Source organism: Sorex fumeus, unplaced genomic scaffold, assembly GCF_029834395.1.
Source record: "Sorex fumeus unplaced genomic scaffold, SorFum_2.1 ptg000048l, whole genome shotgun sequence".
NCBI classification, from domain to species: domain Eukaryota; kingdom Metazoa; phylum Chordata; class Mammalia; order Eulipotyphla; family Soricidae; genus Sorex; species Sorex fumeus.
In genome coordinates this window covers 4,547,125-4,687,316 of record NW_026606105.1, presented here as the reverse complement: position 1 = coordinate 4,687,316, position 140,192 = coordinate 4,547,125, and the positions used below count along the sequence as shown (strand labels likewise).

At 51.2% G+C, this 140,192-nt stretch overlaps 5 protein-coding genes across 6 annotated transcripts; 2 read left to right on the top strand and 3 right to left on the bottom strand.

Annotated features, from left to right (window-relative positions):
- Positions 1–17,645: 17,645 nt before the first annotated feature.
- Positions 17,646–34,535, top strand: EPHB6 (EPH receptor B6). Of its 2 annotated transcripts, XM_056123897.1 has the most exons (19): positions 17,764–18,033; positions 26,360–26,425; positions 26,665–26,853; positions 27,066–27,130; positions 27,429–27,593; positions 27,666–28,182; positions 29,749–29,904; positions 30,016–30,363; positions 30,444–30,568; positions 30,740–30,902; positions 31,010–31,124; positions 31,290–31,342; positions 32,088–32,207; positions 32,311–32,558; positions 32,753–32,926; positions 33,351–33,500; positions 33,856–34,049; positions 34,166–34,321; positions 34,410–34,535. In XM_056123897.1, the coding sequence occupies exons 3-19, from the start codon at positions 26,754–26,756 to the stop codon at positions 34,516–34,518; spliced, it is 2,958 nt and encodes a 985-aa protein (XP_055979872.1). In that variant the 5' UTR covers positions 17,764–18,033; positions 26,360–26,425; positions 26,665–26,753; the 3' UTR covers positions 34,519–34,535. The 2 variants fall into 2 exon arrangements, with proteins under 2 accessions (XP_055979871.1, XP_055979872.1); XM_056123896.1 differs by having other exon boundaries at positions 17,646–18,033; positions 27,429–28,182.
- Positions 34,536–35,125: 590 nt separating this feature from the next.
- TRPV6 (transient receptor potential cation channel subfamily V member 6) lies at positions 35,126–52,753 on the bottom strand. Its single transcript, XM_056124022.1, has 15 exons — positions 52,611–52,753; positions 43,355–43,452; positions 43,150–43,272; positions 42,103–42,240; positions 41,786–41,884; positions 41,516–41,691; positions 41,002–41,148; positions 40,692–40,904; positions 39,183–39,269; positions 39,008–39,084; positions 38,682–38,847; positions 38,288–38,354; positions 37,286–37,554; positions 35,642–35,748; positions 35,126–35,441 (listed from the first exon to the last, which is right to left on the bottom strand). The coding sequence occupies exons 1-15, from the start codon at positions 52,736–52,738 to the stop codon at positions 35,126–35,128; spliced, it is 2,211 nt and encodes a 736-aa protein (XP_055979997.1). The 5' UTR covers positions 52,739–52,753.
- A 20,048-nt stretch (positions 52,754–72,801) lies between these two features.
- Positions 72,802–101,705, bottom strand: TRPV5 (transient receptor potential cation channel subfamily V member 5). The gene is made up of 15 exons (XM_056124021.1): positions 101,578–101,705; positions 99,550–99,647; positions 99,296–99,418; positions 97,916–98,053; positions 97,599–97,697; positions 97,337–97,512; positions 96,811–96,957; positions 93,158–93,370; positions 80,865–80,951; positions 80,682–80,758; positions 80,309–80,474; positions 80,000–80,066; positions 75,666–75,934; positions 73,870–73,976; positions 72,802–73,102 (listed from the first exon to the last, which is right to left on the bottom strand). Exons 1-15 carry the CDS (start codon positions 101,703–101,705, stop codon positions 72,802–72,804), a joined length of 2,196 nt encoding a protein of 731 aa, XP_055979996.1.
- Positions 101,706–106,717: 5,012 nt separating this feature from the next.
- Positions 106,718–107,779, top strand: LLCFC1 (LLLL and CFNLAS motif containing 1). Its single transcript, XM_056123949.1, has 2 exons — positions 106,718–106,853; positions 107,613–107,779. The coding sequence occupies exons 1-2, from the start codon at positions 106,718–106,720 to the stop codon at positions 107,777–107,779; spliced, it is 303 nt and encodes a 100-aa protein (XP_055979924.1).
- A 703-nt stretch (positions 107,780–108,482) lies between these two features.
- Positions 108,483–131,123, bottom strand: KEL (Kell metallo-endopeptidase (Kell blood group)). The gene is made up of 19 exons (XM_056124041.1): positions 131,052–131,123; positions 130,750–130,837; positions 130,432–130,573; positions 129,996–130,160; positions 128,231–128,355; positions 127,812–127,958; positions 124,306–124,368; positions 124,031–124,219; positions 123,662–123,810; positions 121,910–122,039; positions 112,818–112,928; positions 111,681–111,779; positions 111,337–111,414; positions 110,678–110,781; positions 110,474–110,572; positions 110,261–110,328; positions 109,920–110,089; positions 109,487–109,582; positions 108,483–108,644 (listed from the first exon to the last, which is right to left on the bottom strand). The coding sequence occupies exons 2-19, from the start codon at positions 130,771–130,773 to the stop codon at positions 108,483–108,485; spliced, it is 2,121 nt and encodes a 706-aa protein (XP_055980016.1). The 5' UTR covers positions 130,774–130,837; positions 131,052–131,123.
- Positions 131,124–140,192: the final 9,069 nt, after the last annotated feature.

Here is a 140,192-nt window from a genome sequence, read left to right as displayed (position 1 = left end):
CAGCTCTCTATACGGTGCCCAGAGCACTGCCCAGAGTAATTCCTGAGTGCAGAACTAGAAGTAACCCCTGAGCACCGCCAGGTGTGACCTAAAAAAAAACTTACTGGGGGTATGGTGCCGCCAGCAGGTCAATCTGTACCTGTGAGGTGAGTGAATCAGCAGTCTGATGGCGCCTTCAGACTTCCAGATACCCCAAAATTGCTGCTGTGCCTTTGGCCAGACCCCAAAAACTTGAGGTAAAGTTTACTAAGAAAGTAAAGGGCCAAAAGTTAGGTATGTGGGAAACACACCCACAAACCACCTCCGGCTCAGCTAAATAATTGGAGGCATGGCCTCTCTGGTTCCTGATTGAACTGCTTAATGGCCATGATGCCAGAGACTCAGAAACAAATCTAGAAACCCAGTGGCTTTTGGCAGAATTGTATCCGGTCCCTGCAGTAGGTTACCGGTGCTGGGCCAACCCAGGTGGGAATAGATTTTGTGCCTTGGCCTGTGCCCCCTGGTGGCCCGGTGGCTGCCATCCTCCAGAGGCCACTGGACAGTCAGGTTTGGACCCACAGTGATGAGACATTTTGGGCCTCACGAGATGGGGGTGGAACCGGTCCTGTCCTCCCCACCCCAACGAGACCCCAAGTCATCGCCCACAAATGGCCTCTCTGGCTCCTGATCAAGCTGCTTAAGGGCTATGATCCCAGAGACTCAGAAACAAATCCCGAAACCCAGTGGCTTTTGGCAGAAATGTGTCTGGACCCCACAGTAAGTTACTGTCGCCAGGCCACCCCAAGGGGGAAAGGGTGCTGTCCCTCCGCCTGCTCCCCCTTGGTGGCTCAGTGGCCATCATCCTCCAGAGGCCATTGGACAGTCAGGCTTGGGCCTGCAGTGATGAAGACATGTTGGGCCTCAGGGGATGGCGGTGGAGCCGGTCCTTTCCTCCCCACCCCAATGAGATCCCAAGTCATCGCCCATGAACGGCCTCTCAGTTTCCTGATCAAGCTGCTTAACGGCCATAATCCCAGAGATTCAGAAACAAATCTTGAAAACCAGCGGCTTTTGGCAGAAATGCGTCCAGACCACGCAGTAGATTACTGTCTCCAGGCCACCCCAGGGGGGAAAGGGCATTGTCCCTCAGCCTGCTTCCCCCTGGCAGCTCGGTGGCTGTCATCCTCCAGAGGCCATTGGACAATCAGGTTTGGGCCCGCGGTAATGAGACATTTTTGGCCTCATGGGATGGGGATGGAGCCGGTCCTGTCCTCCCCACGCCAACAAGACCCCAAGTCATCGCCCACGAATGGCCTTTCTGGCTCCTGATCAAGCCATGCTTAACGGCCATGATCCTAGAGACTGAGGAGCAAATCTCGGAATCCAGCGGAAATCCCTCCAGATTTAAGTGTTAAAATTCCAGAATTTCAAAATCGCGCGGCCACTACTGCAGCCACGTGGCATCATGTGTTATTCTAACCAGCAATAGAAAACAAATTGTCTACTGTTGCCTTTTCAGCAGATCTGAGTGTTGGGGTAAAATCTCAAATAATAACTGTGGGTCTGGTGTCAAAATATTGAATGTGAATAAAGTAGAGAGAGAATAATGTGGAAATCATCTGCCCCACAGGTAGGGGGAGGATGTGGGATGGGGGTATACTGGGGTTGTTGGGGGTGGAGAATGGGCACTGTTGAAGGTACGGGAGTTTCATTGTATGACTGAGACTTAGACCCGAAAGCTTTGTAACTGCTCTCACGGTGGTTCAATAAATAAAATTATAAAAAATGAAAAAAAAAGTAAGGTGGAGTTCATGCACAATTCAATCAGCTAATCCGTGGCTGAATAAATAGCAGTACTCCTACATGAAAAATAAAAAAAAATTTAAAAAAATTTACTTCCTGTCCTTGGAGAGTCATAAGTGTGTTGACCTAGTTGGCAGGAATTTCCCCTCTGAGGAATAATTCAGACACTGGGAATCTGTGGTTGTTTCTCAATGGTCCCGTTCACGATTGTTCTACTCATGGACATTAGTCAGGAAAAAGCAAAGAGAACTCGGGTAAGAACACCTGTTTCTGACCTGGGTGGCACAGGAATCTCTGACTAATTACTCTCAAGGGGACTGATCTCATATCTTGCCCTGAATTCTGTCCCCATCTTTCCCTTCTTCTTCCTTTCACCACACAGCTATTTCCTCAGCTCTTTCTCTCTCTATCACAGATTGCCCAGGAAAATAACTAAAGGGTCCTCCAGGCCAAGTTCCTTAGTGATTTTTAAACCTTGGGGAGAAGAAACAATGGGACAATCAAATGATGACTGTGATTCTGAGAGGTGACCCCAGGTGGCCATGTCCTACCCTGTAGGGGAGCAGTGAATCCTGGCCTCCCTGCTTTCTTGAGGAATCCTGTTAGCTTACTCTTGGGCTTCATTACTATGTTAGAAATTTATCCTATCCCTGTTTGGAGGATCCTCCCAGGAGGGGAGATGCATGTCGAAAGTAGACTATGGACTGAACATGTTTGCCACTCAATGCCTCTTTTGCAGACCACAACACCCAAAAGGAGAGAGAGAACACAGGGGATTGCCCTGCCACAGAGACAGGGGGGATGGGGGGATGGGGGTGGGAGGGATATTATCCATGGTGGTGGAAAATGGGCACTGGTGGAGGGATGGGTATCTGAACATTGTATAATTGAAACCAAAGCACAAAAAATTGTAAATCTACAACTTTAAAAAAAAATAAAATAAAATAAAGGGAAAAAAAAAAAAGAAATTTATCCTATCCTTTAGAGACAAGAGCCAGGAATATTGCTCCATGATTGGAAGCCTCATGAGCTGAGGGAGAAGGCAGCTGGAATAGAAAAGGGATCACTAAGTCATTGATGGTTGGAAGGATCGTTCAGGATGGGAGATATGAGCTGAAAGTAGATAAAGGACCAAACCAAGCCTCTCATTATCTGTATTGCAAACCCAAAAGTAGAGAGAGAGTATGGGGGAAATTGTATGCCATAGAGGCAGAGGGAGGATTAGAATGGGGAGGTTGATACTGGGGACATTGGTGATGGAAGATGTGCACTAGTGGAAGGAGGAGTGTTCGATCATTGTATGACTGAAACTCAAATATGAAAACTTTGTAACTGTAGCTCACAATAATTCAATTAGAGAAAAGAAGAAGAAAAGAAAAGAAAAGAAAAGAAAAGAAAACTATCCTGTCCTATCTCAAACCAGACAAAAATGTTTGTCAATGGATTTTCCCAAGAGACTCCTGAGAATTGACCCGGAAGTGCCCCGACCCAGAAAATAAGGCACTTGTGACCAGGATACCCCCTCTCTGACCTTTGGAAAGACTGTTCTAGATCATCATCTACCCGCTCCTACCTCAGTCACCTGGCAAGAAAGGACACCTGAGTCGGGGTGCCTGAATGCTATGCCTCTTTTGACCAGCCTCTTTTACTGAAAAGAAAGAAAAATGTGATCCTCTTCATGCCCCACTTTTTATTCATTCACTTATTTATAGCTTGACATTTTGAAATTTCCATCCAATTACTACTGGAAAAAATTATTTGATGGAAACCCTTTAACACTCAGCTCTTTATGGTTAGGTAACAGGGAGAGTGAACCAGATTTAACTGTTCCTTCAGAGCCTCTGGCCAGACTCCGGCAGGAATGTGGCAATACCCTGGCCTCGAATAGCTGCCCCAAACCTCTCCTGTGAAGAAAGCAACTCTCTCTGGGCGAACTGTCAAATCAGCTGCTGAGAGGAAGAACCCCAAAGCACTTGCTATCATGTTATACTACTTCACTGCTTGTGTGTTGTCTCTTTGCCAACCAGTTTCTTCACAGCCTTTTTCTGAGATTATTTGGTGGCATTTAGCAGATGGGAAATCCTGAGATCATGGAGAAAGGCACACATCAAAATTATACACAACCGTGACAGAGTCACAACAAAAACAGTCGTAATGGCCTTAATCATTTATTTACAAAAACATGAAATTGTTTCCATTTGGAAAGCAGAAAAATATGACTGACGAAAACTCCTATTACTAACATAGCAGATTAAATAGAAATAGGCACATAATTAACTCCAATGCTCTAATAAATGTAAACCACAAAATCAAAAATCACAAATCATCCTGTTAATCGTCGATTGCCTCGAGCAGGCCCCAGTAACGTCTCCTTCATCCTAGCCCTGAGATTATATTCAAGGCTCTTTAGGAGAATGAGACCCATCATTGTTACTGGTATTTGGCATATTGGGTATGCCACGGGGAGTTTGCCAGACTCTGCCCTGTGGGCAGGCTACATTCGATAGCCTGCAAGTTTGTCCAAAGTAGGACAAATAAATGTAAATAAATGACAGAAAATGTTCATTCAGTTCGGATGGCATTGAATTCACCATCTTTACTACCTCTACTTCTAAAAAAGAGAGAATTACTCTAATAAAATGTTAATAAAAGAAAAATTCTGTTAACATTATTCTGGGTACTTGGTAAGGCATTCACCAGTGAAAAACATTGAAAATCTTAAATTTCCCAGTCAGATAAGAAAGGAAAGTGGAAAATAGGAGCAAACCTCAATTTTTAGTGGTGAGGGGAGACAATCCTTGAACTATTAACAATTGCAAGAAAAGTTACTGCAAATTAGAAGATATAAAAAGCCAGAATCTGTCCCTCTGTCAATTTGCTTGAAGCCAATTATAGGATGCATAGCTTCTCATAGGAAACTTGTTTACGTGCCATGATTATTGATGTTCAGAATTAATTTCCTAAAATCAGAATGTGTTGCTCTACCCCAGCCTAATCAGCTACCTCACCCAATTCCTACAAAATTCAAATTAAAGAAAATGATGGCTCTTGGAGGCCATTAGGAATAATTATCCTCCTTACAATCTATAATTTGTTGGTGGATAATTAAGTGATGTAACAATAGAATAATTAGACTTGTTTCTCTATCTGTGTTTGTGTGTGGCCTACTCACGCCACACTTGCTAAATTATATTTTTCTGCAGCCTATTAAAACGAGTCGACTCCATAAATGTCATGGCTTGAAAATATTTGGATAATTGCAGTGTATGTGGTACTCAAAATTGATTTTTGGTTTCTCCTATAATGCTGGGGGAAAGTATTCAATAAAAGATTTTATGCCAAATTGTTTCAATAGGGGCACACAAGATTGGAAGATTAGCCAGCAAGCCTGACATGGAAATCATAGACTTTCCTCAAAATACATGCAAGTAAAGATGTATTTACAAATCAGAATAAATGTGATGAAAGAAAAACAGTCACAGTCTTCTGTGAGCAAATACAAAGGAATTTCAGAAGGCTTTCCTGAAAAATAAATTTTGAGCTGAGATTTTGTTTTGATTTTTTTTTCTTAGATTGTGGTAAAATCCTAACTTTATATTTATCATTTTACCCACTTAGATTTATTTTTTAAATGACCTAATAACTTTGTGATTGTCACCACTGCCTATACTCAAAATTTTACATCTCTCCCAACAAAAATTCCGGCCTTTTTCCCCAAAATTTGGTAGCTCTATCTTATTTTCTGTCCCTATGAATTGACTTTTCTCTAAAACTCATAAAACTGGACTTAGTATTTGTCCTCCTGTATCTTTCTTCCGAATCATAACAGTAACAAAACCCACACAGGTAGGATAGATCAAGATATAATTTATTTTCTTGATTCAATTGGGCTGGAGCAATAGCACGGCGGTAGGGCGTTTGCCTTGCACGCAGCCAACATGGCCGACCCGAGTTCGATTCCTCTGTCCCTCTCAGAGAGCCCGGCAAGCTGCCGAGAGTATCTTGCCCGCATGGCAGAGCCTGGCAAGCTACCCGTGATATATTCGATATGCCAAACACAGTAACAACAAAGTCTCCAATGGAGACGTTACTGGGCCTGCTCGAGCAAATCTATGAACAACGGGAGGACAGTGACAGTGATTCAATTAGATTTTATAATCTATACATACATTTATTTATCAGTTAATCTGTTAGTGGAAACTTGAGTTGTTCTCAAGCTGTGTTTACTGTGATTGGTACTGCTATGAATATTGGTAAACTGGTATCTATTCTAGTCCCTGATTTCCACTCTGCTAGTTAAAAGCCTCAGATTTAAATTAAGATCATGTAGTATTACTATGTTTAACTTTCTAGAAAGACATCAAAGACTACCAGTGCTACACCATTTTTTATTCCCACAAGCAGTCCACCAGAGTTGCAATTTCTCTACATCCTCATCAATTCTTATTATTTTCTGTTTTTAAAATTGTATATATCCTGCTTGGTTTGAAGTAGCATCTCATTATGAGTTTATTTTGTGTTTTCCTCATGGCAAATAATGTAGAGCATCTTTTCATGTGCTTATCAGATATTTGTATCTGTTCTTTTATGAAAACTTCATGAAATCCTGTATCCATTTTTCTAATATTTTTGCTTGTGCTTCTGAATTTTAAGCTTTCTGTTTTCTATATTCAGCTATATAATAAGTAAATATTTTCTCCCATTCTGTAGATTGCGTATTTGGTTTCTTGATAGTATCATTTAGTATACAGTAAATCTGATGTTATGTCCATGAAATCATAGGCAAATGTCACAAAGATTTCCTCCAAATTTTTCTTCGAAGAGTTTTTCTAGTTTATTTTTATTTTTTTGTTGTTGCATCACTATGAGACATAGTTTCAAAGTTGCCCATGATTGGACTTCAGTCATACAATGTTACAACATCCATCCCTCCACCAGCATACATTTCCCACAACCAAAATCCTCAGTTTCCCTCCAGTTACCCACCACTCCCCATCCTGCCTCTATGGCAGACACATCTCTGTCTCTGTCTCTGTCTCTGTCTCTGTCTCTCTCTAGCTATCTATCTTATCTATCTATCTCTCATACTTTTGGGCATTATGGTTTACAAAATAATATAAGGTACTTGAAGATAATCATGTAAATCCCTTTACCTTCTTTCAACTCAGTTCTTGTCCAGAGTGATAATTTCCAACTATCATTGTCATCATGGTCCCTTCTCTGTCCAAACTACCCTTCTCTGACACGGGCCCCGCTCCCCCCCACCCCCCAACTTCTGGCGAGTTTCCAACCATGGACCAGTCCTCCTGACCCTCATTTCTACTGTCCTTAGGTATTAGTCCTAGGACGTTTGCCTTGCACGCAGCCAACATGGCCGACCCGAGTTCAATTCCTCCACCCCTCTCGGAGAGCCTGGCAAGCTACCGAGAGTATCTCGCCCGCACGGCAGAGCCTGGCAAGCTACCCGTGATGTATTCTATATGCCAAACACAGTAACAACAAAGTCTCCAATGGAGACGTTACTGGGGCGGCTCGAGTAAATCGATGAACAACGGGAGGACAGTGTGTGACAGTGTGTGTGACTTCTTATGAATCCTGCAAATGAGTGCAATCATTCTATGTCTGTCCCTCTGACTCATTTCACTGGGCAAAATAGTCTCCATGTCCATCCATTTATAAGCAAATCTCATGACTTCATTTTTCCTGGTAGCTGTGTAGTATTCCTTTGTGTAGATGTACCATAGTTTCTTTATCCAGTTGCCTGTTCTCAAGCATTCTGGTTGTTTCCATTTCTGGCTATTGTGAATAGTGTGCAGTGAGCATGGAGCTGGAACGATAGCACAGCGGTAGGGTGTTTGCCTTGTGTGCGATCGGCCGGGTGAAGCCGGGTTCGATTCCTCCGCCCCTCTTGGAGAGCCCGGCAAGCTACCGAGAGTATCTTGTCTGCACGGCAAAGCCGGGCAAGCTACCTATGACGTATTCAATATGTCAAACACAGTAACAACAAGTTAGAGATGTTATTAGGCCCACTCGAGCAACAGGGGGACAGTACTACAGTGCAGTGCTTGTGTTTCCATCTTTGATCCATTCGAGTTTACTCCTATAAGTTGAGTTATACTTGTGAGTTCTTTTACATGTACATATCCAGTTTCTCTAGTATCTGTTATATAGAAAATTGTTGTTTTCTCACTGAATGGTCTTGGCACACTGGTTAAAACTCAATTGACCATATACGTGAGAGTTTATTTCTGGATGGTGAACAAGATTTTAATAAAGAACAGGAGTTAACTAGATGACAAAGGAGAAAAAAAATCCCTCTAAGTAGGAAGATTAGCTGGAACAACACTAAGTTTTGACTTTCTTTTTTAAGGAATTTAGAGTGATGTCCCATTTTCTGTTCTTCTTCCACACACTGCATTAAATTAATCTGGTATTTAAAAGTCTCTTTGGAGGAAATTCTGAGTTATTTACTTTGAGATCTCCAGCAGAATAATGCATTGTTGTACTAAATCCACTCTCCTCTTTATCTTGCAACCATTGTGAGTCATAAATATGTCATATTTCTTCTTCTAGTAACAACAGACAGTGATGATTCAGAAAAGTACAACTCCGGAGGCCAAATAGTAATCTCATAGATATTATAGAACAAAATTATAAGGAGGAAAACTCTAATTAGCTAACATTTCATGAAGCCCACCTTGCTCATAAAAAGTTAATAATTACACTACTATGAAAAGCAGGGGAAGAAAAGCTCCTTTGTGTCAATTAGAAGGTTTTTAAGGGGAGGGGGGAAGTGGGGAATCAGAGTGGTCAGTGGGGATTTTATAAGCTTCAACATGGGTAATTTCTATGATTTACACTAGTTTTATTTAACATTTTGCATTATCTGTTAAATGTTTCTACTTCATTAGTCTACTCTGAATGCAGTGAATGAATATAATTCAGTTATGATATTTACTTTATTTTTCATTATGGAAATAAATAATTTCATGTGTTCATTTAAAGTGATTAAAGTCTTCAAGCCTATATTTGTGTTAAATTTTAATGGGACTGTACCAAGATTAAAAAAAAGTCATCTACCACTTTCACACTGCATACCTTTGAGTTTATAATAAATTAAAAATGAGCTCATCGCTAAGTTCTATCCTTTCCGTGATTGCTGATTTAGCTACACAAAGACTCAGATGAAGCTTTAAAATTATTGCTTGCCAGAGCCTCATCAATTTAGTAGATAAATCAACATCATCTTCCCATCTCTCCTTGAGTGGTAAAGGCATCATGGAAAGGAAAGGGAGAAGAGGAAGAAAATAGAGAATGGGAATTTGCTACTTCCTCTTGCACAAATATGCTTGAGTGTGTGTCTGTGTGTGTGTATTTTAACTACATTAGCATAGTAAACATATCTCAATATGTTAAAGATCTCAAAGGGCTGGAGCGATAACACAGAAGCTAGGGCATTTGCCTTGCATGCAGCCAACATGGCCAACCCGAGTTCGATTTCTCTGCCCCTCTCGGAGAGCCTGGCAAGTTACTGAGACTAGCTTGTAACTCTGAGAGTTACTGAGAGTATCTCTGTACTCAGTAACTCTGTTACTCGATACTCAGTAACTCTGAGAGTATCTCTCCTGCAGGGCAAAGCCTGGCAAGCTACCCCTGACGTATTCGATATGCTGAACACAGTAACAAGTGTCACAATGGAGACGTTACTGGGCCCGCTTGAGGAAATCAATGAATAACAGGAGGACAGTTGACAGTGACAATTCAAACAATTCTTTTGTATGTTACTGTTGGTTCTAGTTTTATTTATTTTCTTATTGAATCACCATGAGATAGAGCATTACAAAGCTGTCCATGATTGCATTTCAGTCATACGATGTTCCAACACCCATCTCTCCACCAGTGTAGTTTCCCAGCACATAAGTCCCCAGTTTCCCTCCCACCCCTTCAAGCCATCCCACACCCCAGGCACCACTCTTCCCTCACTCTCCTTTTCTTTCTTGGTCTCTCATTTTAGGCATTATGGTTTGCAGTACAGATGCTGAAAGGTTATTATGTATATCCTTTTACCTGCTTTCAAGACTTAGTTCTTGTACAGAGTGATCATTTCCAACTAGTGTTGTCATAACCGAGCCTCCTCTATCTTATCTAGTTTTATTTTAAAGGAAATGGTAGGATAGTACTCCTGGAGTGCTCAGGACCCAGTGTGGTATGGGATAGAGGCCATGTGGAAGGTTAGTGCCTTCCTCCTGTACTATCTCTCCTCCTGGAAGTTTTCAATTTAATTGAGAAATTGAAAAAAAATCAAGTGTCCTCAAATACTATTTTATTTATGTAAGCATTTCAAAAGACAATAGTTAACTTAAGTGCTATTATAAACTGTAAGAGACTTTTTGTTACTTGGTGCATGAAGAAATTTTACAATGTACTTAATCCACTGATTTACTATAAAAATCATTCTAGAGTATTATGCTTATTAGGATATTAGGCTTGGTTTGACATCTGTTGCTGTAATTATGCTTTCTATATTTTAATACTTCCCAGTTATCTTTAATCTATTTTTGACTTTGTATGAATAAATTATATCATTTCCTTTTATCTTTTATCAGTGATTATAAGGTTAGCACCCTATTTAAAAGATAATCTTACACAATTATCATAAAACATTAAAGTTCCTTTTTATCTAATTATGACAACAATAACTCTTGACTTCCTTTGTCAGATGTCAAGGAAGTTAACACTGATGATATACCATCTATTTCCCTTTTGTGTTTTTTGCATTTTACTAGTCTGAACTTTAATTTTTTTCTTAAAAAACTTCTTTCTACATTTATGTGAGAAAGTTCATTGTTGTAATTTCTTTCAGTAACTAAACTTTCCTTTTTTTTATATAGTTAGTGATTTGCAGGTTTATATTCTTTTTGATAGTTTATTTACTTCTAAAATTTTAGATCATTTCAGTGGTCATAACCACTTTTCTTCAACCATAACTTCCCTAATGACGAATGCTATTGCTTATTTATATCTTAATTGTCTAGAGTACATCTGTAGTATATCTTGGTGAAAAATACATGAAGTATTTATATAAGAATACTTATATATTTGTATATATAAGAATTTGCAGGTAAATATAAGAATTTGCAGATCTAACCTTATCTTGGGCTGGAGTGATAGCACAGCAGGTAGGGCGTCTGCCTTGCACGCGGCCAACATGGCCGACCCGAGTTCGATTCCTCCGCCCCTCTCGGAGAGCCCAGCAAGCTACCGAGAGTATTCGATATGCCAGACACAGTAACAACAAAGTCTCCAATAGAGACGTTACTGGGCCCGCTCGAGAGGGCCTTTACTTACTTACTTAACCTTATCTTGCCTTTTGGGAAAAAGTACAGCTTTGATTAGGACTTTAATATTTGAGACCTTATCTAATAGGGTCGCTGGAGCGATAGCACAAGGGTAGGGCATTTGCCTTGCGCACGGCCTGCCTTGCTGACCCGAGTTTGATTCCTCCATCCCTCTCAGAGAGCCCAGTAAGCTACCGAGAGTATCTTGCCCGCAGGGCAAAGCCTGGCAAGCTACTCATGATGTATTTGATATGCCAAACACAGTAACAGCAAGTCTCACAATGGAGATGTCACTGGACCCGCTCAAGCAAATTGATGAACAACGTCGGGAGGACAGTGCTATCTAATAGGGAACTATGAAGCAACAGGTAACAAAAATCCCAACTACTAGTGCGTGTTTTCTCATGGAACAAGAGATGTATGTGGTTGCTGCCTTGGGTTCAGATGCCAGTATGTCTGTTAAAGTTCCAGCCATCATGTCTGTGGTTAGTGATGGTATGAGAAGATATCCGCATTCTCATCCTTGGGATCTTTTATGTTAGTTTTCACAGTAAAGGTAAATTAAGGTTATAATTAAGTTGTTAGCTAACTGACCCGGAGATGGAGTGATAATGTTGGATTATCTGGATGGGCCCAATATAATCACATGTGTCCGTAATTAGTGGAAGGGGGGAGGGGTGGAGCCAGAGTACATCAGGTCAGGTGCCTGTCAACCCAGGTTTGATCCTTAGCACCAGGAGCAATTCCCTGAATCCTGTGACCCCCAAAACAAAACAAAACAAAACAAAGACAATAAGTGGAAGAGGAAGACAAAGAGCGTGCAAACTCAGCCCACAGTGCTGACTCTGAAGACTGAGAAAGCTCAGATTTAAGGAATGGAGTGAAGGCTAAAAATCACAGTAGGAAAGGCAAGAGACTGATTCTCTCTCTAGCATCCAAAAGGAAAACCATCCTGCCTGCCTACACCTTGATGTTTTGGGTTTTTTTTTAGACCCAGACGTCTGGCTTGAGGAGCTGTAAAATAATTACACAGTGTTATTAAAAATATACATTTTAGCTCCAGAGAATTTTGTCACATTAAAAATATTCCAGGGACCATTTCAAAGCAAGACAAAGGAGAAGGGCCACATCAGCCAGATCTGTGTCTTTTTATAGCAGTCCAAGGGCTTTCTTAGAAGTGCCCCCAGCAGAATTCTATTTTCTCTTGTGAAACAGAATTAGGTCTGGTCTCCACTTTAACTGGAAAAGGGAACTGCAGGACAGTTATTTGGCTCCTGGCCTCAGCATTGTGGATAGCTAGGGAGAGTTGGCAATGCTTTTTCAGCAGTTGATTAGGCCAGTTCTATCCTTTTCCCTGAAACTCCAGTGGCATGTCCCACTGCTTTCTCAGTGATTGACGTCTCAGAGAAGAAATACAAATGTGCTGTATCTTGACTTGTTTGTCTGGTTTTTGGGGCAACACCACAGAAGTGTTTACTCCTGAATATGAGCTCAGGGGTCACTTCTGGCAGGTTCCAGAGACCGTATGCGGTGCTGGGGATTGAACACAGGTCAGCTTCATGCAAGGCAAGCTCCCAACCAACTGTACTGTTGCTCTGGCCTTAAGATGTTGAAATAAGTTTCAATTCATTTGTCCTTATTGTTCCCCTATCAAGTATCGGTTCCGTCTTCTCATTCCGGAATTATTTTCTCAGTGTAGCGTTAGAATTCCCTATTGCATTTTCTGGGTCTTTTACCTTCTCTGTCATTAAAAAATAATAATTTATTTCTATCTCATTCCTGAATGTCATTGCTCAGGTTCTTGTTTCATTTCCCTGGCTTGTTTGTCCCACACGTTTACAGCACTTTGCTTTTGTCTTTTACTTTCTGCACGATTAAACATTTATTTTGGTTATTCTGCTTTATTTCTCACTCCTTTTTTATTTTTAATCCCAGTATTTAAGAAATCATTTTGTAGCAATTTCTCACTCACTGAGAGCATAAGATTTTTCCTTTGTTGTTGCTGTTTTAGAGATCACATTCGGTGATGAATCGAATTGAATTGAATTCATCATCATCATATTCAATATGCCAAAAACCAGTAACAATGACGGGTCTCATTTTCCTCACTGTGAAAGAGCCTCGAATGTGGCACTTTATAAAATCTCAGGGCTAGGACGAAGGAGACATTACTGGTGCCTGCTCGAGGAAATCGATGAACAACAGGATGACAGTGATACAGTGATTCAATGATGGTTGGGGACCCCTCCTGATGGTGCTCGGGAGGATCAGACAGTACCAGGGATGGGACCAGGGGCTCCTCCATGCAAAACAGGTACTCCAGTTCACTGGAGTTATCTCCCTGATCATGGGTGGTTCTTCTCTAACCTCTTCCCTATCACACTTCTCCCACAGTGCCTCGGATTTGTAAAAGATCTCAACAGTTTGTTGTTGCTGACCCATTGCTGATGCTGAGTTATTTCCTTATTTCTAAAGTTGGGATGGGAGTATATGAGGGAAGAGAGGAAAAAAGGCTCTGGAGAGTACAAGTCTAGAGGCCTGGATGAAAGCCTGGAAACCCAGAAGTGCTCAGTTACCTCTAGGGCTGGAGGCAGCTCTACAGCAATGCCACGTCCCCTTGTCCCCTTCCTGTTGGGGAGCTACAAGTGTTCTCAGAGTACACTGGGACCCCAGTGAGAGAACCTGAGGACCACTTACTCCACCTTGTGGACCATCCCATCTCCTTTCAGTATCTGAAGAGAGAAGACACAATGGGGTACACTCAACAATTCCGCCCCGTGCCCCACCCCAACTCATTACAATCAAGATTGTGTCCAGCTTGTATAGTTTACATACATGGATGCAGAGGGTTTGTTATTTTTCTTCTGAGGTCTCAGCATTATTTGGATGTGAGGGAGCTCCTTTCGTTTCCATTCATTCCAGCTTCATCAAAATTCTCTTCGAACAGGTAGTCTAAATATCCAAAGACAATGGTCAGGAAGAAAACTATTGATGAGAATATGCTAGTTTTCCTCTCTGTAGACTGCAGGAAAAGATCCAGACAATTATGATCATCTCAGTTAATTTGTGGTAAAGGCTGTTGATTACCTAATATCCTTTAAAAGCAAAACAAAAAACAAAGCAAGGCCACTCCTAAGAGAGCTCAGGATTCCTGCGGGGACCACTTTGTCAGGACTTGGTGCAGTGATTCTGACCTGATGATTTGGAGCCCAGAGCATTGCTGCTCCAGCCTGGAGGTGTTGGGGGACCAGTTGTACCACCAGGGTTAGACCTCAGAGCCTCTATAATTGGGCAATCCCCCTGGCCCTCGTCTAATATTCTAATTCTAATTGTCTAATGAAGAAGAACTTTAATTTTATTTGTAACAGCATGTGTTTCCTAGATGCATTTGCAAGTAGGGGGTCCTGTGACTTGATGAAGCTTCCAGAAAGACTGTTTCCAGAGCACTCACTTGGCTGAAGCTATTTATTCTGTGCTAATCTTTTTCGTAACTGTACCCAAAAACATCATCACTGCAACTCTAGGAACCTGCTCAGGAAAGGCCTTACCTGGAAGACAGAGGTGTAGAAACTAAGGCTTGCTGACCTGGGCTTCCAGATCATTCCTGGATTACTCCATTCGTTTAAACCACTGCTGTACAACTTTTCTGTTACTCACAAAGTTCATCTCTAACTGACATGACATTCTTTTATGAGGAAAGAGTCATCCACATTTTCATCCCGCTCAAACCTCTGAAAAATTCTTGTTATCTCTTGGTTCAAGTGATGCCCAGGGGCCAGGTGTCATTCAGCAACAGAGCACTTATTTGCCTTACACTAGCAAAGCCCTGGGTTTGATTCCTGGCTCTGCAAAAATAACACATATAATAGATTACACAAATTAAGTGATGTCCACGTGGAAGATCAAAGGTCCATTTTGAGCATTCTGGATACCATGACCATTGCTCTACAGATCAAACTGAGTGTGTCTTTCAAACAAACCCATACTCTAGGAAAACTTGAGGACACTCCAGAAGATTCTGAAAAGAAAGCAAAACAACAACAAAAGATTTTATTGTGTAAATGGATATTGGGCAGAATGCTTGATAACTGACTGAAATTTCTGAGAAAAATGCCTTTGGAGGTCATAGGGCCATTAGACAGCAGAGTGAAGGGCTGGGCTAGGGCTGGGTGGGAATTGGGGGCACATTGCACTTCTGGAACTTGCTAATGTCTTAGAATAAGAGATTAGGGAAACCTAACAAATTATTTTATTACTTTTTCCTTTATTGTTCTGATCACTGAAATCATTTGTAAGGCACTTGGCTCATAATAACACCAGCTTGCTTTAGACATTCTAAAGGGAAATAAGGAAGAAGAAAATTGTATATCTGGGGAGTGATGTTTAAAAAAAAAAAAAGGAAAAAGAAGGAGCAGGCAGAACCAACCCAAGAGGCACTCCATGAGAAGACTTTCTCGGGAGCTTCTTAAAGTTCCAAATCTACATTAGGGATGTCGTGCTCCAAGTCACAACTTTGGTAACCACGATGTTCTTAGTCCCATCCTTTGGCACAGAACACATTTAAATTGTTACTTTTTTTTTTTAATTCACTGACTCACATATTCTAAACACCCGCGTGCCAGGTACTCATAAATTAAAGCAAAAATTTATGTTTAAGTTTAAAAGAAACTTAGCACTGTGGTCTTAATAGCTGCAGATGGCAGCAAAAGTCAACAATGCATTCCACCCAACCACCTCTCTTTAAAACTGGGTTTGATAACACGGTAGATTAGTACGCAGGGCCAACTGTAATCACAGCTTTAAACCTTTCTGCCTCCAGAGTATAATAGAGCTTTCTTCCAGGACGAGATGCCTCTTGAATTTTATTAACAAAAAAAGGAAAGAAGTGATTGCATACCCGTTGGACAACAAAAAACTAATTTCATTTTAGGAACACCAAATGGGCAGTGTAAACTCTGGGACAAAAGAAAGGAATTTATTTTTATTATCATGTCAGTACAAGATGTGTTGCAAATTATCACGGGGATTTTTAGGTATGTTAAATAAAGAAGCTCCTAATTTGGGGTTTTTGTGGATACTTCCGTTTTCAGATGATTCAAAGACGCGCTTTGGAAAAAAGCCTTGACCCATCATTGCATTCCCATAGTTTTCAGGGAATCAGCCATGTTGCTAGGATGATGGTTATATAAGACCTACACAACGTCAATTCCGATTTCTCCAGGAAAATCTTTGCAAAGCCTTGGACAAAACAGCTCTGGGCAAAGACATTCAGCGAGTTTCCGAGCAAAAGAGAACGCCAGAGTTAGCCCCTCCGTGCAAACGGAGTTAGAGACTCTCCGTGCAAACGAACTTATTAATGAGGTCCACGAGCAAAATCATTCAACATCCCTCGGCTGCCAGGCGATTCCTTGAACGCCTGATAGTTTCTCCCAGGTGCCTCTTAATGAGTTTCATTGTTTTGCTCATTGAGCTTGGGGCTCCACGGATCTCTTTCACAATTTTCCCTGGTTTCCGACTGCGCCTCAAGGACCGGCGTGCATGGGCCCCCTTGGCACCCGGCGCTTTTGCAGAGCCAAAAACCTTCCAGAAGGAATGAAGGGAGCGGGAGAAGCGGGTGGGCAGGAGCGGTGGGGGCACCGGCCCCGAGCCACAGCCCACCCGAGGCCTGCGTTCCTGGAAAGGACCAGCAGGTGGTAGCAACACCTCGCGGCCGGGAGGCCCGAACAATAGACCCCCTGATCCAGCCCCCCCCGATGTGGGGCGGGGGGAGAGGTGAGAGGTGGGCGGCAACGTTTTCCCGGGGCGGTCCCCCCTGGCGACCCTCAACCCCGGCCTTCGGGTACCCGCGGGGCGCCCCGGGGACTGTCTGTCCTGCCGCGGGCGAGGCGGCTTTCTGGGGGCGGGCAGGGGAGGCGGCCCCCGAGAGATGCTGCAACTTGCCCGCGCGCGCTGGGAGCCAGGCCCGGACTTTGTGGACTTGGCCGTTCGGAACCGGGTCTCCTGCAGCGCCGGAAGCGTTGGGTGCGGGTGGGGGGTGGGGAAGGTGTGGGATCGGAGGGGGCGTCCGAAGCCCCCGCGCAGCGCCAGCTGCAAGCCCCCCACCCCGCGCCCCCGAGAGGGAGCAGAGTTTGCAGGCGGGCTGGGAGGCGTCGCCCCGCCCCGACGCCCCTCTCCCCGCCGCCTCTCCATCCCCGGCCCCCCGCGATCTCCCGGTTAGTCTCCCCCCCCCCGCCACTCCCCACTCCCCACCCCTGCCTCTGCCTCCCTCTGCGTGTGTCGCTCCCCGGAGCTCACGCCCACCTGAGTTGAAGCCTGAGTGGGTACCGAAACCGCGGGGTTGAGTTGCCAGAGTTGGAGCCCAAAGCGCAGAACAGGGAGGGGGTGCAGCCCGCCCCCCGCCCCGCCGCGCCGCACCCCTCCTTCCCCGGGGGTGGAGGGGGGGCTCCGCCGGTCCGAGCTCCCGCGTGCGGTTGCCCGCCCCCCACCCCCATCTCCGGGCCCGCACCCCCGGGGGCCCGCGCGCCCCCTCCTCCCCCCCCCACCGCGGCCGCCGCCCCAGCGCCCCCGCGCCCCGCGCCGCCGAGGCTGGGGGTTGGGGTGCGGCTCGCTCCCCGGAAGAGGCAGCGGGAGCGCGGCCGGAGGGGCCGGAGGGGGCGGGCCGGGCGGGAGGGACCGAGGGGGCGGGCCGGGCGCCTGCATCCAGCCGCCGCCCGCGCGCCCCAGCCCGGCGAAGGGACCCGCGACCCTGCGTGGCCACGGCGAGCGCGACGCGGCCCCGCACCCCCGCGCGCCCCGCCTCCAGGGCCACCCCGGCGCCCCGGAATCCCAGAGAGGCGCCGAGCGGGTGCCCGGAGCCCGGCAAGGATCGGGGGGTCTCGGGGCGCGCAGACCTGCGGAGCCGGCCGGCGGGAAGGTGAGCACCAGGGAGGGAGGCGCGAGTTGGCGGCCGTGCGTCGGGGCGCAGAGGGACGGAGCAACTGAGGGTGCCGAAGTCGGGGTGGGGGGAGCCCTCCAGACAGGGCCCCCCGCGATCCCGGGCTGGGGGGGGATGCTCCTGGGAGAGTGCCGAGTCGCTCTGAGGGGTTCGGAACTCCACTGGCTTCCCACCCCGCCCCCCTGAGAGCCCCATCACTGACACCCCATCACCGTGCCTCACCTCTTCCCTTGAGGGTCCTGACATGGGGGTCCCCGCCATCCCCCATAACACAGTTCCCATGATCTGTCTCCCACCGCAGTGAGCCGGGAGGGTCGCGGAGGGAGGGACCCCACATCCGCCTCTCCCCCCCCCAAAACACCTCCAGTTGTCCTGCACCCTCGCCTGGTGATTGAAGCTTTTGGGGTGCAGAGAGAAGGTGGATGCCCCCCAGCCCTGATCCCCAAATGCAGCCACTGTCTGTTGCTCCCCTGCCCCCAGCTCCACCCCTCCTACATCTGGGTGCTGGGCCCTGCCTTGCCCCACGCCCCACCCAGCAGCCCTGGCTGTCTGGCACTCTCCTCCTATCCCCCGGGGGAGCTGGCATGGGCCCAGCAGAGGCGATGTGGTAATGTCCCTGGCAGTGCCCACGGAGAGAAGCAGCCAGGCCTGTTCCCAGTCAGTTCCCCTGGCCTCCACCTGCGGGGACTGGGCTCCAGCAGGGAAGGGAAGGGAAGGGCTTGGGGGGGGGGGGAGTAGGCCTGCTCCAGAGGCTTAGTGGGGGACCCCCAGGCTCTTCCCTGGCCCCCGGCCTATGCCTCGGAGGCTGTGAGTGGGAGTGCGGAGTGGCCAGGAACGGACTCCTTTGGAGCCCATTGGGCATTCAGGGCACGAGAGGATGGTTTGCTGTGTCACCCGAGCGCTGAGGAGCAACAGGCAGTGACGACCGGAGCTGAGGAAGGACAGGACCTGGCTCAGACTCCTCACCCACCACCCTGCCTCCTACCGTCCCGCTGGCACCTGACTCCCCCTAGGTGCAAGGTGGGGCTGGGATTGGAGGGGTGGACCCCCCCTCAGGCCCCCTCTTCTCTGCCCTCCCAGGTCTGTGCGGTTCAAGAGGGGAGGCAGCAGGTTGATGGCAGAGTGGGCACAGACGCCGAGGGCTGGGAGGCTGCCGTCCGCATCTTCACTCTGCAGCCCTGCCCTGCTGATTGGACACACACACACACACACACACACACACACACACGCACGCACGCACGCACGCATACACACTCTCACACACTCACGTTGCACGCACGCTCCTCTCTCTCTCTCACGTGCACATTCAACGCTCACATACACACCCTTATCGCTCACGCATGCTAATCTCAGTCACCTTCACTTCACATGTTCCGCACTAACATACACGGACACGCACGCTCCTCTCACATCCTCAGCTCCACACCGACGGTTACCGCGCCTCCTCTGCACGCGCGCGCACTCTTCTCTCTCACCACATTCGTCTCACACACTCTCTCTCACACACACACACACACACACTCATCTCGCAACGCACCACTGTACACACTCCTCTCTCTCACACACGCTTTCATTTTCTCTCTCACATTCACTTCACACCTTTCATCACACACACCAACATTCACGTACACTCGCTGTCGTTCGCCTCACTCACATTCATCTCACACGTGTCCATCACTGTCACAGGGACACGCATTCTTCTCTCAGACACTCCTGTCTCTCTCTCTCTCACACACACACACACACACACTGACACTCGTCTCACACCCATCTCACACTCATCTCACACTGACTACACATCCGCCCTCCGCACAAATGCGTCGTTGCACACACACTCATCTCCCAGACACACATCCGTCTCTCTCACACATCCTCAGTACACACAGTTTACATGACTCACAGAAGTGCATACTCTCATCTCTCTCACACACACGATCTCACAGTTTCGTGCACAACCGTCTCTTAAACACACTCAGTTCACACACCAGACCAGCTTTGACACACACTCGGGACTCAAATATCATGATCTCTCACCCTTCACACACACACACACACACACACACACACACACGCATGCACGCACACGCCCTTCTCTGCATATCCGCCTCACCTCATCCACACTCCCATGCTTCCTTACATCAGCATCTTCCCGGCACTCGTGCCTTTCTTCGTGGGTCCCCCACCTGCGTTACCCACTGCTCCACCCTTCTGTGCCCTTTTCTGAGCCCGGCATCTGCCCAGTCATGACTCCTCCTCAGATCCGGCTGGCTAGACCCAGACACGGCCTGCATGCTAAGAGCGTCCTCCCTACCTCTCCCCTGCCAGGGAGTGGGAGGCACGTTCGTCTGCCTCTACGTGCGCCTGAGGATGTGCTCAGGACCCCAGGGGCCTCCAGGGATTGCTCCTGTGCCAGGTCATCCGCATGGTGGCTTCTCCAGCCCGGGCAGCCAGACTGCGAAGCCCTGGAGGACAGCCAGCTCCTCCCTGTCTGGTGTGGAGGACTCTTAAGGACAGGGAATGGGGTCCCTCTCACGGCGGCGGAGGCTGGGACTCAGTCAGGGGAGATTAAAGGGTAGAGACGGTAGCTCTGAGCCCAGCATGGATTAACCTGGAATTTCCTGGGCGTTGAGCAGCTGCAGAACAGGATGGAGGACAGGCCTGTGACTCTGATCCCTCCCCCCACGGACCCCGTGTAACAGGTGTGACAGCAGCAGAGCTGATTCTGCCCTCAGGCCCTCCCCTGCCCCGTCACCCAGCCCCTGCAGCTGGGCCTTCTTTCTCCCTGTGGAGTCTCAGTCCTGAGGTTTTTGTGACGTTTTGTGGGAGAAGCGTGCCGTGATCAGTGGCAGCCTTTGGGGGTCCTGAGAGAAGCTTCAAGAAAATCCAGGGATCAAAGTTATTTTGGCTTCTGTGGTTGCCTTTCCTTCCTTCCTTCCTTCCTTCCTTCCTTCCTTCCTTCCTTCCTTCCTTCCCAGCTCCTCCATTTCCATCCCAGCTTTCCTGTTTAACCCGTTATCCCTTCTAGAAATTTTTGGAGGAAAATGATCTTTTAAAAATGATATCTGTAAATATAGATTTTGCATGTTCTAGTCTGAGTTTTAAGTCTTCTCTCTCTCTCTCTCTCTCTCTCTCTCTCTCTGAATTAGATTATCATTTTGAGATTGTGGTAGGTTTGTGTTTGATTTTCTTCATCCCCTTACCCTGCCCCCCCACCTACGAGAGGTGCTCAGGAGACCGTGCAGGGCTGAGGTTTGAACCTGGGGTTTCCACATACAAAGCATGTACTTCAACCCGTTGCCCCAGCCCTGAGGGTGTGTTTACTTATAAAAATAAGATGTTCTTATTGTAAAGAGGAAAACAATTCAAATCTGTGTTAAGACAAAGTTAATAGCACCCCCCTCCACCTACCTCCTTCCTTTCTGCCTCCCACAATAACCAATTTTAATGGCCCAATATATCTCCTGCTATTTCTTTCTGCAAGCGTCTTTGGCTTCTATTATTTAGCTTTTAAAAATTCACTTTGTGAACCAGGCTGAATATAGCATAGTATGTCAACTTAGTTTGGTCATAAGATTACCACGGGTAACACTGTAATTTGATTCCAGCTAATATTTTTTTTTAATTTCACAGATTTGCTCCTCTTTATTTTGAAAAGCATTTCCTTTTTATAGCTAACTGAACTCATAATCTTTGCTTTAGAAGCGAAGATTCTACACTTCTTTCATCTTTGCTGGTTTCTGGAAACAAAATATGATCCCAATGCTAAGAAGCCGGTGTTTTTGCAAAACCAAGAAATGTAGAGGTATCTTTGCTGTAGCGAAGGGACATAAAATGTTCTATCCATAGAAGGAGCTGAGAAAGAACTGGAAGTCATAGAATGTACAATTTCTGTCCCAGGAAACTTTCTCTAATCAGTGTCATTTTCTGAGTTGTCTCAGTGCGTACGCATTTCTGCTGCTTTAGTGGTTTATATTTTTAAAACCATGTACCCATCTGAAATTTGAATGTTTTCCTGATTGAGGAAAAGCATTTTCTGCTCCTCCTGGGGTTAGATTTCTCAACCCGGAATTTCTTTCATAAGTTGGAGAAGCCAGGGGACTCTCCAGCCAGCCACAAGGGCGAGGACAGAGGGACCTGGCTTTGAAGAGGGTCATTGGTTCTCTGCGTGGTGTGCCGGCTGTGCTTGACACTTGGAACTTGGAATGCAGAAAGAGGTCCCACACATGTCAGCCTTGGGATGCTCATTGACGCGTCACCTTCCAAGCTCTGCGTGTTAGTATTCCAGGCAGGAGTCGATAGAGCTACGGTGTTCTTGTCGCCTATATTTCTGCCTTTGAAGCTTTCCTGAAGGAGGGAGAAATTGGCTGACAGCAATGTACTCCCCATCTTATTAGAATTTCCTCTTTCTATACATTCATTCTTGCAATTGAGACTCTTCATATAGTAAAGAAAAGGTCTTGGATGTATTTAGTTTGTTTAATAAGTAAGAACTGACCTTGCTTCCCAGTGTCCTTTGGCTACACCCCTTCTCACCCTGAAATTTGTTTCTACATTCAGTCTTCTGCAACTGAATCTCAAAGCAACCTGGTTTCACCCCAAAGCAAAGGGACACTTTTGGGTGCAGTAAAAGCCCCCACCATTTTTTTTTTTTTTTGCTTTTTGGGTCACACCTGGAGATGCACAGGGATTCCTCTTGGCTCATGCACTCAGGAATCACTCCTGGCGGTGCTCAGGAAACCTTATGGGATGCTGGGAATCGAACCCAGGTCGGCCGCGTGCAAGGCAAATGCCCTACCCGCTGTGCTATCGCTCCAGCCCCCCACCATTTCGTTTTAATGACTACCTTTGGTCTTAGTAAAATTTTTTGAAAAACCATAGGGCTGCAGAGATAATATAGCAGTCGGAGTGCTGGCCTTGAATGGGGCTTAGCTGGGTTCGATCCCTGCACCCCATACAGTCCTGCAAGCACAGTCAGAAATGATCCCTGAGCACAAAGTCTAGGAGTAAGCCCTGAGCACTGCCAGATATGACTCCCTGCCCCTACCAAATTTTAATTTTTTTAATTTCTAAAAATGCAGTTCACGTGCAGTATTGCCATGTATTTTTCCTTCCTGACTCCTCTTGATAATGGAAGAAATGTTTCAATACATTTTTGTAATTGCTTTTGCCCATTTCTGGATCCTCTGGAATGAGTCCAGCTTCATATTGTCATCGATGCATGCTAAGATGATGCATGCCCACTCTGTTGCACTCACAACCATCTTTTGCTATTGTATTGCAGGTTATCCAAGCAAATACTTCACTTTTCCGCATCTTCTAGAAAGTTCTATATGGTATACCTGATAACTATCCATACTACATGGCTTCATTTTTGTTTTCTGTTTCTCAAAACAAAGGTCATCCCAATTCTGTACTGTTCCACCCCCATGGTTATTTGTATCGGATGTTTAGGAAGAAACAGTGCTTAGAGTTCTGTCTTTATGCAGACTCCAGAATCCACATTTGGACTGAAAGAGGCTATTTTAAAGAATATCTGCTCGGATAATGGCATAATAGCCTTCATGGTTCCAAGATTTTTTGTGGTAGGCATTTTTTCTTCTTGATATCAGTGTTCTAAGACTCCAGCGCTGGTCAGAATCTGCCCACTCTGGTCTGCCAAGGCATCAAGAGCTGGGGTATCCATCCCACATGAATGACTCCAGGACATAGGTCACCACGGTGATGGTGCCACACTTTTACCTCACAATCTTCCTCTTTTTTGACGCATTTATTTAATCAAGGAAGTGTTTTCATTAGGATTGGCAATAGCTTTGGCAAGAATTTCTATTTCTTAATAACAATTTGCCACATGGAAATGCTTTTTCTTGGTTTTATTGGGATCACTGTCACTGTCCTCCCGTTGTTCATCGATTTGCTCAAGCGGGCCCAGTAACATTGTGAGACTTGTTACTGTGTTTGGCATATCGAATACGTCACAGGTAGCTTGCCAGGCTTTGCAGTGTGGGCAAGATACTCTCTGTAGCTTGCTGGACATTCCGAGAGGGGTGGAGGAATCGAACTCGGGTCAGCCATGTTGGCCGCTTGTAAGGCAAACGCCCTACCCACTGTGCTATCGCTCCAACCCCTTATTGGGATATAGATTAGATAAGTTGACAATGTACCTGTTTCAAAAAAAAATTCATCCAGCTTGTGTACTGTTTCACCCCCTTGATTATTTGTCTTGTACATCAGAAAGAAACAATGACATTAATAGTTGGAGACGCTTCTTCCATGCCTCCATGTGCAAAACACTATTTCCCAGAGAGGGTTATAGAGACATGAGAAGTGCATTTCAGTGGCTCCTTGGCATATAGCAGTGCACATCAGCTTATCCAGATGTACATGGAGTCTGTACACCGCCAGTCTCTCCAAGAGAACCCCACGGACAAACCCACTGAGAGCTTCACCTTCAGTAGAGCCAGTGTCACCCAAAACAAACAAACAAAAAAAAAGTCAGGATGAATCTAGTGATGATGTTCGTATGTATCAGCTAATTATAGTTTCTTAATGTGATTTCTGCTTCTGTCAGAGATGTGTGGAATAGTGTCAGAGATACCCAGGAACCGGCAGGATCCAACTGTGATTTTTTTTAACTCTCCTGTCTTTTGAGCAATATATTTCTTATTTACTTTTCAACAGAAGTAAATGGAATCTACTATTCTTGCCCATGTGGCTCCCAGATGTGGGGGACTCAGAAAGAGAGATTTGTATCTAGTATAGGCCAATGAGTTATAGGTCTCTGTGAGCCCGTTTTTCCTGGCGGTCATGGAGGCCACCATCTTTCCTATTCCTGTGCTTCTGAAGGCCGGGGACGCTTGATGTGGAGGGTTTGGCGTGAACCTGGTTTTGATTCATCTTACTAGGCAGTTTCTGTGTATAGCTATAAAGGAAATGCTAGGTCTGGGGACGCGGCTCAGTAGTAGAGCTTATACTTCACATGTGTGAGGTTCTAGGTTCAATCCCTAGCACTGGGCAGGGTGCGGGGATGGGGGTGGGTGGTGAGCTTCTAGTTGATGTTTTGGCTGGAAAGATAGTGAATGCAAGATTTTAAAAATATAAAAACTAAAGCGATTACAGAGAAGGTAGGTCACCCCTACACTAACTCCCCTCCTCTTCCTTCCTCAACATCCTGACACTTATATGTCCGTGTTCTTCTGGACTCAACTGCTTATACTTGGAAATGATTTTCAGCTCAGCCTAATGACAATATACAGAATAAAATGTTTCTTTAAGTTGTGCCAAACATGTTTTTTAGAAAGTTTTCTGGGCCCCTGGTGGTGCTCAGGGCTTACTCCTAACTCTGTGCTCATGGATCACTCCTGGCAGTGCTCAGAGAACCATATGGGATACCAGGGATAGAACCCTGGTTGACCATGTGCAAGGAAGGAGCCCTGCCCTCTGTATTATTACTTGGCCCCTTGTGCCATAACTTTTTAACTCTCTCCCTGGAGATTAAATGACCTTTAATCTTTTTCACTCACAAACAAGTCTGTAATAGTATTCTTGTTCACATCTTTGCACAGAGGGCCCAACCTCGTGGTACCCCGTGGCCAGATTCTTAGATGCCATTGGCTACACATTGCCAGGTGCCCTTGCAAGAGAGCCAGTTTGAACTCTTCATCATGGGGGCACAGTGAGATGCATCTGATGGCTCTGACCTCCCTACCCAGGAAGGATTAATCTCAAAAGGCACATCCGATGGTGTCTGTGACTTTCCTTGACTTGAGAGCAAAAGAACAGCATCACTTGGTATATCCGAAGGTGCATGTTTGTTTATGTGTGCACCAGAGGAAAGGTGTCCCTCACTGCCAACAACATGTAGATGTGCCCGACCCACCTCCAGAGTGCCCAGCTCCACAGTGCTCGCTCCTCTCCAGTTTCTACTGGCTTCCTTTTGTGTCTGTTCACCCACAAGCTCTGCCATCCCCCTTCATGTCTCTTTTTGGGGGGGCCCTCTCCTTCCACTGCTCCTCTGAAGTGCTCCAGGCTGAGAGAGACGGTGGGGGTAATTGTGGCATCCTTTCTAGCCCATCTGCTGTTTTTTTTTTCCTTGGGGGGGGGGGGAGAGTCACACCCGGCGATGCTCAGGGATTACTCCTGACTCTCCACTCAGGAATTACTGCACACAGTGCTCGGGGGACCATATGAGATGCCAGGGATCGAACCTGGGTCGGCCGACTGCAAGGCAAACGCCCAACCTGCTGTACTATCACTCCAGCCCCTCCCATCTGCCTTTAATGATTAGTGTCTGCTGACTTCCTTCCAGGGAGGCTGAAGGAGCAGAGAGGAGAGAAAAGGAAGCGAGAACTGGAATTGCTCATTACAGGAAAAGGTGAGGTTTGCAGAGCTCAAGAAAAGGAGTCGGGAGCAATGAATGTCACGTCACCTAGCAGGTCTTCCGGAAGAAGGGGCCAGGTGCATGACCTTACCCCTCTCCCCAAGGGACCTTCTGCACTGATTCCTTCCCTAGTGGGTGCTGGGGTGGCATGAGAGTTATCTGGAGACATTGGGGGCAGGTTTTTGAAGCCTTTGGAGGAACAATTTCCTGCCACCACCCTCTCCTGGTCCTAGGTGTGACCCTACAGTACCGTGCAAAACAGCAGCCCCGCCTAGGAGCAGGGTGGTGGCCAGGGCGATGTTGGCACCCCCGAAGATGCCTCATGGCTGCTGAGAGCACTGCCCGCTTGGGGAGCAGAGTGGCGGGCATGGTGCACAGTCTGTGGGTGCTGGTGCTGGCGTCCTCGGGGCTGGCTCTGGAAGGTAAGGGAGGAGGGTGTGTGGAGAGCTGCTCCCAGCCAAGGGCGAGAGGTGGGAAGGACTGAGAAAAGGCAGACCAGTGGGGAGTGGGGAGATGGGATCTGACGACAGCCATGTTCTTGGCTGAACTAGTCCCTGGACCCGGGAGGGTGGTTCTGTTGTGCTGGTGGGAATAGCTGTCTGGGCCACTGGCTGCCCTTCTTCTCCCTGGGCAGAGGTACTGCTGGACACCACTGGGGAGACATCTGAGATTGGCTGGCTCACCTACCCGCCAGGTGGGGTGAGTGCCATCTGCTTCAGAACCCATGGCCCCGGTCCCAACCAGAAGGGGGGCGGGGGTGTTTCAGGAGGGCGCCCTTGTTCCTGCCCCGCAGAAGGATAGGACTTTGGGGTAATTTCACCTGGTGCACCTTGCGTTAACGTAGCAGAGCTGGGTCTCCTCTTTCATGCCCTTTACACAGCACACACACACACACACACACACACACACACACACACACACACACACATACACGCATTGATGCGTGCATGTACTCACGCAATTAATCATTTCTGTCTCCCTGGTCCTCCCACTGCAGTGGGATGAAGTCAGCGTTCTGGATGACCAGCGACGCCTCACTCGGACCTTCGAGGCGTGCCACGTGGCAGGGGTCCCACCCGGCACAACGCAGGACAACTGGCTGCAGACGCACTTCGTGGAGCGGGGAGGGGCCCAGCGCGCGCACATCCGCCTGCACTTCTCGGTGCGCGCGTGCTCCAGCCTGGGGGTGGCGGGGGGCACGTGCCGGGAGACCTTCACCCTCTACTACCGCCAGGCCGACGAGCCCGACGGCCCCGACAGTGCCGCGGCTTGGCATCTCAAACGCTGGACCAAGGTGGACACGATCGCCGCGGACGAGAGCTTCCCCGCCTCGTCCGCCTGGGCGCTGGGGCCGCGTGAGGCCGAGCCGCGCGCGGGGCTGCAGCTGAACGTGAAGGAGCGCAGCTTCGGGCCGCTCACGCAGCGTGGCTTCTACGTGGCCTTCCAGGACACCGGCGCCTGCTTGGCCCTCGTGGCCGTCAAACTCTTCTCCTACGCCTGCCCGTCGGCGCTGCGCGCCTTCGCCTCCTTCCCTGAGACGCAGGCCAGCGGCGCCGGGGGCGCGTCCCTGGTGGCCGCCGTGGGCACCTGCGTGGCTCATGCAGAGCCAGAGGAGGATGGAGGGGGCCCCCAGGCCGGTAGCAGCCCCCCAAGGCTCCACTGCAACGGAGAGGGCAAATGGATGGTGTCTGTAGGGGGCTGTCGCTGCCGGCCCGGCTACCAGCCTGCACACGGGGACAAGGCTTGCCAAGGTGAGACTCCAGTCGGGGCCACCCCCCAAGGGGCCCCCTACTCCGGAACCTGATCCTCTCCATAACACCTAAGTTTCATGGTTCTCCGAACATCAGGGATCTGCTGGTTTAGGGATGCATTCTTGTTTTCCTTCATTTCCTTTCCTGAAAACTATTGGCTATCCTCAGCAGGTCTGAAGTTTCCAGAACCTTCTGGAAACTTACAGAGCAAGGCCTGAGCATCCCCCAGAGCCACAGGACTGAGAAGTGGGAGCCCTAAGGAGCTAAGCTCCAGGCTGATCTGGGGGTGGGGTCCTTTGGCCCGTTTGCTCTCGGGCTGGATGGGAGATGCCCTGGGCACTGAGTGAGCGTGCAGTCCTGGCAGACACCTCCATCTGCTTCCCGGCCGCCGGCCGCCCCCTCCACACCTCACTTTTTCCATCAATGGAAACGCTGCTGCACCCGCCCACAGGCAGCAGTGATCCCTGCCCACGGCGGTGGGGTGTCGGGGGGAGCAGCAGGCTGGTGGTGTGTGGTGGGTGTGCAGTGTATGCACGTGTGTGGTGCGGATGCATGGTGTGTGTGTATGTGTGTGTGTGTGTGTAGTGAGAGTGCGCAGGGGTGGTGTGCGTGAGGTATGGAATGTGTGAAGTATGTGTGATCTGTGTGAGGTGTGTGGTGTGCGTGAGGGGTGAGGCATGTGAGGTGTGAGGAGTGTAAGGTGTGTGAGATATGTGAGTTGTGTATGTGTGAGATGTGAGTTGTGTATGTGTGAGATGTGAGTTGTGTATGTATGGTATGTGTGGTGGTACGGGAGTGTGTGTATGGTATGTGTGTGGTATGTATGGTGTGTGTATAAATGGTGTGTGTGGTATGTGTGTTATATGTTTGGGGTGTATTGTGTCGTGTGAACATGTGGGATGTGTGGTGGTAGGTGTACACATGGATGTGAATACATGTGTGGTTTGTATACATGTGTGGTGATTTGTGTTCTTTGTGCATGTGGGTGTATGTACATGTGTGGTGGTGTGTGGTATATGTGCATGTGCCATGTGTGGTGGTGTGTGTACATGTGGATGTGTTAGCATGTTGCATGTGTAGTGATATGTGTTGTGTGAACATGTGTGGCATGTGTGATGATGTGTGTGCATGTGTATGTACATGTGTGATGGCATATGTTGTGTGCACATGTGGCACGCATGTACATGTGTATGTGTGTATGTGCGTGGTGGTATATGTACATGTGGGTGTGTGTACGTGTGTGGTGGTGTTTGGTTTATGTACTTGTGGCATGCGTGGTGATGTGTGTACATGTGGATGTATGTACATGTGGAATGATATGTGTTGTGTGTACATGTGGCATGTGTGGTGGTGTGTATACATGTGGCATGTGTTTGCAGGTGGAAGGTGTATACAAGTATGGTGGTGTATGTACATGTGGCTGTGTGTATATGTGCGGTGGTGTGTGTACATGTGGATGTGTGTGGTGGTTGTATATGTGTGGTGTGTAGGTGTGTGTCTGTGGGGGACTGAGCACTGCTTATAGAGGCATGGGGGGACCCTGACTCCCTCTCCTCTGCTCCTCAGCGTGCCCCAAGGGCTCGTACAAGGCCCTGTCAGGGGATGCCCCCTGCTCCCCGTGCCCTGCGCGCAGCCACGCCCCCGAGCCCGCAGCCCCCGTCTGCCCCTGCCTGGCAGGGTTCTACCGGGCGGGTTCTGATCCGCCAGAGGCCCCCTGCACCGGTGAGTCGCCAGACACGGGTGGGGACCTGGGGTTGGGGTCCAGTTTGCGTTTGGGGTGACCCTGTGTCCTGGGCTTACCCCCCAATTCCTTTTCTCTCCCGGGCTGGCCAGGCCCCCCGTCGGCGCCCCGGGAGCTCTGGTTCGAGGTTCAAGGCTCGGCCCTCATGCTGCACTGGCGTCTGCCGCGGGAGCTGGGCGGCCGCGGAGACCTGCTCTTCAACGTCGTGTGCAAGGAGTGTGGGGGGCGCCCCGAGGGGCCTGCGGGGGCCTGCCACCGCTGCCGGGATGAGGTGCATTTTGACCCCCGCCAGAGGGGCCTGACCGAGAGCCGGGTACTGGTGGGAGGCCTTCGGGCCCACATCCCCTACATCCTGGAGGTGCAGGCGGTCAACGGGGTATCCGAGCTCAGCCCCGACGCGCCCCAGGCCGCAGCCATCAACGTCAGCACCAACCACGAAGGTGAGAGCTGCCTCCCAGAGCCTCACCTCCCCACCTGCCCCCTGCTAGCCCGGAAACCCCCTGACTCGCCCTTCCCCCAGTGCCCTCTGCAGTGCCCGCCGTGCACCAGGTGAGCCGCGCACCCAACAGCATCACCGTGTCCTGGCCGCAGCCCGACCACACCAATGGCAACATTCTGGATTATCAGCTCCGCTACTACGACCAGGTGCGGGGGCCCAGCGGGCTGCTGGGAGCTGGCGGGGTCCCGAGAGGCAGAGGTCAGGATCAGAGTGGACAGCAGAGGGCAGAGGCCAGCAGAGGGTGGACGTGTCCCTGGCAGCAGCTCCCGGTGTTCAGAGCTGCAAGAGTGAGTGGTTGTGCCCCCCCCCACCCCCAGGCAGAGGATGAGTCCCACTCCTTCACCCTGACCAGCGAGACCAACACGGCCACCGTGACGCAGCTGAGTCCCGGCCACATCTACGGCTTCCAGGTGCGGGCGCGGACCGCAGCTGGCCACGGCCCCTTCGGGGGGAAAGTCTATTTCCAGACGCTGCCGGAAGGTGAGGGGGGCCGGGCAGGCAGGGGGAGCAGGCGGCGGACAGCCCGTGTCTGCGGGGTGGAAGGGGACGCCAAGACCTGCACCCCTGTGACCCTGCTGGTCCCGCAGGGGAGCTGTCCACCCAGCTACCGGAGAAACTCTCGCTGGTGATCGGCTCCATCCTGGGCGCCTTGGCCTTCCTCCTGCTGGCCGCCATCACCGTGCTGGCAGTGGTCTTCCACAGGTGAGGTCCAGCCCGCACCCAGAGTCCCTCACAGCATCCCCTCTTTCCCAGCCCCGTCTGCCCCCACTGTGAAGAACCCACATCCCGCACCCCCAGCTGGGACCTGGAAAGTGAGAGGGGGGATGTGGGAGCGAGTGTCACTCAGAGCCTGCATCTGTCCCCCAGGAAGCGGCGTGGCACGGGGTACACGGAGCACCTGCAGCAGTATGGCAGCCCAGGTGGGATGGGGTTGGGGGGTCCCCGGGACCAGGCTGGGTGGCCCAGGTGGGGTGAGGCTGGGGTCCCCAGGACCAGGCTAGGTAGCCCAGGTGGGATGAGGCTGGAGGATCCCTGGGACCAGGCTGGGTATCCCAGGTGGGATAAGGCTGGAGGATCCCTGGGACCAGGCTGGGTAGCTCAGGTGGGGTGAGGCTGGGGTCCCCAGGACCAGGCTGGGTATCCCAGGTGGGGTGAGGCTGGGGTCCCCAGGACCAGGCTGGGTATCCCAGGTGGGGTGAGGCTGGGGTCCCCAGGACCAGGCTGGGCATCCCAGGTGGGGTGAGGCTGGGGTCCCCAGGACCAGGCTGGGTATCCCAGGTGGGGTGAGGCTGGGGTCCCCAGGACCAGGCTGGGCATCCCAGGTGGGGTGAGGCTGGGGTCCCCAGGACCAGGCTGGGTATCCCAGGTGGGGTGAGGCTGGGGTCCCCAGGACCAGACTGGGTATCCCAGGTGGGGTGAGTCTGGGGGTTCCAGGACCAGGCTGGGCATCCCAGGTGGGGTGAGGCTGGGGTCCCCAGGACCAGGCTAGGTAGCCCAGGTTGGGTGAGGCTGGGGGATCCCCTGGACGAGGCTGTGTATCCCAGGTGGGGTGAGACTGGGGTCCCCGGGACTAGGCTGGGTATCCCAGGCAGGGTGAGGCTGGGGGTCCCCAGGACCAGGCTGGGTTCTCAGGGTGCAGGTTCAGAGGTGTGGCCCCACACCTAGGGCTGGGCGTGAAGTATTACATCGACCCCTCCACCTACGAGGACCCCTGCCAGGCCATCCGCGAGTTCGCCCGGGAGGTGGACCCGGCCTACATCAAGATAGAGGAGGTCATCGGGGCAGGTATGGAGGGCCGGGCAGTGCCCAGCAGGGAGCCCGGGGCCTTCTGGGCCACCCCTCACCCCAACACACACACACCCTGTGCCCACCCGCCCCGTCCTCCCAGGCTCCTTCGGAGAAGTGCGTCGGGGCCGCCTGCAGGCGCGAGGCCGGCGGGAGCAGGCAGTGGCCATCCGGGCCCTGTGGGCAGGAGGAGCTGAGAGCCTGCAGATGGCGTTTCTCGGCCAGGCGGCCGTGCTGGGCCAGTTCCAGCACCCCAACGTCCTGCGGCTGGAGGGTGTGGTCACCAAGAGCCGGCCTCTCATGGTGCTGACGGAACTCATGGAGCTGGGTCCCCTGGACAGCTTCCTCAGGGTCAGTGCACCCGGGGGACCCGACCCTTCACTACTTCTGCACCCGCCTCCTGGCGTCGCCTTCTTCCTTCCAAGCCCTCTAGTCCCTGTGATGCCCTCTGTGCCATGTCCACTCCAGACCCTCCCCCCATCCCCACACCCTCTGTCCCCGTCAGCGCTGACACTGTGGTACCTCTCCTGCTCTTGTCCCTGCAGCAGCGGGAAGGCCAGTTCAGCAGCCTGCAGTTGGTGGCCATGCAGCGGGGCGTGGCCTCCGCCATGTGGCACCTGTCCAGCCTGGCCTTCGTGCATCGGGCCCTCTCTGCTCACAGCGTGCTGGTCAACAGCCACCTGGTCTGCAAAGTGGCCCGGCTCGGTCACAGCCCACAGGTAAGAGCAGCGGCTTGGTGGGGGGTGCAAGGAACCCCGTGTCCTCCAGGGGGTGCAGTAGAAGGAGCTGGAGCCGGAAGGGTGACAGCCTGGGTGTCCTATCAGGCGTTGAAAGGAACAGGGCTCACCTGGACCAGAGGCGGGGGCGACACTTGAGAGCCCGAGCTGAGGGGACTGGGGGGATTCCTGGGATCCCTCCGGCCACACCGTGGACCCCACCTCCTGCCCCTACGTGAGCAATGTCCAGGTCCAGACCCCCAGCCCCGGGCCTGGCCTCTGAGTGGGCATCAGAGCGTTCCAGCCGCAGGGTTGCTTGGAGGCTTGTTACAGAGCATCCAGGGTTCCAAGCAACCAGGCTCTGAGCAGCCGTGCCCAGCTGTGCTGACCACCCGGCTGGCCATGCTTATCCCTGACCCCGCTCCAGGGCCCGGGCTGTATGCTCCGCTGGGCCGCCCCCGAGGTGCTTGCCCACGGGAAACACACGACCGCCAGCGACGTCTGGAGTTTCGGGGTACTGATGTGGGAGGTAATGAGCTATGGAGAACGGCCCTACTGGGACATGAGTGACCAGGAGGTGAGTCGGGACCCCCCCCCCCATTGCATGACCCCCCCTTGCTGCCCGCCAGCCTTTCCCCACGTTCTACCTGCTTTCTTCCTGCACTCCCACATCCCGTGCGTGTCCTACTGTTCGGCCTCCTAGACTCATGCATGACTCCCCGTAGACACAGTTACACCTGTGGCCTCCTTGGACAGTCCCAAGGAATCCGAGCACCACAGTCAGAAGACGCTGCTCCGACTCACAGAGGGAGCCCCCCACCCGCACCCCACTTCCTGCCCCACTATTCCCAGCCCCCCCCAGCCCTGACGGCACTCTCCCCGCCTCCAGCACCCGCCTGCCCTCACCCCTTCCTTCCTCTAACCCCCCTCAGGTTCTCAGTGCCATCGAACAGGAGTTCCGGCTCCCGCCACCGCCAGGCTGTCCTCCGGGACTGCATCTGCTCATGCTGGACACCTGGCAGAAGGACCGGACCCAGAGGCCTCAGTTTGACCAGCTGGTGGCGGCTTTTGACAAGATGATCCGCAAACCGGACACTCTGCAGGCTGGCGGGGGACCCCGGGACAGGTGTGGCACGAGGGGGGGGTGCAAAGCCTGGGAAAGGCAGAGGGGGGCGGAGAGGCGATTCCACATGGAAGAGGGGGACCTTGACCTGCCTGCCTGCACCTCTCGGTCCCCCCTAGGCCTTCCCAGGCCCTTCTGAACCCCATGGCCCTGGACTTCCCTTCCCTGGACTCACCCCAGGCCTGGCTCTCAGCCATCGGCCTGGAGTGTTACCAGGACAACTTCTCCAAGTTCGGCCTCTGCACCTTCGGGGACGTGGCACAGCTGAGCCTGGAGTAAGTGGAAGCCGGAAGGAGGGAGGTGGCCGGGGCTCTGGGAGACAGCACTGTGCCCTCATGACCCCTTCCCCCTCCACCTCTGCAGAGACCTGCCTGCCCTGGGCATCACCCTGGCCGGCCACCAGAAGAAACTCCTGCACAATGTCCAGCTGCTACAGCAGCACCTGCGGCCGCCGGGATCTGTGGAGGTGTGAGCACTGCCCACCGAGCCCACCGTAGCCCCGGGTCCGTGTCCTGCCCCACAGGGCAGCCGGGATCGGCCAACCCACCATCCCCTCTCCCCCCGCCCCGGGCCGCCCCGCCTCATTAAAGGGGAAGAAAGGATTCTGCAAGCTGCTGGCCTGGCGAGCCCTCCGTCTGGGGAGGCCCTGGAGGAGGAGAGGCGGGGAGTGGGCAGAGCGGAAGCACATGGACAGAACCACAATGGGAAGGACTTTATTGGAAGGTGACCAGACTCCCCCTAGCTCCACCCCTCCTCCCAAAGCAGTGCTCCCTCCCAACTGTCCACAGCTCCCTGAGGAAGGGCTGTCGCCTTCCCACTTTGACACTGGCCTAGAACGGGGTGCCCGGGGAGGCCAGCCCGTCGTCCTTAAAGTGCTTTGCTCTGACAGTGCAGCGAACTTCCCTCTGGGCCCTGAGCACGCGCGCGCCACCTCCGGGCAGGCGCCGGGCTTGAGCTGCCTCTCAGTTTCTCTCCCTGCGTGGGTTCCTCCACTGAGGAGGCCCTCCGGAACTCCCGGCTTCTGAGTTCTGAGGCATTCGGAGGCGGTTCTCCCCGCCCTGGCCCGCCCGCAACGAGCCTCAGATCTGGTACTCCCAGGCCTCCCAGGGCTCCAGGGCCCGGTTGACCACACCCCGCATCTCTCTCAGCATCCCCATCCTCAGCGTCCCCTGACGCAGCCGTTCCCAGTTGGTGCTGCTTCGGGAGGTGCTTCGAGACACGGAGGGGCTGGGCAGGCACAGGTGGGTGCCCAGCAGAGGCGGGCAGCCTGGCTGCGGCTTGTCGCTGTCCTTGTCACCGCCGCCGCTGCCACTGTCATCGTCCAGGCTCGGGGTGTGGAAGGCCTGTGCGTAGCGCTGGATCCGCTGCCGGTTCAGGTCCTGCCTGTCCTCCACCCTGGTGGGGACGCGGCCGACTTGAGCTACAATAGCCCAGCCCCTGGGGGCTGCTGTTCCAGCAGGCAGCCACACCCTCCCCTCCCTGCCCCTGCAGCACCCTCTTCCAGCAGCCCTGCGGGGATCCCTGGCTATGGGCAGGGCTCTTGGGAAACAGGGAGGGAGGACCCCGCACCCCACACGGTAGGTCCTGTCACTCACCGCAGGAACCAGCGGTCCCCCAGGCCGTACTCGCGCCCACAGATCCCTGAGCGCGGCCACAGGAAGCGGGGCAGCTTCCGCTCCAGCATCACTGTGGTGGCCACGACCTGCAGAGGGGGACAGAGGGGGAAGGTCAAGACTGGGTTGGGAGTCTCCGCCGGGTGCCACAGGGTGAGGGCAGGGGTGCCGTCTTCGATCAAGGGCAAGGCAAGATCCAGGAGTGGCTGGGTTCCCGGAGGGGCTGCAGCCACACCCCGAGTTGGGGACCGGGGTCTCAGCCTCACTGTCCCTTATCTGCGGGAGGGACGCCAGGAGAGGGACTGAGCTGTCTCCTTGCCGGAGCAAGACTAAGTCCTACAGAAAGGGTCCCTGGGGTGTGGAGGGGGGGGGGGTGCTGCAGGCTCTCTTGACTCCCAGCCTAGAAGGCTCCAACATCTGGCCCAGGCAGCTGGCAGGGGAGAACTTGCAGGGGTAAAACCTCCCTCCTGAGCGAGCCCCATCTGGTGCAGGCTCCGAAGCCTCCGTTCCACCGACGCCCACTTTCAGGGGATTCCCACTTTTATTCTAACAAGATGGTTTCTGCAGGCGGGCAGAGAGATGCTCTCTGCGTTTCAGAGGATGCTTTACTGCACGGCCAGGCCTCTTGTCCCCCAACTGTGTTTCTCCCTGAGGCCAAAGATGGCATCTGCTCCTGGGGGAGGTTGGTGTGGTGGCATTTTTTTTTTTTAAAAAAAAACACTCCCACTGTTTCTAGGTCAAATTATGCAGACTTATATATCGCCAAGAAGGTGTGATACTCCTTTTCTTTCTTTTCTTTTTTTTTTAAGTCCCATAACAGAATGTACTGAAAGCTGTTTTAGTCACCGTTTTGGTTTATTTCTGGTTGGTTCCTATTCTGTTGACTTCAAGGGGGGTGGTGGGGGTGGGGAAGGTTTTTACTCTTTGAGAAAAGAGTGAGGAGGAATTCTTCGCGGCTCTATCATCATCACGGGTGTATGGCTCCTCCCGGGCCCCTGTTACACTTTGTATCCCATTATTTCCCTGGGCAAAAACTGTCCAAACCTTAGGGAATTCACAGCCTTGAAACCAGGTTTCCAAGAAGCATTCAGAGAGCTTCTCTAAGGGACAGGGACACACTTCCCAACATGTGGCACTTGGGGAAGGCACTCACTAATGCATATGGTTGTCATCCACTCGACTAAGGGCTGGAGCGATAGCACAGCGGGGAGGGCGTTTACCTTGCATGCAGCCAACATGGCCGACCCGAGTTCGATTCCTCCGTCCCTCTCAGAGAGTGTGGCAAGCCACCGAAAGTATCTCGCCCGCATGGCAGAGCCTGGCAAGCTACCCATGACGTATTCAATATGCCAAACACAGTAACAACAAGTCTCACGATGGAGACGTTACTGGGCCCGCTCCAGCAAATCGATGAACAACGGGAGGACCGTGACCGTGACCATGACCACTCGACTAAGAAAGCTTTGTTGACTCCCGGCTTGCTGAGGAATTTTACAAATTTTCAGGAATGCGTTAATGACTCATTTAAAGAAACTCGGTTCAAATCCCATCTGGGGTCAGAACAGCCCGTTGGCATCTGTTCCCTGCCCAGCTGGGCGGCCAGGAGGCGGCCGCCAGGACCCTCACCTGCGCCCGCCAGAGCTCGTCCCGCTCGTGGGCCACCCTCCAGTGCGTGTCGCCCATCATGGCGATCAGCAGGTTGAGCATGAGCAGCGTGGCGATGATGGCGAAGGCCGCGTAGGTGATGCTGTACATGAAGGGCAGGTCCACGTCGTAGTTGGCCGGCCCGTCGATGATGGTGAGGAACAGCTCAAAGGTGCTGAACAGGGACATGGGGTAGTCGTAGAAATGGCCCAGGTCGTCGGGGTCCTCTGTCTGGAAGATGATATAGAAGGCTGCTCCACCCAAGGGGATGAGAGTTACCATGGCGACCACGGACGCACAGGGGCCCCTGGGAGCCCCCGCCCCCTGACCTTGGCTTCCTGCATCCTGTCCTGGGTAGTAGTCTCTTGCCCTCCCCATCCCCAATCGTGCATCCACTCTGAGGGACAGGTCCCCCTCTGCATGGCCCCTCTGACTCCCACCTCCTCCCCTGACTTCTGCCTTCCCCGCCCTTCCCCCTGTGAATTCTGCCCCCCTCCTCTGACTCCCACCTCCCCTCCTTCTGACTCCCACCTCCTCCCTCTGACTCCCACCTCCCCACTCTGACTCCCACCTCCCCTACCTCTGACTTCTGCCTCCCTGCTCTGACTTTCACCTCCCCTTTCTGACTCTCACCTTCCCCCCTCTGACTGCCTCTCCCTCTGACTACTGCCTCCCCCCTCTGACTTCCACCTCATCTTCTGAGTTCCGCCTCCCCCCTCTCTTCTCTGACTCCTACCTCCCCCCTCTGACTCCCATCTCTCCCCACCGCCGATGACTTGTACCTCCCCCTCTGACTTCTGCCTCCCCTGTCTGTCTTCTGCCTCTCCCCTCTGATTTCCGCCTCCCTTCTCTGATTTTCCCCTCCCCCACCCCATGGGTCCCCACCCCCAATTGAGTTTATGCAAAGGCCTCAGGGCCACCCTTAGTCCATGCAGCCCACCCCCCCAGCCCCCCTCCCCCGCCTGGAGCAGACAGGCATCTCACCCGAAGCAAAGCCCAGGATGACCACAGCCATGAGCCAGCAGAAGCGCATCAGGTCCCCAAAGATCATCTAGGTGGAGACCCGGGGGGAGAAAGACTTTCACACTGGCCTTTCCTTGGTGTAACTCTGAGATTTCTGCCTCCCCCCCCAACCCCCCATAGCCCGTTCTGTTCTCAGGGCCCTGTGGGCAACCCATGGCCCTGCAGATGCCATCTCCTGGTCTGTGTGGCACAGGAACTGAGAATGATGGCATATTCCTGGAGGGGCTGAGGATGGGGTACACCACGTGCGGCCAGCAAAACCAGTGAGTGGAGGACCTGACCCTGCCCGGAAGTGGGGCAGCCCCAGTCCCCCGCCTGTTCTCCCAGGGGTTGGGGGCTGGGGGGCAGCACAGACCTTCTGGATCATGATGGTGAAGGGACCCAGCATCTGGAATCCTCGGGCAAAGTACATGACGTTGCACCAGCCCAGTACCAGGGCGATGGACATGGGCACCACCTCGCCGTTGGTGCTGGAGAGTCGCATCACCATGGTCACCAGCACCATGCAGGCATACGTGATGCTGGGGAGAGCAGGCAGCAGTCATGGGGAACCCCAGACACCCACCTCCACCCTCACTGCCTTTGCCAGGGCCACCCATGGGATTGTGCATGTCTCGGGGGCAGGAGCCTGGAATCAGGGCTGAGCTCGAGGGCGGAATGCATGAGGGTGAAGAAACTCACAGGAGGACGTGAAACGGCCCCCCGAGGATGGTGTGTCCAAAGAAGCGGGTGACACCCAACCGGAAGACATCTGGGATCTGGAGAGGGGACATGGGTGTGGTGCTTGGCAGCTCAGGTTGGCCCACCCCTCACGGACAGCCCCTCGGCTCCGCCCCAGATCCGGCCCATGACTCACCTCTATCAGCAGGATGATGACCGCCCCCACCACCGTCACCAGCTCCCCCACCAGCCTGATATGATCCTTGGGGGTCTCGTAGGCCTCCTGAAGTTGGGTTGGGGGACAACGGAGCCCTGAGGATTAGTCACAGCTGCCCAGCCTGTCACGCTGCCCCCCACCCTTCAAATGTGGTGTCCTACTCTGTGAGATGTGAGAGCGAGGTGGGCCCCAAGAGATGGAGGGTAGGAGAGGATCTCAGTGCGAGAAAGAAAGTGCAGAGACCCATGGTCAGAGCTAGGGCCAGTGAGGAAGGTGCTGGCCTTGCATGCAGCCAACCTGGGTTCAATCCCCGGCATCCTGTATCATCCCCTAGCTTGAGTGCAGAGACAGGAGTCAACCCTGAGCATAGTTGGGTATGATCCAAAAACAAAAGAAGAAAGGGGGAGAGAAAGAAGAGGAGGAGGAGGAGGAGAAATGGAAGAAGAGGAAAAGGAGCAAGAGGAGGAGGAGAAGGAGCAGTAGGAGGAGAAACAGCAGGAAAAGGAGGAGGAGGGGTACATGATGGAGGAAGAAAAGGAGGAGCCGGAGGAGGTAAGGGAGAAGGAGGTGATGGAGGAGGAGGAGCAGGAGCAAGAGGACAAGGAAAAGAAGGAGCAGAAGGAGGAGGAAGAGAAAAAGGAGGAGGAGGAGGTGGAGGAGTAGGAGCAGGAAAAGGAGGAGGTAAAGGAGGAGGGATGGAGGAGGAGGAAAGAGGAGGAGAGCAGGAAGAGAAGAAGGAGATGGAGGAGGAGGAGAAAGAGGAAGAGGAGCAGGAAGAGGAGGAGGAGGTAAAGGAGAAGGAAGGGATGGAGGAGGAGCAGGAGGAGGAAGAGGAAAAAGAGGAGGAGCAGCAGGAAGAGGACAAGGAGATGGAGGAGAAGGAGGAGCAGGAAGAGGACAAGGAGATGGAGGAGAAGGAGGAGCAGGAAGAGGAGGAGGAGGAGCAAGTAGAGGAGAAGGAGATGGAGGAGGAGGAGCAGGAGGAGGAGGAGGAAAAAGAAGAGGAGGAGCAGGAAGAGGAGAAGGAGATGGAGGAGGAGGAGGAGGAGCAGGAAGAGGAAAAGGAGATGGAGGAGGAGAAGGAGGAGCAGGAAGAGAAGGAGATGGAGGAAGAGGAGCAGGAGGAGGAGGGAAAAGAGAAGGAGGAGCAGGAAGAGGAGAAGGAGATGGAGGAGGAGGAGGAGCAAGTAGAGGAGAAGGAGATGGAGGAGGAGGAGCAGGAAGAGGAAAAGGAGATGGAGGAAGAGGAGCAGGAGGAGGAGGGAAAAGAGGAGGAGGAGCAGGAAGAGGAGGAGATGGAAGAGGAGGTAAAGGAGAAGGAAGGGAGGGAGGGAGGAGGAGCAGAAGGAGGAGGAAAAAGAGGAGGAGGAGCAGGAATAGGAGAAGGAAATGGAGGAGGAGGAGCAGGAGGAGGAGGGAGAGCCGGAAGAGGCGGAGCAGGAGGGGGAGCAGCTAGGGACCCCCAGCGGCAGAGGGAGCGGGGCTGACCTGCAGGGGCTTCTGCTGCAGGACCGTGGTGTCCCGCGGGTTGGTGCGGTTGTCCGTCCTGGGCTTCAGGGGCCGGTAGACGCAGCACACGGTGAAGCAGACGATGTAGAGCAGGTAGACGGCGCCCAGCACGCAGAAGTACGGCCGCCCGTACCGCTTCCACTTGAGACTCACCAGCTCCTTCACGGGGGTCTGGTCCAGGATCTGGCGAGCCTGCGTAGAGAACCCACGGCCCGGGAGGCTCAGAGAGAGACCCGCCCCCCGCCTTCCCCCGGGACACCCCCCAGTCCGACCCCCAGCCGGCCCGGACCTCGCGCTTCTTGGTGGTGACGATCAGTTCCAGCAGGGACGGCTCGTCCCCCGAGGAGTCGATCTCCGTGAGGTCGTACAGGGTGGAACTCAGCGGCCCGTAGGTCCACTGGATGTGCTTCCGCTTCTGCAGCAGGTGCTGGAACATCTGGGGTGGGGGGTGGGGACAGGGGAGGCGTCAGGGGGACAAGCGGAGGGGACAGGCCCAGAGTGCCAGGGGGTGGCGTGTCCAGGAGGACAGCACACAGGAAGGACCAACTGCTCATCCGTCCCATCCTGTAACCCCGCTAGAAGGGAGAAGGGGGGAGATGCGAGACTTGGGGGGTTACTGTTGCCAGCGGAGAGGGCCAGTGGACCCGAGGGTGACAGGACCCCGGAGGAGGGACAGTGGCCCTGGCTGATGAGAGCCTCAAATCTGAAACAAAAGTTCTAAAAATAGGGTGAAGCCTCAGGATGACCCGCAAGGGTCAGGAGGAGGGCCCTCAGCAGGGGTGGAGGGTGGGGGCGCCTCTCACCACGGTGTTGCCCTCCACGCCGGCCAGCTTGAAGGGGGTGAGGCCCTGGTGGTTGGGCACGAGGTCCAGGGACTGCAGCTGGCCACCCAGCCCGTCGTAGGACAGCAGCAGGTTGTACATCTGGCAGGCGAACGTCTTGTTGGGCTGCAGGGTGAGGATGTGCAGCACCGTGTTGCCTGCGGGCGGGGGGGTGGGGCGGGGGTCAGTGGCTGCACCCGCCTCCTGGCCCGGCCAGGCCAGGCTAGGCCGCCCTCCCGGCCCGGTGCTCACCCAGGGCGTCTTGGGCGCGGAGGTCAGCGCCGTGCTCCAAGAGCAGCCGCACGATCTCCTCGCTGCCCACGCAGGCCGCGAAGGACAAGGGGTGCTCCCCTGGGGACACAGAGGGCTCCTGGGGGGACGGCGCGGGCAGGGGGGCAGGGCAGGCTTCCCCAGGCCGGCCCTGTGCTCCCTGAGGAGGCCCTGGGCAGCGGGACCAGGCGGGGGCGAGGACTGGGCGCTGCCCTGCCCACCCGCCAACCTTCAGGGGTTCCCAGCACGGAGCTGCCCCCTGCCCCTGCCCCCTGCCCCGGGCCGGTCCCGGCTCCCACCGAAGTAGATGAGGTTGCGTGGGCTGAGCTGGAAGGCGCTGCCAGTGGCTCTGGCCGACACGCTGGCGCCTCGGGCGAGCAGGGCGCGCACCAAGTTCACGTTCTGGTTGACAATGGCGATGTGCAGGGCCGTCTGACCTGGAGCCCAGAGACCTGATCACGGGGAGCCCCAGAGTTCTGTGGGAGCCCGGAGAACCCCTCCCCTTGTGGTGGTCTCCTCCTGTGTAGCTGGGGTGGGGGAGGAGGAGGAGGAGGAGGAGGAGGAGGAGGAGGAGGAGGAGAAGGAGGAGGAGGCAAGAAAGAGAAGGGGAGGAAGAGGAGGAAGAAGAGGAGGAGAAGAGGAGGAGGAAGAGGAGGAGGAGAAGGAGGAAGAGGAGGAGAAGGAGGAGGAGAGGAAGAGGAGGAAGAGAAGGAGATGGGAGGAGGAGGAGGAGGAGGGTAGGAGGAGGCAAGAAGGAGAAGGAGGAGGAAGAGGAGGAAGAAGTGGAGGAGAAGAGGAGGAGGAAGAGGAGGAGGAGAAGGAGGAAGAGGAGGAGAAGGAGGAGGAGAGGAAGAGGAGGAAGAGAAGGAGATGGGAGGAGGAGGAGGAGGAGGAGGGTAGGAGGAGGCAAGAAGGAGAAGGAGGAGGAAGAGGAGGAAGAAGTGGAGGAGAAGAGGAGGAGGAAGAGGAGGAGGAAGAGAAGAGGAGGAGAAAAAGAAGAGAAAGAAGAGGAGAAGGAAGAGGAGAGGAGGAGGAGAAGGTGGAAGAGGAGGATGAGAAGGGAAAGAGGAGTAGTAGAGGAGGAGGAGAGGAGGAAGAAGAGGAGAAGGAGGAGAGGAGGAGGAGGAGGAGGAGCAGGAGGAGCAGGAGGAGCAGGAGGAGGAGGGTGGGCTCTCAGGGTTCCGTGGGGAACACATTCCTGCCCCCACTCAGCTCTGCGCACGTCAGGGCAGCTGTGGAGGGCAGGCAATCAAGCAGATGGAGAGAACAGGTGGGACAGGGGCTCAGGTGCCCCCCGAGCTCTGCAGGCAGCCCAGCCCCTTGGGGGCTCCCAGACCGGGTCTCACCCTCATACAGCTCCGACATCATGGGCTCGAAGACCAGCTCAGGGGCGGCGTCCATCAGCACCACAGCCGCCTCCAGGTTGTCGTAGAGCGCAGCGATGTGCAGCGCTGTCTCCCCCAGGGCCCCTGGAGAGCACAGAAGGGAAAGTGTGGGGGGCTCGGGGGTGGCAGGCTGGGCTTGGGGGGCCGGGTCAGGGGCACCCCTCACCTCTCTGGTGCACCTCGCAGGTCTCATACTGCAGCAGCTTGTGGAGTGCCTGCACGTCATTCTCCTTGGCCGCCAGGAGGAAGGGGGACTCCCAGATCCTGGCAGAAGGGAGAACAGCTTGGCTTCACCAGAGACACAGTGACCATCGGCATAATGACCCCCCACCGCCCTGGGGTCCCCGAGGCAGGGAGGCACGGGGGGACCTGATCTCTTTCTTTCATCCTGTCCAGTTCGGTGACAGGACCGGCGTCTCCCCTTTCAGCTGCCGAGGGCACAGACCAGCGGGCACTGGGCTGGGGTGGGTGTGGGAGACTGTTGTCTGCATATGGAGGGCTGGGAGGAGTCAAACACTCCTCACCTCCTGCCCTCCTGCCCTCGGGAACAGCCCAGGTTTATGCTCTGTGCCCGGAGATGCCTGCTGAGATAAGCCTGTTTTCCCGGGTCAGGGGTACAGGCTCATCTCGTGACTGCAGTATCCCAGGGAAAGTTCCACTTCATGAGGGGTGGTGTGTGTGTTGTGGTGAGGCTCTGGGGTCCCGTCTGCCCAGAGCCACGCCCCAGGCCTCTCTAACCCTGTCCGCGCCTCCCCCACGAACATCTTGAGGGGCTTGGTTTGGAAACAAAGACCCTCTAAATTCTCTCCGGAGTTTTCATATAGTGAACTGGGACTTGTTTTCCTTTCATCAAATTTTTACCTTGACTGAGATGCTTGAGAGCCAGACGCAGAGGGCAGGGGGTCCCTTCTCAGTCCCTTTCCTCTCTCAGCCATCGGCCAGTTGGCCTTTCTTAGGGCGCCAATGAAATAGCTGGATTTACCCTTAGATAAGTACCTGGATTTACCTTTGGATACCCTTGGATATCGCTAAAACGATAGCACAGCAGGTAGGGCATTTGCCTTGCACATGGCCAACCCGGCCAACCAGGGTTTAATTCCTCCGTCCCTCTCAGAGAGCCCGGCAAGCTACTGAGAGTATCCTGCCCGCATGGCAGAGCCTGGCAAGCTCCCGATGGCATATTCGATATGCCAAAAACAGTAACAAGTCTCACAATGGAGACATTACTGGTTCCTGCTCAAGCAAATCGATGAACAATGGGAGGACAGTGCTACAGTGCTATCCTTGAATGGCCGCTGATGGCACACACAGAACAGAGAGAACCTGGGGTGCTGGTCAGTTTGAAAATTTTGAGTTCTGAGCTGGGGGAGAGGCCCCCAAGAGTCCCAGGTCCCCACTTCAGGCCACTAGGCCTGGTCATTGCAAAACAGAACATTCTCTCCTCGTTCCATCTGTCCGCTCCTCCTCCCAACTACCCTCACTGAATCAGCTCCAGCCAAAGAGGAGTGAAACTCCTAGCTAGCTCTTTCCCTGCGCCTTGTTTGGACTCAACCCATCCTCGTCAAAACTGCAAAGATAATCCCTAAAAAATAAAGATGATCACAGTTACCAAATGTTACGGATCCTTAGACATCAAAGGATGGGTGCAGTCTCTCTGACCAGCATCACCCACCCATTTCCTTGCTCTCACTCCTTAGACCCAGTCCTTTGCCTCATCATCCCAGACCACACTGTTCTTCAATGCCCTGTGCCCGGTCCTAACACCACTTGCAGCCTGAATCCAGAGCCAACCAGCCAACCCACTGCGGTTCTCAGTCTCATCTAAACTCTGCTTCCTGCTCCTGAGACGAGGCCCAGCGCTGGCCTCATTGCTACCTGCAGGCTGAAATGATTCGGTGACTGTTCCCAGGGTGTGGGGTGGCCTGATGGGCCCTCCAGGTTATCTCCAGGAGCCATCTTCTCAGCCCACCCTGGGCAAACACAATGTAAGTGAAAAAAAAAAATAGTGTGTTTGGTATGCAAACACAGCTGCAAAGCAAGTGTTTGACGCAGTCTTCACCTCCACCAACTTCCCAACCATCTGTTCCGACCCTTAGAATATCATATTCCCCAAAACACAGACACACAGACACAGACACAGACACAGACACACACACACACACACACACACACACACCCCTTTCCCTAGAAATGCAAAGTGTTCCCTCTCTTGAATTCCTTTTTCTGTGTTGCACGTATACTGTTTCTTTTCTCTCTGTAGCACAGAAAGGTATACACCAGAAAGGTATACGCCTTTCTCCTGTCTTTGCATCCTTTTCCTGCCGTCCTCCACTCAATGAGCTTCCAGTTTCCTGCCCCATCTGGCTAAGCGCGTGATGGTTCGTAGCAAGGGGCAGTGGGCTCTCAGATCCACAGCCTGATTCTGCTTCCTGTCCCCAACCTGTTCCTGTTGATCCCTCAAGCTCACAAAGGTGCCCTACAAACCTCCATGCCCCCTCCAGCCCTTTCCCTGTCTCTGCCAACAGCCCTAGTGAACCTGGAAAGGATAAGGAAAGGAGCTACTGTCAGAACTGGACCTGCAGGTTTTCCAAATAAAACAGATTCTCAATGATACGGGACTTTGAGACACACAAGGAATAACGTTGGAGCAGTAACTCCCTGCAGGGCCTGGGGGTTAGGGATGGCAGGGCACGCCCAATGGTGCTAAGGAGGCTGGGGGCAGTATCCGGGATGGACTCCCTGCCACTGGAACCAGATCCCGGCTTCAACTAATCACTTTTTTTTTACGTAGGCATGCCTCTGCCCATACTCAGGATATACCTAGACAAAGAGCTTAGGTACTGTTTCTCTGAAATGCCAGCATCCTGTATCTTATCCAGTGTCCTCGGTCAGACTGGATTCGATAAGAAAACAGTTTAAGTGCCAAAGCAACCGAGTTTGTCAAGACCTAACTTGCTTTTGTTGGCAAACCAGATCCAGCCCAAAGGGGACAGTGCTTGGAGGTGCTGGGAAGAGAGAGCCAGTTCTTGAAATAGCAGCACGTGGCCAGAAGGGGGCAGCAGAACTGGTCGCCTCCACACCTGTGGGCTCCATAGACAGGGGCGGGAAGGGACCTATCCAGAGATTCTTGTGCCTCGGGCATGAATAGTTTCTTACTAACAATGCAGCACTGAAATTTAGATCAGGAGTAAAAATCTACACCTCCATACCATCTCTCTTGTCAGTTACCTCCCTTGAGTAGGAGGAGGACAAGGATTGTGCTGACTATGACCGTCCCAAAGGGAATTTCTTTATTAATTTTAACTTTGTGGAATTCTCAGCAGCTCCTATTATTTACAAACATGACTTTCGAGCTTGCTGTTGGGGCACGGTTGTCCGTCCCCTCTCCTTCCCAAGGGATTCGGCAATGACTTGGGGCCTTGGGAAGGGGTGGTCCCGGCATCTGGTACAAAGAGGATGGGGGTCAAGCATCCCATTCATGCCAGGGTGGAGAAGCCCAGATTCTGAGCTCTGACTATCCGTAATCTACTGTGATGAGGTGACCCTGAATTAGCAGAAAAGCCAAGTGAATAGAGAGGCAGGTAACTGCATAAAAATAGCTGGGGAGCAGGCCGAGAGCCTCCAAGGACACAGGGACACAGTGCCCAGACAGAGAAAGTCCGAGTTCAGACTAAGGAACCATTGCACAGTGCTCCTTGTGGCTCCTGAGTAGAAAACGTTTTTTAACCATCCAAGGCTGACCGCAAGCAGCTGGCTTCTGCATGGTGATGGAGCTTGCTTGGTTTAGCTAATGAGAAAGTTGATTGATGAGCCTTTAGAATGCAAGGGGAAATGTTTAAAACTTTGTTCCGGGCTCAGGTTCGGGGCTGTGGCTGCACTGAGACCTTCGCTCTCAGACTTGGTGGCCCCTACAGGTTAATAAAGCCTCTTCAGTTCAGCAAATGCACGTGAACGAGAATTCCTTGGGAATCTCTCACCATGCAACCTTATTCTTTTAAAATGAGGTTTTTGCACCTTCAAAAGAATGAAAAATCCCCCCTGCCTACTTTTCTCACAAATCAAAAACCTACTAAGGGATTGTTCAAAGGAAGCCTAAGCTAATGGAATCCCCCAAAGAAGCCTAGGGGAACAGTTGCCAAACTGTAGGAGAGTGAAGGGGTTGACAGGGTTTAATCGCGTACAGATCTGCCGGGCCCTAAACTGGAAACCGTCTCCTTTGACTTTTTCTCTGCACCTCAGTGTTCAGGCCAAGGCAGTCCTCTCTGAGTGCCCAAACCCTCTCTGGACGCCCACTGAGCTCTACTAATACAGCCCAGGGTCAGCAGTGGACGGTGGCACCCCCAGAGGGTGCCCGGGCAGACACAGAGCCCCCAGGAGCTGAACTGTTGCTCTCATCAGGTGCTCAAGGGCACCCTCACCTAGTGAGGGTCTCGCCCACTTCCTCATAGTCGCACCCTGTCTTCCTTTCTCTACACAGGGGAGCGCCCGCCTGTGTGTGCCCGTCTGTGAGTGCCCGTCTGTGAGTGCCAATCTGTGAGTGTGTGTCTGTGAGAGCATGTCTGTGGTGCCCGTCTGTGAGTGCCGATCTGTGAGTGTGTGTCTGTGAGAGCGTGTCTGTGAGTGCCCGTCTGTGAGTGCCCACCTGTGAGTGCGCATCTGTGAGTGCCTGTCTGTGTGTGCTCACCTTTGAGTGCCTGTTGTGAGTGCCTGTCTGTGTGTGCTCACCTTTGAGTGCCTGTTGTGAGTGCCTGTCTGTGTGTGCCCACCTGTGAATGCCCATCTGTGTGTGCTCAAATGTGAGTTCCCACTGTGAGTGCCCGTCTGTGTGTGCCCATCTGTGAGTGCCCATCTGTGAATGCCCACCTCTGTGTTCTCATCTGAGTGCCCATCTGTGAGTGCCTGTCTGGAGTGCCCACCTGTTGTCACCTGTGACTCCCCACCTGTGTGCCACCTGCGAGCACCATTTTTGTGTACTAATCTGCGACGGTGTCTGCGAGTAGCCAATTGTGGTTTCCGCCTGTGTGTGCTCCCTGTGAGCACCTACTTGTGAGTGCTTGCCTCTGTGTGCCTACCTATGAATGACATCTGGAGTGCCCACCTGTGAAGTCCCTGCCCGCACCTGTGCGTGCCAGCTTTGTGTCCACAGGGGTCTGTGCTCATCGGTGTGTGCATTGTGTGTGCATCAGAAGAAGGAGGAGAGCATGCAGAGGAAGGTGCTGCTTTTGTTGCTGGGTGACGAGTCAGCACCCAGGGTGTGAGAAGAACCCCAGGCGGACCTCGGGCTCTAGAGAGTGGCCGGAGCCCGGGGCACCCTCCAGTTCTAGCCTGCTGTGACTTGTCCACACGAGCCTTCCCAGGGCCACTTCTCGGTCCCTTTGTCTGAGTTTTACTGGGGTTTGAGGAGGGACTGGCTGGGAGACTCTGAGAACTGTGGAGATACACGAGGGGACCCTGATTTCTGCACATCACCCACACAGACAGATGCGTCAGTGTGGGGGGAAGCTCACTGGCTCCGAGGATGGTTCCGGGGGTCCTTACCAGGGGGCCCCTCTGACAGGACAAAGTTCCCGCCATCCGCCCTCCATCACCCGGAATTGCCTTCTTGCCATTGGGGGTGGGGGGAGTCTGTATTTCTTTAAGTCACGACATCCTGACATGTTCAATGGGCTTCTTAGCTTCCAAAGAAGCAAGCAGCTCACTGAGGGTCTCTTTTGCCCTTATCACCCCCTCTCCCTGGCTCAAGCCATTCTTGAGCTTTTCATGAAAGGAAACTGAGGCACCCCCCCACCCTCCCACCCCCACCCCCATCAGGGCTGGTTCACACAGAGTTAAAGCTGAAGACTCGCCCAAGAAAGTAGCCGCAGGGTTTCACCACTCAATTATGTGGTTCTTCTAGTTTTGTGACTCTTCCCAATTTTTTTCTTGGGGGGGTGGAATGGTGTTTCAGCCCTTAGAGGTGACCACATGAAAGGAAGGAACAGTGAAGTGTGAGGAAGAGGTTTGCAGGACTCAGGGGGGAGGGGGCGGGCACATCCCTGCATAGTGCCTCACAGACTCTGGCCTGCAGAGGCCGCGGCCTCCCCAAGGACTGGACAGAGGAGGCTCCTGCAGAGGAGGCCGGGCTGGGGCAAAGGTTGGGGAGGGGGAATGAATCTTTGGGGCAGCCTCAGCTGCTGAAACCAAAAACTGCTCCCTGACACCCATCTCTGCCCTTTGGGGACCCAGAATACGGGCTTGTTCCACCTACAAAGGAGCCTAGGGGTCCATCTGGGACCAAGACCATGAGTGGGGCCAGGGAGACACGGCTTGGGGGCTGGAGTTGGGGTCTGCACACACCAGTCCTGGGGTTCCATCCCCAGCATCAGATGTGTCCGCGAGCCCCGCCAGGAATGAGTCCCAAGCACTGAGTTAGGAGTGGCCCCAAGCTACTCCCTGTCAAAGACCATGAGCATCCCGAGAGCAGGGCAGGTGGCAGACTCCCAGACGGGCACTCACAGACGGGAACACACAGGCGGGCACTCCCCCATGTAGAGAAAGGAGGACAGGATGAGACTGAGGAAGTGGGTGAGACCCTCACTAGGGCCCTTGAGCACCCGACGAGAGCAACAGTTCAGCTCCTGGGGACTCTGTGTCTGCCCGGGTACCCTCTGGGGGTGCCACCGTCCACTGCTGACCCTGGGCTGTATTAGTAGAGCTCAGTGGGCGTCCAGAGAGGGTTTGGGCACTCAGAGAGGACTGCCTGGGCCTGAACACTGAGGCGCAGAGAAGAAGTCAAAGGAGACCGTTTCCACAGGCCCGGCGGGATGCACCTTAAGTCACAGGGCCCCAGGGAGAGGGGTTGCTGAAGGAGGCGGGGAAGAATTGAGAGTAAGACCTGGACAGGTGTTGGCAGCAGAGGGGCTGCTAAGGCCCGAGAGAAGTCTGCCGGAGAGAGCCGGGAGTCTCGCCTCCGCTGGGAGCACCCCCTTCTCGGGCAGCAGCTCCCCTTACCCACAGTCTCTTGGGCACACTCCTACCTCCCCCACCTGCTCCTGGGGCTCTGTGTCCTGCTGCTTTAGGGGCTCACAGGTGACAAGGTGGGTGTCAGCTCCTGTCCCCACATCTCCCCACCCCAGGGACATCTGCGTCTCGCTTCAGGGTCATCCCTGCATCGGGCGGATATCTCTCCACGCAGTCTGGTGGACGGCACAGCCTGGGACACCGCCCTCAAGGCCATTCAAGGTCAGTCCTTTTCGGGGCCGCCCACTTGCTCCCGGGGTCCTCACCGTGGGGGCCTCACAGACCCGCTCGGGCGAGTCCTCCCCAGCTGACAGTAAGAACTGGGGTAGGAAGACAAGTCGGGGTGCCCCACTTAGGTCCTTTACTGCATCCCAACCCCTGGGCCCCCCCTTCCAGGTGGTGGGTGCTGTGCCCCCAGCCCGGGGACCCAGGAGTGGGAAGATGAGAGCTGTCCCCAACAACAGCCCCATTCTGCGGCTCCAATGTGTCATCAAGCAAACATGCGTGCAACCCTGGTCTCCCAGGCCCGGGGGGAGAGAGGTGGGTGGCGGGCGTGAGAGACAGGAAGCCAATGTCAATGTAGAGAAAGAGACAGAGGGACAGAGAGAGAAAGAGAGACAGAGAGAAAGAGGTAGAGCGACAGAGAAAGAGAGATACAGAGAGAGAGAGGGAGAAACACAGAAACAGAGAGACAGAAAAAGGCAGAGAGATGGAGAAAGAGATAGAGACAGACAGAGGGAGAGACAGAGAGGGAGAGAGACAGGGAGAAGAGGAAGAGAAGGATGGAGAGAGGGAGAAGAGAGAGAGAGGGAGAGAAAGAAGGAGAGGGAGAGAGGAGAGGGAGAGAAAGACGGAGGGAGGAGAGAGGAAGAAAGGGAGAGGAAGGAGAAAGAGGGAGACAGAGAAACAGAAACGAAGAGACAGAAAAAGGCACAGAGATGAAGAAAAAGAGATAGAGAGAGATAGACAGAGGGAGAGACAGAGAGGGAGAGAGAGAGGGAGAAGAGGAAGAGAAGGATGGAAGAAGGGAGGAGAGAGAGGGAGAGAAAGAAGGAGAGGGAGAGAGAGAGGGAGAGAGAGAGGAAGAGAGGGAGAGAAAGAAGGAGAAAGGGAGGAGAGGGAGAGAAAGAAGGAGAGAGAGGGAGACAGAGAGGGAGGGAGAGGGAGAGAGGGAGACAGAGGAGTCAAACAGACCCTTTTCTGTGGATGGCAGGGGTGAGAGACAGGAAGTCGAATTCAATTTAGAGAAAGAGACAGAGGCAGAGGCAGAGAGCGCTCCTTGGCCAGGAACACACAGCCCCCAGAGGTGGGAGACCTCCAAACACAAGCACTTCCACTTCTCCCAGGGAACAGCCTCGTTCCCTGCCTCTGAGGCACCCGGGAAAGCCAGTGGGAGGACTTCCGACCAGCGCCACACGCAAACACAGGCAGAGACGCCCACTCCACTATCCCCTATCCCCCCTCGGCTCCCTTCCCCATCACCCCACCATCCTCTCCTCTCCCATTCCTCCCACTATCACCAGTCACACCCTGCAGCCCCTCAGGGGAGTCAGAGCAGGGGATGAGAAGAGACTCAATGAGTTTCGGGAAGTTTCCTCGGGAGCTTACAGCCCCAGGTGCGATGCCCCTAGGCATGTTCGCTGTTTCAGCCCAGGCCCCTGGCTCCTGGGAGAGGTGAGTGAGCCCAGAGCTGGCCCCCTGTGTTCCTCTGCATGCCCCCAACACTTGTCAGTCCTCTGTGGGTGCCCCAGTGTCCCATGCCACACACAGACGCATCTCTGTGGGACACGTCCCCTTCTGCCTCATCATTCATTCATTCATTCATTCATCCATGCCATCTGCTCACTCATCCACCCACTCCATTCATTCATTCATTCATTCATTCACCCACTCAGCCATGCCCACTGTGTTCATGGGCCCAGGTGGAGCAAGAGCAGGCAGCAAGAGAGCCCTGAGTCTGGCCAGCCATCAGCCCCGGGGGCGTTGGAGGATTTGGGGCCCCGGCTAGTGCCTGGAAGTGGCCCTGGGCAGAGGAGCTGGCTCACTGGGATGGATCTTAGAGACACTGGTCAGCAGTCAGCAACCCTACCCACCTCACACCTGGGGAGCTCCCCACCCCGCTGGCCAAAACTCTTGGGATGAAGTGCTCTCAAGGGGCCAGGCCTGGAAGGACACGGTGTCCAGAGAGAGGTGCCAAACAGAGGCAGGGAGGGCAGTGGAGGAGGAGGAGGAGGAGGAGGAGGAGGAGGAGGAGGAGGAGGAGGAGGAGGAGGAGGAGGAGGAGGAGGAGAAGGAAGAGGAGGAGAAGGAAGAGGAGGAAGAGGAAGAGGAGGAAGAGGAGGAGGAGGAGGAGAAGGAAGAGGAGGAGGAGGGGGGAGGGCAGGGGTGCTGGTGCGGACGGGCGAGCCCCCTGGGGTCCTCACCTCTGCTGCTGCTGCAGGTTCAGCTCATCACGGCTCTGTGTCCACAGCTCCTGTCTCTGGAACCATCGGCAGAACTTTCTCCACAGGCAGAGAATCAGCCCCTTCTCCCTGGGCAGAGACAAACCCATGGGGTCCGGGCCGGCACCTTGGGGGGCTGAGGCCAAGGCCAGACCCAGAGTGGACTCAGCCTTGGGGCCACATGGGCCCTCCCAAGGGCCGGCCTGGCCTCTCCCCGAGGAGTTCTCTTGGCCTTCCCGCCTGGCCCCCGGCAGCCAGGGTGGACCGTCCACCAGGCGGCCAGACCGAGAGAAGTGACAGAGCCGGGATCTCCCAGTGTCTGTGTAGCTCCTCCTGGGAGTGCGCCAGGGAGGAGCCAGGTGGACACTCCCTCTCCTCCCGAATTACCTGAGATTTAAAGAGACAGGCCCCCAGCCCTTCCGGGCCCGCCGAGCAGGTCTCCCTCTCAGGGACACCCGCTCCATTTCCCTGCCTCCCCGGCCAGGGCCACGGAAGGAGGCCGTGCTTGGACTTTGGGACACCAGTGACTTTTATAGAAAGGTCTGGACAGGTCAGCCCAGCATGAAAGGAGTGAGAGGCGGGGAGGAGCGGGCAGTCACTGGGCGCCCAGGGGCCAGCAGCCACGTTTCTGGGGGGGGGAGGGGCTTCTGTCTGCGCCCCCCCCCCCCACCCCGCCAGCCACTTCAGGGTCTTCCCTCCTAGCATGTGGATTCCCACCTGTCTGGCCAGAAGACCCCAGTGCCCTCGCTGGGCAGCTCCAGAGAGCTGAGATTGGCAGCATCTGCCCGAAGGCACCCAGCTTGGGACCACTTCTGACTCCTCGGCCAGGGAGCCAAGTGGAGCCGTGCTGCGCGAGCAGGACAGTCTTGACCCCCAAAGACACAGACCTCCTGCTCCTGAGCTCCGAGCTCCGGGGACACTCCCTGCCCCCCTCCCAGTGACATAAATGATAGGCCAGCGACACACAGGGTCCCTGGTTCTGTGGATGTCTTGGATTAATAGCAACGACTGCTCTAAAGGATAAATGAGCCCTTCTGACTACAGGATTCTTTCCAGAACCTTCCACAGAAGGCGGCCTGGCTGCCCCCAGCTACTGCCCACGAGCAGGAAGCAGGCGCCCACCTTTGACTGAGGCTCATGGCAGGAAGGGAACGCGAACCACCCAGGCCACAGCACCATCAGCCTCCGCCTGATGCCAAAGCCCACCAGCCTTACATCCGCAGCTCTGTGACCCCATGCCTGTACGTCACCACCCTGCATGGCAATCCGAGTGCCCCAGCCCTGTGCCCTCCCATCCCTGAGCCCCCATCCCAGTGCCCCCCACCTGCGCCCCCCAGCCCTGTGCCCCACCATACACCCTCGTTCCCACTGGTGCTGAGGGGTCCAGAGAGGTGACGTGTCTCCTAGTGAGGTCACTCAGGAGAAACGGATGGGACCTGAGCCATGCTACCCTCCTGTCCCCCAGAACTCCCACAGTTGGGGGCAGTGCCCTGGGAGGAAATGGGGGTGGTGTCGCACAGTCAGTGCCAGCCAGACCCCCAAGGCTTCCGGGCCTTTGGAATCCCTGGGGTGGGGGCAACGCATAGTTGGGAGTCGGTCCTCCTCCATCTCTGATTCAGAACGAGGGGCACATGGCAAGAAGTGTGCATGTGTATGCACGTGTCATGTGTGTGCATGGGTCATGGGTGTGCGTGGGTCATGTGTGTGTGTGGGTCATGTGTGTGCACGTTTGTGCACCCTGGTGTTGGCGTGTATGCATATGTTGTGCTGTGTGTGAGAGCATGCGTGTGCCATGCTCACATGTGTCATGATGGGCGTGCATGTGTCCTGATGCATATGTGTCATCTGTGCCAGTGACATGGTACATACACATGCATGTGCTCAAATGAACATGTGCTGTACATGAAAGCATGTGTGCAGGTCATATGTGTTTGTGTTATACTGTGCATGTTCCTGTGCATATGTGCGTGTGTGCATGTGTCCTGGTATTGATGATATGCACATGTGTGTATATGTCATGGGTACACATGGTGTGTACATGTGCATAAGCTATGGTATGCGCACGGGTGCACCTGTTTTCTGGTATATGTATGTGTTCTGGTGTTCGTCTACGTTCATGTGTTGTAGACACATGTATATGTGTGGTCATGGTGTGTGTTTGTCATGTGATATATCATGGTGCATGTGTCTGTATTGTGCTGTGTGTGTGTGTGTCTGTGCTCTGGTGTGTGGAGCTGTTCGTGTGTGTGTTCACGGGTTGGGAGGGGCACACGGGTGTGCGTGTTGTGATGTGTGTGTACGCACATGTCCTTGTGTCCTTGTGTGTGTGGAGAGTGGGGAGCATGGTCGCATGGGTGGGGTGTGTCTGTGGGGACCCTCCAGCCTGAGACTCCAGCCCAGGTGGCAGCTGGGCTGTCAACGGTTCTTGCTGCTGCGCTGAGATCAGCCCCGCGCACTGAGCAAACAGTGTTGTTCAATCAACTCCTTCCCCACCCAGCCAGGGGTCAATGGGTTTGGGCTGGGTGGGGGGAAGGTGCTAGAAACCCAAACCTTGAACCCAGGACCTTTGTGCCCATTAAGCCAGTGTTTGCCTTCAGAGTTCCCATCCCCTCTGTGTGTGGGGCTCCAGGCAAAGCCCCTGACCCAGTGCCCTGGGCCGGGGGAGGGCAGGGAGGCTGGGGGGGGGGTGGTGTCGGGCGCCTCCCTCCCTACTCTCTTTCCTTCGCAGCTTCTTCCACTTGCCTGACTTTGCTCTGCTGGGGTCCCTGTGGCAGGCAGGAGAGGGCTGAGACCCGGGCCAATGAGGGCACCCAACTAGGCACTCGCTCCAGCGGCATACTCTCTCTCCCTTCCTGCATGTGATGGGTTAATGGCACCCTTTCCTCTCAGGTCTTCAAGTCACCTGTGCTGCATTTGGTAATGGGGAGAAGTCAGCTGGGGAGGGGACAGGAAAGATGTCTTGGAGCAACGCTTGAGTGACAGCATCTCCGTGTTCCCCACTCCACTGCCGCTTGGCCCAGGAATTGAGGAGCGTTGGGGTACAGAGCCTGAAAGTCACAGGCTGTCCCCTCAGGGAAACACCCCAGGCCCCGCTCCACATTCCACACTGAAGAAAGCTTTTACAATCCCGGGCACTTAGGGGTCCCACCTGTGAGCACAAGCTAAGACCGGGGGAACTAATGAGAATAGGCAGAGGGATGCTAATGGCCCTTTGTATTGCAGACTGAACCCCATCTTGAAGCCAATGTAAGATTCTTGGCATGCAGGAAGTCCATCGGACTGAATGGCCTCTTCCATGGCCATGAGGGCAGGGCCGGGCTGATGCCGGTGCCTGGGGTGGGGGCGGGGGGGGGCATGCCAGTGTCTGAGTTTATATGTTGGATCCGTATATGTCTGTGTGTTAGCCTGCATGTGTGCACATCTCTGTATGAGTATGTGCTTATCACTGTGTTCATGTGTCTGTTGTGTCCATGTGTGTACCTGGAAGTACCTCAGCGTGTGCATGCATGTGGCTTCAGTGTAAATACATGTATGGATGCATGCATCCATATGGACTCGTGTGTGCATGCATGTACCTCAGAGTGCAGGTGGTTCTGTCTGTTTTCACGTGTGTGTGTGTTTGTGTGTGTGTGTGTGTGTGTGTGCATGTATGTAGGCTCACAGCATCACTGTAATGGCCGAGGAGTGCAAGGAGGTGCTTCTGCATTCAGACATGGTCTCTTGGCCTGGACACTCAGAGGCTCTGCCCCTTGGGAGTAACATTTGCTCCCTTCAGTGATGACACCCAACAGTGGAAGTGGGGGTGTTCTCCACTGAGAACAAGGTTTAGGCTATAAATTATTTGGTTCTGGTTTTGACCCATTTTTGCACGTTCTATGGTATCTGGTTCTGTCTTTCACTGCCACTGTGTATCAGCCACTCTTAACTCCTCTGCCTCTGCTTTCCGTATTTCTTTTCATTGGATTTTTGGGCCACACCAGGAGATGCTCAGGACTTATCTTGGCTCTGCTCTCGGGATCACTCCTGGTGGGCTTGGGATGCAGTGGATGGAACCTGGGTTAGCCTCATACTCTCCCCGCTGTACTCTCACTCTGGGTCCAGTCTCTGTTTCTGTGTTGGTCTCTGCAGTGTTTGTGTGAGGTGTGTGTGTGTGTGTGTGTGTGTGTTTGCGGGGTGAGTGGGGGAGGGTGGGCACTATGCCTGTAGGAAGCAGGTTGTGCATATGACAATGTGTGATGTGGTGTGTGGAGATGAGGTGTATGGTGTGTGTGTGGTGTGTGCATTTAATGTGTGCTGTGTACATGTGAAGTGTATGATATATGTGTGGTGTGTGACTATGAGAAGTATAGTGTGTGTGTAGGAGGTGGATGATGTGTGTGTATATGAGGTGTATGGTGTGTGCGGTATGTGTATATTGTGTATGGTGTATATATGAGGCATATGGTGTGTGGTGTGTGCATATGTGTGTTGTGTTTATAAGGTGTACATGTGTGGTGAGTGAATATGAGGTGTATGATGTATGTGTGTAGGAGGTGTATGATGTGTGTATATGAGGTGTATGGTATGTGTGGTGTGTGTATACGATGTGCCTGATGTATGTGTGGTGTGAGGCATATGGTGTGTGTGCATAGGTATATGAGTTGTATGTGTGTATAGATGTATGGTGTGTATGTGGTGTGCATATATGAGATACATGGTGTGTGTATAGGAGTATGATGTGTGTGTGTGTGTGGTGTGTGCATATGACGTTCACGGTGTGTATATGAGATATATGATGTGTGTATATGAGGTGTATGTGGTGTGTGCATATAAGCTATACTGTGTGTGTGTGTGTGTCCGTGTGTAAAGGAGAGACACCATCTGTGACTCTGGTGGTCTCCCCCAGCCTGTGCCCTGCTCACCGGTGGGAAGTGTCCCCTGAGCTCTGCGTTAGGCATGGGGTGACCGGACCGCCTGTGAGCTGCAAGGTGCAGCCGGGAGCCGCTGGGGCAGGAGGTCGGAGCTGCTGCTCACTCAGCGTGGAGTTTGCTCGTGTCAACGGGTTCATGGGCCTGGGTGCAGCTCGTCAAGGCTGCGGGAGCTGAGGCTGGGCCGCAGCACCGCCCAGGGAGCCGGGCTCTGTCTGCGGCTGCGTCTGTGCCGGGAAGTCCGACACTGAGTCCTGGGAGTCTCGGCTGGAGGCAGGTGAGACACATGCGGCTGTGGGAACGGTCAGTGTCGCACGCCCGCATCTTCCCCCAATCGGACCTCAGACCCTCGGGGCCCTTCCTCAGCCCCTGCACCACTGTGGCCCCATTCCTCTGCCCAGGCTTCCCACCACCTCTGCATCCTCCTTCCCCTGCAAAGGATGTGGGGGACGCTGAGGACCAATGACGGAGGCTAGGGGTGGGGGGCGAGGAGGCTGAAGGGTAGAGACACAGCCGTGGGATGGAGGAGAGGCTCTGCGCGGTGACGTCACCTTTGGTGAGCGCGTGTGCGGCTGCGTGATCTGACTCTGGGTGCGTGCGAAGCGCACGTTGTGTGCCCGTGTGATTTGACATCTGGTGGCGTGTGTGCCAGTGTGATCTGACATCTGGTGGCTAAGGTCCTTTCAACATGAAAGTGGATCAGAGTCTAAGGCTAGGGAGCCTATTCATTTCTCAGCGGGGAACCTAGGCCACCTCTGGTCTCCCCAGGATATTCCATAGGGCCATAGATGAAAAATCATGTCCATGGAAGGGGTGGGAGCACGGCATAAGACTTGGGGGACCAACCAGTAGGACAAAGCAACAGGAGGGGCTTCCGGGAGCCAGATGAGGTGAGAAGGGGGCCACAGTTGGGAAAAGGCAGAGTAAGTGTTTCAGAGTATCTGAGCATGTGCGCCCAGGGAGGTAATGTTCCAGCTGCTCCTGAGACCCTTAGTTTGATTCCCAGATGCCGTGTGAACCCTCTGCAGAAAGCAGGTGGGTGCCGCTTCTGGAGCGGGAGCACCCTCCACGGGCCCCCCTGTTTTCTGCACAGTCAGCGTGCCTGCACCTTCCCACACTGGGGGTCCACTGATCCTGGCTTTGCAGACTCACCTGCATTCTCCAAGAATTCTGGGTGACCTGGATGGTGGAAGCAGCTGTGAACTGGTTTGAGGAGAAGCGGGGTGCAGGCCCTCATGTTTCTTTTTTCTTTTTCTTTCTGGGTCACACCTGGCAATGCACAGGGGTTAATCCTGGCTCTGCACTCAGGAATTACTCCTGCCAGAGCTGGGGAACCATATGAGATGCTGGGAATTGAACCTGGGCCAGCCGCGTGCAAGGCAAATGCTCTACCTGCTGTGCTATCGCTCCAGCCCCTGGCCCTCATGTTTCTTGAGGGTGTGTGGAAGCTTTAGGAGGATGCCATGTGCGAGGGAAGGGTTTGTGTGTGTGTGTGTGTGTGTGTGTGTGTGTGTGTGCGCGCGCGCGCGCGCGCCCGGCAATGCATAGGGAGGTTACTCCTGGCTCTGCACTCAGGAATTACTCCTGGCAGAGCTTGGGGGACCATATGGGATGCTGGAAATTGAACCTAGGTCAGCCGCGTGCAAGGCAAACACCCTACCCATTGTGCTATCGCTCCAGCCCCCAGGAATGGCTTTGCAGTGAGGTTTTGCCATGTGTCTTGGTGCTGCAAGGAGACCAGCCAAGCCTGGGGTGGCTGCGTGCCCACCAGCGTCTGCTTGGGGGCATGGGGGTGTGACTCTGGGCTGAAGCTAGAACTCAGCATGGGGGGGCACAGAACAGCTTTACTGCACCAGTACAGCATTGGGGGCTCCCCAGCTCCCCCATATCTGCACAGAGGGACAGGGATGTCAGGGATGTCCAGAACCTGTAGAGGTTCTGAGGAACAGAGAGTGAAAAGGGGGGGTGCAGACAGAATATGGGGGCCTCTGAACACCCTCTAGCATGAGCCTAGAATGAGTTCATGAGATCTTGCCAGGAGCCTGTGAAACCCAGTCATTCTAGGTGGGGAGGGGGGGAGGGGACCGGGATTTCCAAGCACTGGACAATCAGGAAAGGGCTGGGGGTGAGGTAGGGTTGGGGTGCAACTCCTTGCTCTGCTCCAGGAAGTATCCCCTCTGTTCAGGGCTGTGAGATGGAGCCATGGCAAGCTGGGATCTGGCTGGCATCCTACACCAGGTCCCGTGATAGCAAACACTCAAGCCCATTGCCAGCCTCTTGCCCATGGGAATAGCCTCCACCAGCCGTTGCCTGGCGGGCAGGTCCCTCCCTGGCCATCTCCCCATTTCCCCTAGAGTGTCTCCCCTGCACTTTTCCTTTCTTTCCCTCTCCCTCCACACCCCAACAAACTCAGTGAAAGGGCACCGGGCCAGAGGGGGCGGGCGGCGATAAGAACTCTCTCCAACTGTGTTGACTTAATACGAGCTCTCACCCAGACACCCCACCTTCTGTCCCAGAAACCCAGTCAAGTACCATGCTTGTTGTAAAAGCAGAGGTGATTGTTCAAGTGCATGGCCACACACACACACACACACACACACACACACTGTGGGAGGGGAAACCGAGGCAGCAGGAGGCTGGCACCGGGCTTGCCTCCTCCCTTGGGGCTGGGGTAGCAAGCACAGGCCAAGGATGGAGAAGCTGGGTAAAGGAAAAGACCTGGCTCCCTCATCCCCGCTCCCTGTACCAGAGTGGACATCATGGGGGAGGGGGGCCCACCCCTCTTTGGCAGGGGCTGAGGCGCTGCACAGGAGGACAGCCAAGAGAGAAGGGAAGAGAGGCCAGTTGGAACTGGGGGTGGGCAGAACAAGGTGACGCTGAGGAGCCGTCCTAGCTGCATGCCAGGCAGGAACCAGAGACAAACAGTATGTTCCCCAGACAGCTGGTCCACCTGGGTGCCCAGAGCACAGGCCCCGGGCAGCCGCTATTGTCACTGGAACCAGGAAATCCAGAGACAGAGCTGAGCTGTCCCTCCCACACCCCCTCTGCACCCAAACCACGCTGCTCCTCCTGCTCCCACGTGGCCAAGGGCATGTCCGTTTATTCCAACTTGTGAGCACTGACCCGTGCCCAGGCTGAGGGTTTCCCTGGGGCCTGTATACTGATGTCCCGATGCCAATAAGCCAGGCACGAGGAATCTGCCCACCAGCTCACTGTGCCCTAAGCTGGCTCCGAGCCTCTGGACCCCCTCCCTGACTTTGCCGAAGTTTCCAACTCCAGGAGCTGACTCCAATGTGCCCCCAGATGGTGGGGAGTCCAGGAATGGCTTTTTTTTTTTTTTTGCTTTGTGGGTCACACCCAGCGATGCACAGGGGTTACTCTTGGCTCTGCACTCAAGAATTACTCCTGGCAGGGTGGGATAGGGGGGATAGTGGGTGGGAGGGATACTGGGATCAGTGGTCATGGAGAATGGGCACTGGTGGAGGGATGGGTACTGGATCATTGTATAACTGAAACCCGAGCACAAAAATTTGTAAGTCTACAACTGTACCTCATGGTGTTTCACGAATAAAAAAAAAAGAATTATTCCTGGCAGTGCTTGGGGGCTACTCCTGGCTTATGCACTCAGGAATTACTCCTGGTGGGGGCTCGGGGGACCAAATGGGATGCTGGGAATCGAACCAGGGTCAGCCGCGTGCAAGGCAAATGGCCTACCCGCTGTTCTATCGCTCCAGCCCCCAGGAATGGCTTTATGGTGAGGTGTTGCCATGTGTCTTGGGGTGCTGCAAGGAGACCAGCCGAGCCCGGGGTGGCTGCCTGCCCACCAGCGTCTGCTTGGGGGAACAGGGGTGTGGCTCTGGGCTGAGGCTAGAGCTCAGCATGGGGGCACGGAACAGCTTGCACCTCTGTGCTGCACCAGTGCAGCATTGGGGGCTTCCTAGCTCCCCCATATCTGCACAGAGGGACAGGGATGTCACTACAGAGCCTAGAAATGAGTCCCTGGGAGCTTATGCCTGCCAGGAGCCTGTGAAATCCAGCCACTCCGGACAGGGGGAGGGGACTGGGATTTCCAAGCACTGGACAATCAGGGTTGGAGAGATAGCACAGCGGGTAGGGCGTTTGCCTTGCACGCAGCCGGCCCTGCCGGCCCGGGTTCCTCCTTTCCTCTCAAAGAGCCCGGCAAGCTACCGAGAGTATCTCACCTGCACGGCAAAGCCTGGCAAACTACCCGTGACATATTTGATATGCCAAACACAGTAACAAGTCTCACAATGGAGATGTTACTGGGCCTGCTCGAGCAAATCGATGGAACAATGGGAGGACAGTGCTACAGTGGACAATCAGGGACGCGCCTGGGGTGAGGTAGGGGTCGGGTAGAGAGGGAACACAGGAGCCCTCTGCTTGGGGACACCTGTGATCGCAATCACACCATCTGAGAACCGGCCTCCTCCTGCTCACCTGTAAAGCCAAGGTAGCAATCCTGACCTACCTGCCCTCCAGGGCTGTTGTCAGGGGTGAGGCAGATAAGGAGCCATGTCTCTCTCTCTCGAGGGGCAAACCCTTTGGCGTGGTCAGCTGGGGTCTGGGTGGAAATCTGGGACACCAAATAGGGTCCCCAAGTGATTCTGTGTGAGAGGTGGTAGAGTTCGTCTTCAAGGCCCTGGATCCCGTGTGGAAGGAGCAAGGGCCTGGGGTCAGGGGCGCTTGATCTCCGTCAAAGCCAGACACTGCTAATTACTAGTTTTGTGATCTCGGGCAGTTCAACCGCCTCGCGGGAGCCTCAGTTTCCCCTCCTGCAAAACAACAGTCAGAGTCACTTGACTTTTGCAAGAGTCCCACGCTGGTCCTCCTCAGAGAGATGAGACAGGGCAGCCCGTGAAGTCTACGGATGACACAGAGAGAGCCCCCAGAACCCTCTGCCCCCTTGCTGTTTCTGCCTCCTGGGAAATCTCCCCTTGTGGGGCCAGGGCAGACCCGACTGTTGCCTGCACAGAGGAAGTTTCTGTCTCTTCTCTCAGGGACCCAGCTTGTCCCCCAACCACCCTGCCCGGGAGACACTCCCCATTGGCTGCTGAATTGAATCAGGAGGAACAGAGTCTCTGGACCCTAGCATAGGGGCTGAGCCCTGGGGTCCCCAGCCTTTGCAGGAAGAAGCCCTGAGAGAAGGTTCTAGTTTCTGCTTTTGTTCTGGGGAGTTTGGAGCCACACCTGAGTGTGCTCAGGGCTGGACTCCTGACTCTATGCTCAAGGATCACTCCTGGCACTGCTTGGACCATAAGTGGTGCCCGGATTGAACACAGGTCAGCCACACGCCAGACAAGCGCCCTAGCTTGTCCTGTACTATGGCGGCGGCCCAGGATCTGGTTTCTGAGCGGCAGCTGATACCTTGACGGGCAACCCCAACGCCAGGGCAATGTCCTCCAAGTTTCTCTCTCCTGTGCCTGCCAGCCAGCCCAGCCCCTGGGCCTCCCTGTTCCACCTTCTGCCTTCTCACTGGAGTAGACGCAGAACCCAGTAGTAGTGCTTTGCCTTTCCTAGGTCTCAAAGACCAAGCCAGGGGCCCTGCAGGTGACAGGGAGCTTGTGACAAGCGTCCCAAGAGGGAGGGGGAGCGGGTCTTCTAATTGCCAGCCCACACACAGGGAAGAACTGACTTCTGCCCTTGAGAGATTAATTGGCCCACAAAAGCGCAAGAGAGTGGCAGCTGGGACGGAAGGAGGGGAGGGCGCGGTGTTTGTGTGCAGTAGAGGCACCTGTGACCTCCGTGGCACCCTCCCTCTCATCCTCCTTCGGGGTGGGGGGGTGGCCCTCACTCCCAGCTAGCCTGGAGGGGTGCAGGGCTGATCCCTGACCTCCCGCCCTCCAGGCTCAACCACAGGAGAGCGAGTGAGGAAGAGGCTGGACTGCAGGCAACCAGGGGAGCGGCCCTGTCACCTACCCAGGCGTCTTTGGGGGACCGTTGCGGGGGGGAGAGAGAGAAGAGGCCCCTCTGGGCTTTCCATTCTGGACTCAAGCCACCGTCAAGGGTCCCCGTCAGATTCTCACAATCTCATCTGTCTCTTCCTCTGCACAGAACCTTGAGAGATGGAGAAGGAGGCGAAGCCCAGGGCTCAGAGGGGAAGGAGAGGGAGCAGGAAAAGTGGTTCCCTTGGATGCTAAAGCTGGTCAGACAGATGGGTCCAGCCCCCTCAGCCCAAACCAACTGTGTCACCCCTAAGAGAACCCGGGTCCCTGGGGCTATGCAGCGCAGGGCATGTGTGTGTGGGGAGGATAGTTGGTGAAGGCTGAGTGGGCTCTGGCCTGCAAGGGGGTGACAGAGACAGCCACCCACACCTAGATGGCACTTGGAGGGCGCTCATGCCATCCCTGCCAGCGTGACGCCATAGCTGCGGCAGGAGAGAGGCCGGCGTGTCCAGCAGATGGAAGGAAAAGGGTGAAGATCTGTGGGCTGAGGCCCACTGGCCTTGCACAGGCCAAGGCCCGGCCAGCCAGTGCGGCCCCCAGTTTGGGCCTGGCCCTATCGGCCTTGCACAAGAGCCACTGCCTCGGGCCATGGCTGTAATTGCCGCCTCCTCACGGCAGGGATAACAAAGCCGAGGGAGGTACAGGCCCAGAGAAGGCGTGTCCACTCTGGCCCAGGTGCTCCTGCCCAGGGCACTGACAGGGGACCACGTCACCAGCCTCTCCCCGCTGGTGTGACGCCCTCCTCAGAGCTCCCTGGTCAAAGTGTATCTCTCCCGGCACGTGCCTCATTTCTTCCTCATTAGTCTTTCAGCAACGGGGGTGGGAGGGGGGGCTGGGCAGGAGTCAATGATCCTTATCCCCATGGCCGCGGGTTCCAGCTCTTCCCTAATAGAGTCTGTGCCATGGGGGGAGGGGCTTCCTCTCCCCAATACTATTCCTTTGTCCTGATTGTCATGGGCCTCCCACTCCCACAGCCAACAGTGGTCGTCTCCTAGTCTCTGCTCTCCTCATCAACACCCCCAACCTCAGGGGGGACCCCAGACCTCATACAGCTTTTCCTCGGCACATAACCGGGTATGGGGTGCTGACAGGACCCCTTGTCCATCACCCCTCAGGTCTTCATAGCGTCTTCCTCAGAGAGCTTCCATGAAGGCCCTTGCATGTGACTGGGAGGGGACATATTTTCTAAGTCTAGTGACACTTGTGGGCTGGAGTGATAGCACAGCACATTTGCCTTGCAGGCGGCCGACCCAGGTTTGATTCCTCCGCTCCTCTCGGAGAACCCCGCAAGCTACTGAGAGTATGCCTCCCGCATGGCAAAACCTGGCAAGCTCTCCATGACGTATTTGATATGCCAAAAAAAAAAATTAGTAACAAGTCTCACAAAATTGTTGTGAGACGTTTCTGGTGCCCGTTCGAGCAAATCGATGAACAATGGGAGGACAGTGCAGTTCAGTGCAGTGCAGTGACACTTGTGAAAACAAAGCCTTGGGTCACCTCCCTGTCTTCTCTGGGCAGGAGTAGGGCCTGGGTTCTGGGTTCTCAAGTGCCCAGGAACGCAGGAGCAGGAGAGGGAAATGGTCCACACTTGAAGGTGTCTGAAAAATTCCTGAGGAATCAAAAACAGGTTTTCTCTGAGCCGCTCCCTGACACCATGCTCTGGCCCCCTGACAGTGTGTCTGCAGGCTGCGTGTCAGGACAGGAATGTCACCTGCTAGAGGAACCCTTTCCGCCCGCCCGCAGTCCCCTCCTGCCTCCTGCCCCGAGGGACGCCCTGGCTCATAGTGTTGCTTTCCCGGTCATTTGGTCTCCTGAGGGCAGATGTACTATCTCTTGTGGTTGCCTTAATGTTGCCCCCAGAGGCCCTGGCATCTGGATCATTCCGCAAGCTCTGACCCAGAGCTGTGCAGCCGGGTCCCTCCCACCTCTCCCTCTGCCTCATGATCCGCTCCTTCGCATGGGGTCACGCTGCTTCTCTGCCTCCTCCACTTTCCCCTCTTCTGCTTTCACATGTTATACTATTCTCCTCTCCTCTCCTCTCCTCTCCTCTCCTCTCCTCTCCTCTCCTCTCCTCTCCTCTCCCCTCCCCTCCCCTCCCCTCCCCTCCCCTCCCCTCCTCCCCTCCCCTCCCTCCCTCCCCTCCCTTCCCCTCCCCTCCCCTTCCTTCTCTCTCTTCTCTCTCCTCCCCATCCCTCCTCTCCCTCCCTTCTCTCTCTTCCTCTCTGCTCCCTTCTCTCTCTTCCTCTCTGCTCCCTTCTCTCTCTTCCTCTCTGCTCCCTTCTCTCTCTTCCTCTCTGCTCCCCTCTCTCTCTTCCTCTCCCCTCCCTTCTCTCTCTTCCCCTCCCCTCCTCTCCCCTCCCTTTTCTCTCTTCCTCTCTCCTCCCTTCTTTCTCCTCCCCCCTTCCCTTCCCACTCTCTCTCTCTCTCTCTCTCTCTCTCTCTCTCTCTCTCTCTCTCTCTCACACACACACACTCATGCATAAAGCTATATTTAAGCTGAGAAAAATATCCCGATTACTGTGTGTCATACTCACACAGGTTTTGGTCCTTTCCAAAGTGCTCCCACCCATATTATGTGTACCTTTGTTTTGTTGTCGCATCCTCACTTAGATTTGGAGGTGCTTAGTTTTGGGGCCACAACAGGCAATACTCAAGGGCCATTCCTGGATCTGTGTGAGGGGGTCACTCCTATCAACACTCAGGGAACTGTGTCGTGCTGATAAAACCCAGGCCTCCTCCCCATTGAGTGTCCATTCATTCCTAAAGTGACTCTTCAAACAATCATCTTTACAGGTCGAAAGAGAACAACAACCCAAAGCGTACACATAGCATCAAATCCGGACCTCAGATCCTGAGCGTGGCCGTTGGTTGTGCACTGCTCTGCAGTAGCGAGACACGGTGACAAAAAAGATGGCACTACTTTTGCCTTTGCCACTTTTGTCTAGAATTCTCAGGCTGAGCAGAACACAGACTAGGAGCAAATAAGCAAAGCACAGCATGTTTCTGTTCCTTTTTTTTTTTTTAGAAGGGAACAGGGGAACACAAGGTCACTGCTTTGGTTACTCTGGTGATGTGGAAGAGAGGTCGAGCCACATGTCCAAAGCACAGGCTCCACAGCACTGAAAACATGAGACCTAAGCTGCGGACACCAAACTCTGTAATGTGCCTGTGTGGCAGGTGTGTGTGGGGGTGGGGGGAGTGGGGGGGTCTCGAGTATGTGGACAGTGGTGGAGGGAAGTTGACACTGGTGGTGGGATTGGTGTTGAAATATGCCTAAAACTCAACAGTCAATAACTTTGTAAATCATGGTCCCTGAATTAAAAAAATTATTTTAAAATCTGACTGGTTGAGCAAAAGAGAGAGAGAGAGAGAGAGAGAGAGAGAGAGAGAGAGAGAGAGAAAGAGAGAGAGAGAAACAAGAGTTCATAAAATATATAGCAGATGATAGGGACGAAGTGATAGTACAGCAGGAAGACATTTGCTTATATGTGTGACGTATTCGATATGCCAAACACAGTAACAAGCCTCACAATGGTGATGTTACTGGGCCCACTCAAGCAAATCGATGAAAAACAGGAGGACAGTGACAGTGACAGTGGCAGTGACAGTGGCTGACCAGGTTTAATCCCTGGCACCCCATGTGGTTCCTTGAGCCCACTTGGAGTGATCCCTGAGCTCAAAGCCAGCTTTGAATACTTCCTGATCTGGTGTGTGTGTGTGTGTGTGTGTGTGTGTGTGTGTGTGTGATGTGTGATGTGTGATGTGTATATACATATGTGTGTACATATATATGTATATATGAGATATATAACATGATATAACACATATGTAATAAAATATTAGAAAGAGATATTAGAAAGAGAGCACAGATGACCTCTAAGAAAGCACATGGGTCAGAGATTGCAACCCCCCCTCCCCAACTCCCCTGCCAACATACACCATATGGTCCTTACAATAAGATGAATATAAGTCCCAAAGTTGCAAGGGGGGTTGGGTGCAGAGAGGCAGAAACTGCGAAAGCACTGAGAACAAGAAGGTGGTGGTGCCAGGGACTGCTCATGCACTCAACCTGGTGTGCAGAGCCAAGGGCAGAGAGGCATGGCGGGGGGGACTGCAGGGCAGAACTCACAGTCTGGCTTCCAGGGCCTCCAGAAACCACTCTGTGGGGCAGGAGTTGCATCAACCTAACACAGTGCTGGTTGGAACATGGATTCCAGAACTGGAACTGAGCAAGACTGCATGGGGAAAGAGCAGCTCAGAACTTGGAAATGAGGGCCAGAGAAGGCAGTGACCTGTTTCAGAGGCTGGCACGAGGGTTTGGAAAAGCAGAAAAAAAGTGAGATATTTGAAAAATGATATATTGTTATGACAAAGTCTGTCACTGTCACTGTCCTCCTGTTGTTCATTGATTTGCTCGAACGGGCCCAGTAATGTCTCCATTGTGACAATTGTTACTGTGTTTGGCATATCGAATGTCACAGGGAGCTTGCCAGGCTTTGCTGTGCAGGCAAGATACTCTTGGTAGCTTGCTGGGCTCTCCGAGAGGGGTGGAGGAATCGAACTCGGGTTGGCCATGTTGGCCGCTTGCAAGGCAAACGCCCTACCCGCTGTGCTATCGCTCCAGCCCATGACAAAGTCTAACATTGTATATTACTGTGTTCACTGGGTGAGAGGTCTCCAAGCAGTTGTCCAGAAGATTTGGGGTCCCTCCTAGCAATTCTCATGCCACTGCACTGGCAGTTCAAACTGTGAGCCCCAGAATGTGAGCTCTGCAGTGGCACCAATTACCCTGGTGGTGCCCAACAGACTTTGTGGTGCTGGGGATCAAACCAGTGTATATATGTATATATGAGATATATAACATGATATAACACATATATAATAAAAGTACAGGGTCAGCCACATGTGAGGCATGTGCTTTAAACCCCTGCATGGTCTTTTCCAACCCCCAAGCTGTCTGGAAGTGAAAAGAAAGAACAAATTATCTTTTAAATATACTGTATCATTATATGTGTTTTTAAAAGAGGATTGTCTACAGGTTCGCAATTGGATATGCTAAGTATCATTTGTCAAAGGTAAATGATAAACTTTTACACGGAAATGTTTCTGGGGAGAATATTTGGTGAAGCTCCAGCAAAGGTAGGAAGACTTATCTCCCTGCATCTCTGTGTGCTCTGTTATAGAGCAAAAATGCAACTGAGTTCAGTTTAAAGATCTAATTAGTTTTATGCAATGGTGCATGAACCGGGCAGCTTCTCATCTAGCAAATAAAAAGACAGTGCAAAACATTACATAGATTATAAGGTTTGTGCAATGTAGAAGGATGGTGGGAACAAAGGCAAGGAATTTTGACTTCAAAGCCCCCTCAGAAGAGGCAGGGAACATCTTATCATGCAAATAAACTCCACAAAGTGACCAGGAAATGTACTGGTTAGTTGAGATTTCCACTTTGGGCAAAAGTTAAAGCTGGGATTGAACTGGTGCCTCTCCCCTCTAAAAGATATCTGTTGTATCTTTGCATTTTTGTACTCAGGCATGCCAACAAGTTTCCGAAGGAGCAGTTTTAGAGAACAGAATCTGGAAGACATAAGATGCACTGGATATTTGGGTTAAGGAAGTGTTGAGGATCACGCCTCGAATACTGGCTTAGGTAACTTACCTATTGTACTACTGGTTGCGAACCCTGGTGGAGGAGCAGGTTTGGTGAGGACGAAAAGCTATTCAGTTTGGGACATGTTGAGTTTGAGGTGTCTGTAACATATCCAGGGAGAGCTGCCCAGTAGATACGCATCCACGCTGCTAATGCCTGGAGCTCAGGGGCCAGATCTCAACTCCAGATAGGGGCTTGGGAAGCATGAATATGTGTGTGTTACTGCAACCTAGGGTAGTAGGCAAGATCCTTGGGAATATCCCGAAATTGAGCTCCCATTTGACCCAGCAATACCACTCCTGGGAATATATCCCAGAGAGGCAAACATGTATAGTCGAAGTGACATCTGCACTTGTTTGTTCATTGCAGCACTCTTTACAATAGCCAGAAACTGGAAGAAATCTGAGTGCCCAAGAACAGATGACTGGTTAAAGAAACTTTGGTACATCTACGCAATGGAGTACTATGTAAAATAAAATACTATGTAGCTGTTAGAAAAGATGAAGTCATGAAATTTATATACAAGTGGTACAACATGGAAAGTATCATGCTAAGTGAAATGAGTCAGAAAGAGAGGGATAGACATAGAAAGATTGCATTCATCTGGGGGATATAAAGTAACAAAATATGAGATTAATACCCAAGAATAGCTGAGATCAGCACCAGGAGGATTACTCCATAGCTTAGAGGCCAGCCGGGCATTCTAGGAGAAAGGGCAGCTCAGATAGAGAAGGGAGCACCAAATAAAGGGTGTTTGGAGGATCCTCCCAGGAGGGGAGATGCATGTCGAAAGTAGACTATGGACTTAACATGTTTGCCACTCAATGCCTCTTTTGCAGACCACAACGCCCAAAAGGAGAGAGAGAACACAAGGGATTTCCCTGCCACAGAGGCAGGGTGGGATGGGGGGGATGGGGGTGGGAGGGATGTTATCCATGGTGGTGGAAAATGGACACTGGTGGAGGGATGGGTATTTGATCATTGTATAATTGAAACCCAAGCACAAAAAATTGTAAATCTACAACTGTACCTCATGGTGTTTCACTAATAATAAAAAAAAATGGAAAGAAAAAAGAGAAGTTGGTGAGCAAGCTCGGACAACTTGTGCACCCTCCCCCAATATTTAAGGAACCAGCAGAAGAGAACTTGACAGTAGAAGGTTTTCGGGACATGAGACCCATGAGTGGTACAGAGTTGGAGCAGGACTGAGACTGTTCTGTGGACTTAGCTGTTCAGGGGGAGAAAACCTCAGCAAGATTAGGATCATTGACATGCAGTAGGCAAGGTCAAAGCACAATGGATTGAGACTCAGTGTGAAGTCAGTAGACAATAAAATCTCCTAAGAAGTCTGGCCTTGAAGAAGGAGTAAGAAGATAGGGCATAAGCTGAAAGGAGAGGGTGGGGAGGGTTGAAAGTGTTTGCGATTTCTTGGAAGATGGAAAAGAACAGAACGTGGTTCTTTGCTGACTGTTAAAGCAGATGGAAAGGGAGAGGTTGAAGATACACAAATAAAAGGGATTAGTGGGGAAAGCGATGGAAATGACTCTGAGGAGTCAGAAAAGAAGTTGGATCTGGAATGCATATGTGAGAGTTTGCTTCCTATGCAAGTGGGTGCCTCCATTGCCAAAGGACGTAAGAGAAATCTTGGTGTCGGCACTTCTGGAACCCTTCCATCTAAATGGCGGTGTGTGTCTATTACTGTGTGCAGGGGTCTAGGCAATTGTTTGTGACCTTTCCTTGTCCCACACTCCTATAACTGAGTATCCTATCTGTGGCTTAATCAATCCCACTGACTGCTCTGCGTTGGACCACAGTTCACTGAGAGTTTGTATGGCTTACTGGTGAGAGTGGGGATAGTGCTGGAATGAGAAATAAAGGGCAGAGGGCAAAATGAGTATTTAAATAGGAATGCCTGGAAAGCATTCTCTGGGAACCTTGTCCCCAATTTCCTTTTACTAAGAGGGATGATCATCCTCTATTATTGCTATCCACCCCATAGCTCAGAGAAGGGCAATTGGGATTCACAATAGCTCTTTAAGGAGACATACTTGGGTATTAGCTACCAGAAAGGACAAAAGTGATCATCTGCTCATGTGAGGATTCCATCTCAAACAAGAAATGATGGGGCATCCAAGCCCAGAAAGGCATAATGTGTCACGCATACCCAAAAAACCCACAGTGTTTGAGATACATAAACTCTAAGCGAGAAGACAACTCAACAACAACATCCTATCACCACCAACACCATTCAAAACTGCTCAACAACATTCAAATACAGGCAAGAGTCCAGAATAAACATTTCTCTAAAAAAAATAAAGAGGTTTATGCACAACTAATAAACCCATGAAAAGATGCCCAATGTCAGCCTCTGGGGAAATATAAATCAAAAGTACATGTATGTGATGCCGTGTGGTGCCTATTAAGTTGATTATGGTATAAAATCCATTTTTAAAACTCGTAAAATAACAAGTGTTGGCAAGGTGGCAGAATTGGAAGCTTCGTGTATTGCTGGAGGGAATGTCAATAGTCCAGTGGCTCTGGAAAGCAGCACGGCAGTTTCAAAAGATTAAACAAAGAATCACCCTAAGATCCAGTAATTCCTCTTCTAGGAATATGACCAATGGAACTGAAAGCAGGGGCTTGACCGGTTAATTGTACACCAGTGTTCACAGTCACAATCACCGAAGGATGGAAACAGCATGAATGTCTTCCAGCGGGTGAATAGACAAATAGAATGTGTGTGTCAATTGGCCTTTAAGGGGAATGACCTTCTGATCCACGTTACAACGTGGACGATTTCTAATAACAAACTAAGTGAAATAATCAACCTAATGAGACTATTATTTGATTCAACTCCATGAGTTACCTAGGGTAATCTGATTCATACACAGAAAACAGAACATTGGTCTTTCAGCAACTAAGGGAAGGGGTGTTCGGAGCACCGGGAATTAATGTTTAATGAGTACAGGATTTCAGACTGGGGAGATGAAAGAGTTCTGAATAGAGTAGCAATAAAGGTTAACCAACAATTTCTACAAAAATAATGCCACTGGATTGTCCACCTAAAAATAGTTACAATAAAATAACCTTTATGTTGTATGTGCCTCACTACCATAATTTAATTTAAATAAAGCTTGGATAAAGAACCATTCTTCTTATAGTTTTCTAGTTGGGGGTTGGATGCTAGGTGGGAAAGAGTCCTCAAGGGTGAAGGATTAAGGGAAGGGCTCCAAGCTAAAGCCCATGACTGGCTTCTTTCAAATGAAACCCTGTGATAGAAGCCAGCTGGCTTCACTCAACCACACTCAATGCCCACAAACGAGAGAAAGGTGATCCCGAATAGCATCTACTCTCTCTGCCTCATGTCATCCGTGGACAGGTCTAACCACTTGAAAAGTTACCTTCCTAGGTTTCTCCTAAGGTGTGAAATACCCAAGAGCCCAGAAGCTATCGGGGACCAGATGCTCACTGCCACTTTCAGAAATGCCATTGGGCAGAATGTGACACGGTCGTTCGTGATAATTCTGTTCATATGCTTCCATGATTGACAGGCATGAAAGCTAAATACTGGCAGAGGTAATACTCTCCCTCTTGACCTCCTTTTCCTCCACAGGCCCACCTTGGATTCAGGCCAAGGGTAACAGGGCTCGCAATCATAGATGGTAGACTTTCTCCTCTCCATCTGCCTCACCAAGGTCCAGTCCAAGATTCAAGTGCCCCAGCGTGTTGCGTCGAAGGATGTCCCAGCCCCTGTGACTACTACTGCTGCGGGAGGTGGTCCGGGACACAGAAGGAGTCGGGAGGGCCGTGAAGGGTCTGGTGAGAGTCTCATTCTCTACCACAAAGGGCTGTTTCTCAGAAAGACGCTCTTCTCCCTCCTCCTTATCTGAGTTCTTGAATGCTTCCACATAGCGAAGCACTCGCAGAGAATTTTGATCATGGTGATTCTCGACTCTGCAGAAGGAGAAAGAGAAAGAACTTATCTGAGATGTGAAGAAGCAGAGGTGGATTGGGAAGAGCCCGGAAGCAAGATGGAGAGGAAAGAGGAAGGGACTGAGGTGCCACCAGAAGAGCTTCTAGGGTCAAATGGAGAGTGAACTGTGACAAACTCCAAAGTGGGTGGGTATTGGACTGGGATCGTGGCTCAGTGGCAGAGCACTTTTCTTCATGTGTGAGGTCTGGATTTGATCCCCAGCACTGAGAAGAGAAACAAAAAGTGGGTGAGTGAACACAGAGAGATGTGAAAGAGAAAATAGAACCAATTAAGAGATTAAGATATTGCAAGGATGTGGAAATGCGTTTCAGGAACTAAAGGAGAGTCAGGTCGAGAATTATGAGTAGAAGATGAAGAAGGAGGTCAGCTTCAAAGCAAGATGATGCAGAAATGAAGCTGGGGTGGAAGCAAGACTAGAACTAGACGACAAAACCACACCCACATCCAGGTAGAGTCGCATATAGGTAGCCTTTCACAAATGAACTGCAGTCCACATCACCTAGGATCAGCTCATAGCATCTTTCAATCCTTCTCTCCACCTGGGCTTCCTCCCCTCTTCCGCAGAGGGAGGCTCACGTAATCTCACTCCCGAAGGAGAAGACATCTCCTGTGGGTCCAGGTGGGAGTGTCATGAGTGGAGAGGAAAGTGATAAAGGAGGAATTGGGTCCCCTGACGCCCAGATCTCTGTAACTTTCAGCCGTTCAGCACATAAGCACTGTTCCTTACCGCAGGAACCAGCGGTCCCCCAGGCCATACTCGCAACCACAGATCCCCGACCGAGGCCACAGGAAGCGGGGCAGCTTCCGCTCCAGCATCACAGTGGTGGCCACAACCTGGGAAGAGGCAAAAGGGAGAGGAAAGAATCAGGGTCATGAAGTTCAGGCCCCCCCGAGGGCACTGAGGGCACCTGGCCAGCTGCCTGCTTCACTCACCGTTCCTCATCAAAAAGAGAGAATCTTTTATGACTGTTTTTGAATAAAACAGTGACCCCTAAATTAACTATTCAGAATCATAAAAAGAATGAGTCACTCTGAACGGCTCAGTTCTTTTTTTTTTTTATCCCTCCAGGAAAGCCTTAGACCGATTATCTTGACTTGAATAAAAATGATTAGGTAGAATCTTTACAATCTCGGGGGTGAAAAGATGGAACCACAGTTCAGGGCATTTGCCGCCCTTTAGAGACCCTTCTCCTAAGGCAAGAAAAGATGGGCGGGACAATGACTGGAGCCTTGGCAGGAAATAGTCTAGTGGCATGTCATATGTTTTGTCCTTTGCCCCGCTCCCATTAATTACGTAGATGAAATATAAAAAAACAACCTTATCAAATATGCCTGTGACACAAAGCTGGGAGGGATATGTAGTATATGGAGTGACCAAGTAATTGCAAGTGATATCACAGGACAACAACGCTGGTCAAAAACCAGTAAGGTGAAATTCAGGAAAATTTCTAATGTAAGGTCCCACATGGATGTTTGACTCGGGTGTAAGATGTTTCTTCTTAGCATCTTCTACTTCTCTATATCACATTACTATGCTCGTTATACAGTTTAAAGTCTGATTTCCCAAACAGACTATAAGCTCCATAGTGACACATGATTTAGTATGAGTCTCCAGATCCTAGATAATTCTCAATACACAGCAGGCTTTAAGGAATGATGACCAAATGAATGAAAAGTCTGAGGGGATAAATGACACCTGTATTCAAATATATCATTATGGAGTAGTGTGTCCCAGTTCTAGGAGACAGATAAAAGAATGATATTGTGGAAAGGTAGCTTTAATCCAATAAATCAGGAAACTTCTGATAACTAAAGTTTCTAATTATCAAAAAGTTCCTCTCCTCCCAAAGATAGTCCCCCAAATATACATTCTAAAAAGGTCCTAATCAGCATTAAAAAAAGAATTGAATGAGGGGCCAAAGTGACAGTACAGTGGGCAGGGTGCTTGACTTTCATCTTTGGCATTCCATAGGGTCTCCTGAATAACTCCCCTCAGTGATCCTTGAGCTCAGAGACAGAAATAAGCCCTGAGCACTACTGGATGTGACCCCTAAACAAACAAACAAATTGAATGACTCTCTGATCAGCAAATTACTACATGCTGATTAGGATATTTTAATTAGAGGATCACTAAAGGCATTTTCAACCCTAAAATTGTATTAGGTTGTGATGATACAAATAAAAGATTATAGAGAAAGGGGGCGTAATAGCACCTTATAAAAGATTAAATTCAAATTTAATTCTAGGATATACGAGAAGCTTTTCTAGTTCCCACTGGTCTCTCAAATGACTCTTGCATCACCATCTTTTCCCTTGTCATCAAAGCCCTCAACTTTGGCTTACCTACCCCTGGCCTACCATAGCACCCTCCGTTCGGCAGCTCCATCGGTCTGAATGCGCCAGTTTGGAGGCGATGGCCTTAGTGGGCTGTTCTAGACTCTTCCAAGAGTCATCTCCCATCACGAATCCCACTCTGATTTTTCGTCCCCTGCCCCTCACTGACACCAATACCAACAGGCTTACCTGTGCCCTCCAGAGCTCATCCTGCTCGTGAGCTACACGCCAGTGTGTGTCACCCATCATGGCGATGAACAGATTGAGCATGAGTAGCGTGGCGATGATGGCAAAGGCAAAGTAGACAATGCCATACATGAAGGGCAGGTTCACGTCGTAGTTGGCCGGCCCGTCGATGATGGTCAGGAACAGCTCAAAGGTGCTGAACAGGGACATGGGGTAGTCGTAGAAATGGCCCAGATTGTTGGGGTTCTCTGTCTGGAAGATGATATAGAATGCTGCTCCTCCCAGAAAGGGGACATGGACATAGGAAAATAATTGATTACCATACTCAACACTGGCCTGGTTGACAGTCAGTCTACAAGTAAATAGAGGTAGAATGCCTGCAAACACGTACACACAGACACACGGACACACAGACACTTGTCTATAAATGAAGTGTGAGTATGTGTGAGGACATGCAAATCTCACATTTTTTGTGAACCTGTGGCTAACTCAGATCATCCAAGTTCGTCATTATGGTTAGCAGTGATACTCATCTAGCAAATACAGTATTAATGTAGGTATATACTAGAATCATATTACGCATTAACATATTATATATTAAAATATACAGTCATTTATAGCAATTCACCTAACGGTTTTTTTTTATATTTTAGAAAGCCAAATATTTCAAAGGTACATTGTTGGGGCTGGGGAGCTGGTATAGCAGGTTAAGTTGCTTGCCTTGTGTATGACGGGCTTGGGTTATCTTTCCTGTTCCCATAAGATCCCCTGAACATCTCCAGGAGAGATCCCTGAGCACAGAGCCACAGGAAGATGTGGCCCCCAAATAAACAAACAAACAAACAAATAAAAGTCACACTGTTACAAAAACACATGAATTCTCCAAAACGTTTTAAATAACAGCACAAGCAAAGGTAGAGAAAAGTGCTATTAAAATATCTCAACATTCTATAGCTAATCAACCACCACTCTGAAATTCTCCGAATAAACTTGAACCATCAAGGGAAACCACTCTGTGCAATGGGTAATCTACTGGATAGAACCAGGCATTCTGGAACCTTCTTATAGCATTCATTAAAACCTTTGTGTATGGGAAACTAAAATACAAACACGATTCCAAGAGCAGAAAACTGGTCCTGACAAAGCATTGTTCCTTTATTTACTTAAGAAAACAGGAAACATTGCCTTAATTTGTAATCCACAAAGATGTGGAAGAAGATTGGGTAGAAGGAATCCGGAGATGCCTCCATAGCAAAAAAACACCTTAAACACCTGCCTTGCCAGCTTGAGCCTTTGAGTTCACTTCCTAGTGTTACCTGTGCTCTTTGGTATGGCAGCTCTGTTATCTGATCCCCAGATCCACAAACATTCTCTAGTTCCTCAATAGCCAAGTGTGTGCGAAGCACCACAACAAAAGACTGTGGACCCCCATGGCCCATTCCAGCAAGCACATGAGCTCAAGCATCATGAATACGGGAGTGCAGCCCTGGAAACCAAGCCAATGAGCACCACAAGCTGACGTGCAACCTCCTTCCTCCATGACTGAATGAGCAAATTTACAATAGGGAATAACTGTAAAACCACTGGTCATCTCAACAGCAAGGGGACCAGATGGGGGAGAAGAAAGAGTAGAAAGAGTAGAGGAAGTCCTCACTTGATGTGGCTCATTCCTTCTTCAAAATGAAGAAGGGGCTGGAGCAATAGTATAGCGGGTAGGGCATTTGCCCTGCACAGGGCTGACCCAGGTTCAATCCCCATCATCCCATATGGTCCCCTGAACACCACCACCAGGACTGATTCTTGAGTTTAGAGCCAGGAGTAACCCCTGAGCATCTCTGGGTGTGGTCCAAAAAGCCAAAAAAAAAAAAAAAAGAAAAGAAAAGAAATAAAAAGAGGACTTTAAGGGAAATAATGTGTAATGAAGCCATATCTACTTCTCACAATACTTGGTTCAGGCTAAACTGAATTTTACTTTCTCTTTAATTGCCTAAAGTTTAGAGGCTGGGATTTGACTCATGGTGGACGTGTGTGGATAGGCCCTGGGTTCTATCCCTGGCACCACAAACAAATATAACATATCAACAAAAAGAGCATACAAACAAACCAATAAATACAAGTTTAGGGGTGTTGAGAAAAGGAAAGAAGGGTCATTTGGGTAGTGGGGTGGCACTGGGACGTTGGTAATAGGTATGGTGTGACTCATGGGTACAGCAAGACTGAGGGTGTACTCCGAAATTTTGTAGAATTGTTAACTGATGGCAAATCAATTAAAAATTGTTTTTAAAATGATGCAAGTTGGCTTTTGTTTCTTCAGCTCACCTTTGATCTAGTTTTCGCTACCTGATGTCAAATGAGAAGATGCAACATCGCAAGACTCTTTGTTGCTGTCCTTCAGACTGACAGGCTAACATGATTTCACCCTCTCTGTTGTTCAGATCTTGGTGTGTTGTATATATGTGAACTTTTCTGAGGGAACACTAATGAAAAAGGGGGTCGCTGAGGAGAGGAATAGGGTCCTAGGCAGGGAGTCAGGGTGTCTGAAAGCTGTGGAGTCTTCACAGATCCTCTGGGCCCAGCCCTTGTCCTGTCAATGGGTTGAGGACAGGACTGGCCTGACCACCTTTTCCTTTTCCTTAGGTCCCTCTGCCGCCTCCTCTCTCTCGCTCTGACTACTCAGCTTTGCTGCTTCCTTGCTCTCTGCCCTGTGCTCTGCCTCGGCCCTGGGGTCCCTGTTGTGTCCTTCTTTATCTCCCTTAGCAATGCTTGCTTTCCTCACTAATCCTTCAAACTCTCCCGACTCTTTGAGCTGTGACTTTTTCATCTTTCTTCTTCCTTCATCCCTTCCCCTTTTCAGAATATTTCCTTCCCTCTCCACTTTCAGTGGGGGCTGGAGCAATAGCACAGTGGATAAGGTATTTGCCTTGCACGCGGCCGACATGGCTGACCCGGGTTCGATTCCTCTGTCCCTCTCAGACAGCCTGGCAAGCTACCGAGAGTATCTCGCCCACACGGCAAAGCCTGGCAAGCTCCCCGTGACATACTCAATATGCCAAAAACAGTAACAAGTCTCACAATTTGTTGTGAGATGTTGCTGGTGCTCTCCTGAGCAAATCGATGAAAAAAGGGGAGGACAGACAGTGTTCCACTTTTCAATGAGCATGTGTGAAAAAGCATCACATAGAGGTTGCTGATGGTTCTGGGCTCCTTCTCAGGTGCACACATGGAAGATTCATATCACAGCATCTCTGGCCACATGCCACATGGCTTTATGACATTCACATGAGTCAATCTCCCTTTGGATACCAACTTCTCTCCAAGGAACATCCCCTTATAAAACTCTTTTATTCTGAGATACATATGCTACATTGAAAGGTGGAAGAAATCACGCAGAGAGGTTCTAGTTCCCCTTTGTCCATTTCCCTCCAGTGACAACCCTCTATAGGGTGAGGCAGACTAGGACTTCAACTAGGACTTCAACTTTAACACAACCAACATGTGGAACATTTCCACCTTCTGTTGTTCTTTAAAAAAATAATTCTTCTGAGACAATGGTGGAAGGAAGTGGACACTGGTGGAGGGTTTGGTACGGGAATGTTGCCTGTGTGGAACACTATCATTAACAGTGCTTCAAAAAAATTTAATAAGTGAGAAATTAATTTTGTCTTGAAGTAACATTGATTTTTAAGAGTATGTTAGTATGCTTTTGGAATCAGTGTTACCATGCCCACCACCAAAATGCCCGTATTTCCTAACCCCCACACTGCCTACAGGGTACTTCAGACTGCCCACTTCCTAATCCTCCTTGGTGGCCTCAATTTTGTGGTCATAATCTAAGGGTTTGTTTTTGTTACACATTATCTGCTCTTTGCATCTCTTTGTCTCTCCCCTTTACTGATTTTGCCAGGCAATATGGTTAACAAGGAAACTCAGAGTGGTTGGGTTAACCTTTTAGAACACCCTGTGTGGTCCTGACCTCTGCATAGATGTGTGCCTTTTGATTCACTCCCTGCCATACCAGGCATAAACAACCTCCCTTTAAAAAGAGCAAGAAGAGGCTGGAGCAATAGCACAGCGGGTAGGGCGTTTGCTTTGCACGCGGTCAACCTGGGCTTGATTCCCAGCAACCCATATGGTCCCCCTGAGCACCGCCAGGAGTAATTCTGAGTGCAGGGCCAGGAGTAACCCCTGAGCATCGCTGGGTGTGACCCAAAAAGCAAAAAATAAAATAAAATAAATAAAATTTGAAAAAGCAAGAAGCTGTGTCAATGAAGACAAAGAGTGAGTGGGATTCTAGAGATTGGACCCAGGGCTTAGTAGAGAAGTACTAGTGTTCTTACCTGAGGCAAAGCCCAAGATAACCACTGCCATCAGCCAGCAGAAGCGCATTAAGTCTCCAAAAATCATCTAGAAGAAACAGGAGTGTGTGTGTGTGTGTGTATGTGTGTGTGTGTGTGTGTGTGTGTGTGTGTGTGTTGGCAGGGGAGAGGGGGTTCCTTTCTCCATCCATATCACAGCATCTTTCGGAGTGATCCCCAAAACTCCTCCAGTTCCATCCGGAGAATTTTCCTATTTACTCCCATACCCTCCCTTGTGTCTTGGCAGTCCCATGGTTGAAGCCAAGGAAGCTTTGGGGGATTAACACAGACCTTCTGGATCATGATGGTGAAGGGGCCCAGCATCTGGAATCCTCGGGCGAAGTACATCACACTGCACCAGCCCAGCACCAGGGCGATGGACATGGGCGCCACCTCGCCATCCATGTTGGAGAGTCGCATCACCATGGTCACCAGCACGAGGAAAGCGTAGGTGATGCTGGGGAGAGCGGGCAGCAGGGAGTGAGGGGAGGGATGGAGCTATTCTAGATGTCCCCAGATCCCGGCATGGAAGTGCTATATCCCCATCTTCCTGGTACTTAAAACACTCCCCAGCCTGCTGGCAAGAATTTTCTGCAGATGAGGGTCCCTGAGAGTGAAAAGGAAAGCACGGCACAATTCTGGGGAAGAAAGGAAGAACACTCACATGATGACATGGAACGGCCCTCCGAGGACTGTGTGTCCAAAATAGCGAGAGGCACCCACCCTGAAGATGTCTGGGATCTGGGGAGAGATGGGTAAAACAGAGGGATATATCCTGTGTCGATGGCAGTTCTGCCCGGGATCTTGGACATCTGACCTCAGCCAGGTGATCGTGCCTGCACCTCACCTCTAAAAGCAGGATGATCATGGCCCCAATGATGGTCACCAGCTCTCCCACCAGCCGGAATTTATCCTCATAAGTAACATAGGCTTCCTATGGGGAGAAATTCAAGATAAGAAGAGTTTGGGAGGCAAATCAAATCCTCAAATCTAAAGCAACTGTATCCTATGCAAGATGGCAGAAAGCTCCCTTCCCTTAAAACCCCCATCATCTCTGCTCCCCATGGAGTTAACATGGACAGAAACCATAAATCACATACCTACATATATCACGCAGACTTAATATATGTTGAATATGCTAATGACCTGAGCTAACAAGCCCACTTTTATTATGCATATTCTGAGTACTAGTTTGTGATGGAGGGGCTGAGGTCCTATATTAGGACATCAAGCTAGCAAGACTGAACCTTGTTGCCTGGGGTATAACTCAAAGGAGAAGCACCCATATGTTGCATGTGAAGGTCCCAGGATCTATCCGTGCTATCATATGAGCACCCAGGATTAGAAGGGCCTAGGATTAATGGGCATCGTCAACATCACATTGGTATGTCAAGTATTACCAAGATGATACTAGACACCCCCTAGGTAAGGTTTGGGAGAGATCTCTCTGCAATAGGGGTGTGGCGGAGGGAGAAGAGAGCCAGGTATTTGGGAAAGGTTGGGGAGGTTTCAATGACATGAAAGGTCTGATTGGTTCCATCTTAGGTGGTTCCCTGAATGTGGTATAGACTACAAGCATGTACCAAAATTCAAATTTCAGACCTATAATCTACTAGCATAACAAAAGCTTAAATTTGTTGCTAAACCCACCTAATTTGAATTTTGTCATTGGTAATAATGGAAACTCTAATATTTATTTTCTAGGGTTGTCAATCTTATTGTGAAGGTCACTTTCAGTGATGTACTTTATGAGCCAAAATGCACATAGGTTTATTCATTGGGGCTTTACTGTGATTTGACAATATGGAAAAGAGCTAGACATGCTCTAGATTTTAGTTCTGGGGAAACGTGCCTGCCTGATCTGTAGGTGTAGAAGATCTATGATCAAGGTCAAGATGATGGGATTACCACCCTCCTCATGAGCCTGTGACTTCATAGTGAAAGGTTTGCAACATTACCCAGGAGTGATAGCTTTCTACAGTGATGAGTCGTACCTTCCCATTAGAAGTTATGAACCCATTTGAGGATACCATGAAGCACAAGGGGTCTTTTTCCTGAAAAGTGTGTTCACATATGTGCAACCCTCACGTTAAATTAAATAATTTCAATTTGCCCAAGCACCCTTTCAGCTATGGGGATTTTGCACTCAGAAGTTACTTCTCTGAATAGTGAAACCCAACACAGAAGTTGAGTGCCCAGGGCTGAGCTAGGGAGAATGTGGATCCTCATTAGACACAGAAGGCTGCCCGCTGCTTCTGATTAGCTAATAAACTAAGACCTCTATGTGGCTCATTTTAGGCCATTCCAGCACTGTATGCATGGCTTCAGTGAGAAACGTTGTTTGTGAAATAGGTATAGATAATCTATTGATGGTCAGAGGTGTCTATGACTGTACGGGGTAGAACAAAAGCAGCCACCGGGAGCCCAGCATAGCAGCTTCTCAGAATGTGAGCATCAGCTCAGACATCAGAGAGAGTGTTCTGGAAGAAGAATACCAGCACACTTAACAACAGATGGTGGAAATGTCTCAGGTAAGTCCCGTGGATTCCAGAAAGATCAGGCAGAAAGTTGACAGCACCCTTCCTGGGAAACAATGGATCTAAGTCTGTGAAGGACTTCGATCCCTTAATCTTCCTCTTAGCCTCTGTGTTTAATTATAAAACCCTCCAGCTCCCTTTGATAATCAGGCAGTAAGTAGTCCAATAAGTGATAAATATACAACTGGAGAAACAAAATGCCATTAAATCTAGAGATTAAATAACTGCACCACCTTTGTGCCAGCCCAAATCGTAAGGATTCTTTGAAAACTTTGTGTCTTGGTTGAGTATGTCAACCAAGAGTCCCAAAATTTCCTTGGATGAACCGAAAAGTGAAGGAACTGGGTCCATGTTAGCCAGAATAGGAGTGTCAGGGGTGCCCCTAGTGGACAGTGGAAGAGTGGCACCATTCCCTCTGGAGTTGGATGGAAAGGTGAAATCTTAACAGAATACTGGAGACCATTTGGTCAACACAGCTCCTTTTGGGGGCTTTGCCTCACTAGACTCTTTGCTTGTTCAACAGCTTTCTTCTCAAGTTTCCTGAATAACTTTACCAAAGAGTAAGAAGGTGTCCAGAGAATCTGAACTTTTGCTTAGCTCTCCATGGTATCAGCCTGCCCTTTGCTTTTCCCAGCACTCTGTTGCATAAAACCAGGCTGCAGAGTGACACTGCCTTCAGAGACCCCCTCAAGTTTGCCACACAGATCCCAGATCCCCAGGTAACATTTTTGTTTGTTTTTAACTGCTCTCTCTGCAGTGCAAATAGTTATATATGTGTGAACGTTGCAATAAAAGTAATGGTAGCTTATGCAACCTTTTAGCTTAAAAAAAAAACGCTACTGAATCAAGAAAAAAGGGACAGAGGAATTACAAACACAATTTTTTTATAGAAGACATATCATATAAAGATGCTCAATCAGGAAATGCAAATCAAATCCACAGAGAGATGCCCCTTCACACCTAGCAGATACGGTTTCAATCTCCTGCACCCCAGATAATTCCCTGAGCCCCACAGGAGTGATCCCTGAGTGCAGAGTCAGGAGCAAGTCCTGAGCACCTTTGGCTGTGGCCACAAGATAAAACAAGCAAACAAAAAACAAACGAAGACAAGAGATAACAAATGTTGGCCAAGGAATTGAAACAAAGAAAACAATTGTGCTCTGTTGGTAGAAAAAGAAGCTGGGGCAGCTACTATGTAAAATGATTCTTTAAAAAGTTAATGATTGAATCACCTTATTCTGACCATCTGATTGAATAATTCCAATTTGTGTTTTATACCCAAAAGAATTAATTGAAGACAAGAATCTTCAACAGCTATCTGCACCTCTGTGTTTGTTTTAATAGCAGTATTCACAACAATGACATGGAAATAAGCCTACACCATCACGGTTGGGTGAATGCTGCTAGAGAATAGAATATTAATCAACCATGAGAAAGAAGGTCAGTCTGCCATGTGTGATGACATGGATCGACCTTGATGTCATTGTGTGGAGGGAAATAAACCAGAGGCAAAAACTGCATCCTATCACTCATTGGTGGAATCTTACCTCAAAGGGTCAAAGTCTTAGAAACAGGGAATGGAACAGTGGTTATCAGGGGCTGGAGGCTGGGGTAGAAAGAGAATCAAGGAAGTGCACGAACGTCAGTTCTAGAATGACTAAGATCTGAGAATCTAAAGTAACTCACGGGGACCATGGGGACCACTGCTGATGACTCTGGTGGTCACCAAAGTTTGCTGAGCAGAACTCATTCATTCTCACACACATACAAAAGACAAATATGTGAGATAACGAGTCTTAGTTAGCCAGAGGATAGGAATCCGTTCAGAGTGCGGAGAGAGCCAACATCACCACAATGTTTCAATATCTTACAGTGCTGTTTGCCAAGTGTCTCTCCATAAAGCGGAACCTTTGATACTATGGGGCTGTTAAACCACATTGCTTTGCTTCTCATGATTTTTCAGGCGAATTCGACTGTTTCACACTGATGTATAGTACTTGTGTTTGGTTCGGAATATTATTTTCTAAGCTGAGAACTATCTTAGTGCTTTAAAAATGAACAGCAACCATCTGTCTGGTAGGCCTGAGGCCAGTGAGGCCTGACTGACACCCCCTACATGCTGAGCGCCAGCCCAGGGCCTCTGCGGTTTGGAACCCACAACTCTGGCAGCACATACCCAAGCGAAACTAAAATTATTCTAATGAAGAGGGACTGGGGGACTCCTTCACCCGAAGGCATTGCAGGCTTGCTTCTATTTTAAAAAGAATAAAATGGGGGTGGAGAACAAAGGAAGAAGACAATATTAACATGACTGTAAAAAGTAAAAAACATGAAAATTAAATTAATTGGACCCTAGATGAGACCTAAAAATATAAAAGGTACAAAGCATTGACGTGAACAAATAACTTTCCCAAAGTCATTTCAAAAAGCCCTAAGTTCTTCCATTTGAAATAGCACCAAGAAGTCCCCCTTTAATTAACCACCCTGGTATCTCTTCTCTAGGACTTAACCTCAAACTCGAGTACTGAGTATTTCAGCTTGATTCTCTGGGAGCTGTGCTCAAGATTTCTGGTCTGTACCGAGAAGTAGATCCATAGTATCCTAAATTTGCAGTCCTTTGCAGGTTTAGCAATGAGAGTGATGTTTGGACAAAGAAATAAACAGAGACACCCACTTTCAAGGTCCCAATGGTCCAGGCTCCCTTCCTAGGTTCTCTTCCCTAAGGTCACAGCTCTGCTGCCTTTCAGCATTCTGCCCACCCTGCTTCCCACTTTGTCTGTACTCTAGGACTGAAGTTTCTAAAATACCAGTCCCTTAGACATGGCTGAACACTTTTCCTGGTTCCCCAAAGTCTATAGAATAAAAATGAAGGTGCAATAAGAAGGCAATAAGCATTAACATATGATAAGCACGCTCATTTAAATATTAATCTAATCAATCAATGAGTGAATTGAATTAGTGAGCAGTTACAGCAGCTTTTCATCCACAGAATGGAGCTAAGAGCAAAGATGAAGAGCTAAATGAGGTCAACACCGGTTGGCTCCAGGGAATAAGGCGTGGGCCGGGAGGGCAGGCCGGCACACAGTAGCTCTTCTCTCCACCTGCTACTGGATTTTTCAATCCTGCTCATTAAGTGTCTACCCATCATTAGATAAGAATATAAAAATGAGGGAGCCAGGGATGACTCAGGAGCAAGCGCTTGCAAAGGCAAGTGTGAGGCCCTGAGTTTCATCTGCCACCCTGTGTGAGCACAGTTCCGTGGCTGCTGCTATCCAAGACCTCAACACCACCGCCAAGTGCGCCTTCCCTAGTGTGGAGTATGTGCTCTCTCTTGAGCATTGAAGTCATACAGATGTTCAAGCACGGCAGCCAGGTGTGCAATGCCTGATGTGTGTGATCGACTCAACTCAAGAGCTGGAGCCCAGATTACTGGATGAGCACATGAGCAAGTGCGACAGGGAAAAGTGAGTGACTCCTCCCCGCAACAAGCACCTCGCCCAAATGTTTGAGCACCAAAGCCAGATGTTTTACCCCTGGCAAACATATGTGCAACACTCATACAACACCATAACACCAACCGAAGGAACAGGAAACTCATAATCATACATGTATGTTTTAAAAGAATGTCAAAATGAGCGCTGGTTCAAGTGGTAGAGCACATGCCTTGTATGAGTGAGACCCTGGGTTCCATCTATGGCACCACATGCCCTGCCTATACCTCAGCACTGCCAGGTGTGGCTTCCGGTGTGGCCTCCAAGCTCTACGGCAACAACAAAGAATATTAAAAAGAATGAGAGTCAGATCTTCCGAAAGTAGTGGTGGGTCTATCGCCTGTCTCAAGATGCCCTATCAGTTCCCATCACAGTCAACTCTTGGGGTGCTCAGGGTGTAGTCAGGCCTTCAACAACACTGGCCCATTTCTGAGAATGCCATCCCCCCATGTGGTTGGGATGCAGCCCAACTTCCTTGGCTCAGGTTCCAGCACTGTTCCTGTCTCTCCTTTGTTCCCCTTCTATACCCAAGCCAGGTGTCACTCTCTGCCTATAGCCCTCACCCAGCACATCACTATTTTAGGGTCTCACGTCTCACCAGGAAGTTTGAGAGCTTTCTGAGAGCAAGGACATCTTTCTCCTCCACCTCATGTAGTAGGTGATCCATTCATTAGAGAGGAGAGAAGGAATACAAAGGGGGGTAGGAAGGAAAGCCACACTGAAGAGCATCTGAACATTGCAGGGATTAGAAGGAGAATCCGGAAGTAGAAAAGGGGTCACCTCAGTAGGCCTGAATAATGATGCGTTGAGAAAATACCTACTCATCCCTTGAACAAGGAACATCTTCCAACAAAGGCTGGAATCTGTGATATCATGGCATCCATAGCTTGACATTTCAGAAGTCTACAGCAATCAGCACCCCCATGGAGATGACCATTCATAATTTATGATCATCTCTGCCTCCTACCAGCTGACTGAACTCATTGATTCCAAGAAAGTGACCGGTGGGATGGACACAACTGAGCAGGGTGAGTCACTGCCAGGAAAGGCGGGAAGCCTAAGCAACCCAGAGGAAGTGGGGCAGAACGAGAAATAGACGTCAAACCATAATCCTCTACCTTCTTTTCCACCCCTTATTTCCAGACTTGCAACAGGGTAGAGTAGACAAAGTATTGTTGGTTTGCAAATGAAGAGCACCACACCCCAAGGAGAGCTTCCTGGCTAGCCCACTCCCAAGTTTTTGTCACAACACACATACCCAAAGCCTTTCACTTAGTTTGGAGCAGGCACTTGGCATCTATTTTTTTAACATGTGGGTATTTTTACTATGCACCCCAAGTTGAGAATCACTTGGTCATAAAAGAGAGGAAGGGAACAGGTTCCCAAGAGAGGTGACCTTCCAAGGGTTTATTCATCGCTGGATGTTCTCGGGATTAACTTGGAAAATTTCCCTTCTTGACAGAGAATTACGTGACCATTTCCACAGGCAACTGACTTAGCTTCTACACCAGTAGACCAAACACATCAAAATAAGAAAAGTGGGGCCATAGATATAGTAGAGTTGGTAGGGCATCTGTCATGCATGTGACAGACCCTGGTTTGATCCTCAGCATCCCATATGGTCCTCTAAGCCAAACCCAGAATAAGCCCTGAGTATTTCTGGGTGTAACCCAAACAACTAACTAGCTAAATAAATAATGTAAAACATTGCCTGATTCCAAAAATAGAGTATCTTAGCAATAGAAGACACTTGCACACCAAGTAGGAACACTTGAACCCTGCTTCCACTCTCCAGGGTTCCCTCACCAGATAGCTGAAGTGTGGTCAGCTAAAGGAGGCCATGACTGTTCTTGGCAAGTTTCCTGGGCCTTCAGACATGAATTTATCATGTGATAGGTTCTATCAAAAGAGAATCAGGTTCCATAACACCCTTCTAGAGGAAGAGATGACAGGATGTGCATTTTAGTGCAAGGGGTATACACCGTAGAGCTGGGGTATACCAGAACCCCAATATCTGCACTGTCCTTGCTAGCTTCGCTTTATGCCAAAGGGCATAACCTCTACAGATCTTCACCTTTAAAATTCTATTAATCTGCCATCTTTAAAATAGGCTAACGAATAGGCAACACTATTATTCAAAATGTGGTCCTCAGAATCACAACAGCATCAACCAACACCTAACTAAGAATGCAAGGTCTCAGGAGACCCCATCTCTCTGCCTTCCTGTCAGAATAAGCAAGAAGGATAGATAAATGGAAATGCTCAGAAATGTCATTTTTAACCTACCAGGTCTCCTCATTTCTACTTTGCTATACGAACTGGTTAGATCCCCACAACCAAATTATGTCGAGTTGGAATCAGTTGTATTTCACAGTGTTGTGGTGCTTTGGGTTGTTCAGAGACAAAATGATGTGTGGACAGATTAATACCATGGTCGAAGATGGGCAGACATGATTTTTGTTTGGCTTTGGAGCCATCACCATCTGTGCTCAAAGATTCCTTCTGGTTCTGTGCTCAGGGATCACTCCTGGTGTTGCTCAGAGAACCATTTGGGGTTATTGGGGTCAAACTTGAGTCAGTTGCATGCAATTCAAGTGCCTTTCCCCTGTACTATTGTACTATAGTGCTGGCCTCCAGAGCATATTAAGCGTGCATTGTTCCTATTATGACCCTCTCTCTTGCTGTCTACTCCTCTCCATCATTTAATCATGAGGATTTACTCTATGGTAAGTCTCCAAAATCCATCCGCTACTTCCTATCTCTCCATCACATGCCTAGGCCAATCACTCCTGGTCTCCACACATTCTCCTTGGACCCCTCACACCTGTTCTCTGCAGAGAGTTTTCTAAAACCAAAGCCTTGGCAACTCACTCTTTAGTTTGAAACCTTCTCGATCTTCCACCTGCCTGTGAGATAAAAAGTGAAATTCCTCAGTAGGACCTAAAAGGTCAGATGGTGGTGGGGGGCATTGGGGAGTTTCCAAAGCAACCTGATCTGTAGGCCTTTTCCTGTTCCCCAGCCAGTCTTTTCTTCTTCTTCTTCTTCTTCTTCTTCTTCTTCTTCTTCTTCTTCTTCTTCTTCTTCTTCTTCTTCTTCTTCTTCTTCTTCTTCTTCTTCTTCTTCTTCCTCTTCCTCTTCCTCTTCCCCTTCCCCTTCCCCTTCCCCTTCCCCTTCCCCTTCTCCTTCTTCTTCTTCTTTTCTTGGTCCACATCCAACAGTGCTCAGGACTCACTCTCAGCTCTGTGCTGTGCTCAGGGGACCATATAGGATACCAAGAATCAAACCTGGGTCAGCCACGTGCAAGGTAAGCACTCGACCCACACTCTAGCCTCTTTCCTTCTCTTAAAGGACACTAGTGACATCCTTCTTTACTAGGGCCTTTGCACATGCATTTTTTCTCCCCAGAACTCATTTTTCACTCTCTGTTGCATTTCTCATAAAAGCCTTTCTGAGTACTCGGGTCTCTGTCATATGCCCTGGTTATCCTCTCCTTTTCCCTTGTCATAGAAAAAATAGTGTGAATTGGAACAGTCAAAGATTGTAATCAAATATCTATTTATTTAACCAACAAAAACTAGTTAGTAAATAAACTCAAGGGCAGAGATCACCTGTGTTTTTCTCAGAGCATGTTAAATTTCTAACACCTAGAACAATGCACAGGCTCTACTAGGCCTTAAACATTATTCGTTTAGGATGAATTTGTGTAATGTTTTTTAGAGAAAGGGCAGAGGAGAGAATGAGAGACTTCAAAGAGACAAAAAGGAACTCTGAGGCAGAATGCTCAGTGCTCTCTGGCTGAATAAGCATGTCAGAAGTCTCAGTGATCAGAGTGACTGATTAGACTCTTCGTCCATGCTGCTTAGATCATAAAGATGCCAGAAGTTCTCAGTCTGAATCAATATTAGAATCACTCCAGGATAAGTGCTATGGATAAGTCACTTGTCATGCACACAGCTGACCCGAGTTCAAACCCTGGCACCCCATATGATCCCGGCACCCTCATGAGTGCAGAACAGGAATAAGTCCTGAGCACCACTGGGTTAGCCTAAAAATAAAAATCAAAGGATATTCTTAAAAATACCAAAGTTAGGGCCAGGAAATAGTCCAGCAGTGAGGGTGCATGCGTGGTATGCGCCTGACCTATGCTTGATTCCCAGTACCACACGCTTTGCTGGGTGCAGCACCAGAGGTCCAGGGCACTATTAAGGTGGCCAGGGTGTTCCTGACACTGCAAGACCCATGAGACTGTGTATCCTCGAGTCCATGCACTGAACAGCTGAACAGCTGGCCCAATTGACCAAGAATCACCAGTGAGACCCCCAGACCTCTCAAGCACCACTTAGAGCCCCTCAATACCAAAGTGAAGGTTTTATCCACATGTATCTGGTTGATAAAGTATGCTGAATATAAGAACCAATCTTTTTTTAAAAATACAGATTCCCATGTTTCTAATGTGTAATCCCGGTTAAAAGTCACTTATCTAGCAAGAGAGGATAGGATCTACCCAACATTAAACAAATATTTGGTTTGGCACTCGGGTGAAAACCCAAGTCTCCTCACTCCCAGACTTTGAACTCTCTCACCAGGAAACCCAAGATAACTAGTACTATCACGTTAGTTCTGCTTAAACCTGGTAGAGGTTGAATAGAGAAAGGGAAACAAAACTAATAGCATTATTAGGCTCATCTGGAAAAACTTTTCTTTCATAACTGAACAGTGAAATGGAATGAACAATGGGGCAACTTAAGAGTGAAGAAATTTGTGCGTGTATTTTCCAACCCAGCGAGAAGTAAACTATTTCCCTCCGTACCTGCGTCTGCTTTTGTGCAGTCCCAGTGACCTTACAAAATTAATGCAGATTTTTTTTCTTTTATTTCAACTGTCCTCGGTGGTGCTGTTAGGATGCTCTCCTGGGGCCTGGTGACTTTATAGCCCTCATAAGATCCCCAGGGGAAATCCCACGTGATAGTGCATCCTATGCCTCTAGAGTGACTAATGTAATCCAAAACCAAAGTACTCACTGATATTTAAAAAAAAGTTTTAGTGTGCCGTAAATAAAAATGCAAACATGATTGTACTATGCTATTAAAGTACACTATGTTACCTCACCTACAGAATAAAAAAAAATTTTTTTAAAGAATGAGAAAAAAGATACATGACCTGCCAACCATTTTATTAATCTATCAAGACATTACTAGTGAATTTTTTGGTTTTTCTAAGACTTTCTAGTAATAAAAATAAAATAAGAAAATAGAGAATGTATTATTTAATAAATCCGAGCCATCATGAAAGCAGAATCTTGGAAATCATGCAGATAGGTTGTAAAATCTCTGATATGATCAAAATAGACCTGCTGCCACATAAGAGGAACACAAATACTGAAAGTAAACACATAACTAAAACTCAAGAATAACGTCTGAGAATAAGGAAACTTGTCATGATTTTTTTAGCACCCGAATTCTACCCCAGCTGTCCCCCACTCTTCACCACTGTCCCCCACTAAGAAAAGTCCATTTGGGTCAATGGGGCTTTATTTAGTGGAAGGCAGTTGGGTAAAAATGACTAATAAGGAAGAAGGGAGAAATAAATAAAAAGGAAAGGATGGTGTGAATGTGCGTAGACCGAATTCTGCCCATCTAGCTCTAGGATAAAGGGAGGGTCATCTAAAAATCATCATCATCAACTCTAAGGCCGGCACATCACCTACATTTCAAATTCAGAAAGTCCCTGAATGTGTCCTTGTTTGATGCAACAGAAGCCTGGGAAAGGACATAATTGGCAAAGCGGAGCTAGGTACACTGGGAAAAGTCCATGGATTCTAATTCATTCATGTCTGTGTATCTCCCGATTTCAAGCCATTTACCCATCCCATTTGGTCCATCTCAGCTGTTCTTTCTCCTTTCATGGGCTTTCATGCCCAGTTTGAAGTGAAAGAGTAAACTCCTGTGTCGACCTCTGGAAAGGCAAAGCCCCAACACCCAGCATGTCTTCTCTTAGCAGCAGATCTTACTTGATGAGGATCAGGGACATTCCCCCTCTATTGTCTATTGAGAAGCAATTCAAGATGCATAGTGACTTGACCTGCTCTGGGACTGAGTAAGGCTCCACGATACTGTTCTTTCTCTGTGCTGTATTTGGTCCAACCTGACACTGGCCTTTTGCTCTTTGATGAAGCAGGCATTTTACGTTATCTTTCTGACCCAGACCCCGTCTCTCTAGTTCAGTCTGATCTCTTTGTGTGGCTCAAACTTCCTGCAGAGATGGAGCATAAATCTACAGTCATCCCCAGCTCTTCCTTGCTTGACAAAATTCTTCTTCCTTTCTCTTGCTTTCTGCCCACATGCCTGCACACACTTCTGCAAACATTCAGGTCACATAACAGAGACATTGGTTACCTAGGTACAATAAAACAATGTACAGTGGCTGAGCCTGTTGAAGGTGTATACTGAGAAGTATACTTATTAGGGTGTATTCATCTATTATATCTGAAGGTAGGTTATAGGTTCAGAACACTACTACATGTAACTTACAACCAAACTTCCTCTTTGTACCAGGTATCTAAAGTACTCCATGGAAAGGGAAACCAGGTGAATTAAAAAGACCTCAGAGATTATGGATGTCAACCTTTTGTTCAACCTAGGCACCGTTCTGCCACATAGCTGCCAGCTGGCTGCCAGGTGGCACAGTGTTGCCAATTCACGCATATTGACAGTACACAGAAACCACAGGACAGCATCTGATCTATTTGCCCTAACAGGTCAGAAATGGATGAAGAAGATTTGAGCACAATTGTCCCCTGTTGAAATTGTCAGAGTTCCCCCTTCTGAGTCCATCTGACAAAGGAATAGATCTCTGTATAATTATGAAGCATTGACAACCCTATGACGTGGGGCCCATCCCACCAAGCATTCTCTCCAAATAAGTGAGAAGAGCCACAGCTTCCGGGACCTGCATGTATTTACCCACTTGGTTGTCTCCTGGATCCCCAACTCTCACATCTAGTTTCTGCCTGGGTGCCTGTGGTGGCTGGAGCCCTTCCTGCAGGATTGCTGCAATCTCCACTAACACCTCGTGCGGTGACATCGATCCACCCCCTTCCTGAGAAGACTCACATGCAGGGGCTTCTGCTGGAGGATGGTGTTGTCTCTGGAATCGGTGCGAGTGCCGTTCCGGAACTTGAGGGGGCGGTAGACGCAGCACATGGTGAAGCAAAACATGTAGAGCACATACAAGGCGCCCAGCACACAGAAGTAGGGCCGCCCGTATTTGTTCCACTTGAAGCTCACCAGCTGCTTCACTGGGGTCTGTTCCAGGATCCGCCGTGCCTGACAGGGAAAAAGAGTGTAGCTTGGTGTGACCAACATCGTGAGAGGTGCAAGGTCCCACTGCCAGCCCACCCCATCTTGCTCCTGATCCCCCCCCATAAAAAAGTAGAGAATAACCAACATGGCTGAGCATCCTCCACTCAGATCCTCCAAATTCCAGTAGGTAGGGGCCACACCCACCAACTGGCCCCCTGGCACCGTGTAATCCCATCAACGGCCAAGACTCAGAGACTATAAAACCCAGCTCCCGAAAGAGAACAGCACAGAGTCTCCTGCCCCCGTGCCTGGCTGTCCTCGCCGGGGCCTCTTGGAGCGGAGCGGGTTGAGTTTTCCTCCCCACCCCGACCAGGACTCTGGCAGCCAAAGACCGCCAGAACCAGCCACCACCATGCTGAGACCACTCTCCACACGCATGAAGGTACCGGCAGAGGAACAAAGGCATGCGGGTCCCGGGACTGAGATCTCCAAGCCTGCTTGGATCGGGGCTGAGCATCCTCCACCCAGATCCTCCAAATTCCAGTAGGCAGGGGTCACACCCACCAACTGGCCCCCTGGCGCCATGTAATCCCATCAACGGCCAAGACTCAGAGACTATAAAACCCTGCTCCCGGAAGCGACATCTTATTATCTCATTCCTACTTTGGACAAACTGGCAGGTTACCGAATATAACCTGCCCACACGGCAGAGTCTGGCAAACTCCCCGTGGCGAACCCAATATGCCAAATACCAGTAACAATGATGGGTCTCATTCACCTAACCCTGAAAGAGCTTTGAATATGGCACCTTTTAAAAAATCTCAGGGCTAGGATGAAGAAGACATTACTGGGGCCTGCTCGAGGCAATCGACGAATAACAGGATGGTCGTGATCGTGATCGTGAACCAACATGGCATCATTCATTCCAAGAGGCAACCGTGTCTTTTACAGACAGCTTGTAGTAGGTGGTTCTGCTATGTTGCATGAGCTCAGTGTGGTGCAGCTGCTGCTGTTGTTCTACCATGTTGCTTGAGCTTAGGCGGCTGCTGCTGAATCCCTAAAACAGCAGAGACGAGGGGCCAGAGCACCCTTGCAGCTTTGAAGTAGGAGCTCTGAGTAGAGGAAGAGCTGGGAAGATGATTCCATGAAGGAGTGGCCACTCCCAAGGCAGGGAGGTATGAAAAGCCGTTTGCAAGGAAGTGTAATTGGGAATCTGGAACGATTGTGGGTAGAAGGTATAATGGATGAAGCAGATGAAGCAGATTCATCCTCCACACTGAACACCTAAGCAGGAAGTTTGACTTTTTCCCCCCAACACAGAGGAGTTGCCTGGGAAAGTTCAAAGAATTGACTTCACTCTACAAGTGTTCTGGACGGCACTGTAGCACTGTAGCCCTGTCCTCCCGTTGTTCAACAATTTGCTCAAGCAGGCACCAGTAATGTCTATACTGTGAGACTTGTTGTTACTGTTTTTGGCATATCGAATATGCCATGGGGAGCTTGCCAGGCTCTGCTGTGCGGGTGGGATACTCTCGGTAGCTTGCCGGGCTCCTGAGAGGGAGGAGGAATCGAACCCAGGTTGGCTGCATGCAAAGCAAACACCCTACCCACTGTGCTATTGCTCCAGCCCTCTGGATGGCATAGGGGCAATCAATAATTTAGGTAGGGGCCTGGAGATGGCTCAGTGGTGAAAACAGCTACCTTGAAAACCCTAGGCCTTGAGTTTGATCCTTGACAGCTCCCCACATGCACCAAGCAAGGTTCAGACAACTGCTGTTTGGGATTCCCTGGTGGTGAGATGGTGTGCGTGACATCTCAGGACCACTACCGCAAACTGTGTGTGAGCACCACAACCCAAAGTGTGACCCCCCCCTAGTGAGGTGTGTACAAGCACAGAGACTAAAGTATGCAACCCCTCCTCCACCAGTTCTGCAGCCAAGCATGAGAGTGTGAGACCCACACAGCCCACAGTCACTACAGTTACAGCAGCAGCAGCAGCGAACAGAAATGAAGGGGACCCAAAGGAGCTAAGGCAGTGGGTGTGGCAGTAATCGCAGACAGATAGGGGGTGCCCTGATGTGAGCCACTGAGAGAGGTGAAAGATGAGACTGGACCAGGGAGGGTCAGAGAAGGAGGAACATCTGGGAAAGTGGATGTAGACAGAGGCCAAGCATGGCTGGGTGGCTGGATCCCAGCAGGAAGAGCATCTTGCCACTGACCCCAGAGGGACAGGGAGGGACAGTGGGCAGGGGCCAGATATGCTTGGCAAGTATGAGCGCAAGTTGAAGCGACTCTGGGGGAAAAAAGCCCTTATTGGCATAAGGCAGGAATGAAGCATTTCTGACAGGAGGAGGGGACAGTAGCAGGAGTCTATAAAATAATGCTGAGGGGGCAGACAAGGAGATGAGTAAAACAAGGATGAGCTGGAGGAGGAGGGTGGGATGGGGCCCTTCTTCCTAAGCATCCCCCCCTTCTGTGTTTCCATGCCTGTTTTCCCACCAGGTTCATATAGATCAGACACTGCATTTCCTTTTGCACCACTTGTCCTGAGATCCTGGGTCTCACGGCTCCCTACCAGCCCAGGAAAGGCCCTGCAGATGAGGAGTGGAACCTGTATCTCTGAGCGAAAACTGTATCTCTGAGAAGAAACTGTATCTCTTGACTATTTCTGGAGTTCCTGAAATCGCGGAGCTCTTGACCAGCCAGCAATATGCCTCCTCTTTTCCCTTAATATCATGCAGGTCATCAGGGTCTGACTGAGCAGGATATGTTCCCTTTTCTGCAAAGTTCTTTGCTACCTCCAACTCCTGAGAACACCCCCCCCCCATTCATCCCCCACACAACCCACTGCAAGCCTTTCCTGCTGGGCATCTTCTGGGCAAGCCAAGCTCAGCCCAGATGGCACTACCAGTGCCTGGAACAGCCCCGGGATGGTTTTCACGCTGCCTTCCCGTCATTCTTGCAGGTAGAGGAGGCAGTTGGGGAACAGAAATGAAAGTCAGGGATTCAGCTGATTTCACACTTCTTTGTTCCTTACACGGAATCTGGGGCCCTTCAGGGAGCTCAGGATGCTGAAAGGATGAATGAACGTTAGAAAGTAACTTCCAGGGCTGGAGCAATAGCACAGTAGGTAGGGCGTTTGCCTTGCACGTGGCCAACCCGAGTTCGATTCCCAGCATCCCATATGGTTCCCTGAGCACCGCCGGAGGTGATTCCTGAGTGCAGAGCCAGGAGTAACCCCTGTGCATTGCTGGGCGTGACCCGAAAAGGCAAAAAAAAGAAAGTAACTTCCAGGCACAGAATTTATGGCCTGGGATGAGAAGGGAGACTAGAGAATGATGGAGAGAGTAGGGTGCAGGCAGGACAGAGACGCTAAGCAGGCTTTAGTCCCCAGCCGGGAAGCCCTGGCACCCAGGATCTCAGCATATGGGTGGTCTCAGCTTGGACACTGGCCCCATACGTACCTCCCTCTTCTTGGAGGAGACCACAAGTTCCAGAAAAGACACCTCCTCTCCCCAGGAGTCGATCTCCGTGAGGTCATACAAGGTGGAGGTCAGAGGCCCGTAGGTCCACTGTATGTGCTTCCGCTTCTGCACCAAGTGCTGGAACATCTGGTGGGGGGGGACATGAGGGTGGGTGGGTAGGGGCAAGGTGAGGAGTGAGAAACTGGTGAGGCAAATAAGTGTGGGGGAGGGATAATGCCTGCTCCCAAGGACCGATGGACATTGGGAACTCAACCAGCCTCTTTCAGTCTAACTCTCTCTCCTGCCCGTAACCCCTACGGTGTTCTGAAAATAGAGCAGAAGCAAAGGGACAAGAGCTCCGTGTCACCAAAGCAAAGGACCTAAAATGAGATGCTCGGGTCCTGTTGAGCTGACACTCAACAGATGATCACTCAACAGTGATGGAGGAGAAGCAAGGTGACACCCCCTTGTGCAATTTGGGGAGAAAGGTCATGAGCTTGCCGCATGGCGTGGGGGCGCCCCTCACCACGGTGTTGCCCTCCACGCCGGCCAGCTTGAAGGGGGTGAGGCCCTGGTGATTGGGCACGAGGTCCAGGGACTGCAGCTGGCCACCCAGCCCGTCGTAGGACAGCAGCAGGTTGTACATCTGGCAGGCGAACGTCTTGTTGGGCTGCAGGGTGAGGATGTGCAGCACCGTGTTGCCTGCGGTTGGGAAGGGGGGGCGCGAGAATCAGTGGCTGCACCCACCTCCTGGCCCGGCCAGGCTGCCCTCCCGGCCCGGTGCTCACCCAAGGAGTCCTGGGCCCGGAGGTCAGCGCCGTGCTCCAAGAGCAGCCGCACGATCTCCTCGCTGCCCACGCAGGCCGCGAAGGACAAGGGGTGCTCCCCTGGGGACACAGAGGGCTCCTGGGGGGACGGCGCGGGCAGGGGGGCAGGACAGGCTCCCCCAGGCCGGCCCTGTGCTCCCTGAGGAGGCCCTGGGCAGCGGGACCAGGCGGGGGCGAGGACTGGGCGCTGCCCTGCCCACCCGCCAACCTTCAGGGGTTCCCAGCACGGAGCTGCCCCCTGCCCCTGCCCCCTTCCCCGGGCCGGTCCCGGCTCCCACCGAAGTAGATGAGGTTGCGCGGACTGAGCTGGAAGGCGCTGCCCGTGGCTCTGGCCGACACGTTGGCGCCTCGGGCAAGAAGGGCGCGCACCAAGTTCACGTTCTGGTTGACTATGGCGATGTGCAGGGCCGTCTGACCTGGAGCCCAGAGACCCTGTCACGGGGAAGCCCGGGGTTCTGCGGGGGGCCAGAGAACCCCTCCCCTTGTGGTCGGCTTCTCCTGGGCAGCTGGAGTGTGCAGGGTGAGGAGCAGGAGGAGGAGGAGGAGGAGGAGGAGGAGGAGGAGGAGAAAGAGGAGGAGGAGGAGGAGGAGAAAGAGGAGGAGGAGGAGGAGGAGGCAAGAAGGAGTAGGAGGAAGAGGAGGAAGAAGAGGAGAAGAGGAGGAGGAAGAGGAGGAGGAGAAGGAGGAAGAGGAGGAGGAGGAGGGGAAAGAGGAGGAGGAGGAGGAGGAGAGGAGGAAGAGCAGGAGGGAGGGGAGGAGGAGGAGAAGGAGGAAAGGAGGAGAAGAGGAGGAGGAAAGGAAGAGAAGAGGAGGAATAGGGAGAGGAAGAGGAGGAAAGGAGGAGCAGGAGGAGGAGGAGGAGGAGAAGAAGGAGGAGGAGGAAGAGGAGGAAGAAGAGGAGAAGAGGAGGAGGAAGAGGAGGAGGAGAAGGAGGAAGAGGAGGAGGAGGAGGGGGAGGAGGAGGAAGAGGAGGAGAGGAGGAAGAGCAGGAGGGAGGGGAGGAGGAGGAGAAGGAGGAAAGGAGAAGAGGAGGAGAAAAGGAAGAGAAGAGGAGGAATAGGGAGAGGTAGAGGAGGAGGGGAGGAGGAGGAGCAGGAGGAGGAGGAGGAGGAGGAGGAGGAGGCTAGACTTGCCATCCCTACCTGTATCCCTAGTTTCTAGGGATTCAGCAGCCCTTCACCCCTTGCCCCTTGGTGGCCCCTTTAGCAGATTTCTGCTCTACCCTCCATAGTAGGGACACAGTCCTCACAGCCTTGGTCCTTTTCTTGTTCATTTTGGGGCCACACCCAGCAGTGCTTAGGACTCACTCCTGACTCTGTGCTTAGGGATCCCTCCTGGCAGGGCTCAGGGAACCACACTGGGGACAGGGATCACACCCGGCTTGGCCGCAAGCAAAGCAAGCACCTTCCTCACTATCCTGTCTCTCCAACCCTCACGCCCCCTGGCTCAACATGAAGGGGCCATGACCATGGGGTTCAGATGTTTCGGGGCGTGCGAGGGAGCCGCAAGGCAGGCTGGTGGCTAGAGGGACCTTTGTCTTGCTCCCAAGTGGAGAGGTCTTTCCCCTGCACCCTCCATCAACCCATCCCAAAGGCCCCCTCCAGAGGGAAAGCTGAGACCAGACACCCCCATCTGTGTCCACAGCCTGTGCTCCTCACCAACAAAGGGCTCGCAGGAGATGGACTCCCTGACCAGTTGTGGGGCAGCATCCATCAGCAGCACGGCGGCCTCCAGGTTGTCGTAGAGAGCAGCCACATGCAGTGCCGTCTCCCCCAGGGCCCCTGGCGGAGAAAAAGCAGGACCGGCAGTCACCGCTCTGTCGGGGCCCCTGGAGAAGCCCCTCGGGTCTGCAGGCGCCCTTGGGCCCCTGAGTTGCTCATTACCGGCAGCTACCTCTCTCCCTGTCCCTCACCTCTTTGTTGGAAGTCACAGATTCGGTCCAGCAGAAGTTCCTTCAGCACACACAGGTCGTTTTCCTGGGCTGCTCGCAGCAGTGGGGAGTCTCGGATCCTGGGGGCCCGGGACAGGGTTGGGGAGATGAAGTGGTTGAGAGCCCCGAGCTGCAATCAGAGCTCAGCCTACTGAGATGGGGGAACCGCGTCCCCGGCTCTGGCTGGGTCAACCGGTGTGGGACTTTCCCCTGTCATTCTGTGGCCCCTTCTCCAGAGGGGGCTCAGGGGACACTTGAGAGCAGGCTCGGGGAAGGGGTCTGGGGTCCGGAAGAGGGGTCCTGAGAGAGGTCAAGGGTTTCTTCAAAGTTTTTGGAAATCTAATAAGTGGGCAAAGGGGAGGACAGCGGTTGTCCCTACACAGCCCACCCACGCTCTGGGCTGACCCTGGAAACCAGGTTTGAGGGACCTCTAGAGTGTGAGGGGGAGACCACAGCGGGCTGATGGAAGGGGCCTCGCATCGGTGAACTCTGAACTTCTGTGCCCCCTCTCCCATCCCCCCCACCCCCTGCTGGGTCGAGACAGCCTGTGTGTGCGGTGGGGCGGGGAGGGGTGGGCCGAGAAGCGCCAGGATATCTTTCGCCAAGCTCCTGTCATCTCCGCTTTGTTTCTCTGAGGGCTGGGTCAGTCAGAGGAGAGATAAAAATCACGAAAGCACCCTGATGTTAATCTCTGCTTGTCTCGACTGACTCCAAAGGCGAACCCAGGGTCTGTCTATTGGAGGGTCAGGAGGGAGAGAGCAGGGCAGACCGGGGGAGGGGATGTGCTGCCTCCCTGCTGTGGGTTGCATCCTCCAAGTCCTCTCTTTGTGTGGGCTTTGAGTTGGGGGCAGCAGGCAGGGCTCCCTCAGAAGGGGGTGATGGCTGGGATCAGCTGCAAGCACCATGAGGACCTTTAGCCCGTTTCCAGCTGTGACAGGAGGCACCAGGTCCTCCCCTCTCTCTGGCACACTGTTTAGTACCATCCGGCATTGGGCGTTTGGGGGATGGAGGCAGCTGGGGCTCCCTATAGACCCAAATGGGGGTCTCCACCTGGCCGCATACAGGGCTGGGGGCCCATGTGAGGACTAACACAGGCCCAAAATGCACAACATGACCTTGTTCAGAAGTGGTGATGGATTTCCAGAGGATGACAGTCACCCAAAGGACTCTCTGAAGGCGTGGAGGGGGTTGAGGGGGTGAACAGGCCAACGGGTAGGTCTTCCATCCACCCTTGGATCCAGCCCTGACCCAACCCAGGCTGGCCGAGGTCGGCGCCACCCTCCCCACCCCCCAGACAGCTTTACCATGGGACACAGGTTCCCCAAACTCTCCGAGACAGAAGCCAGCAGACGCCCCTTGGGGGTCTAGGCATCTGGATGTCTAGGCTAGTCATGAAAACCACCCAAGGGTGTCAGCCCCAGAATCACTGAGAGGCAGGCAGGTGCTGACCCGGAACCCTCCACCATGACCCCAGCAGCTCGCTGCACACAGCAGACTCAACGGACAGCAGATGACTGGAATCCAGGATTCCCAAAGGCTGCCTGGGGTTCCCCCCGAGCAACCAGCCTCCATGCGTGTCCCCCAAAGGTCCCCTTATACCCCATCCCCCAGGTACCTCACTCCCCCATATATTGATGCTAATTTCACACTTTGTTCCACCAATAAGTTTTCTAAAAACCCAAGAGACCCCCATCCCTGCCCGGCTGCCTGCTCCCCACCAACCCTGTCTGAATCCTCCCCTTTGTTCCCCCTAGAAGTCCACTCTGATCCTTTTGGGGGATCCCACCTCCATCTCCCACTAGGCAGACGGGCTCAAGTCTGGGTGTCCTGCACCTGCCTGCAAGTCTACATTGTCGGTGCCCCTCCAACCCCCACCCCCAACCCCCGCAGCTCACCAATGCCACCACTCAGAAGCCAGAACAGGTGCTGAAAGGAAACAGGACCTCGCTGCCCTGGCCCTGAGTTCCAGGGTGCTCCGTGAGAGGAGCGCTGCTGAGCTGGGGCTCCTACCTCTTCTGCTGCAGCATGTGTATCTCATCCAGGTGCTGGTCCCAGTCCTGCTCTCTGGCCAGCCAGGAAGTCAGGAGCTTCTGCACTTGCATCCAGGGCGCCTTGGCCCTGCAGGCAGGCACCCCCATGGTCGCTCCTTCCAGGCACTGCTAGGAATGTGCTGGAAGGAGCAGGGACGGGGCCGCAGAGAGTCAAGGAGGAGGCGGGGTCTGTTCTAGCCGGGACCGGAGTGAGAATATCTCTGCTGTAACCTGTGGAGCTGGTGGTTGTGGGATGTGTGTGTGTGTGTGTGTGTGCCCGCATGCCGAGGGCACTGCCACACAGCACCTTTTAGCTGGAGGAGGTGGAGTTTTGAGAGGGCAGAGCCCCGGGACTCATGCACGCCCTAGAGCCCAGAACAGAGGGGAGGGAATTTTTGTGACTGGCAGTGGATTGGGGCACTGAGTCAAGAAACGAGGGAGGTGGGGAGTAGACTTTGGGCTGGAAAGCAAGGACAGAGGAAGGTGGTTCTGTGAGTGAGGAAAGTTAGGAAGGAAGGATATCACTAGGCTGCTAGGGAGACCCAGGCTAATATCCGGACTCTCGGTCCTTCAAGATTAGCGAGGAAGGGGGCTGGAGCGATACCATAATGCGTAGGGCGTTTGCCTTGCATGCAGCTGACCCGGGTTCGATTCCCAGCATCCCATATGGTCCTCCTAAAACCGCCAGCAGTAACCCCTGTGCATCGCCGAGTGTGACCCAAAAAGAAAAAGAAAATCAGAGAGGGAGTTTTTTTGTGTGTATTTGTATTCTGTGGAATTGAGCTGCTGATTATACTCTCCTGGGCAAGAGTCCCTGAAGTATGAGCAGAAGACCAGGATAGCATCGGCTGGAGACAGTGCAGGCAGTGGGGTGCTTGGGTTTGATCCCCAGCACTGCTTGCAATCCCCGGAGCACTTTTAGTAGTGCTCCCTGAGCACAGAGCAAGGAGTAAGTCCTGAGCACTGCCAAGTATGCTGTCCACCCCCCCCCCAAAAAAAAACAGAGCTAAGCAACTTTTGAGCCTCCTCCCAGGGATGGACTGAAAAGTCCTGGGGGTGGGGGAGCAGGGGGGAGTGTTTCCCTGATTTGTCTATCATCAACTTTGTCGCTTGAAGCCTTGTTCCAGAGGAGATTCTCAGGTCAGCCCCCCCTGAGAGGACCCAAGATTCCTCGCCCCCTCTAGTCTCCTGGAGACAGTTCCTGGTCCAAAAAGACCCCCCCCCCAGAGAATCCCACCTCCCCACAGAGTTGGACCATCAGGAACAGAGCCAGGTGGAAGACAAAACCCTCCTTATTCCGCATCGGGGAGTCCCCGAAATAGGGGGAGGAATGAACCAACGGAGAAGCCAGTGGTGTGTTACTTAGGACCCCCTGAGTCTATGTTCTCAGAGACCCACCCGAAAGCTGAGCTGAGGCCGTCAGATGGATCCATGAGATACCTGGGAACAGGTGGGACACAAGGAGATGAAGCCCAGGGAGGGGTATATGGTCACCCCCACTCCAAGGTGGCACAGGGCGTGTGGTGCCAAGTGGGAGTCTTGACTCTAAACCACCATACCAGAGTGCTGCTTCTTGGGGGGACCTTCTGTATATTCAGCTGTAAGACTTGGGTGGGCCTGCTTACTTCCTAGGGGGGTGGGTCTATCCAGAGTTGAGATCTCCCCACTCTGTGCTGTGAGAAAATGCTGCTCTGAAGACTTGCCCTTTGGGGGAGGGTTGAGAGGAGGAGGAGGAAGAAGAGGGATGGTGGGAGAGGAGGGAGGGAGGCAGCCCCCCACACACACCGGAGGGAAGGTTGATGCTGGCCGGACAAAGGAGGGGTCACCTTGTGGGACTTTTTTTCTGCCTGGACGTGAGGGCAGTGGGGTGCAAATGGCCTGTGCAGCCTTGGGACTTGCAGTCTAAGGAGATGGAGGCGGCGATAAGCTTGAGGTGGGGGTGGTAGATGCCATGATAAGCAGGGGCCGCCGAGGAAACACTGAACCCATAAAGTCAGTCCCAGAGAGGCGGGGGCGGGGAGGGGCTGGTCCCAGCCGCACGGAGCAGGTGCACAGGGCTGGCCACCAAGGGCATGGTCCCTGGATCTGAGTGGAGAGCGGGGTGAGCCCTTGAGCATCTGGGGCACCAACTGCCCTCTTGGCAATGGGAAGGGCAAGAGCCAGTGGCCCCAGGGGGGCCAGATTGCCCCCCCACCCACCACCACCACAGTGCTGGTGCAGAAGTTCAGAAATTCCTGTTTGGCCTTCCCAGACACCCTCATCCCCCTATCACTGTTTTATTTCTTAATTTATTATTATTTTGTGTGTTTGTTTCTGGACCACAGCTGGAAATGGAAGTTACTTCGTGGTTTAGTTCTCAGCAATCTCCCCGTACGTGGTGCTGGGAATCACACCCCGGTCAGCAGTGAGCAAGGCAAGGGCCCGACCACTGGATGGTCTCTCCACCCCCCTCCTCCCTCTGGCTAAGATTCTGCATCATCCCCTGGTGGCCCCTTTCTCTCTCCTTCCTGTTCTGTGACACCCCCCTCCTCTGTCCTCTGGCGGTTATTGTCCCCATGCCTCTGCAGAGTCTCGTTCTTGCTGGAAACTGGGGATCCCTTTAACTTTGTTTTTTCCCCCCAACAAATAGATAAAATATAGAAAAGCACAGGAATCAAAAAAGGCTGCAAATTCCATTGTGCTGGATAGAGCCAGGTGTGTGAGCTGCGTTCTCTGGGTGGCAGGGATCAGGGCCATTTGGGGTTGAGTCGAACTCCAAACTGTGATGATCCAGGAGACGGTGTTCCTTAGCCCAGTGCCAAGAGTACTGGGGGGATGGAGCTCAGGGGCTCGGCAACAATTAGCCCAGGGAGGGGCTCCCCCAGCTTGACCTTGAGGCATCTGTGTGTGGGGACAGTGGGCAGTCCAACCTAGTTCACTCCACCACAGCCTGGAAGAATCTCCCCCTGACCCCTTTCCCTCGCCCCCATTAAGCCCAGAGTCCAGATGGAGAATAGGCCTCCCCCACAAATCTGCCCTACAGGGGTGAGACTTTGGTCTGCCCAAGCACCCTTCCATCCGGCCTGCAGGTCACTGAGGGCAGCGCTTGAGTAGGGTCACCTGCATCCTCAACCTACTTCGCCACCTCACGTGACCTGGACCATTTCCCAGTCACATTGCCACTGGGGCGGGGGGGGGGGGGGTGGGTTGGGGGTGGGTCCCAGGCGGTCTGCAGTGATGCTCTCTGTAGAAGCCCGCACTTTCTGCAACTCCCCCACCCCAGAAGAGCCCAATTGGAGAGTGCATAGGTGTGCTGCTCACAGCCCCCTGGACGGCTGGTGGGGATAAATCTAGCATGCCTAGTCTCAGGCTCTGGCTGGAGCCCTCCTGCCTCCCAGCCCGCCTCCTCTTACTTTTCCAGGACACATCTCTGCTGCCCTTGCCAGCCTGCCCCGCCCATTCTTCCTCTGGGCAGCAGGATGAGGAAGGCCGTCCTAGGGCTGCCCACAGGCCTGTGCTGCCCAGACTATGGAAGCAGAGGGCTAGGGGCCCCAAAACAGGTTTCTGGAGATCCAGTACTGAGCCCTCACCTGCCCTTGCTGGGGCCCTAACTCCCCCCAGATGGGGGCCCTCACCTCCTCCTGAGGACGGTCCTCACTCCCCACCTCATGGGGCCCCTCACTTATCCCCCATGGAGGCCCTCACCTCCCCCTGATGGGGCCCTCACTACCCCACCCATGAAGGCCCTCACCTCCCCTATGCGGCCCTCAACCCCTACCCTGTGGGAGGCCTCATCTTCACTATGGGGCCCTCACTCCCCCCGATGGGGGTCCTCACCTCCCCCCACCAATGGGAGTCCTCACTCCCCCTCTATGGGGGCCCTCACCACCTCCTGCTGGGGCCTTCACTCCCCCTTTAATGAGGGCCCTCACTTTCCTGATAGGGGGGCCTCACCTGCCCCCTGCTGGCAACCCTCACCTCCCACTGATGGGGGTCCTCACCTTCACCCCCCCCCAGGGCCCTCACCTCCCCCTGCTGGGGTCGTCACCTTCCCCTGATGAGGGCCCTCACCTGCCCCCTAATAGGGGTCCTCTCCTTCCCCTGATGGCGGTCCTCACCTCCCCCCGATGGAGGCTTTCATCTCTGCCCTGGTGAGGACCCTTTTCTCTGCCGAAGCGACTCCTTCCTCTAAGCTAAGAGTTAAGACCCTGAACCATGGGCAGGTTTTCTCGAAGTCCAAGAGGATGAAGAAGGTCCAAGGAGTGAGTAGAGTCCCCCACCCTCCAGGACACGGGGAGAGGTCAGGCTGGGAGCATGGAGGAGTGAGCACTGCCTTACTCCTGCTCTCTGCCTCTGTCTTCTCACATCCCATCAACCCTTCATGCAGTCTCCATCCTCGTGGTTTTGTGCCCTGTCCATCATGGGGCGATGCTCATTCCAACCTCCCAGCCTCTTCCCATGCAAACCACTTTCCTTTGAGAAAGACTACATGGAAGAGCGGGAAGATGTGTTTCTCAGCGGATGCCTGCTGCCTCTCATCTTTGAGATGCTGCGTGGGGCAACCTCAGTCTCCTCTATAACCCATCTCCATAATGGGTTGGATGCTACTCATCATTTGGCATCAGTAGAGTCCAGTACTGTGGTCCAGTACTGTGGAAGTACTTGCCGAATGCTGAGATACTTTGCTTTTATGGGGGGTTACACACAGTGGTGCTCGGGGGTTACTCTTGGCTGTGTGCTCAGGAATGTGTGCTCCTTGTGGACTCAGGGGACCATATGGGATGCCAGGGATTGAATCCCGTAGGCTGCCTGAAAGCAAATGCCCTCCCCGCTGCTCCACCCCTCAGGCCCAAGCTTCAGTGCTTTTTTTTGGCTGCCTCCCATGGGGCGACCCAGGTGAGTCCTCCTGGGAGGGAGTCCCTGCTGCCTCCTTCTCTCACTCTCTGGCCTGGCAATGGAATGATCCAAAGAGGGTCCCTCGGCTGTGATGTCACAGAGCTCATGAAGTCAGAGGTGCTCTGGAAAAGGAGGGAAAAAAATCATGCTGAGAGGAGAAAACAGCTGGTCCAGGGCCAGGGAGGGAGGTGGGGGGATCTTCAGGGAACTGGGGAGCCCAGAGGCGATAGGTGGGCAGGCCCACGATGTCCCCGGGAGGCCAGCTCTGCAGGGCCGTGTTGCTCTCAGTCATGCTGCTGCTATTGTGTGTGGAGAGAGTGAAGCCTCAGAAAGAGGGCCCGTACCTCGAGGCAAAGAGTCTGGAGGAGGCGTCCTCCACAGGTAGGTGGCAGGGGAAGAAGAGACAGAGTCCAGTCCAGGAGAGAGAGAGCACAGAGGCTACGGCACTTGTGTACAGCTGACCCTGGGTTCGGTCCCCAGCACTGACTATGGTCCCCTGAACCCCACAGGAGAAAACTCCAGCTAAGCACTGTTGGGTATGGCCCCCACACCAAGGGAAATGTAGGGACAGGGAAAGGGTGGGGAGGGGGTGTGCAGAGCGGATTCAGTCCACAGAGGGAGTGATCAAGCCAAAGGAAAAATCTCATGGAAATGGGCACTTTGAGAAAAGTCTCCCTTCTAGCCTCTGTTGTTGTGGTGTGAGATGGAGAAGGTTCTAGAAGTATGGTGAAGACTCTGGAGCAGAAATCCTCCACCAGGGCCCTTCTCAGGGGCCCATTGAGTCAGCGCAAGTATCTACAAAGCTTTGGTTTCCTTTTCCATGCAGGCCCTTAATGGGGTACACCAGGGACGCAGCTGTGGACGTTGGAAGTGTGTTGTGTGCGCACTTGAGTCAGTGCCCGGGTATCACACGGATCAGAAGTGACCTGTAGCTGGAATGTGGCCTCCGGGTCTGGGCCAAGGTTATGGGGAGGCCACATTCCACCTGGAATAGAGTTCAAGGCCCCGGGTCCTGGTTCTCCTCCCCCACCCCCAACCCCGCACCTGTCTTCCGACTTCTCCATCTTAGGCCAGAGTCGAGGTTAGGAGGCCACAGTCAGGACCTGTGTTTTCAGCACCATCTGTTCTTCCCCACTCCAGACCAGAATCAAGCGGAGTATAAAGAACACTTTTACGCCTTTTCGGACGGGGACATGTGGCATCAGGCGGACATGATGCAGAGTGTGTCCAAGTCAACTTCCGTCCACACCTACGTCTTCGACCTGGCCTTCTGCTTCAATCTGGCCAGCATCGTGGTTTTTTTATGAGGGACGTCGAGGTGGAGATGGTGGCGTGGCTCCTGGAGGAGGACCTGGACATGTACCTTCGCTTCATGATTGCTTACTGACTCCTTGTGGGACCCACACGTGCTCACGCATGCACATGCACCCCCCTCCCAACCTCGCCCTCCCACCCCCGAGCCCCCGCTCCAGCCTGTGACTCTGCACCTCTCCAATGCAGCATCTGAGAGTTTCCTGAATCTGCCCATCTGCAGTGTCCAATCGCCACCCCACTTGTGCCATTCCAGACCTTGAGGCGAGACACACCAGCCCCTCACCCTTGTCTCTCCAACACGGTCCCTGGCTTTGAGGGTGGAGGCAGCAAAATAAAAATAATAGCAATAAAGTCCTGAAGACAATAGGGGGCAGCTTTCAAGCTTGACCAAAGCCCTTTTGTCTGCTATCTCTAATCACCCAGCCTTCAGTCCACCGACCTTTAGACCCACCAGCTCACCAGCCCTGGGCCCTTTCCTTTTCTCCTACAAGGGGCCCCTACTGGGGACATTTCCTCTGGTCTTCTCTGACTTCTAAGCCCAGTACACAGGAGAAAAGAGTCATCCAGAGACAGAAGCCAAGTTCTTGTTCTTATTTTTTTTTGGAGCAGACAAGAGGGAGATGTGGGCCCTGTTTAGTCCCCTGGATGGAGCTGGGTGATGTGGATTGTTGTCCATAGATCTCTTTGGCGACCCAGTTACCAGAGTTGACAACGGTTGGAGGGGTTCAGAGGGGCACTGCGAGGGCAGTGGAAATATTTGGAGAAGGCCCGGGTGTTGCTCAGGGATCCATGGACTCGAAGGATGGGAGGGCTATGCTTCTCTCGAGCATCCTGGTCACTGAGTTGCCTACACATCATCTGGGGACAAAGAAGGGTCCCCACAAGTAAGGAGATTAGCAGACGCCCCACACAGACTGGGGTAGTTGGACAGGCAGACCTGGGGACTAGGCAGGGACAGGGACAGCCGACAAGAATGAGCGCAGGACAGGGAGGGCTCAAAGGCCACGTCGAGAGAGAGGCGTGTTTGCCGTTGGTAGATCATTTATGGCCCAGTGGGCGTCGGGTCGAGGGGATGGGCCATGTCAGCACAGTGGATGTGAGTGAGTGAAAGGTAAAGCCCGTGAGACCTCTCTGTGAGGGGGACGGAGTGATAGTACAGTGGGTAGGCTTTGTGCCTTGCACACCATCTACCTGGGTTTGATGCCCAGCATCTCATATGGTCCCCTGAGCACTGTCAGGAGTAATTCTTGAGTGCAGAGTGCCAGGAGTAACCTCTGAGCATCACTAGGTATAACCCAAAGCCACCTCTACCCAAAAAAACTCTCTGTGAGGGGTCTGGAAGTAGGGTGTGGAATTAGGGGAAGTGACTGTGGAGCAAGGGGGTGGTCCTAGAAGGGAACTGTTAAAACAAGTGGGGATCACCCACAGGGGGGAGGTCTCTGAGGTAGCCTATGGTCTGTGGATGGTCTGAGAAGGCTCATTTGGGAGGCTCTGTACTAGGAAAGAGTGAGAGGGAAGAATCAAGTTGGGCTCATCCTTGGGAGGGCTTTGGGGGAGATTTTTTTTTTAACAGAAGACTTAGTAGTATTGTGAAAGGCCAGGTAAGATGGAGTGTTATGAAAGAGTTTCCACGGCCGAAGGTGGTAGGTCATGAGGAAAGGTGCCTAGAGCATGCTGAGGTGTGAGGTAGAGCTTCCTACCTGGGCGTAGCTTTGAAAGAAGAGTTGGTGGGGTCTGAGGTCCATTTCAGGCAGGGTAGTCTCCCCGCGGTGCCCTAAGAGCCTCTTGTTGTACGCCTGGATGTGGGACAGAGAGTGGTCCCATTAGGTCCATGGTCATGGCCACTTGGGCATCCAATACCCCCCTCAACCCAGGTCATGGCTCCATCTCCTGGGCATAGGCAGAAGAGTCTAAACCCGGCAAAGCAAACTTGCCAAAACACTATGGAGGGAGACCCCAGAGAGAGAGAGAGAGAGAGAGAGTCTGTGCAGAGTCCCCTACATGCCCAGGAGGGGCGCATAGGGCCAAAAGCTCGGTGACCATGTATAGAGTAGGGGAGGCAAGAGGCAGAATTAGGGGTAGCATGTCCATTCTGCAGGTACAGCTGATCCCAGCCACTGGGAGGTGAGTCACCTGAAGTGCAGTGACCAGCCCCCCCAGATCCGCGGCACTTTCCAGTAGTGTGTGGGAGCTGATGAAGGGACTTCCGCCAGGTGGAGAAAGGGCCGCATAGTGATGCTCCAGGCACAGGAGCGCCCCCTCCAGGGCACGAGAATCACAGGCTGGACAGCCTCCAGGGAGCACTGTGGAAAGGGGGCAAGGGAAAGTGGTGAGACGTGGTAAAGGTTGAGGGCAGGGGGTATTATCACTTTGGGTATTCCTAGCAGTGGGCCCTCCTCATGGAGCCCCTCAGTAACCCCCCTCTCCCTTCCTGAGTGCCCACGGGCCCCTCCCACTGGCCCGCTGTTACCCACAGAGCTGGTCGAAGATGCGCAAGAGCTCACGGGCCATGATGCTTCCGGCAGCACCGAAGTTCACAGCTCTAGGGAGACCAGGGTGTGTCACCCCCTATCCTGCCAGGCCAGCACCCCCAGTCTCCAACACAAGAGAGACCCCTCCGCAGTAGCATCTGTCCAAGAGCAGTGCTCTTGGACACCCCCCGCCTGCCCTCACAGCACAACCCCTACCTGGGGTAGCCAGGGTGGAAGAAGGGGGGTTGCAGGAGTCCAGCCGGGAAGACCACCACATGCTCAGGTACTGAGTAGTAAGCACTGACCTCCCAGGGGCTGTGGAGAGGAGCGCAGGTCAATAGAGGCCCTCCCCGTGGGAGCCCCGGATGCCCTTCCTGGCAGGCTTACGGGGCCGTTGGGAGGTTGGCATCCCTCTCTGACCTGGGCTGGGAGGATGGTGGCTGGGTAGAGCTCCGGATGTTCCTAGCTCGGAGAGATCGGACACAGCTGAGGACGGACTGCAGGAAGCTGGGTCCGAGTTGGATCTGGAAGGAAGCAGAAAGGGGCTCGGACACACTTGGACAATAGACATGCCCGTGGGACATCCCCCGCAGCCACACACACACACACACACACACATGCACACACACGCACACATATGCACACACGCGCACATATGAACACACACACATGCACACACATGCATGCATATACACACATGCACATACATGTATGCATGCACACACATGAGAGCACAAACACACACACACACACACACACACACCAATGAAGTGCGAGCCAGCACAAACACCACCACCCGTAGGTCAGACGGGCTTCACACACTCAGACACATGAGCTCTCGAATACACAAGCCCTCGGACACACACTCAGACAAGAGTCAAGAAGGCAGGTGGCTCTGAGCACACACTCTCGTCTAGCATTGCAGCCTGAAGCCAGCAGCCCTCAGAAGCCCAGCCTGCACCAGAGCAAGAAAGGGGCAGGTGAGCGAGGGTCGACCAAGGGAAGGGGGCCCGCCCCCTTTCAGCAGGACCAGGCAGGAGAGGCTGCACACTAAGGGCAATGCCCCAGCAGGGACCCACGTCCTGAGAGTCCTCTCCGACCAGCGTCGGCTTCAGGGCCCAGTCAAAGGGCCCCATCTTCACACGCAGCTGGGCGACCTGAGGAGAGAGGCACGAGGTAGAAGGCTCCTCGCTCCCCTGAGCAAAAGGGAGGGTTCGCTCCTGTGCCTTGCCCTATCTCAGCCTTTTCTGTGGCCCTCAGCTCCCAGAACCACAGAGAGGTATGTCCCTAGTGCCTTTCAATGTCTCCTCCAGCTGTTGGGATTTCCTCCTCACCCTCCATCCCCACCCCCCCCCTCCCCCGTGCATCCAGGACTTGATACCAGCTGCCACATCCCCTCCCTGTCCCTCCCTTCTGGCCTCACCCTGTCCTGAGCTTCTTTCCGGGTTCTGTCATCCATCCAGTGGAGCCTCTTCAGTCGGGTGACAAGGGCCTCCTTGATGGCACTGAATAGTTCCATGGCCTGGCAGGGGTGAGATGCGGGAGCAGAGACTGGATCAGAATTCAGAACCAGCTCGTGTCAGGGGTCTGGAGCAGAGAAGGAGAGGCAACAGGAACGGGGGAAGAGAACATGGAAAGTTTTCTGGGACCCCAAAGCCTCCAGGGCGTGAGGTCCGTGCAGGTAGAGAGGAGGTGTTGGCACAGAGAAAAAGGGGTGGCCCAGGAGTTCCTTCCCATGGGGTGTTTTGGCCTGGATCTCAGCTAAGTGAGGCTCTCAGAATCAGAGTACAATGTGCCCCTCAGCCCCTTCTCTGCCCAGAGATGGGGCAAATGCCTTAATCCCAAGTCCAAGCTCCCCTTCAGGTGATGCTCAGAAGCAGAGTGATTCTTGGCCAGTGCTGACAACAAGAGTTATAAGTACAGGAGGGCTGGAGCAATAGGACGGTGGGTTGGGCGCTTGCCTTGCACGCAGCCAATCCACGTTTGATTCCCAGCATCCCATATGGTCCCCTGAGCACCACCAAAAGTAATTTCTGAGTGCAGAGTAGAGTGACCCCTGGGCGTCACTGGGTGTCACCCCAAAACAAAGAACCCCCAAAAAGGCATTTTGTAGTTATTTATTTGCATCTCTCAAGATTATAACATTCCTTTCTCACACTGTTTCTCATCTGTTGTGAGAAAAGGATAGAGTTGCCTTAGAGGGAGTGAGGGAGTTCAACTCTGATTTTGTGGTTGAAGAAATGCAAGAGTGGGACAGTGAGGTGACTGGTACCTTCTTGGCATGAGCACACATTCTCTCTCTCTCTCTCTCTCTCTCTCTCTCTCTCTCTCTTTCCTCTCTCTGTCTCTGTCTCTGTCTCTGACTCTATCTCTGTCTCTCTGTCTCTCTATCTCTCTGTCTCTGTCTCTGTCTCTGTCTCTCTTTCTCTCTCTCTCTCTGTATGCCTGATTCCCTGACCATGCAGACCCATGGGAAAGGCAAAGCAAATGAGAATTAGGAAGAGATGGGTTGGGTGGGAAGAGGCAGAGGGCAGTGGGCCAGGGAAGCCCCCTCACATACCGCACTTCTGGTGCTGGGACTGAAGGCCTCACGCAGGAACAAAGCCGCCAGGGTGGACTGAAAGAAGGTTCCTGTTTTCTCCACACACTCCATCCATCGAGGGCTTTCAGGCTGCAACGACAAAGCCAGAATGAGTGTCTCCCTCCCCGCTTCTTTCTGGCCCATCACCTGGTTACAGAGCTCCATCTCCATAGTGGGTTTGCATCATTTGATTATTCCTTTGGAGGATGTACATGAGACTGTTGCCGCTCAGCCCAGAGGACCAGACGTTTTGCTCCTGAATTGCTTTCATGGGACTGGATTGGGCAAAGCATGCATGCTGGCCAGCTACTGAATTTGGAAGCCTGAGCTCTTGGAAGTCTTTTCTGGAGAACCAAAAGGCCCCTGAAAAGAAGAAGACTAGAAGACTCATCTTAGCAGGGGTGTTGGCTGTCCTGTCCCCACCCAACCCACATATGAATACCCTTCTTCCCATGTGGCTTTGCTCAAAACGGTCATTGGTGGAGAAGGCTCTTGCCCTCTCTTCTGCCTCCTGACCCCATCCTCCAATAGGGACTGTGAATCACATCAGAGGATCCTGTGCAGTGACAAAGAAAGTTATTGGGTGAATATCCTTTCCCATTCTTCGATAAGGGGTTGATATCAAGGATATACAAAGCACTGGTTGAGCTCCACAAGAAGAAAGCATCCAACCCCATCAAAAAATGGGGTGATGAAATGAACAGAAACTTTCTCAAAGAAAAAACCCAAATGGCTAAAAAGCACATGAGAAAATGCTCCTCATCTCTAATCATCAGTGAGATGCAGATCAAAACAACAATGAGATATCATCTCACACCACAGGAACTGGCCCACATCCAAAAGAACAAAAGCGGGGCTGGAGAGATAGCACAGTGGGTAGGGTGTTTGCCTTGCATGCGGCCAACCAGGGTTTGATTCCCAGCATCCCATATGATTCCCCCAGCACTGCCAGGAGTGATTCCTGAGTGCAGAGCCAGGAGTTTTCCCTGTGTATCACTGGTACGACCAAAAAAGCAAATAAATAAATAAATAAATAACATTTAAAAAAAAGAAAAAAAGCAACTGGTGTTGGTGTGGATATAGCGAGAAAGGGACCCTCCTTCACTGCTGGTGGGAATGCCGACTGGTTCAGCCCTTTTGGGAAACAGTATGGACGATTCTCAAAAAATAGAAATTGAGCTCCCTTATGACCCAGCAATACCACTCCTGGGAATATATCCTGGAGAGGCAAAATAGTACAGTCGAAATGACATCTGCACTTCTATGTTCATTGTTGAACCAAAATTTGGAAAAAAAACCCGAGCACCCGAGAATAGATGACTGGTTAAAGAAACTTTGGTACATCTACACAATGGAATACTATGCAACTGTTAGAAAAGATAAAGTCATAAAATTTACATACAAGTGGAACTACATGGAAAGTATCATGCTACGTGAAGTGAGCAAAAAAGAGAGGGATAGACATAGAAAGACTGCACTCATCTGGGGAATATAAAGTAATAGAATGGGAGACGAACACCCAAGAATAGTTGAGATAAATACCAGGAGGTCTGCTCCACGGCTTGGAAGCTGGCAGCACATGATGGGGGAAAAAGCAGCTCAGACAGAGAAGGAAACACCAAGTAAAGGATGTTTGGAGGATTTGCTCAGGATGTGAGATACGTGCTGAAAGTAGACTATAGACCAAACATGATGACCACTCAATACCTCTATTGCAAACCACAACACCCTAAAGGAAAGAAAGAGCAAAAGGAAATGCCCTGCCACAAAGGCGGGGTGGGTGGGGGTGATGGGGTGGACGGGTGGGAGGGCTACTGGGATCATTGGTGGTGGAGAATGGGCACCGGTGGAGGGATCGGCACTCGATCATTGTATAACTGAAACCCAAGCACAAAAGTTTGTAAGTCTACAACTGTACCTCATGGTGTTTCACTAATAAAAAAAAATAAAAAGAAAGTTATCCCATTGAGTTTGAGTTTAGATGACATATTAATTGCTAGAGAAGAGGACAAAAGAAAGAGCTAAAGATACGAGTTCAGAAACTTAAGAGACAGCCAAAACTGGGAAAGGAACTAAAACAGTGACTGTGGTCTTCAGTCTTAGAGGTTAGAGGCTGTTAGACAAAAAGTCAGAGTGCCTTAGTGAATGGGGTATTTCCTTGATCAAGAGGTCAAAGATAAACATCCCTTTTCTCTCCTGCATTTCTTCATGATGTTGATTACCACCTAACTTGGTTTTATTTAGAAAGGATCTGGAGAAATAGTACCATGAGTGGGGTTCTTGACTTCCATGCACTAAGGTCCCACCCCTGGTACCCCATATGATCATCAAGATCATTGTCCATGATCCCTGAGCACAGAGCCAGGAGTTAAGCCCTGAGCACTTCTGGGAATGGCCCAAAAACTGAAAAACAAAACAAAACAAAATATAACACAACAACCCAACCGAAAATGACAACAACAAAGAATGAGAGAGAGATGCTGGGGAGCTCTGGGACAGCTTTAAGGAGCTGACTGAGGAGTGGTATTGTTCACGGAGAAAACCCTGTCCCAGTGGGGCAGGAACAGCAGAGCTGGCCTCAGGGGAGGTGAGCCGGGTCTCTGGAAGAACCAGCTAATATGTTAATTCGGGTTGAGTGGGATGAAGTCACAAGACTTCATTCCTGTAACTTATTTACTCCCACAGATCTCCTCATGGGGCAGGGGGTTAGGCTGCACTGCACTCTTTCACCTTAAGATTGCAGAGAGAGAGAGAGAGAGAGAGAGAGAGAGAGAGAGAGAGAGAGAGAGAGTTCATGGGGTTTTCCATGAATGGGAGCTTGAGAGAGAAAGGCAAGCCTGGGGTCATTGGACAAACACTAGGGCTGGCCTATTAGGATGATTTATCTTCTATGAGTTCTTGTTTCCAGACCACTGGGTCTAGCATGGAATTGGATGATTTCCTATAATGTGTGAGTTGCAGTTCCAAAACGAACACAAAAATAAGCATAAATTTCAAGTCAAGGTGGGTGAAAGAGCAAGGACTGGGTCAAGTGTGACCCCCCCCCCCTTTGGAGCCCATTCCTCTGCTCCCGTGAGCTACCTTGGCTTTGGGGCTGCCTTTTAGTCTCTGCTAGAGTGGGCTATAGCAGGGGTACATCTTAAGTTCACAGCTCAGGCCTTAATTTGGTGTTGAGATTCTTTCAGATCTTCCTACACCTACTGGTTCTTGAAGAGGCTTCCTGATGCCTTTGCCTGGTTCTACGTCTCCCACCACCTAAGCCTGTGGCTGCAGGGCCCCACAACTGAGGCTATGGTGGGTCCAATTGGTTATGGGGGAGTAGGGCTGCCACCCCAAACTACACATTCAGTGCTCACACCTATGCAATACCGGAGTTCTTTTGGTCACACTCATGCGGGATCACATTTTCCATGAGCAGGAAAATAACTTTCAGAGTCTATAAATAAACGCAGACCTTGGGGATGGAGATTGGCAGGTTATATATTCACCGACTGGGGTTTATGAGTATCTTTTCTATCCATAAAGACACCAGTGATATAATATACCATGTATACTGAAAACACTGAGAGGGAAAAGTATGTAAGATATACTATGAAAATGTAAAGGATGGAAGAAATACTTCAAATGCAAGATAATGAAGCTTGGTAGATTAATTTTAGGGCACAGGGCAAGGGTTACTGATATAACTCTAGAATCATGAATAAAATATTTGAGAAATGATAGAAGTCAGGAAAAATTTCAGGAATCCAAGGGAAGCAAACATGCACCCCATTTCAGTAGATGGGAAAGCAGATTTTAGAGATTACAGGCCAGCCAGGAATCTTTAATGTTAATTTCTAAAGAAGATTCTAGAATGAATCATTAAACAAAGTGTTTTGTGACTACTTAGAAAATAATGTGTAACTACTGAGGGCCAGTGTAGGTTCCCTGGACAAATAATGTCAAAATAATAAAAATCTTTATGGTTTAAAGGTTCGCCACCCAAGGACTGATCACGGAGCAGATGTTGTTGGGTCAAATGGGGGAAACACAGCTACTTTATTGAGAGATGTAGCCAAGTTCAAAACCCCCAGGCATAGAGGGAGAATGCATAAGAGAGCTTGTTCAGTCCAAACCCACTACGTCACTAACTCTGGCCAACTGAAGAAGTGCCCAAAGTTGCTGGAGCATCATGTGTACAAAATGAAATAAGACTGACCATCTGACTATAGCCATCTGACTATATACCAGTCACAGTCACAGTCCTCCCGTTGTTCATCGATTTGCTCGAGCGGGCCCAGTAACATCTCCATCATGAGACTTGTTACTGTGTTTGGCATATTAAATACATCGCAGGTAGCTTGCCAGGCTCTGCCGTGTGGGCGAGATATTCTTGGTAGCTTGCCAGGCTCTCCGAGAGGGGCGGAAGAATCAAACTCGCATCACCTAATTTTTTAATGTTGGCCATTAAGTCTGTTCAAAGTTCTAAAAGTCAACAAAATACCACTACGGCAAGATTCATCCACAACTACCACCATATTCCCTCCGAACAGAGCATTTGACACTTACTAAATTATCAACGTTGGTCATACCAGCTGTGAACAGGAAACTCATACCTAAGCACGCATTCTCCCTTCCACAAGTTCTCACTAGATTTCTCTGGAAGATCAGAAAATGTACCAGAAGTAGATTCTAAATGCAGGCCACTCTATAGCTATCATCTTGATTTCAAGTCCTTGTGAATTAGAGGGGGGTTGGGGGTGGGGAATCTATGTTGGATAGGAATGAAATTGGGGTAGATTCTCAGCTGGCAGAATAATGATTCATGATTCATGACTCCAAGTTGATATGAACATCCCTGACTGTGCTACTGACATTGTAATCAGCATCCCACCTCACAAACATGGCCATCCCTCCCTCTTTCTCTCCTGCATTTCTCCATGACGTTGGTTACCACCTAACTTGGTTTTATTTAGCTACTTTATTGTCTGTCTTCTGCCATTAAAGTTTTTGAAGACAATGTCCAGGACTAGGGTTTTTTCTCCCCCTTCATTGTTCATTGTGGTATCCTAAGTGCTTAGAGAATTGTCTGACAAATAGCCTGTGCTCAGAAAGTAATTTAGATAATTAGTATTAACAAATACCTAGAGCAACAGCAAGGGCCTTAGGAACCTGACCTGATAGCCTTTGCTGCTCAGGAAAGTCTAGCCATAGTCCTGAAGTCTAGAGGAAGACACTAAATAAAACTACCAAAGACCCATGATCAAACATTAAAGGATAATATTGTGGATGATTGAAACAAAGCCTAAAAATTACTGGAAAAACTGGGGTGAATATAAATAATTCACATATAACAGGCAAAAGTGAAATCCTTTGCTTCTCCAGATACAGCTTCTTATCAGAGAAAAACTTGATTAACAGCCATTTTCTTTGACTGCATACTCAATATTAATCTATAAAATATGATCATAGACCCAAGTCACATTGTTGGTATTGAGATGTGATATATCTACAGCTAAACCACAGGGACAGCAACACTGAAAGAAAGAGATCCAACAACAACCACAAAACTTAAGAAATGTGCCTGTCAAGGAGACAGACTGGGGATTGGGAGGGAACCTGGGGACAGTGGTGGAGGGGAGATGACCGTGGGACTGGGGTTGGCATTAGAACATTGTCTACCTGAAACTCAATGATAAATAACTGTAAATCATGGTCCCTTAATAAAAATTAATTTAAATAAGTAATTAAACGAAAAAACAAAAATGTTTTAAAATTATGGTGATAGATTGAGCCTTGTGAATCTTCCTGGATCAGGACACTATAAATTAGCATTCACTAGGAGACTTTGGTTAGAAACCTGTAATTAATGACAATAGGGACGGACAACACATTACAAGTTCAACTGGGGTCAAAAATTTGGTGAGGTCTTCAACTCCACTCTCCATCTCTTTCCATATATCCCTCAGGAAATCCTGTTGCTCAGTTTCAAAACACATTTTTTGAAAACACAAAACAGAAAAATAGTTTGATAGGCCCTCGTTTTATGCCAAAGAAAAAAGTTAAATATTCTTTCAGGAAATATATTTTTAAATTTTTTTTTTTTTTTTTTTGCTTTTTGGGTCACACCTGGTGATGCTCAGGGGTTACTCCTGGCTTTGCACTTAGGAATTAGTCCTGGAGGTGCTTGGAGGACCATATGGAATGCTGGGAATTGAACACTGGTAGGCTGCATGCAAGGCCTTACCCGCTGTACTATCTCTCCAGCTGGGCAGAGCAGTAGCACAGCAGTCGGGCATTTGCCTTGCACGCGGCCGACCCAGGTTTGATTCCTGTATCCCTCTCAGAGAGCCCGGCAAGCTACCGAGTGTATCCTGCCTGCATGGCAGAGCCTGGCAAGCTCCTTGAGGCGTATTCGATATACCAAAAACAGTAACAACAAGTCTCACAATGGAGAAGTTACTGGTACCCACTTGAGCAAATTGATGAACAATGGGAGGACAGAACCTCAGTGCTATTCTTTCAGGGACTGCCTGGCCCTGCCTGCTCTCCTTTTTCTCTCTGATTTCCCTCCTGTGATGAGTCAACTTGCTCTCAATCCACTTGCTAGGCCCCTTTTTTATTCACGGGCACCCAGGGATGCCCCAGTGAGCAGCACGCACAGCTGCCCAACATCCAACACATTGAACCAAGTTTTGCCCCTCCTGAACCGATAACCATTTCTCTGCTAAAAGCCCTTCTCTCTAGACACTGCTTCTGTCACAGCGTCTGCAAAGAAATCCTGCTAGTCATGCAAACCCGCCCAGATCTCTCCCTCTTGGAAATTCCAAGAGGATCTATTGTCTAAACCAGAGTTTTCTTGGAACACAGCTGCACTCACTCATGTCCTTACCGTACAGTAGCTTTTGTTCATACCAGGGCAGCGCTGAGTCATTGCAACACAGAACATATGGACTCCAAAGCCAAAAATATGACTCTCTTGACCTTTACAGAAAGAATTTGCCAATCATTTTCTGTAGCACCCTCTAATTTCTCAATCCTGCACACTGTGTGGTTGAAGATTGAGATGCAGGAGCCATAGAGATTTATTGTGGAGCCTCTTTCTTCACTGCTGAAGAAAACGGTCTTGGGAAAGTTACTTGCCCTTTCTCAGGACCTCAGGTGTGTTGGTTCTAGGTAGATGAAATAAAATCATCTGTTCTCCACCAACAAATCAACAGTGCTCCACACCTGACATATTTTTAGTTACTCTATGTGCGTTAGTTATTATTATGCGTCAAACTTGGTACCATTGTGCCAGAAATCTCAGTAAGGTGGTTTCCAAAAGTCACCCAATTACTCGTTAATAAAACCTGATTTGGATTTTAAACATCAGGAAGTACACGTCCTAGTTTGAGTACAAATAAATATATAAGAGCTGGAGAGTACAGTGGTTAGGGCTTATGTATGTGGCTGACCTGGTTTGTCTTCCAGCACCAAGGTGCAGCACTGAGCAGTGCTTGGGAGGGTCCCCCAATATGGGTATAATACATAAACATATAAAGCAGAGGCATATGGTAGAGATTAGGAAAGGCCATTAATTAGCTTTCTAACTTCTTGAGTTATGTCACTGTCACTGTCCTCCCATTGTTCATTGATTTGCTCGAGTGGACCCAGTAACATCTCCATTGGAGACTTTTGTTGTTACTGTGTTTGGCATATCGAATACATCACGGGTAGCTTGCCAGGCTCTGCCGTGCGGGTGAGATACTCTCAGGAGCCTACCGGGCTCTCCGAGAGGGGCAGAGGAATTGAACTTGGGTTGGCCATGTTGGCTGCGTGCAAGGCAAATGCCCTACCACTGTGCTATCGCTCCAGTCCTTGAGGTATGAGTTTCAGTATTTGTACCTTATGCCTTTCATAAAATGCACCAGGCTGTAGTTCTGAGATTTACAGGGAGCTGCGTTTTACTGATCAGACGCAATGAAAAGATATTGGAGTTATCTTTGACAGCAACTGAGTTCATGGAAAAACTGGACAGAATCTTTGGAAAAATCAAGGACTTGCCCATCAGCAAGAGTGCTTTGTGGGGCCACAACAAGTAAGCACATAGGCAAAAGCAAGCAAAGCAGACAGCAAATGCTGACTCTCAGCCAACTTCCTAGCTCAATGGCCATTACCCGTGTCTCCCACTTTCATGTCCCCGTCTTCCCATCGTAAAGCAGGGGCTGTTGGACGTGGAATTGTGAGGATTAAACCAGCTTTTGTGGCTAAAGGGCTCAGAAAAATGACTCTCACGCTGTCAGCTCCCCCAGAGCCATAAGAGCATTCCATGCCTGTGCTTGCATTGTCTTCTCTGGATTCCACAGCTATTTCAGGTTATCAAAACAGTGAGTTTCTCCAAGGCAGAGAATGGTCCTCAAATTATTCAAAACAGCCATGGCAATAATGATTTTGTCAAGACCCAAGCTGAGAACTGTGCTGAGTCTGGGATGTTATTCCCTGTTCTAGTTTCCTTCACCTTGATGGGGGCATGGATTTCAAGGTTACTCTTAGATTTCAAGGTTACTCTTAGAGGAAGTTCATCTCAGGTCACAGAGTGCATTTGGGTTAGCAGAGGATGAAGAGGCCCTTCTTATGCTACCTCAACTGCTCACCTGGGACCCGACGCAGGATGTCAGAGAACTCTAGGCAAAGAGCATTGAGTAGCCCCCTCAGAACCCCCTGGACATAGGGAAGGCCTCTCTCCCACACCTGTCTCCCTCCTAGGGAACCCTGAGCTTAGGCTCAGCTGCTCCAGGCACAAAGCTCAGAATTTCTTAGCAAATAGGTTAAGGGTCCTGAGAGAGCGAAAGCAAGTCTGGATCATTTCCGGTTCATGTTTGACCTTTGACACTTGGCAAAAGTCCCTTTGAGCAGCCCATGGAGGTTCGTGCAAAGGCCCCAGATCTGTTCATTCTGTTCTCCAGTGAACTTTTGCAGGCCTGACCTGCAAAAGGAAAATCCCAGACACTTGGGGTGCCCACCTCTGGGAGCGAGATGCAGACATGTATCCCTCCAAATGGGGCTGCTCCTCCAGCCCCCGACGTGGGCCCCTCGCTGCCCCTCCTCACCACAGGTGGCCACTCCGTGAGCTCCCGCAGCTTCTGGTTCAACGATCTGCGTGCCTCCTGGAACTGACTGTCCAGGGCTGGAGCGAGAGTCCCCGCCAACCCCAAGATCATGTAGCTTTGCAGAAAGTCCCTGTGGAGAGAGGACACCTGTGGATATGATCCTGAAGCTCTGGGGGGCCCCTAGAAAACCCTTCTCCCCCTGAGGGCCCCAGGCAAGTCTTGCTCTCCTCTGGATTCAGAGAGAATAGCCGGACACTTGGAACGTGCAAAAGCGTTCTTCTTGGTGTGAGCAGAAGGATGACCAGGGATGACCTGGAATGGAAGGACAGGCCTCTGGGGCCGAAGAGGGAGGAGGGTCTGGGCCAGGTGAAGACAGGACTGCCATGGGAGAATGTGGATGTGTGGATGCCACAATCAAATTCTGCTCTCTACCGGATGCCTTTTTCGGATGCAGGTTGACTGGGTTGGCTCAACCCTGGCAACTCGGCTGGTTAGATTTGTTTTTCTTTCTTTCTTTCTTTCTTTCTTTCTTTCTTTCTTTCTTTCTTTCTTTCTTTCTTTCTTTCTTTGCTTTTTGGGTCATACCCGGCAATACACAGGAGTTACTCCTGGCTCATGCACTCAGGTATTACTCCTGGCGGTGCTCGGGGGACCATATGGGATGCTGGGAATTGAACCCGGGTCAGCTGCTTGTAAGGCAAATGCCCTCCCCACTGTGCTATTGCTCCAGCCCCTAGATTTCTTTCTGTACCTTCCTGAGGGAAGGTTACAGGGAAGGGTTATAGAAAAGGATAAAGGGGAGGGTTACAGGGGTAGGTTTGTGGGGGAGGGCTATAGTGGGAAGGTTTGGGGGCAAGATTACAGGGGAGGGTTATGCAGGAAGGTAAAGGGGAGGGCTAGAGGGGAGGGGCTGGAGCGATAGCACAGTGGGTAGGGTGTTTGCCTTGCATGCGGCTGACCTGGGTTCGATTCCTCTGTCCCTCTTGGAGAGCCCGGCAAGCTACTGAGAGTATCCCGCCCACACAGCAGAGCCTGGCAAGCTCCCCATGACGTATTCAATATGCCAAACACAGTAACAACAAGTCTCACAACGGAGACATTACTGGTGCCCGCTCAAGCAAATAGATGAACAACGGGCAGACAGTGCTACAGTGCTACCTTCCTGCTCTTGCCCATACGAATGGACCTTTCTTCCCTCAGAAGGAATTTCTAGATCTCAGCACCGCTGAGCTACTGTGCAAAGCCCCAGGGTGAAGGCCACTGTCTTTAGGAATCCAAGAGAGCAGAGAACCAACAAGACCCTTCTCCTCCCCTGCCCCCACCTGGACACATACGTCCCCTGGACTTCTCGGGTTTGGGGATCTGCAGAGCCTGCTCACCGCCAACAGACATCCTCAGCTTCCCCCGACACCAGCACATCCAGTATCACCTCGTCTGGCTCCTCCTCTCCCAGTTGCTTCCTCCCTTCCACACCTTTTAGTCGCCATCAAGACCCGCCTCCCAGCATCTGCTTCCTCTCAAAGGCTCTCCACAGGTTGGGTTCGCAGCCAGGAATCCCTGGGTCTCATTGCACCCCAATCTTTATTCCATGCAGTGTCTCTTGGCCCCTTCCCCCAAAAAACCTCTCCCACTTCCTGTCTCTTCACCTCACCCGAGCCTTGTCCCCCGGACCCCTTCAGTCTTCCCAGGAGGCCCTTCCCAGGTTCTGGGATCTCGGGGTTCTCTCACTCTCCCCTTCCCAAAGGGGCAAACCTGTTGTTCGACAGCTGCTCCTCCACCAGCCAGGACATGTTCTTCAGGTACTCCAGGTCATGGACCACGACGGACTCGGAAGAGCTCAGTGACATGGGTGTGAATGTGGCCCTCAAGCAGGACAGCCAATCAATGGCGGGGGCCATCACCTTGGGGAGAGAGGGGACACAGACACTGATGGCGGGGATGAGGGGTAGGCCAGGGTCCCCAGAGGATGAAGATGGGGGAGAGCTGTGGACACGATGGGGTGGGACAGTTCCGAGTGGGAAGGTCTTAGGGGAATGATGAGAAAGCTGACCAGGAGGACCAGAGATGTGGGAGGGGACCCTCCTGCCATGCCCATCTGCCCCAGGGCCCAGTCCCAGGCACCTGTAGTTGGTCAATGGTGACCTCCTGATAGTGGGTTCCCCGGGCCGAAGGCTGCTCCAGGGGCTTCAGAAACTGGAAAAGCCGTGAGGTGATGGAGATGGACGCGAAGGCATGTTCTTGTACCTTGCCTGGGTCTCCTCCCAGCAAGACACCCAGACGGTTGAGGTAGGTCAGGTATTCCCGCAGGATCTGGGGCAGAGGTAGAGTCAGGCCCAGCGCGGGGGAACCCCTGCCTTTCCCTTCACCTCAGGGCTCTGGCTTTGGGACCATCTTACCTGCGCATAGATCTTCTGCTCCTGCTCTTCCTTACGGGGAATGTCAAACTCTGGCTGGTCTATCTGGACACAAGAGAGACTGGAGAGAAGTGGGGACCGTGGGGGAAGGAGAGGACAGGAGTAGGGAGAAGGGGACTTCACCAGGTGAAGGTGGGCTGAGGAGACCACAAAGGGGCCTCAGGAAAGATGGAGAGGAAAGAGAATGGGAGAGATGTGGGGATCGAGCCTGGCCGGGCATGGAAATCTCAAAAAGGGTGGGTCGTGTCAGGCAGTTTGGGGGAGCTTAGAGAGAGAAGCACCATTGTCCGTACTCAGAAGGAACCATTTCCTGTGCAGGGACCAAGTCCAAGACACAGGGGCTAAAGTTTCCATCTCAGTCAAAGGAGCCAAACCTCAGTTATCTTAATATATTTTGGAAATCAAAATTCATGCAAGAAATAGCACCACACTGTAGCACCGTTTTTCATTGATTTGCTTGAGCGGGCCCAGTAACATTGTGGGACTTGTTGTTACTGTGTTTGGCATATCAAATAAGTCACGGGTAGCTTGCCAGGCTTTGCCGTGCGGGCAAGATACTCTCGGTAGCTTGCTGGGCTCTCCGAGAGGAGCGGAGGCATCGAACTCAGTCACTGGATCGGCCGCATGCAAGGCAAATGCCCTACCCACTGTGTTACCGTTCCAGCCCCATGCAAGAAATAAAATAGCAAAATCCATGGTCCAGCATGAATTTGTTTACCCTCCCCCAAGCCACACTATTAATTTTGATCCATTTTGGAAAAATTAAAAAGTTGATATGCATTCCAAAAACTTCCCAGCATAATTTTGATCCATTATTTAAAAAAGGTAATCTTTTAAAAAAGGTAATCCTGCCCTTCCTTCCCCCGACTCCCAAATCCACAATCAACAATGATGTTGTATTTTGTTCACTGCAGAGTTTTGCATTGACTTTGATGTTTTGTTTGGGGGCCAACACGTGGTGGTGTTCAGGGCTTACTCCTAGTTCTGCACTCATGGGTCACTCCTGGTAGACTCAGGGGACCGGATAGGGTGCAGAGAATTGAACCAGTGTCAGCCGTGTGCAAGGCAAACAACTTACCCGATGTACTATCTCTAGATCCCCAGACTTCAGCATTCTTTTTTAATTGGTTCGGAGATGTATTACTGAGCGATTCATTTATTTATTTATTTTAGATTTTTGTTCCCTGTGCTGTATTTGATATGCCAAACACAGTAAAAACAAGTCTCACAATGTTACTGGGCCCACTCGAGCAAAACCGATGAACCAAAGGAGGACAATGCCACAGTGCTAGGTCTTTGCAAGGCAGGTATCTGCCTCACTCTCTCGTCTGGTTCTGCTACCAACCTGCCTTGATTTGATCCTAAAAGTATTTATTTCCACATTGGCCCCTTTCCCCTTCAATTTCCATATCCTATTCACACTACCTTGCACCTCAGACTTTCCCCCTACCTTGACAAAACTTTTGCTTGATGCCTTTGGTCACATTTCATGTCTAAACTTTAAAGAACAAAGCGTGCTCTTAGGTCCTGGATCTACAACCCTACAACCCCTCCTCGTCTCTCTTGCCTTTCTGGGCTTATAACCCTTCTCTGAATTTCTAGAAGGTTCCCAATGAAGTCTCTTATTCTTTCTTCTCTGAACTTGGAAATTTCTGGAAAAATGATACTACTACCCCCTAAAATGAAACCTTCCCCTGGCCTTTGTGGCTCACCACTGTGACAGGATACCCCCTTCCCTACTGTCCTTTAATCTGCCAGGCCTCCAACCTCATCATAGTCTCTCCATTCCCACAGGACACTCACCACCCTCCTTCCTCACCCTGACTCTAGACCAGAGGCTCCTTTTCCTTCCTTAACATTCAGTCTTCTGACAGGCCCTCCAGAGCCACCATGAATCATTACTGCGAGGACGAGGTTATTGGTAATATGTGCCTGGCCTGGGATTCCCAGTTTTGCCATTATCTTCTTAATTCAGAATCTCAAACCGGAGCTTCTAGATCCTACCTCACCTCCAGGTTGACCTCCAAGACCGCTGCTTCAATTTAAGTCCAAGGCCCAGCTATCAAATATAAAAGGACTCATTTATCTCTTTTAAGTCGCATGTGATCACCTTTGCCTGGATATTTGGGCCTAAATGTTCAGGTCCAATCCCCTGGCTTCAGTCTTCACTTCATTTCCCACTGCGCTCCATGGTGGAATCAGATCATTCTAGACTCTTGCTCCGCATTGCCCTATGCCCTTTGAATGACTGTCATTAGAACTGCCTTCACCTGCCTCAAGGGTCAGCTCAGCCTCCTCTTCTCCTCACCTTATCCATCTTTGACCGATCCCAAGGCCACTTGATTTAAAATTCCTAAAGCTAGTCTATCTCCCACTGCTTGTGTATTTACCCTCTTAGGAATCTGGAATTTCCGGAAATTGGCTCAATGAGCAGCATCATACTATCTTACTGCCCACCCCAATCTGGAGACCTCCCACCTGCTAACTATTTTATGCACTCCTGGGCCGCTTCATGCTGGCCTTGATTAGGTGGGAGGCCCAAGGGAAGAGATGCTCCTATTTTTCAGTGTCTCTGCCCTCACCCCCCCTTCCTGACCCCTGAGCAATGCTAACAGACAGGGAGAGCAGAAGGACTTGTCTGGATCTCTGTCAGGTGTCAGCGAAGAGCTTTCGAAAAAAACCAAGATCAAGCCCCAAACTTGAAAATTGCGGAAGTTGTAGGATGGAGAGAAAGCTCAATGAGTGTATGTTTTGCTCACAGAGGTTTCTGGTTCAATCCTCCTCATTGCACGGTCCCCTGAACCCCACTGGAAGCAATCCCAGAACACAGCCTCTGAGTGACCCTGGAGTGCGACTAGGTATGACCCCCACACCAAAACCGAAAATAAACGTGCAAACGGTTCAGACTGAGTGTGGGATCTGAGAAGTGAAAGCGCAAAAAGGCAAAAGCAGCCACGTACGCAAAGAGCTTCGGGAATGTCCTCGAAGCGCCATGAGTGGGTGATTGTGACAGGGGTCTTTAGGAGGAGAGGGAGGGCCAGAGAGAGAGGTCAGTGAACTGTGTGGGGCTCAGACCACTTGGCAACATTTTTTGTTAAAGACTTAAGGAACTAGATGACCTGGTGAGTCACCAAAGGCAATTAAAGGGAAACAATAGCATAATTAGTTCTCCGTTTAGAAAGGGCCCACTGAGAAAAATGCAAAGCAAACAAGAGGGAGGCAATACTAGGGATCAGGGTTCTTGAACTCAGAAGCTCTTAGGTCAAGCCAGTTACGTGGCAGGAAGATGGAAAGCCCCCCAGGCCCCCACCCCCACCCCCAACTGGCCACTTGGCTTCTTTGTCTAATCTCATCCAGTGCCCCTGGCTCTCGCAGCAACCATTTTCCCTTCCTCATGTGGTGACATGTGCTCTTTGAAACATCACCCCTGCTCTGAGACAGGAAGTAGAGGTCAGGTGTCACTGCACGCTTGCAGGGGCTACCCTCACCTGGATGACAGGCCGGTGTGGCGGGGCAGGATGCGGGCGCAGGTCAGCTCTGAAGAATGGGAAGTGATTGTACTGACTCATCAGAAGTATCAGGGTTCGGTTAAAGTCTAAGGAAGTCCAGTTCCCGGAGATCTGCCAGCCTCCAAGCTGGGAAGGAGAGAGACAGGCTGGGTGCAGGGAATGGAAGTCTGAGGTGTCTCCTGCACCTATGATGGATGTTTGCGACTTCCTGGCTTCTGAGCCCTGTGGGGGTCACTTCCCTCCTTCCTGCCACCCGTCCAGGGTCTGGCTGCTTTCACAGGGCACAGCAAGTTATAGCCAGTTGCCTGCTAGAACTTGGGGCTCCTAGGAACGACATCATGCCTTACAGCAGTTCCGGCAGGACACTGGTGTGGGGTGGAGATGCGGCACCGTCTCACCTCCTCGATAACTTGTCTGAGGGGACCAGCCCCTGCGGCCTCGATGGCATCGGTGTCCATGCAGGAGTTATAGAAGCGGACAGCTTTCTCCTCCCCAGAGCCTGGGGGCCAGGAGTTGGGGTTCTCTAGAGAGGAAGTATGGGAATATTCAAGAACATGTGTGGATGTTGGGAGATAGGGAACTTCCAGGAAAGAAAAAGGAAACTCTTGGGGAAATAGAGGAGGTGGGGGGTGAGAGAAAAGGGAGGAAGAAAGTGGTAGAGCAAGGAGGAGTGCTTCAGCGGAACTAGACAGTGAAGGAGAGTAGAGAAAACATGAGGATATACAAAAAAAGAGCAAAAGAAGAAGGCAGGGGTGGGAGGGATTGGCTATGAAAGCAGAGATTGGGCAGAGACAGAAGGCAGGAGGAGCAGGAGGAAGGTGAACCCAGACATGAGAAGTCGGGACCCAGAGAAGTGTGTGTGTGTGTGTGTGTGTGTGTGTGTGTGTGTGTGTGTGTATGTGTGGGTGTATGTGGTGTGTGTGTATATATGTGTGTGTGTCTGTGGGTGGGTGGGTATATGTGTGTGTGGGTGGGTATATGTGTGTGTGGGTGGGGGTGGGTCAGGGGGACTGCAGAGAGGCCCGCTTCTGGGGAGGGCGTCAGTCAGGACATGTGGAGAAGGAACCCAGCCCAGCCTCTCACTGTCTGGTCACAGAAAACAAACACACACATAACCGTAAACCAGAGAAACATCCATCTGAGTCACCTGTCACCTCCCTCTTGTTCTTTAGACCCGTGTTTACTGTGGGTGATGGGGTGGTTCTGAAACACAGAACAACCTGTGCTTAACTGGAAAAGGGGCCCCCTGCCCAGCGAGGGCTGCCTCCACTCTATCCCTATGATCTATCCCAATTTCTGCTGCTGGAAGTGGAAAGCCAGCTGCACCTTCTCTTCATTCTCTGACATTGGGAACACTCAGATCCTGTATGTTCTCATCCCCAAGTCTTCTCCACAACCCCCTTCCTGCTTGGAACCCACTTCCGACCTTCCAGATGGCCTCTGCACCTCCTCCATAACTTCCCCACTCATCAAAGCATTTTTCTCCGTCACGGTCACTGGCATGGCCCTTCTCTACCTCCAGGGCTTGCTGGCCACCTATCTCTCATGTCTGTCCACATACCTCCACACACACCCAGCCAGATAACCCCCTTGGTCACCTCTCACCTCCTCATACCACCCTGTCATCTTCCCGTCATCTCCAATCACCCGGCCCTGGTATCCAACTTACTTCCGTTCAACTTGGAAGTCATGATCCCAGATTTCAGAGCAGGCCCAGAGGAAGACTCAGGATAACAATGACCGGGGCACCAGGAGACAGGAGAAGTGTGGGTCGGGGGGTGTGAAGGCTGGAGGGTGAGCATGACCCAGAGAAGAATCCCAATGCAGGAGCGGGTGAGGAGGACGGGTAGGGGAATTACCAGCATTCGAGAGAAATCAAGAATTCCAGGGAGAGGAAAGTGAAGATGATATTTAGCAAAAGACTGGGAAGAAGACCGAGAACAAACCTGGAAGATGATGCACAGGAATTAGGTAAAGAGAAGACGGGAAGAGGAGCCAGCAAGAGATGGAAGGAGAAGGTGCCAACGTACAGGTCATGAGGAGCAAGAAGCCAACCCAGGCCTTTGACCAAGAGTCCCCCGCAGAGGGCTGGGGGGTACAGAGTTACTCCTCTGGCCCCTGAACCTGGTTTTCGGCTCAGCACTCGCACTCGCATACCCTTACCCAGGATTTTCCGGAGTCGGCCTTTGTTCTCCTCTGCAAGGGACTGGACAGAGTGACCGTTCCCACAGACATAGGTGAAGAAGTCGGAGCAGGGGTCAGCGCTGGTGTTCCCCGAGGCCAGGTACCGAGCCAGGAGATCCCAGCACACCTGCTTCTTGCAGGGGCCTGTGGGGAAAGCCCAGGGCTAGAAAGAAGAGAGAGACCAGGGCTCCCCCCAGGGGCGAGGCTGAGGAATGCTGAAGGAGAGACCCAGGCAGGTGACAGGGTCAGAACCTGCCTAGGAACCTGGGTGCCAGTAGGATTCAACGGGGAGGGTGGGAAGCAGTGAGCCGGGGGATGAGGGGCGGGCAGATGGGGGTCTAGGACTAATCTTTGGGCGGGGGGTGGGGTTTTCCAGGCCCTGTGACCCAGTGAGGGGGGCTGGGATTTTGCTTACTAGGAGCACAGCCACGTAGGATGTAGACCAGCAGCACGGAAGAAGCCAGCATCAGGCCGAGAATCAGGATGACCAGAAGTACCCTCCTGAGGACAGCCCACCGGGCCCGGGGCTCAGCGGGGGGCTCCTCCTCTCCAGGCCTCTGCGCAGGGGCGTGAGGGAAGGGAATGAGAGAGAGAGAGAGAGGGAAGAAGGGGACAATTGTCCCCTCTGCCTGGAGACAATCCTCCACCTTGCTCAGGCCCCCTGCGCCTGAGAACCCGCCACGGGACATTCAGGGGACCTTAGGACTGACCGCCGGCCCAGGTGCTCCCTTACCTGTTGACTCTGGGCAGTTCCCATTCCACCCTCCGGGCTCTGTGCAGTGGCCCCGTGGGGCCTCACGGCTCGCTCTCCACCCTCCTGCCTGGGAGAGAAGAGAGGAGAAAGACGCTGGGGCAAGAAGCAGAGGGGAGGCGAGGTGGGTGCCCCAGAGAGAGCAGAACCAGCTTTGGGGGGATCCCTCCACACCCTCTTTCCCTCCCCAGCCCGTCACCTCCAGCTCCCTCTGCTCCAGCCAGGGGGAAGCAGAGTCTTTGCATCAGGCGATGACCACCCCGCTCCCCGCCCCAGGCGCTGACCCAGGAAGGAACTTGCATTTCCCAGAGTGCGGTTCCTGCCAGCTTCTGCTCAGGGTTTGGGGTCCAGGAAGTCGCCTCCCTCCTGCCCCCACCCCAGTGCCTGGGACCTGGAGGAGGCGCCCTTGACACTGCCAGCCCCCCCACCCCCTCCCAGCCCCCTTACGCACCCCACTGGTCCGGGCTGGGGTGGAGCTTGTTTATCAGCTGGGAGACAGCAGCCTTGGTGCTCCTTTATCGCAGCTCCTCAGGGCAGAGGCAGCCGCAAAGGGGCTTTCTCCGTGGCCCTGAGGTGGCTCCTCTTTGCCCAGCCTCTGCTCCTGCTCATGAACATTCTTTTATTTCTGGAACATTCTTCTCTCCTTTCTTCTATGACTGGACTCTGTTGCATCTGTGGTTTTTGCATCCGTTGCCACCTTCCCCGTAGATACCTACCCCAGAGGTCCCGGGTGTGTCCTGGTCCCAGAAGAGCATGGAAAAAGCCAACGAGCCAACCTGCTCTTCCAAACATTACGACCCTCCTCTGCCCCCAGTGTCAGGCGGGTAATTATTATCTGGAAAAAGAGGAACTTGTCTGCATTCCCCTGCTGCTTGGGGATGCAGGAAAGGAAAAGAGGGCCAAGTCCTGGTTCTCTGTCTCTCTGTCTCTGTCTCTCTGTCTTTGTCTCCGTGTCTCTGTTTCTCTGTCTCTCTGTCACTGTCTCCGTGTCTCTATGTTTCTCTGTCTCTGTCTCTGTGTCTCTGTCTCTCTGTCTCCATGTCTCTATATCTCTGTCTCTGTCTTTCTGTCTCTGTCTATGTCTCTCTGTCTGACTCTCTGTTTCTCTGTCTCTCTCTCTGTCTCTCTGTCTCTGTCTCTCTGTCTCTGTCTCTGTCTCTGACTCTCTCTCTCTCCCCCGATCTCTCTTTCTTTCTTCCTAGTGAGGACACACTCTTCCCCTTTCTTTCCCCAGCACCTGAGAGGCGGCACAAGGCTCTGGAGGAACGAGTCTCCCATGCTAGCTCCTACCCTCCCCACACCACACTGCGTTCTCCCCTAGACGTTCAGTGAGCACCTTCCCGAGAGCAGGCATTTTGCCTCTGTTGTCTTCCCAGGAAAAGTGCACTTGTGACCACCAGAGAGTGCTCCCGGTTCCTCCACCATGCGCTGTGCCTCTAAGCTCTGGTTCCCCAAGGCTGGAGGGAAGTGGAACGAAGGCCGTGTCTGTGTGATTCTGTGCCAGGGAGTGTGTCCTGAGAAGAATAGGCAGGATTTGTGCTTGGCCAAAAAGACACTCAAGTCCTGCAGAAGGTTATCTGGCAGAGGCTGGCCTGGAGCTGGGGATCTGGATAGATTAGATAAAAGACAAGAGCCCCCATGGCTAGTTTTTTGCCTGACAAATTTGGAAATGTAGAAGTGGTGAAGTAGGCCTGGCCCCTCGAGACACAGGGACAACCTCTCATGGATACAATTAATGACACAGGCTACTGATGGGAAGGTCTCTGGGGTGTGTGGCAGTGTGGGGGGAATCACAGTGTCCTGGACAGAGTCCAGGTGAGGGGGTGCATGGGAACTCATCTAGAAAGTAGAAAGAAGCTTCCAGGAAGGCCATTGGTTGAAGGTATTAGATGGGCCCTGTGTCCTTCCCACCTGCTTTCAAGCAGTTAGAGCAACTGAGCTAGCCTCCAGGGAAAAGATAATAGACACCATTCCTGGAGATAAGAGCTAGAGGTGGGCAGGGATTCTGGGAACCCGTCAGGGTCACGGCTTGGGTTTCCTCCTACAGAAGAAGCTGAGCTGGCCATGGAGAAAGAGCCTGAGGTGACCCGGTCTCTCCCCACTACCTTTTGGAGGCCAAGCAACCTGGGTTTGGGAGCTGGCCCAGGAGAGAGAGGCCTTATCTGCTTATCTCCGGAGGCCTCTGTCACAGGGAGTCACCAAAGCCACCCACTGCAGCTGTGCCAGTCACACCAGCGCCTCCCAGAGGCTCAGAGCTTCAGGAGCAACAAGAAGTGTAGGACTCCAGTGACTGGTGACCACCAGCAGGTCCCCACTGTGCAACCACACTCGAGCCAACAGACAACCGTGTTTTGGGTCCTTGATTCTAACCCCAGGGGATTTGATTTGGTGCCCCATAACACTGAAATAATTAGACGAGAAACCACCTTCTCACCGAGAACTCCCCTGGGACTGGTAAATACATTTTGATGACAATAAATGCTTCCTGATACAGATTTTCCCATTGTTTTACAGTCCTTCTAGAAAGGAGATAAGGGTCATTGTTTTCTCTACAGTTTGTACAGGTAAAAAAAAAAAATGGAGACACAGAAAGTACAACCAACTGATCCAATGTTATACGATCAGTTATTTTCAGAACTGTGAATTGGATCAAAGCCTAAATCACTGAGACTCTCGGACACTTAATGTTCTGTTTTCTTCTTTCTTTCTTTCTTTCTTTCTTTCTTTCTTTCTTTCCTTCCTTCCTTCTTTCTTTCTTTCTTTCTTTCTTTCTTTCTTTCCTTCTCTCCCTCCCTCCCTCCCTCCCTCCCTCCCTCCCTCCCTCCCTCCCTCCCTCCCTTCCTCTCTTCTTTCTTTCTTTCTTTCTTTCCCTTCATCCATCCCTCCCTCCCTCCCTCCCTCCCTTTCTTTCTTTCTTTCTTTCTTTCTTTCTTTCTTTCCTTTTTTTTCTTTCTGTTTTTCTGGAGAGATAGTACAGGGGTTAAGATGCCTGCCTTGCATGAAGTTGGTCCCCACCTAATCCTGGCACCAGTACTGTCTCCCAGAACCACCAGGAGACAGAAAGAATAGGAGTTAAGGTGTATGCCCAACATGAGTATGATCTCTGGATCCACATAAACCCCTGAACATAGGCAGGTGCAGGCCTGAGGGCCCCTGATCACAGCCTGTGTGACCCTGGTGGTCCTCAGCAATGCAGAAGCAGAGCAGCATTGCCCACTCAGACCCTCGCAGAGAACAGCAAGCACAATTGGCTGAGAGTTGCCAGGAATGGCCCCAGGCCATCTGAGTACATGCTGTAGGACTTAGTACCCCAAAACAGGCCACCAAGAAAGAACAGGGTGGGCACACAGCTTGGAAGAAAACAATTCAGACCAATTTACAAATAATAAGCTAAAGGAAGCACATCTGATCCAGAGGGTTTCTATGGGATGTGCCTGTTAGAATTCTGAAGAGTTCGTGGAAGATTCCCAGTAAGGAGAGCAGCACTGGGCACCGTGTCATGGCAGGGGTCCAGGCAGAATAAGTCAGATATGTCTCGTCGCTTACTTCTCTTCCCTTCCCAAGTATTAGCCCCAAAGAAACCAAACCAGCTGTTTGGAAGGATGTAGGCGGAGAGAGAAGATACTCATCTGCTTTGTCTCCCTGCTGTCTTGAAGCTAGAGACCAATGCAAACCGAGAAAGGGTAGAAATTTCCAGAGAGATCACAGTCCAGAGTTTCCATGTACTTTTTCATTGCCTGAAGTCCTTCCTTCCCAAAGTCCTGAAAAATATGTCTGGGACTTGGCCAAGATCTCATCTGGAGGCGACAAACAAGCTAATTAGAGCAGATTTCTCAGGAAGCTTTGTAAGAAAGAATAAAGACAAACCTGCGGGTCTCTTGCTTAGTCTAGCCCCATTCTGAAGCCACTTCAATGACTCGTCACTGTCAATGACAAGAAACGTCCTTCATCATGTAAAAAATGAGACAATTATGTGCACGCATTATTTCAATTAAAACAATCTTATTACTATGACTGTCATAAAACTTCTTTCATGAACTGATCAGATTCAGTGTTCTGGAAGTATTCTGTGCTTGTAGAAAGAACTGGTAAACAATTCCCCCCCCCGCATTTTCCACTCAGAACAAGAAGAAATATATAATTGGGAGAAATGGTGTGATTTCCTCTGTGAGGCTCTTTCAAAATAAAAACTACGATTGGTTTGTGAGGAAATGTACTAGTTACTTATTATTCCTTAATTTTTTTAAAAGTCCCAATTGTGGTGCCTTAAAACCAGAACACATTGACTTGCTATTCTATGGTTTGATAAATTAAGTCCAACTGGAAAGTCACCTGTGATCACTTATATGCTTAACTTCAATTAGCAGGCCAGTTCAGGACTGCCTGGTCCAAGAAAACATAAGTAAGGTTTTCCTTATGTTTGGTGGTTGGCTGGAGCTTTTGGCCAAAGCATCTCATTTCTTTAAGAGGTTCTCCAGAGGCTATCCTAACTTTGGCTCATTCCCATGGCATCTGTATTATTCTAAGAGAGCAAGACCAGAAGCTGAATATCTCCAAAGAACTTGGGATGAAATTCATACATCACTTCTGCCACATTCTGCTAGTTGATATGTGCTTCAAATTGAGCCCCAAGTAAAGAAATAGAGAAATTGGAGATGGAGTGATAGTATAGCTTGCTTTGTATGCAGCCAACCTGGGTTTGATTCTAGGCACCATATAGGATCCTCTTAGCCCTGCCAGATCATAGAATCAGGAATCCCAGAACACTGCCAGAACAGCCTTGAGCACTGCTGAGTATGACCCCAAAACAAACAAAAAGAGAAATAAAAAAAGAAGGAAGGAAGAAAGGAAGGAAGGAAGGAAGGAAGGAGGGAAGGAAGGAAGGAGGGAAGAGAGAAATAGAAAGAAAGAAAGGAAAGGGAAAGAAAGAAAGAAAGATAGAAAGAACAAAAGGGAGAAAAAGGAAGAGAAAGAAAGAAGGAAAGAAAAAGAAAGGAGGGAGGGTGTTTTAGAAATTTAGAAAGAAGGAAAGAAAGAAGAAAAATTAGCTGCCACTGGAGGAAATAAACAAGAAACTATAAAGAATCTGTGACTATATTGACATAAAATTCTTTTCTGGGAGGAAATGTCATAAAGAGATTAAGGACCAGGAATCAGGAAATTTATTTTTACTCATTCATTTCTCATAAACCATACTGATTCATTCATTCTTTATTTCCACTTGAGCGTTTCTTCTTTTAAAATCTAATATTCAAAGACCAATACTAGGACATCAGATATGGTACTTAGTTGACCTGGGTTCAATCCTGGTATCACAGCACTGCTAATAGTGCACAGCCAGGAGTAAGCCCAGAACACTGCCAGGTGTGCCCACACACCAGAACAAAACAAAACAAAAAAATCAAAGACCGTTACTATACCAGTACTGTTTCGGGGCTTTCCACATAGTCGTTACTTCTTTCTTTGTAGTGGAAGAGGGCCGGAGAAATGGTACAGCAGGTATGACACTTGCATTGCACACAGCCAACCTGGGTTCAATCCCTGACACCCTATATGGTCCTTTCAGCCATCCCTCCCTCAGGAATTATCTCTGAGCACAGGGCCAAGAATAAGCACTGAGCACAGCCAACTGTGGTTCCCAAACAAAACAAAACAGAAAAGTAGGGTATGTTTTTAGAAGCATCTATAAGTTGAAGGCGAATGTGCCAACATCAACTCAAAGAAAATGCTTATTTAAGAATAGCCAGATTACCAGAAAAGGAGCAACCACCTCTTTCTACACTCCTGAAAGTTCTGGGCAAATGAATGTCAGCAAAAGGGTCAACAGGGAGCTATCTGGAATCTTTTTTCAGGAGATATTTTCCCACTGACTATCCATCTTTTAATTTGTTGGTCTCTTCTTACATTCTCTAGAATGGGAGGCACATGTTTCATGGGTGAAAAGAATAAGGTTTTCACCTGAAATATGAAAGGACCCCAGTGCTGGGGTGACAGTGAACTTTGTAGAGAGAAACATCCATATTCACCCTGAAATACATGGGTCAAGACACTTAAAAGTAAGAAAGTCACTGTTTCTTTTTAGATCACTGCAGTTCTTACCATTATTTCTCACTCTTAGTGTTGAGACTACTTCAACTAATAAACAGATGTCATTATCTAAAAATAAGAGATTTGGGCAATGTTTCCCACACAGGGCTATTAATACAGATGACCATGTTATGAACTGCTTAGCTCTAAAGATTGCTTAGTACAAGAATTTGGATGCTAATGATTTTCTGCAGGGTGATGGCACCCTCCACCGAACAACTGGTATGGGAAAAAAAAAGGAGGTAGACTTTTTACTGCTGTGATATTACCTCAATGCTTGCTGATTCACCAAGTGGTCTATTGTCTCTGTTCCAACTTGGCATAATTACTGTCGGAGTCTTTTATTTTTATTTTTTTAAATTTTTATTGGGCTGGAGTGATAGTGCACTGGTGGGGCATTTGCCTTGCCTGCAGCTAACATAGCCGACCCGAGTTCGATTCCTCCACCCCTCTTGGACAGCCTGGCAAGCTACCGAGAGTATCTTGCCCACACGGCAAAGCCTGGCAAGCTCCCCCCGTGATGTATTCGATATGCCAAACACAGTAACAAGTCTCACTATGTTACTGGGCCCACTCGAGCAAATCGATGAACAACGGGAGGACAGTGACATTTTTATTAGTGAGACACCATGAGGTACAGTTGTAGACTTACACATTTTTGTGACTGAGTTTCAATTATACAATGATCAAATACCCATCCCTCCACCAGTGCCCATTTCTCACCACCACGGATCCCAGTATCCCTCCCACCCCCCATCCTCCCCATCCCACCCTGCCTCTGTAGCAGGGCATTCCCTTTTGTTCTCTCTCTCCTATTAGGTGTTGTGGTTTGCAAAGGAGGCAATGGGTGGCAATCATGTTTGGTCTATAGTCTACTTTCAGCTTGCTTCTCCCATCCTGGGAGGATCTTACATACAAGTGGTACTACATGGAAAGTATCATGTTAAGCAAAATGACTCAGAAGGAAAGGGATAGAGGTAGAAAGATTGCATTCATCTGGGGGAACATAAAGTAACAAAATAGGAGACTAACACCCAAGAATGGCCGAGATTAGTACCAGGAATTTTACTCCATGGCTTGGAGGCCAGCCACACATGCTAGGGGAAAAGGGAGCTCAGATAGAGAAGGGAGCACTGTCGGAGTCTCTTACAGTACAAAATGGCTTTTATAGTCTTCTACTTTTATAGTTCACCTTTCCACAAGCCAAAATACGATTCAATGTTTTTCATTCAGAGGAAATTTAACAAATGTAATTTAAAAAAATTTTTTTTATTAGTGAAACACCATGAGGTACAGTTGTAGATTTACTATTTTTTGTGCTTGGGTTTCGATTATACAATGATCAGATACCCATCCCTCCACCAGTGCCCATTTTCCACCACCATGGATTATATCCCTCCCACCTCCATCCCCCCATCCCCCCCTGCCTCTGTGGCAGGGCAATCCCCTGTGTTCTCTCTCTCGTTTTGGGTGTTGTGGTCTGCAAAAGAGGCATTGAGTGGCAAACATGTTCAGTCCATAGTCTACTTTCGACATGCATCTCCCCTCCTGGGAGGATCCTCCTAACACCCTTTATTTGGTGCTCCCTTGTCTATCTGAACTGCCTTTTCCCCTAGAATACCCGGCTGGCCTCTAAGTTATGGAGTAATCCTCCTGGTGCTGATCTCAGCTATTCTTGGGTATTAATCTCAACATATGTAATTTTAATACCAATGAATTGATGGTAAAATTGATGTCAAATGAGATAACCTCAAAAATGTCAACATTGGGAATACTATATTTTTAATGTAAGGTATAAAGGGGAAAGGATATTGCTATAGCCTTGGACCTGGTACCAATTTGCAGAAAGAGAGTCATATAGATCTCTGCTCAGCAAGGTGGGATCCTGTTGAGCCATCCAGTAAGAGTCGGAATCACAAAGTTTTCATGGGAGGTCACTTGCAGCAGAGAGCGAGAGAGACAGACAGACAGAGACAGATCATAAGAAACACTCCAGCTTCATCTCTACTCATACTCTATTAACATTGACTAAGTCTTCCTAGCAGTCAGAGGAGGTGACTTGGAGGAAACTTGGCCCCTTGTGATTGTAGAGCATTGCAGAAGAGGTCTGGTAGAATCGATTGCACGTGTCAATGACAATAGTATTCTAAGCTTGTCTTATGTGTAAGCACATGTTCTACTGTTTCAAGACATAGATGAGGAGGTGGGAGTGATAGTACAGTGGGTAGGGCATTTGCCTTGCATGCAGCTGACCCGGGTTCGATTCCCAGCATCCCAGATGGCCCCCAAGCACCGCCAGTAGTAATTCCTGAGTGCATGAGCCAGGAATAACCCTGAGCAATGCCAGGTGTAACCCAAAGAGCAAAAAAAAAAAAAAAAAAAAAAAGACATAGATGATCGCAAAGGTAACTGAGAACCAAGTAGAACGATATATACCCTTTTGCCCCAAACTCATTAACATCTTTTTTTTCTTTTGCTTTTTCAGAGAAACAAACTCAGGACCTTGAACTTTCAAGGCAAGTGCTCAATCTCCAACTCAACATCAGCATCATGAGAATTAGACAATTTCCATTACCTAGAAGAATTGTTCTCTGAATAGATATTGCTATTTTCACAATACCCTATAATCTAGAGACATGATATGATCTGTCAAAAACTCAAAGGCATTACTTATTTTGACTTGTTTTTTCCCTTTTCTGTTTCTATTAATATGATTTACAATATTGTTAATTATACTTTTACACATACGTTGTTCCAGCACCACACCCTAACCAGAGTGTCAATGGCATTGTTTTCTCACTTTATTAAACACAGTCGTTTACGAAGTTGTTTATGATGATTTGCTACAGGCATTCAATATTCCAACACCAATCCCACCCCACTGTCACCCTCCCTCTACCTTGTCTCTATGTTGCCAACCACCTCTCAAGACTGACCTTATAGCAGGCAAACAATAATTTATGTCATATAGCTTGTTACCACTAAATGGCTAATAGAATGATGAAAAAAATATTTCCGTAGAAGAAAATTTGTGAAAATTGTTGTAGCTCATGATGGGGACAATAAGTCCTTGTCTTAGGGTTTACTAAGTTGTTTTTGCAAGTTAAGCCATCTGTGTTAATGTTTTTGTTAGTGGAGATTGGTTGGTTTCTATGTTATATCCCATCCAATCTGGTGTGTTACTACTGGGATGTCAGTATTGTAGAGTTTAGAGATGTCGCTCCAGAAAATCCAGAATATTTAATTGAGCAGTCTGGCCAGATGCATGGCAGTGGCTTTGGGATGTGGGAGCAGTGGCTGGGGGTTTTGTTTGTCTAGGATTGGGCCTGCCCCCTTCC

Excerpts from the sequence above, each read along its gene's own strand:
- EPHB6 (XM_056123896.1), top strand. The coding sequence starts at position 26,754 with ATGGCTGCTGAGAGCACTGCCCGCTTGGGGAGCAGAGTGGCGGGCATG. Across the intron at positions 26,854-27,065 it reads CTCGGGGCTGGCTCTGGAAG|AGGTACTGCTGGACACCACT; the intron begins GTAAGGGAGGAG and ends CTCCCTGGGCAG. Across the intron at positions 29,905-30,015 it reads GCCAGAGGCCCCCTGCACCG|GCCCCCCGTCGGCGCCCCGG; the intron begins GTGAGTCGCCAG and ends CGGGCTGGCCAG.
- LLCFC1 (XM_056123949.1), top strand. The coding sequence starts at position 106,718 with ATGTCCCCGGGAGGCCAGCTCTGCAGGGCCGTGTTGCTCTCAGTCATG. Across the intron at positions 106,854-107,612 it reads GGAGGAGGCGTCCTCCACAG|ACCAGAATCAAGCGGAGTAT; the intron begins GTAGGTGGCAGG and ends TCCCCACTCCAG.
- TRPV5 (XM_056124021.1), bottom strand. The coding sequence starts at position 101,705 with ATGGGGGTGCCTGCCTGCAGGGCCAAGGCGCCCTGGATGCAAGTGCAG. Across the intron at positions 93,371-96,810 it reads TCTCCTCCAAGAAGAGGGAG|GCACGGCGGATCCTGGAACA; the intron begins GTACGTATGGGG and ends TTTCCCTGTCAG. Across the intron at positions 75,935-79,999 it reads TATCTTGGGCTTTGCCTCAG|CATTCTATATCATCTTCCAG; the intron begins GTAAGAACACTA and ends TGGGAGGAGCAG.
- KEL (XM_056124041.1), bottom strand. The coding sequence starts at position 130,773 with ATGGGAACTGCCCAGAGTCAACAG. Across the intron at positions 127,959-128,230 it reads TCAGACAAGTTATCGAGGAG|CTTGGAGGCTGGCAGATCTC; the intron begins GTGAGACGGTGC and ends TCTCCTTCCCAG. Across the intron at positions 122,040-123,661 it reads GAGCAGCTGTCGAACAACAG|GGACTTTCTGCAAAGCTACA; the intron begins GTTTGCCCCTTT and ends CTCTCTCCACAG.
- TRPV6 (XM_056124022.1), bottom strand. The coding sequence starts at position 52,738 with ATGGGTTTGTCTCTGCCCAGGGAGAAGGGGCTGATTCTCTGCCTGTGG. Across the intron at positions 43,453-52,610 it reads AACCTGCAGCAGCAGCAGAG|GATCTGGGAGTCCCCCTTCC; the intron begins GTGAGGACCCCA and ends CCCTTCTGCCAG. Across the intron at positions 41,885-42,102 it reads ACGCAACCTCATCTACTTCG|GGGAGCACCCCTTGTCCTTC; the intron begins GTGGGAGCCGGG and ends CTGTGTCCCCAG.